Here is a 144,179-nt window from a genome sequence, read left to right as displayed (position 1 = left end):
AACCATTGCTTGCAAGTAGGGAGGGGCTGTTCCCTTTGCCGCCCGGTACGCGAGCACCAGGGTCTTGAATCTGATGCGGGCTGCTACCGGGAGCCAGTGGAGGGTGCGGAGGAGGGGCGTGACATGGGAGAATTTGGGGAGGTTGAACACCAGACGAGCGGCAGAATTCTGGATGAGCTGCAGAGGTCTGATGGCGGAGGCAGGGAGTCCGGCCAAGAGTGCGTTGCATGCGCAAGCAAAAAAACAGAGTTTCCTGTAGGCCATTGTTCAAGTAGGGAGTCACTTTCTAGTCAGTCCTCGGTGGACTCAATCAAAGCCAAGACCAACATAACTTTAGGCATTGTCGTTACTGGAAACGACAGGGACACTCTATGACAAGATGTTGGGATTTGGGTAAGGGAAGTCCTCCTCCATATTTCCGACATGGTGTATATTCTCAATGTAAAGTAACCCGCTGTGACTATTGCAGACAAAGTGGGCACGCCAAGTCAAAATGTTGGGATTTAGGTAATGGAACTCCGCCCCCATTTTTCGTGTCATGCAATTCAGAGTTGAGCTCAAGGAAGCAAACAGCTCTGTTAGACTGTAATCGACCAGCCTCCCATCAGATATAGCATAACACAGTCCTGTTATGATCGTCTTGTTTAAAGCGAGTGCCCCAATAGTCTCCCTACACTCACCAAACACTTTATTAGGAACACCTGTACACCTCATGGTGGAGGTGGTGTAATGATGTGGGGAATGTTTTCTTGGCACACTTTGGGCTCGTTAATACCAATCAATCATCGCTTGAATGCCACAGCCTATTTGAGTATTGTTGCTGACCATGTGCATTCCTTCATGGCCACAATTTACCCATCTTCTAATGGCTACTTCCAGCATGATAATGCACCATGTCACAAAGCAAAAGTCGTCTCAAACTGGTTTCATGAACATGACAATGAGTTCAGTGTTCTTCAGTAGCCTTCCCAGTCACCGGATCTGAATCCAATATAACACCTTTGGGATGTGGTAGAACAGGAGATTCACAGCTTGAAAGTGTGTCTGAAAACTCTGTAGGAATTGCGTGATGCGATCATGTCATCATGGACCAGAATCTCAAAGGAATGTTTCCAACATCTTGTGGAATCAATGCCACAAAGAATTGAGGCTGTTTTGAGAGCAAAGGGAGGCCCTGCCCAGTATTAGTAGTGTTCCTTATAAAGTGCTCAGTGAGTGTACATATATTTAGCAAGATTCTACATTAACGCCTATAGTCTATTATCTAGTGATTGGTTAATCGTCTCTGGAACAAATATTAAATTCCCTTTATGTCAATCAGATCGTATCTGTTGCTGGAATAGTATAATGTATTGCTTAATAGCCTATTTTTGACAGATTTTCAGTTTTATTTGTTACATTCATGGTTCCGTATCAATAAGTAGCCTACCTTTGAGACCAGCTCAAGGAAGGAGCTGTGTTACAAGTCGATGACAAGGCATGTCCTTTATCCCTTCTCTTAAATCTGGTATGTAAAAGGGTTATAATATGTTTAAAGTTGATATGCACGCCTTGTCACCATACAACTTTCGTATTCTTAATTGAATGCTGTCTTAGAACTTTTGCCTCTAACGGTACGTTCATGTTTGATTGTACGACTTCTAGTAAGCAGGATTGCTTACATTATTTCTTGTCCAAATGAATCTCCTCCAAGTATGATACAACACTCTTCTCATTTGTCCAAAAACGCAACAGATAGATCTGTGTGCTAGGATAATCTGCTAGAATCTATGCATGCTATTATAATTGACCAAGTTAAGCCTAGAAATTACTTCATGTTCGAAGCCTTGTGATTTCTGCAATTGCAATCTTATAATCTAATTAGGAGGGACATTTCCGATGCACATACAACATGACAGGAAATTACTCTTACTTAAAGTAGTTATTTGCATAATGATTCCCCACTAAAATAGACATTGAAAGAGGTGTCCTCTTTAATGGCCATAACGTTCAAAGGGTATCCCGACTATTAACCTTCCCGACTATAAAGGCTCATTATATTCTGCGAGTTACGCAAGTGGGGAGCCAATCTATCATATTTATGAATAGGAGTCACCATGTCAGGCACTAGAAATATTTTAACAGGAAGAGTATTATTCAGTACCAAGGATGATGTAATATTCTTTTTGATAATTACGATGAGCTCACCACCAATATTGTAGCAACCCGAGAACTCTTTAGAAATGGGAGGGGAAACCAAGCCGTGACGAGGTATAGGAACCGGGTGAATGATATTGGTGGCGAACAGCCAGGAAGTGTAAATGATTCGCATATGAGGGATGGAACCTAAATTTGAATTGTATAAACATGGTGTACTGAGAGACAAACGGGAGATGCTTCGCGAATCACCTCGGCTTTTGTTACTTGAAATAAAATCTTTGAATAAACCATCAGCTCTAGTCTTTGGCATTTTATTTCACTATTTCAAGTATTTTAACTTACAATTCCACGACACTATGCTTACAGAATTGTTCCTAGGCACTATATTGTTTCAACATTGTTGACTGTTTATCATTAAACCATTTAATCTTACTTCACCACCAAAGCATTCGTTTGGACAAAGGGAAGTGTGTTGGTTCGTGTGCTGCTAGTCCATCAACCTGGATGAGTCCACAATTTTCTTGGACCAGTAAGCATTGTTTTAAATCTTAAGAATTGCAGCTACCACAAACCAACACAGTGTAAAAAATCATATCCTGTCCCCAAGGAAGGCAACTTTAATAAGACCCTCCCGCATGACGTTAACCTGATCCGGGTCCACGTGTTACAACATTTCAGTTGTTCTTTCAGCCTACATTTCCCGCTGCAACGTTGCTGATAATAAAACATTTAAATGGTTGCAATCACATATGGCTGATTTGGTATCTAATTGTAAGGACAGACTAGCTGTCCAAACTCGTTTGTTCTTTGTTTGTCTTGATGATGTCTTTCTCTTAGGAAGGGGGTCGCTCATTTTTAACATGCAGTGATATGTTTCTCCTTTCCTATAGGAAAGTTAAATCTGCTATTATTAGAATCTTATCTGTTTTTTTAGAAGGATCTGTTCCCATTGCTTCACTTTTATATCCATTCTGATGACTTAATAGTATTTAAATTTGACCGTGAGCTGGTATAAGGAGCCAATCTTATCAGACCATTCCAAACATCTTAATCAATATTATGTTCGTCCATTGATTGTGTGTGTATGTGATTTGCCTGTGTTGACGTAGCTTGTTTGTGGAAAGTTGTTTCCTAGGGGACATTTGCATGTCAAGGACAGTACCTCCTCCCTGCGATATCTTCTGAACAAGCACAGCTGGGTAATCATTATCACCAGGATCATAACCACACACTGGACCAGAAAGTGTGATGCCATGGAGTGGACTGAAGGGGGAGTTATTCTGCCCCCTACATTGAGAGCCAAATGGCGGAGCTGTGATGGAGCAGTGATGTCATCAGTATAGAAGTGATGGGATGAATTCTGGTTGAGTCTCCTTGCAAACAGCTTTAAATACTGTGGTTGTAGAGTGATATAAAAGCAGAGGATAGCTTTCTCTCTTTTCTTTGTTCTGGTGTTTGATTCTCGTCATGAGCTGTGAGTGGCATTGTTTGAATAACCTGTGGTTATCTCTCTCTCCATGGAGGGTAGAATGTAAAACATTTCAAAGTAAAGTATTTGCCTTGTCGTAGTTGTATAAGTATACAGTATTATTAAAGCCTCATTTGATTCATTCTATTTGACCATTCTTGCACTAAATCAGCACAAACTCAACAATTTGCACATAGTGATAATTACATTGCTTGGAATCAGATTCATATCAATATGCTTTGCTATTAACAAAATATAGCCAAATGTCTTAGCCAAACCTTCACATGGAAACAGACATTATTATAAATGGTCTGCAAGAACATCTCAGTCAAATGTAATTGAAGCCCTGACCCTCATGCTGTGTGAGTGGGGCTGTCACAGAGGAAGCTCTACTCTACCTTACCTGTGGGTGATAGACGCTCAGAGACTTTACTTTGTGAAGTGGCAGCAGCACTCGGATCAGGAACATTTTGTGCTCCTCTTTCAATGGCAAGGCGAAACCGTTGATTATGCTGGGGTAAAGAGAAGATAATTGTTTCAAATAAACACATGGCAAAGATGAGTGTTGTGGACAGAGGACAATGTACTCACCTTCCTAAGATTTCTAAAAGCTCGGCAATTCCATTGTGATGCTCCGTTTCATATATAAACCTGCAACAAGAGACCAAGGTCAGCGACCAATCAAATGGGAAAGACATTGAAGATACTGACAGAATTTTAACTTAATTTTAACATAATTATTCAAACTTCAACATATGACAACCACTTCCTCTTTCTTGAGATAGCAGATCTACAGTACCAGTCAAAAGTTTGGACACACCTTCTCATTCAATGGTCTTTATTATTTTCTACATTGTAGATTAATATTGAAGACATCAAAATTATGAAGGAACACATATGGAATTATGTAGTAAACAAAAAAGTGTTAAACAAACCAGAATATGTTTTATATTTTAGATTCTTCAAAGTAGCCACCTTTTGCTTTGATGACAGCTTTGCACACTCTTGGCAAGGTGTGTCCAAACTTTTGACTGGTACTGTATGCTCACAATAACTGTCAGACATGATAAATCAAACACTGATGGATAGATATTGGCAGTGGTGCAACATCTAACAAAACATGGCTGAGGTGAATACAGTAAGAGGCTGACCTGTAGAATATGTTGTTGATCTGTCTGCGGATGTAGGCCCTCAGGCCCAGGAACTTGCCATAGATCCTGTGGAGGATAGTCTTCAGGAAGTCCCGCTCCCTAGGGTCTTCACTGTCAAACAGCTCTAGGAGCTGTGGGTGGGGTGGTACACGATCACACATCTTTAACATGCATCAAACATTGACGCATAAACATTCAAGGAACTACAGGAGCTTCGAACAAGTCAACTGGGCATTAGATTGGGCCTTCTTATATTCTCCTTTCAGGAGAAGTCCAATGACTGCATTAGGGATTGAGTCAGTGGTGAAGCCTGTTCTCCAGTCTAAGTAAGTTAGTTTAATCCTGTTTAAAGTCAGTGTGCTGTTCGTAGCTTGTGTATTTTGCTGTGGCTATCCTGCCTTAAGCTCAGGAACCTAGTTTATATTGGAAGCCAGCTGTTTGAAGCCAATTGCTGTGAAGTGCTGTCAATCTCCAGTGGGAGGGCCTGACACTATCCTGCAAGGTATTTAACCCCTCCTCACCTTGGATCAGGACTAATACATTTGGGATTGAGTGAGTGGTGAAACCTGTCTGGTCGTGAACTGATCGTCAGGTGGGAGGTGCTGCTACCCTGCTAGTCATCAGCAATCACAGAATCTGCATTTATATCGTGACGATCACAGAGCGACAGCCTCCTGACACGAAGACGCTTGACACAAAGACGAAGGAGTCAATCTGTGGACTCCATCGAGGAAGGCCTGAGAAGAAGACCAAACTACTAAGTATTTTTATTCTACAGCACAACTTTTGGTCCAAATATTTCTCTCGCCTTGACTACTGCAACGCACTCCTGGCCGGTCTACCCGCCTCCACCATCAGGCCTCTACAGCTCTTCCAGAACGCTGCCGTCTGTCTGGTGTTTAATCTCCCCAAATTCTCCCATGTCACTCCCCTCCTCCGCACCCTTCACTGGTTCCCGGTAGCAGCTCGCATCAGATTCAAGACCCTTGTGCTCGCCTACCGGGCGGCAAAGGGAACAGCCCCTCCCTACTTGCAAGCAATGGTCAGCCCCAAACCCCTGCCCGAATACTCCGCTCTTCCACCTCGGCTGGTCGCCTGGCACCGCCGCCTCTACGTGGATGCAGCACCCCCACTACCCCCTTGTACAAGTTTCTCTGCTGTTTAAAAAAAGAAATCCTTCTTCTAGCATTGTGACTGCCAATGGCCCCTGGTCTGAGCATTGATTACTTTTTCTTATGATGACTGATGGATAGATGATTCACTTACTTAAACAAATGTATTTCTTGTAAAGTCGATTTGGATAAAGGCGTCTGCTAAATGCCGTAAATGTTAAATTTGAACGTTCACTTAGTTTTGTTGAAAAAGTGGTAACGTGACAAGATAATTATGTGACAAGATTGGATTGATATGCTATTTGATACTTGCTGGGTTTTGTCAGAATGTAATGCAAGGCCATGTGTGATTTGAGCTGAGGGCAGCACCGAGAAAATGAATAGGGGGACTCAAGTTCTTATTACTATTCACAGCAAGCAGGCCTCGGTGGAAGCATGATCTCGTCAGAGCAGCAGAGTAATCCCTGTTAATTCCCACTCTGCGGTCATATCTCTCTTCGATGTGGGAGGGTGGAGGAGGCTGGGCACTTCTCGCTTTCTCTCCCTTCCTCTTTCCCTCCCTCTCCAAAATGTCAATAGCTAAACAGTTTCAGGAAGCACATTTCGTGTATTCTCTGAGGAGATGGGTACTTACAGACATTACAAACTTTTGGTCAATGTATTTTTTGGCGACATTAGGCTGGAAATCCGGCGACTCAAGGAATCGTAAGAAGAACTCATACACCAGCTGGATAAGACAAGAAAAAAGGATATTGAAGAATGTTCGATTAATGTTGCTAAATATCACACAGACACACAGACACACAGACCTGCAGGTGGGGCCAGGCTGCCTCCAGTGTGGGCTCATCCTCCTCTGGGTCAAATTCAGCCCCTGTGGGGTTGGAGGATGGTGGTAGGGTTCTGAAGAGGTTCACTGAAAACTGGACACGGTAGAGGCGTCGGTCAACATAGTAAAAAAACAACAGCAAAGTGACAGTCATCAAACCATTATACATTCAACAAATCAAAGCACAAAGACCTTGTCTTTCACTGAGTAGTAATCTCCAGGGTTCTCCCCAAAGAATGTAAGAGTGGTGCTGCGCCACACTGAACAGCTGCACAAGTCTGCGTTGCGTTTTGGATACCGTGCATGTCGGAAAAAACCTACATGCGTGTTAAAATGCGCTGAGGCACTCTGCGGAAGTCAGTTTAAAAAATACTTTGTGATATTATAAGCAAACTGTCAACACCACAGCAGCACTGGTTAGCTTAACAACAATGTTAGTGTAACAACGTTCGTTCGTGGTCAGAGGCAGACGCAGTGTGTGGGTGAGGGAATGACCCGTTTATTAAGACAATACTTGTAATACTTTAGAGAGTCTCTGGCTTTTCAGCCCTTCACAAAGTTCGGCGACTTTTCAGTCGTCCTTCTTTCTCGCTTTCTCCTGCTCCGCCGTTCCCAGCCCACCTACCGAACAAACAGAGGCACACACATCTTAAGCATCTAGTCAACAAGGCTTCATTTGCAACAGGTGTGCAACGGAGCCTCGCCGACATAACCCTGGCCACGGTCCTGTAGCTCCCTCTACAGGCCGAACGCTGCATGTCCCCCCACAGTTAGCTTTTATTCAAACCCTATTTTAGACGTTTAGATGCAGCCAGTCAATCGTTAGAATGTGCAGTGCACCCCAAACCACCCAGCTAAAGCTCACCACACTATGCTAGCAGGGGGAAAACAATCAGTTTTTTGCCTGATAGCAATAATTTTGTCTATGTGCACATGGCGACAGACTGCAGCATGTGGTTGCGGTCCAGCAGAAGTCTGGAATCTGTGCAAATGATGCATCTACAGTTGGCTGAAGTTCAGAGCCGAGCCGCCGCTGTGACGATTTCGTGACAGCTTGTGATGCGCCACTGGTGAGGTTTTTTTTCGAGGTCATTCACCTTGTGAAAACCACCATCACCACCACCAGGAGGCAAATACAAATAAACAGCTAGAGAGCATTGTATATATGTCAATCTGATCACCGTCGCATTCTGGCTATTTGTCCAGGGCATGTTGTCTGTGTGTTTCTAGGCCAATAACAAATGTTGTCCTTATCGGACACTGAAATGCTGCTCACATGCATTTTTACATTTACATTTATCGCCTTTATCCAAAGCGACTTACAACAAAATGCAACACGCAGACTTGTGTTGAATTTAAAAGAATAACTATTTGTAGAACTAGACAATGTATTTTCTGGTAATCTTGCTGCAATGTATCCATTTCCTCAGATTGTGATGGATGTATCCTCTGAAAATAAATAATGATAATAATAATAAAAAAGATTTCCATATATCTATATACTAATTCTAAAATAGCCTAGTGTCTGTTGAACTTGAGGATGGTACAGTGTATACACCTGTTAGGCTTCATACAGTATAATGTTATGCAGTTATAATACATTTCCACCAGTTGGCAGTAAACTAGACAGAGTTGCACCCAGAGAACAGTACAGTCCATTTAAACAATTTGAATTTAGTTCATAGAAGATTGATGGCACCTCCCAAATAGGCAATGGCATTATGATAAAAAAATGTGTGCACAAATGAAGATTACATTATTTTATTTGCTCCATGTTTTAACAAAAATGAATGACAGTCATCCAGCCTCCTTTCCCCTCTACATATTTCAGAGAAAATACATGGCTGCAGTCGGAAGGACCCTGGAGCATATATTGATGATTTGTGTAAATTGCATTTGTATTAATTTGCGTTCAGAGCGTCAGGTATTCAGTAGTCATTGCAAGTCCAAAAGGCTGTTTGTATTTGCAACAATATGGCATTAGCGAAACCTTGGGGAATGTACATGTCCGCTATCGTAAAATGTCCATTCCAGTCGGCTATACGGAAAAAAAAGACACGCCTCTGCTGTGGAAGACATTTAAGAGAGACGTGGCCAAATTAGTTGTCAATAATGGTTGTCATTTTTACCAACACGGCCTCTAAATATTGTCCTCTTCGTCACCAAAAATATCATTTCAACATTAAACAATTACAAAAACACAAGTTCCCGAGCCAGCCAGGAGTTGAAAGTTTAGAACATACTGATTAGGGGAGGGTATTCTTTGTCTTCCTTGTTTCCGATTAACAAAGGCGTGACAATTTATCCAGCACACTCTCCCCCTTCAAATGATCCCTCAAAAAGCTCTAGCACCGCTCATCATATTTATGTCCACATAGCCTACTGCTGAAATGCACTGAATCAGCTGAGAAACATTATATTAATTAATTAATATGCAATTTCGCAGACACACTGCCACATTTTCTATGTCTGACAATTTTATGAAGTGTCCATGAAGACATTAATTATTTCTAAATTAAAGTTTATCCAAAGACATCATCACCCCCCTCACAGCATTTTAGGTAGCACCCCCTCGCGATATATAATTCCTACATCCCTGGTAACAACTGTAGGCTACTTTTCTATCCAGTCTCAATCCCACTGAAACCCAAAATACTTACTCCTGTCCCACATCAAAATCCCTAACTATCCCTATGTGTGACGACGGTATGAGAGTAGATAATAGTTGGTCCAACTGCTTGGTCCTCCCTAAAATAACCTGATATTTAAACCATTTCCACTGTTCGTCTCTGTAATTCATGAGCTGCTATAATAAACTTGATTTTATCAATCTCTGATAAGGCAAACCATTCTCTTTTCAAACATTCTTCACAGCTCTTCTCACCACCTTGTGGTGGCTTTCGCGGCGGCGGCTTTGAAGTGCAGCAGTGGTGTGCAGAGATTAAACCCCTGCCTACTGTAAGTTGCGTGCCACACGCGTTGAAATGCTGTGCGGCGCTCCGGTGGAAATCGAAGTTACTCTGTGATATTCCACGCTAACTGCTGATACCTGGTTAGCGTCTCCAGGGCTGCATAGCAACAGATGGACTAAGGAGCAGTTTGGTTGAGAGTTAACATCAATGTGAAAATACAGTGCCATTTTCAGGTTGGCAGATATTGTTTAAAGCCCTATGCAGGACTGCACCCTCTTTTGACGGCAATGGGAATTGCAATGGAAATTCAGAATAGCGTCTCATCCCCTCTCCCTCCCCTTGCTCAAACTACTTCTAACAAACAATGAATCTGTCAATAATTTTCACGTTTCTAGCCAGCAAATGTCTTAGTTACATGACCTTGAAACTTGCAATGGACCTGTGTGGTTGAAAGTGCAGTCGTTATTTGGTTTGGAAATGTTCGTAGAAACATGAACACGGAAATGAGCCAGCGGAGACACTCACATTCTTTAAACCCCAAGTTTCAAACAAATCCCCTCATTCCTCAAACAAAACTCAGACATGGCTGTAATGTGAAGCAGGACGTTTAGTAGGAAAAATCTTTCAAAATACATGTTACGTGTGACTGAGGCTTGTCTGCATGTACGCATGAGTGTGTGTCTGTGCCTGTGTGCGCGCACATGTTCTCTCACCATGATGACGGCCTCAGGGTAGATAGATTCTGTGACCACATCGCGGTTGTGTGTGATGTACTCCACCATCTCATTCAGGCCGGCACGCTTCACCTCTTTGTATTTGAGGTCACTCAGGGGGTCCGTGACAAAGTCAAAGAGCACGCAGCACTGTCGCAGCTTCTGCACAAACAGCTCCTCCTGGTCAATTGGGGGCACATCTGAGATGAGAGGAAGGAGGGATGAGATACTGATAACCGGAAAGATACTACTGAATACAGAGAAGATAATGAAATTATGTCCAAGGCTCACATATTGATAATGTGGCAGATACTGTATGTTTCCTGCTGTAAAACCCTTTCTTAGTGTGAAACCCTGCAATTATACAGACAGCTAGCTACTGCTTTAGCATCCAGAGACTCTTATGCAACAATTTTTACATTAGCCACAGGCCCCCTCCGTCACCCATTGACAATGAATATCAAAATCTCCTGTAGTTGTCAGCCCCCTCACAGAGCTGAGGAACGTGGCACAGCTCTACCAAAGCAGTGGAGACGCCACAGAGGCATTCAGACTCCAGTCTACGCCTCCTCACCCATTTGGGACCAAGGAAGAGGTATATCCTACGGCAGAGGTGTCAAAGATACTTTTTAAGGATCAGCTTTGAAATGGGAAAATGGTATTTAAGTTCCATCAGAAAGCATTGCTTTTTAAATCGTCTTATTTTTAAATTTAATTTAGAATCCCTGCCACCCCCTCCCCTGATTGGAGGACATGGAAAGGTTCAATAATGGACTTATAAATAACAATTTATCAACCAATACACTTGTTCCAATACAGTGCCCTCCATAAGTATTGGAAAGAGGAAGCATTGTGTTGAAATCAAACAATTACTATGGGGTCAAAGTAGAGATTCTTAGCTTTAATTCAATGTTTTATTCTTTGAGATTGGTTTCACCATTTAGAAAGTACTTTTCTAAAACATTTTAAAACATGCTCCAAAGGTATTGGAAAAAATCATATAATGTCCAAATAAAGCACTCATGTTTAGTATTTGGTCGACAATCCTTCGCATGCAATAACTGCCTGAAGTCTGCGCCCCACTGACCCCACCAAACGCTGGGTACATTTTGACTTCAGTGGTGAACTTCTGTCTCCAGACTAGTAAATTAAATTAATCTTGTTTAGACTCAGTGTGTTGCTGTAGTCGCTGTCTCATGTTGCCTTGAAAACCCTCCAACTCTATACCTATAACTACCACAATGTGCTTTCTCCCCATTCCTGTTATTTCATCCCTCAGGTGGACACAGAAGCAAAAACCCCTCCTCCCAACCAATCTAATCAAGTCGACCCACCATGCTCAACTGGCCACGACCTAGCTGTCGCAGAAGGACTTTGGAACTGCCAGTCAGCAGTCCGGAAAACAGAGGCTCTCAGCCTATGCCTGCTTCATGTCTCGGTGAGAGCCAGGAAGTGAAAGGACATGGATTACACCAGAAAACACAGCTACTCCGGCAGCCCTCTCTGATGCCTACTCCTTTTCTCACTCCCCTGGACTCTCTGGTTGAGGGGGTGGCACAGAGCTCCTCGTCTCACCTAAATGGTCACAGAATGTCTTTCCCGTCACACCTGTCCATATCTACCTTGGAATTCCATGCTGTTTCTGTCACCTTCCCTGTCAAACTTCACACTGTTATCTATCGTCCCCCAGATGAGCTTGGTGACTTCTTAGATGAGATGGATGTCCTTCTCAGCTTCTTCCGTGAGGACGGCACACCGCTCACACAACTGGGTGACTTCAACATCCAGTCAGAGAAGTTTCACCTTACCTGACCCTTTCCCACTCTCCTCCGACTCATAATCAGCTCGACCTCGTCTTAACCAGATCCTCCCATACCTCAAACCTTACTGTTACCCCTCTTCCGGTTTCTGATCATCATTTTGCATCCTTCTCCCTTCCCTTCAAATCCACCCTCTCCCAGTCAGACTCTACCCACACTGTATCCACTCGTCGCAACCTGCGTACCCTGTCCCTCACGCTCTCTCTTATCCTCCCTACCCTCTGTTGAATCCTTCTCCCTTGTATCCACTGATGCAGCCTCCTCCACCCTCCTGTCCACTCTTTCCTCATCCTTCGACTCTCTCTGTCCACTGACCTCAAGGCCAGCACGATCCTCTCCACGCGCTCCTTGGCAAGTTTGTAGAATAGGGCTCCGGGCAGCTGAGAGGAAATTGAGTAAAACCGGCCTCCCTGATGACCTAAAACCCCCTCTCTCGCTCTCTCCCCTCCTCAACTACACCTCCTCTGCATCAGCTGCTAAAGCTTCTTACTACCATTCCAAAATTCATTCCTGTGCCTCTGACCCAAAAAAAACTGTTCTCCACATTTTCCTGTTACGTTCCCACTCCTGCATGTGTGTGTGTCCTTGTTGTGTTTTGTGTTTCCTTCTGCTTCTCCCTTGTCCCATCATTCTACATTCAGGTGTCGGTCAGCAATTGGCCATTCGTCCCCGTCACCACTCATCCGTTCCTGTCCAATGAGAGGGCTGTCCGTTTCCTTCAAAAGCTCCGCCTGTCTTCCCTTCGAGAGTTGACCCTTTTCTTTGTACTTGTGTGTTAGCTGTCGACTCGCTGTTTCATTGTTTGTTCGAATCACCTTCGTATTATAGTCTACATCGTGTTTTCTTTTGTTAGGTTGTAGTCAGTGGTTGTTTAAGTCATTGGTTACTTATTCTTTTTTCTCGTCCTCATCTTGTTTTCTCATAGTTTGTCTCTTTGTTATTTGTACGCCATAGGGGTAAGGTGAATAGGCAATTACATTTCCATCACATAGGCTTACCTCTGTTACAATTCACCAGGTTAGGAGTGGATGCCTCCCTCTGTATGTACTAGTCTAGTTTAACATAGCATTATAGCACAGCCTTGATAGTATAGCCTACTATTGCACTAGTTTAGGGGATCACTTTTGTTTATGATTTCTTTGCTTTGGCACCGCTCACAGTTCCCTTTTCCCCTTGGCGTGTGAATTGTGTTTGTGTTTGCTCAGAGCAAATAAATACTTGCAATTTAGTTGGCTTGTGGCGTGTTTAATTCCTACAATAATTTCTGTGTGCTCCTTTTGTTGCGACTCTTGATCTAGAGTCGTAACATCCTCACTCCTCAACCCAGCTCCTCCCTGTCTGCAGATGACTTTGTCACCTACTTTGAAAAGAAGGTTGATTACATTAGCAGCTCCTCTCAACCTCTCGCCAACACTGCTACCACTCCTCCCAAACCCACTGTCTCTGGTTTCTCAGCTCTTTCCCCCCCTCCCCTGATGATATACTAAAACTGGTCACATCCAAGCGGGCAACCACCTGCCCTCTCAATCCTATCCCCTCCCCCTTTCTCCAATCCATTTCCAAAGACCTCCTTCCGTTCCATAGCACCATAATCAATTCCTCTCATCAATTCCTCTCTATCCACAGGATATGTCCCTGCTGCCATTAAAGACAGCCAGAGTCAAGCCTCTTCCATAACTACAGACCAGTATCCCTTCTCTCCTTCTTATCTAAAACCCTTGAAACGTGCTGTCTCTAACCAACTGTCTCACTACCTCCTTCAGAACAACCTCCTTGACCCTCACCAATCCGGCTTTAAGGCTGGGCACTCTACTGAGACTGCTCTCCTTGCTGTCACAGAGGCCCACCACTCCACTCGAGCTTCGTCCCTCTCTTCTGTTCTCAGTTTAAACTTTTGCCATTTAGCAGACACTCTTATCCAAAGCGACTTTTGTACAATTTGTCTAAAGTAAGTGAATCATCTATACATCAGTCATCATAAGAAAAAAATCTATGCGAGGACCAGGGGCCATTGGCAGTCACAATGCTAGAAATAGGGAGGGGCTGTTCCCTTTACTGCTCGGAAGGCGAGAACCAGGGTCTTGAATCTGATGTGAGCTGCTACCGGGAGCCAGTGAAGGGTGCGGAGGAGGGGGGTGACATGGGAGTATTTGGGGAGATTGAACATCAGACGGGGAGCAGCATTCTGGATGAGCTGCAGAGATCTGATGGCAGAGGCGGGTAGCCCCGCCAAAAGTGCGTTGTAGTAGTCAAGGCGGGAAAAAGGATGCGTCCATTTCTCACGAGAGAGGAAGCACAACTCTTGGTCCAGGCACGTGTGATCTCCTGCCTTGACAACAATGGGAGCGCGCCAAAAAAGAGGAGGAAACACCGGGAAAAGCGGGGAGGCATTCGGACCCGGCTGAGAGCTCAGGCCCACCGTCCACCTCTGCCTAGCATACTTCTTGCTAATGTCCAGTCTCTGGAGAACAAGATGGATGATCTCAGGGCGAGGATTAATTTCCAGCGAGACGTAAGAGACTGTAACATCCTTTGTCGAACAGAGACATGGCTTACCTCGTTGGTACCGGACCGAGTCATCTGCCCTTCCGAGTCCTTCTCTGTTTTCCGGGCGGATAGAACGGAGGAGTCCGGCAAATCCAAGGGTGGTGGAGTTTGTTTCATGACCAACAACAACTGGTGTAACCCTATCAACATAACGACGCTTTCTCAGACCTGCTCGGCGGACCTGGAGCATCTGACCATCTCATGCCGCCCATTCTACCTTCCCCGGGAGTTCAGCTCAATCATCATCACAGCCGTCTACATTCCACCACAGGCCAACACCGAGGCAGCGCTATCGACCCTACATGATACGCTGTGCCGGCATCAAAGCAACCACCCTGAGGCGGCGATGGTAGTAACAGGTGATTTCAACAGGGCTAACCTTAAAAAAGTTATGCCTAACTTCCGTCAACACATCAAGTGTGCCACCAGGGGAGATAGAACTTTGGACCATTGTTATACTCAGTTTAAGAATGGGTACAAAGCTGTTTCCTTCCCTCCCTTTGGGAAATCGGACCACTCTGCCATCTTGTTGATGCCTGTTTACAAACAGAGGATCCAACAGGTAGCGGTCGTGAAGAGGGAGGGAAAACGGTGGTCCGACCAATCAGAGGCCGTGTTACAAGACGCGCTGAGTGACGTCGAGTGGGATATGTTTCAATCAAGTTCCAGCGATGTCAGCGAGTTTACAGAGACTGTCTTGGACTTCATCTCTACATTAGCCGATAACATTGTACCAACTAGGACAGTAAAGGTCTACCCCAACCAGAAACCCTGGGTCGACAGTTCCATCCGCGCCGCTCTGAGGGCCCGCACCGCTGCTTACAACTCCGGGCTGACATCCGGCAGCATGGAGGAGTATAAAGCGGAGTCCTACAATCTGCGGAGGGCGGTGAAAGCCGCCAAGAGGAGATATGCGGACAGAATGCAGGCGCAGATGGAGAACAACGACACCAGGGGCCTATGGCGAGGACTACGATCTATTACGGACTACCGGTACACACCCCCCTCAACCGGAAGTGCAGATGCCTCCCTAGCCGAAGACCTGAACTCTTTTTACGCACGGTTTGAGGCTGGCAACACCACCGCTAGCGCGCCGGCTAACAACAACGTCAGAGTGCTGGCTAGCGCGGCTGATGGGAGTTCACACGCTGGGGCAGAGCAAGCACTCTCCGTGACGGAACACGACGTGAGGAGGGCTCTGCTGAAGGTGAACACTAGGAAAGCTGCTGGCCCGGATGGCATTCCGGGGAGAGTACTTAAGACCTGTGCTAACCAGCTAGCTCCTGTGTTCACTACCATATTCAACTTATCATTGGCAAATTCAGTAGTTCCCACCTGTTTTAAAAGATCCTCCATCGTCCCTGTGCCCAAGATCACCTCCCCAGCCTGCTTAAATGACTATAGACCCGTGGATCTAACCTCAGTGGTCATGAAGTGCTTTGAGAGGCTGATTAAGGAATACATCTGCTCCTCCCTCCCTCCGACCTTGGACCCACTGCAGTTCGCATATAGACCAAACAGATCTACGGACGATGCAGTCTCCCAGGTCCTCCACACCACTCTCTCTCACCTTGACAATCAGAAGGGGGGCTATGTGAGAATGCGGTTTATAGACTACAGCTCAGCGTTCAATACCATACTCCCCACCAGACTGGCTGAAAAGATGATTGGTTTAGGACTGAACATTCCCCTGTGTGCCTGGATCCTGGACTTCCTGACGGCCAGGCCACAGGTGGTCAGGGTGGGTAGACACACCTCCAGGACACTCATCCTGAGGACAGGGTCCCCCCAGGGCTGCGTCCTTAGCCCCCTCCTCTACTCCCTGTACACCCACGACTGTGTGGCAAAGTCCAGCGACAACTCCATCATCAAGTTTGCGGACGACACAGTTGTGGTGGGGCTGACACTCTGGTGTCAGGAGAATAGCCTCATCCTGAATGTCTCCAAGACTAAGGAGCTGATTGTAGACTTCAGGAGAGTACAACATCCAAGGACCTACGCGCCGCTTGACATCGGTGGGACTGCTGTGGACAGGGTGAGCAGTTTTAAATACCTGGGAGTCCACATCACAGAAGACCCACATCAGTTCACTGGTGGGAAAGGCAAGGCAACGCCTGTTCCATCTCAGGCAGCTGAGGAAATTCAAAGTCTCCCGGAGGATCCTTCAGTCCTTCTACTCTGGAGCTGTGGAGAGCATCCTGGCTGGCAACATCACCGTCTGGTACGGTAACAGCACGGCCCAGGACAGGCGAGCTCTGCAAAGGGTGGTACGCCTGGTAGAAAAGACCATGGGAGCTCCAACCCCCCCTCTCCATGTCCTGTACACCAGGAGGTGTAGGACCAGAGCCTACAGGACAATGAAGGACCCTCACCACCCGAAAAACTGACTGTTCCAGCTGCTGCGATCAGGCAAACGCCTTCGCTGTCAGGCAGCAAGAACAGAGAGACTAAGACTGAGTTTCTTCCCCCACGCCATCAGGATCATCAACGATGACCCCACCAGTGCCCCCCTCAAGTCACTCACACACTCACTGACATCATAACACATATGCACACACATAATCATCCATCTGCTGTTTATATTGCTTATACTGTTCATATTGTTTATACTGTTCATACTGTATATTTTTTAGTACTTCTATTTTATTGTATTTTAAAACTCATTGTATTGTTGCACTACTCTGTGGCACTGTCACTTTTGCATTTCACTGTATACTTGTATGCATGTGACAAATAAAGAATCTTGAATCTTGAATCTTTTCTTTATTTTTTTATTAGTTTCTACATTGTAGATTAATATTGAAGACATCAAAACTATAAAAGGAACACATGGAATTATGTCATAAACAAAAAAAGTGTTAAACAAACCAGAATATGTTTTATATTTTAGATTCTTCAAAGTAGCCACCTTTTGCTTTGATGACAGCTTTGCACACTCTTGGCAAGGTGTGTCCAAACTTTTGACTGGTACTGTATATTCTCTGGTGATCCTCTGACAGGCCTGTGCTGCAGCCATCTTCAGTTGTTTGTTTTGAGGTATTTTTGCCTTGTTCAATTGGATTTAAATCTGGAGATCGATTGGTTACTTTAGAACTTTCCACTTTTTGGCCCTGAAAAACCCCAGAGTTGCTATGGCAGTATGTTTGGAGTCATTGTCCTGCTATATGGTGAAGCGTCATCCAATAAGATTGGAAGCATTTGCTTGTACTTCAGCAGACAAGCTGTTTCTGTATACTTCATTCTGCTGCTGCCGTCAGCAGTTACATCATACACGTCCAAGCCATAAAACCCCCTCCACCATATTTCATAGATTTTGGGCAGTTCCTTTTTTTCTGCACACTTTACACTTGCCATCACTCCAGTACATGTTAATATGTGTCTCATCTGTCCACAAGACCTTTTTCCAGAACTCTGCAGGCTCTTTTAGGTACTTTTTAGCAAACTAATTTAGCCATCCGGTTTCTGTTTTTCTTCTTTTGGATGATGTTCCAAACTGTTGTCGTTGGCAGGCATAAGGTTTTTGATATGTTTATGATACTTTCTTTTTGATTTCTCAGCCAAACAATGGCTTCCATGACTTGCAGTGACAACTCTTTGGTCTTCATGTTGACACACCAATAGCAGACTACAAAGGAAAACGTAAAGGCTAGAATCAATACTAGATATTGACAGCTCAATATCTGCACAAATGATGTGACGGAACACACCTGCCAAGCCAATTTTCCAATACTACTGGTTCCCTGAAATAGGGGGACTATGTATAAAAAGGGGTTGTGGAAGGACATGCAGCGTTCGGCCTGTAGAGGGAGCTACAGGACCGTGGCCAGGGTTGTGTCGGCGAGGCTTCGTTGCACACCTGTTGCAAATGAAGTCTCGTTGGCTAGTGCTTAAGATGTGTGTGCCTTTGTCATTTCAGTAGGTGAGCTGGGAACGGCGACACGAGAGAGCGTGGAGAGTGACATTGGGAGGAGGCTGGAAAGCCAAACAAACAATATTACCCTGAACTTTATGAATAAACGGGAACCATCCCTTAACGATATACTGCGTCTGCCTCTGTGTAAGAACGGACATTGTTACATTGGCGCCCAACTTGGGACACAGAATGGAGACGCTAGCAGCGGCAATCTCGAGGATATCGCTGATCCTCGAACAACAGACTATCCTGCAACAGACCCAGCAGGCTGCGGTGGGAGAGATGGCAGCGGCGAGGGCTGAGGACCGTGCCCTCCTCCAGGACCTCACCAGGGCCATCAGGCCGGCGCCGGGGACCGGGTCGGCACAAGGTCCCCCCAAGGTCCAGCTACAGAAGATGGGGGACCTGGACGACCCGGAGGCGTTCCTCGCGGTGTTCGAGGGGACGGCGAGGATCTCGGGGTGGCCGGACGGAGAGTGGGCCTACCATCTGCTGCCCCTCCTGTCAGGGGAGGCGCAACTCGCGGCCCACAGTTTACCAGCGGCCGCCCAACGGGATTACCCGTCCCTGGCCCGGGCAATTCGGGACCGCCTGGGCCTCACACCGGAGGAGCACCGTCACCGGTTTCGGGCCCTGACAATGGAGGAGGGGAGGAACAGTTCCTCACGGGGCTCCCGGCCCGAACCGCCGCCTGGGTCCAGTACCACCGCCCCCAGGACCTCAAGACCGCCGTGGGATTAGTGGAGGACCATCTCTCCCTCCCACCGCGGGGGCCGCAACGACCAACCCCGGCCCCGCGCCAGGGGGCAGGGGGCCGGCACCCAGGAGGAGCCGAGGGACCGGAAGGGGAAAGGCCGCCCCGAGGACGAGATGGCAGGGGCGCACCCATCCAGAGCCAACCCTGGCCCCACAGGTAGCACCCCGAGCGACAGGGGGGGTGTGTTGGCGGTGCGGACGGCCGGGCCATGTGCAGGCCGAGTGCCCGGCGATGGAGGTGGGGCAGGTCGTCCGCATCGGCGACATACCGGGCCCTCCCCCCGGACCAGGAGCGGCGTATCGTGTTCCGGTGAGGATACAGCATGATACGCACCAGGCGTTCTTGGATTCGGGCTGCATGCAGTCCATGATCCAGGAGCGCCTGGTTCGGCCGGGGGCATTGTTGAAGGCGTCGAGGGTGTGGGTGAGGTGTGTGCATGGGGACGTTCACGAATATCCGGTGGTCGCTATCGAAATTCATTATGAGGGGAAAAAACATAGTGTACAGGCGGCGGTTAGCCCACGCCTCACGCATCCCCTGATTCTAGGTGTAGATTGGGAGGGGTTTCCTCAAGCGGTAAAGAGGGCTACCGGGATGCGTGCACGACAGCTAGGGAGGTGTGAGGCGTGTAATGTGCTCTGTGCTGAGGCGGCGCCTCGCGACACTGCCGGGGAGCCGGAGCTGGCGGGGGCGCCTCACCCCGAGATTTCCCCGCCGAACTATCCGCTGCTTGGCGACTTTCCCCTCGAGCAGTCTCGTGACGAGACCCTCAGATCAGCCTTTGACCAAGTGATAGCAATTGATGGTACTTTGATACGGCCAGACACAGTGCGCGCCCACCCCTATTTTGCGATTATCAGCGACAGGTTATATAGAGTAAGTCGTGACTCACATAGTCAGGAGGAAGTAACCCAGTTGTTGGTTCCCCGCAGCCGCCGCGAAATGGTCTTCCAGGCGGCTCATTTCAACCCCATGGCGGGCCATTTAGGGTATGATAACACACTGAACCGTATAATGGCTCGATTTTATTGGCCGGGGATTCGGGCAGAGGTGCGTAGGTGGTGCGCTTCTTGTCGTGAATGTCAGTTGGTAAATCCCCCGGCCATTCCACGGGCCCCCTTGCGGCCCTTACCATTGGTCGAGAACCCATTAGACCGCATTGCGATGGATATTATCGGGCCATTTGACCGTAGTACACAGGGATATCGATTGGTGTTGGTCTTGATAGATTACGCCACCCGATACCCCGAGGCAATACCGCTGCGCAATATCTCTGCCAAGAGTGTAGCGCAGGCATTGTTTCAAGTAATCTCCCGCGTGGGAATCCCGAAAGAGATTCTCACCGATCAGGGCACTAATTTTATGTCACGCACCCTCAAGGAACTGTATGGCTTGTTGAACATCAAGGCGATTCGAACCAGTGTTTACCACCCGGCCACTGATGGCCTTTGTGAGCGGTTCAATCGGACCTTGAAGTCAATGATCCGGAAGTTTGTACACGAGGATAGTCGGAATTGGCATAAATGGCTAGATCCCCTGTTGTTTGCGGTACGGGAAGTTCCCCAAGCTTCCACCGGGTTTTCCCCGTTTGAATTACTCTACGGGCGTAAGCCCCGGGGTGTCCTAGACCTTCTTAAGGAAAATTGGGAGGAAGGGTCTAGCGACAGTAGAAGTGAGATCCAATACGTCCTGGACTTGCGCACAAAGCTCCACGCCCTAGGGGTTATCTCACGCGAGCATTTGCTGCAAGCCCAGGAGCGTCAGAAACAGTACAGGGGTGTAATTTCGAAATGGTGAAACCAAATTAAAAAAAAAAGAAAACATTGAATTAAAGCTGAGAATCTAATTAACCTCATTGTAATTGTTTGATTTAAAATCCAAACTGTTGAGTATAGAGCTAAACGAAGACAAAATGTCCTCTTTTCAATACTTATGGAGGGCAGTGCGACAGCGCGCTCCTGTAGATTCTTCCTCTACATCAGGACGACACGTCCATTCCTCACCAGAGAAGCAGCACAACTTTTGGTCCAAACACTTGTGATGTCTCGCCTTGACAACTGTAATGCACTCTTGGCCGGTCTCCCCGCCTCCACCATTAAACCTCTGCAGCTCATCCAGAACGCTGCCGCCCGTCTGGTGTTCAATCTCCCCAAATTCTCCCATGTCACTCCCCTCCTCTGCACCCTTCACTGCCTCCCGATAGCAGCTTGCATCAGATTCAAGACCCTGGTGCTCGCCTACCGGGCGGCAAAGGGAACAGCCCCTCCCTACTTCCAAGCAATGGTCAGCCCCTGCCCGAATACTCCGCTCTTCCACCTCGGCTGGCCGCCTGGCACCACCGCCTCTACGTGGATGCAGCAGCCGCACTACTCGGTCACGGCTTTTCACTGTCCTGGCGCCCCGCTGGTGTAATGAGCTTCCCACTGCTGCCATGACTGCAGAGTCACTACCAATCTTCCGCCGTAGATTGAAGACCCATCTCTTCAGGCTACATCTTAACGGTCCCTCCTAAAGCCCTCTTAACCCCCACTACCCCCCTGTACAAGTTTCTCTCCTGTTAAAAAAAAAATCATTCTTCTAGCATTGTGACTGCCAATGGCCCCTGGTCTGAGCATTGATTACTTTTTCTTATGATGACTGATGGATAGATGATTCACTTACTTAAACAAATGTATTTCTTGTAAGTCGCTTTGGATAAAGGCATCTGCTAAATGCCAAATGTAAATGCAAAGATGAACCCATCTTGAAAATGAGGCATTTGTCTGAGTGGGCTAGAACAGTGTCATATTGAGCTCTGTTGAAATGAGGCATTGAGTGTAGGCTGAGTATAGGCTACTGTAACATGTATTGTAATTACAGTGCCCTCGGAAGGTATTCAAACTCCTTCACTTTTTCCACATTTGTTGTGTTAGATTCAATTTAAAATGGATTAAATTAAAATAATTTGCCATCAATCCACACACAAAGTACCCCAGAATGACAAAGCGAAAACACGTTTTTTGAAATTTCTGTAAATGTATTCATGTACATACAGTCATGAGAAAAAGTTAGGACACCCCCCAAAATATTAAGTTATTCTCTTAAAAATATGGACATATCAATATGTTATCTTCTTTCTAACAATGTCTATAGATAAAGGGGATGTAATTGAACAAAAAACTATGAAAATGTAACTTTGTAATCATTTATTTAAAGAAAAATTAACAATAATGCCAATTCCTACTGAGGAAAAAGTTAGGACACCCTATGCCCTAATAGCTAGTATTGCCCCCCTTGGCTGAAATAACCTCAATTAGACGTTTCTTATAACTGTCTACAGGTCTCTGACATCAATTGGGAGAAAGTTTTTCCCACTCCTCCTTGCAGAATTCTTTCAGCTGTGTGATGTTCGAGGGGTGTCTTGCATGCACAGCCAGTTTCAAATCAATCCACAGCATCTCAATAAGATTAAGATCCGGGCTTTGACTTGACCATTCCAGAACTCTCAATTTATTTTTCTTGAGCCATTCCTTGGTAGATTTACTGGAATGTTTTGGGTCATTGTCATGTTGCATGGTCCACATCTGCTTCAGCTTCAACTGTCGAACAGATGGTCTCACATTTTCCTCAAGCACCCTCTGATACAATACAAAATTCATAGTGGATTCTATGATGGTGAGCTGACCAGGCCCTGCTGCAGAAAAGCAGCCCCAAACCATGACATTTCCACCCCCATGCTTCACAGTTGGTATGAGGTTCTTGTTCTCAAATGCTGTCTTGGTTTTGCGCCAAACATGTCTACTCTTACTGTGCCCAAATAGTTCAACTTTGGATTCATCTGTCCAAAGCACATTGTTCCAGAAGTTCTGGTCTTTCTCTAGGTGTTCTCTGGCAAACTTTAGTCTTGCCCTGATGTTTTTTTTTGACAGCAGGGGTTTCCTCCTTGCACACCTCCCATGTAATGCAAACTTGTTCAGTCTCTTTCTTATGGTGGATGCATGTACTTTGACATCAATTGTGGCAAGAGATACCTGTAGGTCTCGTGATGACATTCTGGGATTGTTGGAGACTTCTTTAAGCATCTTTCGGTCAGCTCTTAGGCTGAACTTGCTTGGGCGGCCTGACCTGGCCATGTTGGTGGTGGTTTTAAATGTTCTCCACTTGTAAATTATTTTCCGGACAGTGGAATGGCCAGTTTCTTCTGAAGGCCTCAGAGAGCTCTTTTGATCTCGCCATGGTGATGCAACTCACTTCAACAATCAAGAGCAAACCAAACTAAATATCTGAGGCTTAAATAGGACAGGCTCCTCCAAAATCCTCTGTAACGATGTTCTAATCATTTGCACCTGATGTGGTGCTCTTTATTATAATTTTAGGCATTTTAAGTGGAACTAAATGTGGGGGTGTCCTAACTTTTTCCTCACAAGAAGATTGCATTTCTATTAATTACATTTTACCAATCATTTTTTAAATAATTTGTTTCAGTTGTATTTGTTTAGTTATATTACCTCAATTTTTCAATATTGTTCAAATGAATATCAAATGTCCATATGTTTGAATATGTTGAAGAAGACAAAGGTTTTCATAGGGTGTCCTAATTTTTTCTCATGACTGTAAGTACATGTACATGTACTTATGTACACCTCATGTACACCTCATGTACATAAGTATTCAGACCCTTTGCTATTACACTCTTAACATTAGCTAAAATGCAAAAATGTCATCAACAAATCACTCAATAAGATGAGTCCATCTTAATGCAAGGATAATAGTTCATGTAATTTTGGAATTAATATCTTTGTTTTTATAGGGTCTCTGATTTGCAAAGGAATCAATTACACACTGTGTGGATCAGGTTATCATTACAAACTGAGCAAATGGAGAGGAACAAAATTGCTCAGGAATGCGACCCTGAGGCCTGGGGAGACTTACAAAAATCTACAAAGTTGAATGGTGGAGACGAAAAAGCACAGTCGATGGGACTCAGTCACTCTACAAAATTTGTCGATAACCAAGTGGCCAAAAAGAATCCCTTAATGGAAAACAATCTCTCATCCATAATTGTGCAACAATGAATTCAAGTCATACAGCAAAGAAAGTGGCTGGAAATGTGTTTATTTGGTTTTACTACAAAGCATTAAGTTTGGTGCAAATCCAGCACATGCAATGCAGTTTCCACATCATCTCTCGTGTGAAGAATAGTGGTAGCTGTATTAAGTTATGGGTATGTCTGTTACTGGCAGGGACTGGGGAGTTCGTCAGGATCGAAAAATTATTAAATGTGCTGAGTTGGTAGTGACATCCTAAATCTACACAGTGTGTAACTGATTCCTCTGCAAATCATAGACCCTATAAAGACAAAGATATTAATTCAAAAAATTACATGAACTATTATCCTTGCATTAAGATGGACTCAGTTCAACTTGAGTGATTTGTTGATGACATTTTTGCATTTTAGCTAATTTTAAGAGTGTCATAGCAAAGGGTCTGAATACTTGTACATGTGGTATTTTAATTTTAATACATTTACTGAAATTTCAAAAAAACGTGTTTTCGCTTCGTCATTCTGGGGTATTGTGTGTGGATTGATGGCAAATTCTTTTAATTTAATCCATTTTAAATTGAGTCTATAACACAACAAAATGTGGAAAAAGTGAAGGGGTCTGAATACTTTCCGAAGGCACTGTAGTTCAGTGTACAGCCCCTATATTAATACTGTCTGTGTAGGGGAAGTATATTAAATACTGGATTTAGTATTATGAAACTGCTCAAACATATAAAAGAGCTACTTCTGATATACTATAATCAAATGATTTAACTCAAAATGTTGATTCACACTGTGGTCTGGGGCCCGAGGCAGAAACATGTGACCGACAGTAGAGTGGCATTTATGGAAGGGTGAAAGAGGTGCAGTCAGATCTGAACAGCAAATCATAACAGTACATATTGACCAAGAAGTCATCTGTTACAATCTACACCTACTGTACAAAACTTTGGTGAAGTGAGCAAATCCATGAACCTATAGCCAGTGCACTGTGCAATTGGTCTGTGACTTAACCATTTCCATTATTTTCAATTATTGAATTTACCCAAAATATTCATGTGGCCAGGTATCTGAGAGATCTACTGTGTTGACGAGTAAGAGTGCGTCTCAGCATGAGAAGACTCAAATCCGTCTGCATGGTGTGTTATGGCCAATGTTTTCGCTGTCCTACTTAGTGCAGACACTTGCACTGCTGATCCAATTACTGCCTGTGATGCATCATGTCCTCCGCTCCCTCTGCCTGACCAGACAAGGGAAGATTCTCAATGAGAGGAGGGGAGCCCACAGCCAGAATGTGAGAGAGAGGAATGAGAGAGAGAACGAGAGATAACCTGGGTATTGCCTCTCTTGGCAGTTCGTCTGACTGGTTATACAGTGCATTTGGAAAGTATTCAGACCCCTTCACTTTTTCCACATTTTGTTATGTTACAGCCTTATTCTAAAATGGATTCAATTCATTTTTTCCGCCCCTCATCAATCTACACACACACACACACACAATACCCCCTAATGACAAAGCCAAAACAGGTTTAGAAATGTTTGCTAATTTATTAAAAATAAAAAACTGAAATATCACATTTTCATAACTATTCAGACCCTTTACTCAGTACTTTGTTGAAGCTCCTTTGGCAGCGATTACAGCCTCAACTCTTCTTGGGTATGACGCTACAAGCTTGGCACACCTATATTTGGGGAGTTGCTCCCATTCTTCTCTGCAGATCCTCTCAAGCTCTGTCAGGTTGGATGGGGAGCGTCGCTGCACAGCTATTTTCAGATCTCTCCAGAGAGGGTTCAAGTCCGGGCTCTGGCTGGGCCACTCAAGGACATTCAGAGACTTGTCCCGAAGCCACTCGTTGTCTTGGCTGTGTGCTTAGGATCGTTGTCCTGTTGGGGCGAAGGTTCACCTTCCAATCTGAGGTCCTGAGTGCTCTGGAGCAGGTTTTCATCAAGGATCTCTCTGTACTTTGCTCCGTTCATCTTTCCCTCGATCCTGACTAATCTCCCAGTCCCTGCCGCTGAAAAACATCCCCACAGCATGATGCTGCCACCACCATGCTGCACCGTAGGGATGGTATTGGCCAGGTGATGAGCGGTGCCTGGTTTCCTCCTGACGTGACGCTTGGCATTCAGGCCAAAGAGTTCAATCTTGGTTTCATCAGAACTCCAAGTGGGCTGTCATGTGCTTTTTACTGAGGAGTGGCTTCCGTCTAGCCACTCTACCATAAAGGCCTGATTGGTCAGAGTGACCATTGGGTTCTTCCAGCTCAAGGAAAGGTCTTGGTGGTATTTAAGAATGATGGAGGCTACTGTGTTCTTGGGGACCTTCAATACTGCAGACATTTTTCTGTACCCTTCCCTAGATCTGTGCCTCGACACAATCCTGTCTGAGGTCTATGGACAATTCCTTCGACCTCATGACCTGGTTTTTGCTCTGACATGCACTGTGTGCCATTCCAAAATCATGTCCAATCAATTGAATTTACCACAGGTGGACTCCAATCAAGTCGTAGAAACATCTCAAGGATGATCAATGGAAACAGGATGCACCTGAGCTCAATTTTGAGTGTCATAGCAAAGGGTCTGAATACTTATGTAAATGTGATATCAGTCTTTTATTTTTAATAAATTAGCAAACATTTCCAAAAACCTGTTTTGGCTTTGTCATTGTGGGGTATTGTGTGTAGATTGATGAAGGAATTTTTTTTTAATCCATTTTAGAATAAGGCTGTAACATAAAAAGGTAAGGGGTCTGAATACTTTCCGAATGCACTGTAAGTAATCATGCTTAACAAAGCATAGGCATCTATTTTCATTTCTAAAGATTATGTCAAGAGATGTGTAATGAGTCATTCAGGAGAAGATGAGCGGTATAATCAAGCGTTATGAATCTCACCTCAATACCCTGCATCTCATCATAATACAGAAATATCCAACTGATGTATAGGTTATGCGTCTGAGCAATTAATTCATGCTGTCCTGCCTTCTGATGTCCTACAGTAGGCAGAAGTTTAGAAAGTCCCCAGTGGTGTGATGACGACGACAAATAGCCAAAATGCAAGGTGGTGCGCAGTGACATACAGTAGGCGCCTGCTACTGTAGATTGCAGCACATGATTGGATGAGTTGGGATTAACATACTGAAATACATGCAACGCTCATGTTGTTTATAAGCCTTGTGCCATGAACCTGAGATCCGATAATTTCATGCTTTTCACTACATTATTCTCCCGTCAAAAGTCACCAGAATTGCTTGGTTAACAGGTGATATGCAACACATCCCTCCCTTTACCCCCCTTGCAACATTTTAGGCAGCACCCCCCTCACATCTTTTCCTGTCCTTGATACTGTATATTAGCTTCGCTTCAAAACATGGTGTACTTCGAGGCTACAGTAAAACTGCCCCATTTGGCTCTGATGAAGGTATATCTTCTCATGCAAGATCATTCTCTGTTCCCAATGTAGCAATTACAATTCCCAATGCATCACATTACGTGTGAGCTCACCAGTGATGAAAATAATTGACCAACTGTAGTATAGTCCGTTGTACACAGAGGCAGACGCAGTATGTCGGTAAGGGATTGCTCCCGTTTATTCATACAGTTCGTTCGTGAAATGTCCTTTTGGCTTTCCAGCCTCCTTAATGACCACTCGGCGACTTTGCAGTCGTCCCTTTCTCTCTCTCTCGTTCCGCCGTTCCCAGCTCACCTCGCCTACTGAAATGGCAGAAGCACACACATCTTAAACATTCGCCGACGAGACTTCATTTGCAGCAGGTGTGCAACAAAGTCTCGCCGACACAACCCCGGCCACGGTCCTGTAGCTCCCTCTACAGGCCGAACGCTGCATGTCCCCCCACATACCCCCACCGCCCGACACAGGCCGGGGACCCGACGGCCGACGACCTACTCCCCCCCCCTGCACGGGAGAGGAAGTCTGCCACGACCATCTGCGCCCCCGGTCTGTGCACGACGGAAAAGTTGAAGGGCTGCAACGCGAGGTACCACCGGGTGATCCTCGCGTTTACATCCTTCATGCGGTGGAGCCACTGGAGGGGGGCATGGTCGGAATAGAGGGTGAAGGCGCGACCCAGCAGGTAGTAGCGGAGGGTGCCGACCGCCCACTTGATGGCCAGGCACTCCTTCTCCACGGTGCTGTACCGGCCCTCCCTCTCCGACAGCTTGCGGCTCAGGTACAGCACCGGTCGGTCGGCCCCCTCCACACGCTGGGTCAGCACTGCTCCCAGCCCTCTATCCAACGCGTCCGTCTGTAGGGAGAAAGGGAGGTTAAAATCAGTAGCATACAGGACCGTTTCTCCACAAAGAGCCCCCTTAAGGGCCTCGAACCACCCCTGGCACTGGCCCGACCATTGGACCGGATCCGGGGCACCCTTCCGGGTGAGGTCCGTCAAGGGACTGGCCAGCTCTGAAAACCCAGGTACGAACTGGCGGTAATATCCCGCCAGCCCCAGGAAGGCCCTCACACCTCCTTCTTTGTCTTGGGCCGGGGGGAGGCGGCGATGGCCGCAGTCTTTTCAATCTGCGGTCGCACCTCCCCCCGTCCCAAGTGGTACCCCAGATACCGGATCTCCCTCCGCCCGATCACGCACTTTTTCGGGTTGGCCGTCAGCCCCGCCTGCCTCAGGGACCGCAGAACAGCAGCCACACTCCGCACATGCTGCGGCCAGGTGTCACTGTGAATGACAATGTCATCTAGGTAGGCCGCAGCATAGGCGGCGTGCGGCCGCAGAATACGGTCCATGAGGCGCTGAAAAGTGGCTGGGGCTCCGAACAACCCGAAAGGGAGCACGGTGAACTGGAATAACCCGAGCGGAGTGGAGAATGCCGTTTTCTCCCGGGACACCGGCGAGAGTGGAATCTGCCAGTATCCCTTCGTGCAATCCAACGTCGTGAAGTACCTGGCCGTACCAAGCCGGTCCAAGAGCTCGTCGACCCGAGGCATCGGATATGCATCGAACTTGGAGACCGCATTAACCCGTAAAAAATCCACACAGAACCGTATAGCCCCATCTGGCTTGTTGACGATGGGGCTACACCAATCACTGCGGGACTCCTCGACCACACCCAGCTCCAGCATGGCTTCCAACTCCCGGCACACAACGTCTCGTTTGTGTATCGGCAACCGATAGGGACGCGTGCGCACCGTTAAACCCGGCTGCGTTTCTATATGGTGGTCGATGAGCGTAGTCCGACCGGGCAGGGGAGAGAACACGTCGGCGAACTTAAGCTGCAAATCTGCAACGTCCGCGGCTTGGCTAGCAGAGAGATGGTTATCAATATCGACCGGAGTGCTAACTTTCGATTTTGGGACTTCCGGACCGAACTCCTCTCTCTCCGGAATTACCGTAGCCAGAGCAACCGTGACCACGTCGTTCCATTTTTTTAGGAGACTGACGTGATACACCTGCAAGCTATCCCCCCGGTCCGAGCGTACAACCTCATAATCCACGTCCCCCATGCGACGTGTGACCACAAACGGCCCTTGCCACTTCGCGAGTAATTTCGTGCTGGAGGTGGGTAACAGTACGAGCACCTTGTCTCCCGGTGTAAACTCTCGTAGGGTAGTCCCCTTGTCATACAGGCGTTTCTGACGCTCCTGGGCTTGCAGCAAATGCTCACGTGAGATAGCCCCTAGGGCGTGGAGCTTTGTGCGCAAGTCGAGGACGTACTGGATCTCACTCTTACTGTCGCTAGACCCTTCCTCCCAATTTTCTTTAAGCAGGTCTAGGACACCCCGGAGCTTACGCCCGTAGAGTAATTCAAACGGGGAAAACCCGGTGGAAGCTTGGGGAACTTCCCGCACCGCAAACAACAGGGGATCTAGCCATTTATGCCAATTCCGACTATCCTCGTGGACAAACTTCCGGATCATTGACTTCAAGGTCCGATTGAACCGCTCACAAAGGCCGTCAGTGGCCGGGTGGTAAACACTGGTTCGAATCGCCTTGATGTTCAACAAGCCATACAGTTCTTTGAGGGTGCGTGACATAAAATTAGTGCCCTGATCGGTGAGAATCTCTTTCGGGATTCCCACGCGGGAGATGACTTGAAACAATGCTTGCGCTACACTCCTGGCAGAGATATTGCGCAGTGGTATTGCCTCGGGGTATCCGGTGGCGTAATCTATCAAGACCAACACAAATCGATAACCCTGTGTACTACGGTCAAATGGCCCGATAATATCCATCGCAATGCGGTCGAACGGGTTCTCGACCAATGGTAAGGGCCGCAAGGGGGCCCGTGGAATGGCCGGGGAATTTACCAACTGACATTCCCGACAGGAAGCGCACCACCTACGCACCTCTGCCCGAATCCCCGGCCAATAAAATCGAGCCATTATACGGTTCAGCGTTTTGTCATACCCTAAATGGCCCGCCATGGGGTCGAAATGAGCCGCCTGGAAGACCATTTCGCGGCGGCTGCGGGGAACCAACAACTGGGTTACTTCCTCCTGACTATGTGAGTCACGAATTACTCTATATAACCTGTCGCTGATAATCGCGAAATAGGGGTGGGCGCGCACTGTGTCTGGCCGTATCAAAGTACCATCAATTGCTATCACTTGGTCAAAGGCTGATCTTAGGGTCTCGTCACGAGACTGCTCGAGGGGGAAGTCGCCTAGCAGCGGATAGTTCGGCGGGGAAGTCTCGGGGTGAGGCGCCCCCGCCGGCTCCGGCTCCCCGGCAGTGCCGCGAGGCGCCGCCTCGGCACAGAGCACATTACATGCCTCACACCTCCCTAGCTGTCGTGCACGCATCCCGGTAGCCCTCTTTACCGCTTGAGGAAACCCCTCCCAATCCACACCTAGAATCAGGGGATGCGTGAGGCGTGGGCTAACCGCCGCCTGTACACTATGGGTTTTTCCCTCAAAATGAATTTCGATAGCGACCACCGGATATTCGTGAATGTCCCCATGCACACACCTCACCCGCACTCTCGATGCCTTCAACAATGCCCCCGGCCGAACCAGGCGCTCCTGGATCATGGACTGCATGCAGCCCGAATCCAAGAATGCCTGGTGCGTATCATGTTGTATCCTTACCGGAATACGATACGCCGCTCCTGGTCCGGGGGGAGGGCCCGGTATGTCGCCGATGCGGACGACCTGTCCCACGTCCATCGCCTGACACTCGGCCTGCACGTGGCCCGGCCGTCCGCACCGCCAACACACCCCCCCTGTCGCTCGAGGTGCTACCTGTGGGGCCGGGGTCGGCTCTGGATGGGTGCGCCCCTGCCATCTCGACCTTGGGGCGGGCGCCGGCCTCTCCCCTTCTGCTCCCTCGGCTCCTCCTGGGCGTCGCCCCGGCCCCCCCCCTGCCGCGGGGCCGGGGTTGGTCGTTGTGGCCCCCGCGGTGGGAGGGAGAGATGGTCCTCGGCCAGTCCCACGGCGGTCTTGAGGTCCTGGGGGCGGTGGTACTGGACCCAGGCGGCGGTATGGGCCGGGAGCCCCGCGAGGAACTGCTCCATTATCACCCGGTACCCGACCTCCACCGCCGAGCTGTTCTCGGGGTCCAGCCACCGCCATGCGCTGTGCCCCAGCCGCTGGGCGTAGGCGAAGGGCCGGCACCCCTCCTCCATTGTCATGGCCCGGAACCGGCGCCGGTGTTCCTCCGGTGTCAGGCCCAGGCGGTCCCGAATCGCCCGGGCCAGGGACGTGTAATCCCGTTGGGCGGCTGCCGGCAAACTGTGGGCCGCGAGCTGCGCCTCCCCTGACAGGAGGGGCAGCAGATGGTAGGCCCACTCTCGGTCCGGCCACCCCGAGATCCTTGCCGTCCCCTCGAACACCGCGAGGAACGCCTCTGGGTCGTCCAGGTCCCCCATCTTCTGCAGCTGGAACTTGGGGGGACCTGGTGCCGCTCCGGTCCCCGGCGCCGGCCCGCCGACCCTGGTGAAGTCCTGGAAGAGGGCACTGTCCGCGATCCTCGCCGCCGTTAGTTCCTCCAGCGTCGCCTGCTGGGTCTGCTGCAGGGCCGTCTGCTGCTCGAGGACGAGCGCTATCCTCGCTATTGCTGCTGCTAGCGACTCCATTCTGCCTTTACTCTGTGTCCCAGGTTGGGCGCCAATGTAGTATAGTCCGTTGTACACAGAGGCAGACGCAGTATGTCGGTAAGGGATTGCTCCCGTTTATTCATACAGTTCGTTCGTGAAATGTCCTTTTGGCTTTCCAGCCTCCTTAATGACCACTCGGCGACTTTGCAGTCGTCCCTTTCTCTCTCTCTCGTTCCGCCGTTCCCAGCTCACCTCGCCTACTGAAATGGCAGAAGCACACACATCTTAAACATTCGCCGACGAGACTTCATTTGCAGCAGGTGTGCAACAAAGTCTCGCCGACACAACCCCGGCCACGGTCCTGTAGCTCCCTCTACAGGCCGAACGCTGCATGTCCCCCCACACCAACACTTTCCAGGAGTTAGAAATAATCCAACGGTAGTTATTGTTTGTGGGCGGAAACAAACATGATTGTTTTCAAGTGCAAGATGCATACGCCATCCTTCACAGCTCTTATACCTTGTGGTGGCTTTCGGCAGCATGTCACACCGGCAATTTCCTGCAGTGGCGGGACTTCTGCGTACCCCGCTGAAATGTCGCCGTGTACCTATAAAACCCCTGCCAACTGTAGGATGAAAGCCTCTAGTACCTCAATGCAAGTTATCATCAACAATATGTGGGGGACAAAAAAAAATCATTGGGATGCTCAATTACCACTTTTCTGTGTGTCAGTCAATTCCACCACAGGTGGAGCAGGTTGGACTAAGCAGATAATGCAGGAGCAATGTGCATGCCTATAGGTAGGACACGGTTTAGCCGATGATGGTTAGCAGATGTTACCTTTGAGGGCAGGAAGCTTCTGCAGCTCACGGTTCTTGGTGAGGTTGAATCGTGATGAGCTATGGCGACGCTCCTTCTTGACGATCTGGGGACCACCTGAGTATTTGATCTTGTTGAGCTGAGTGGGTGGTGGAGTGCTGTTGCTGGGACGCTTGCTGGCTTGCTGCTGGGCCTACGGAGGAAACACACACACTTTATTTGGGCTCACAGTAAAGCATTTAAATCAAAGAATAGATATGATGGACACAAGTAGCACCGTCTTCACCACACAGCTAAGCTACTCATAACAGCTGACAGAAGTATCTTGGAAGCTGCTCCGCTTTTTTCTTTGGGAGGCCTGCAATTCGGCGCGCACATGCACACACACTGTTGACATTATGGTCGGTCAGCATGCATTCCATGAAGATCATCGGATTGGCTTTGTCTAATGATGTACAAATGATCATTGAGTTTGAAGGAGAGAAGAATCCTGAATATATGGCGGGTGATGTTGCTGAGAATGAGAATGTCAAGACCTGTGGGATTGGCTTGTATGCAAAGTCAAACACCAATTGAATGCCCAAAAGATATATTTAGGTAAAGTTTAGGGAAGTTACGCATCCCTTTGGGATTTCATAGAGGGGAAATAATGTGATGTGCTGCTTTCGTGTAGTAGAAAACGTAATGGTAGATTGAGCTTTATGACCCAACCATAAGTAGCACGCTACTTCCGACACAGACAGTGCAACACGAGATGTCACTGGTTATTTTATTTTTTTTAGCCACGCAGCTATTGCATTGCTGTGCTCATGCAGATGCCTATGGAATTGCTAACGAGTGGAAACGTCTTGCTTGTTTGCATCTGACGTAATCTCCGCTACTTATGGCAATGTCATATCGCTGAGTCCGGTGGAGTTTAAATCCATCATTTCATATACATTTATCACAGACCTCAAAAGAATGGCAAGAACACCTCTGAGAGAACTGCGGTCCCCTTTGATGTTTCAGATAAACATACATGGATGTACTGGACAGAATTAGGCTAAAAGTTTTCTATTTCATGAAAGCACTAAAGCACTATTCATTTCGCTCTGTGATGCCTCTTGAATTGAAGGGATAATAAATCCCCAGGGTATTCCATGTCATCAATTACCCCATCTTGGCAGTGCAAAAGGCCCCCATTCACATCAGTTATGGGTACTAACCCCTGTGCACTTTGCCATCACAGGTAGATCAGCTTACAGCTTACCCTTTCAGTGAAATCATTGCAGTTCTGGAAATAACCAATTAAGCTTGCACATTGTCCATGTTGAAGGTAAAAGGGGTCTCAAGAGTGTAACCAAATGGCACTCCATTCTAGAAACTTAGAAATGTACAGTACAGGTCTGGGGGGAAAGTGGAAAGCCAAAGAGGAAAACAGTTGAAACAAAGAGGTGCTCAGGTACTCTGCAGTACTCTCATTGAAGTGTGGTAAATCAATCTGTACGATTGATTGGCAGCTAAAACAACTAACCCTGTCTTACAAGACTACAAGATCAATCCGGAAGTGAATAACAACACCATCAAAGGGGAGTCCTATATAGTCTTGCAAGTAGATTGCCTGAATACCCATCAAACAGAGCAATAAATGCAATATAGACTGCAAAGATCATCAAGTACGGTATGGTAATTAGCCTGACTCATCCTTTTCAATTACATTGACGTATAACTACCATGGGTCGGGTGTCATGACAAGATTAATATGTGCAGGGAAATTCTAAACAGCATTTTAGCCGCTTAACAACAACAATGACATATTCCAGTATGTCAAACTGGATAGGCTTTCAACATATTGCTTTCACCTACAAAGTTGTTGCTTTAGAACAGTTATCCTGAAGTAAAGGAGGGGGGTTGCTTTTAAAAGCTATTCTCCAAACCTTTTATTGCATTTATGTTTGGCAGGTCAGCATATAGTGTGCATTTGGGGATGTTTTTGAAGATTGCTGTGGTTCTAGTTATGGACCCATCCTATCAGACACATATTGGGGCTTACCCAAGGCATGGCAGGGATGGCCTGGATAACCGGCTTTGCATGACTGAGCCTGACTCAAAATAGATCCGATCAATAGCTTTTCACCATGCATGACATCAAACTAAGCGCTGTGCATTTCCTGTCATCAATACCACTCTATGAACAGTGGGATGTTTGGAGAACACATGTTACCGTTTGTTAAGGTATGCTAATACTAACGCGAGAAGTTAACAAACCAAACACAGTGACTGATGGAGGGTGACCAATGTCCTGCTTATGTTAAAGGCACAATATGCTCAAATAGTATGGTAAATTTAAAGACAATATAAAGGTTTGTAATCCCACACCTAGGGGAAGAGGTCACAGGAAAACAGATGGTCCTAGAACATTTGGAGGATGCAGTAAAGAGGGGTGAGGTCAGATTGAGGGGTTTGCTATAGGTGAAGAAAACAAAGGATCAAAGCTGGAGAAAACAGGATAGAATAATTAAAGATAGGGTAATTAAGTAATAAACAAAGTCATAAACAGTCAGAACAAAAGGCCTGATCAGACAAACTGACGCCAGCCAGGTGGGCGGCGCACACCTTGATGACGAAATGTAGTTCTTGAATGTTATTGGTGTATGTAGACAGGAATCAGAAATACGTTGAATAGAAGGCCTGTGTGAAATCTATAAAGACAGGTGACTGAGGAGATAACGGGGTCAGCTTTGCAAACCTGAACGGCTACATATTCTGCGGGAATAAAGTCTTTGAATGAATCAACAGCTCTGGTTAACGGTATTTTATTTCAAAGTATTATAACTTACATTCTACGACAATAGTGAGGTGTCAGAGAACAGGAGATGGTTATTCTGTATTTGATTCTCACACACTGAATAAGGCTTCGGTCAAAACGTTGGATTTTTTTTTTGTTGCTAAAAAAGGGGGGGGGGGGAAATCACATTATGAATATCCTTCTATCCGCATGTTTTGTGTGCAATTTTGTTTCCTATTCTATATTTGATCATACATATACACTCACCGGCCACTTTATTAGGTACACCTGTTCAACTGCTCGTTGACGCAAATATCTAATGGTGTGGGGGATATTTTCTTGGCACACTTTGGGCCCACAGTTTGACCACAGTGTACCCATCTTCTGATGGCTACTTCCAGCAGGATAACGCACCATGTCACAAAGCTCACATCATCTCAAACTGGTTTCTCGAACATGACAATGAGTTCACTGTACTCCAATGGCCTCCACAGTCACCAGATCTCAATCCAATAGAGCACCTTTGGGATGTGGTGGAACGGGAGATTCGCATCAATCTGCAGCAATGATGCTATCATGTCAATATGGACCAAAATCTCTGAGGAATGTTTCCAGCACCTTGTTGAATCTATGCCACAAAGAATTAAGGCAGTTCTGAAGGCAAAAGGGGGTCCAACCCGGTACTATCAAGGTGTACCTAATAAAGTGGCCGGTGAGTGTATATATAAGCCATTTAGCTGACGCTTTTATCCAAAGCGACTTACATTGCAGTGAGTGCATACTTTTCAGTATATATGGTCACAGCAGGAATCGAACCCACAACCTAAGCATTGTTAGCATCATGCTCTACCAACTGAGCCACAGAGGACCACACAGCGATACATTTTCATCACTAAGGAAATGCAGTAGTTTTAAACAATTTTTTGAATTCGTTCATTGAAGTGCATGGCAGTGGTGAGAGCAAGATTGAGATATCTGTGGGTATTACATCATAGAAACCTGCCTGTCTCTATTACTATCTTACATCAGTGCAAGGCTATTTGAAATACTTATCACAGGTGAGTGTTGATAATCTACAGAGATAACAAATCTGATAAAAGGCATAAATCATATTGTGTGGTTAACTACGATAACTTATGTAAAGGTTATGAGTAAGAGCTTTCATTTAGATTTGTAGCAATACACCAAAATCAAAATGTTCTTCATAATCTTATTCGGGGGAAGATCTGGTGAAATGTCTTGTTAAACAATGGATGTCCCCAGATATGACTCTGAAGGCGTTGGTAAGTAATGAGGGCCCGGAGGTTCTAGTGTTAAAAGATCTGGTTAAACAACTGCCACAAATCATACAGTAGAGCAGTGATACTCCATCCTGGTCCTGGAGAGCCACAGTGGGTCCAGGTTTTTGTCCCAGCCTACTGCCATCACACTTGATTGAACTAATCAACTGATCTTCAAAACCTTGATTAGCTGAATCAGGTGGGTCACTGCTGAACAAAAGCCTGTAGTTCTATGGCTCTCCAGGACCAGGATTGAGGATCACTGCTGTAGACAGAACTATCGGCATGTCACTTGACAAATGCAACATTCTACAATTAACGTCTCATTCACTCACACTTCAAATCAGACATAGCCTTGGCTATATTTTGCTACATATTATACTCAAGAGCTTTTTCCTTATATTATCAACCAAATTGCTCCGAGACACTAAAATGTTTTAGTTCCCTCAACAGTTCCCTCGTTCCCTTTCAAAATGGAAGGCATACAAATAGGGAAAATGCAGCATGCATAGCGAAATAAGCCAGCTCTGGCTTTCACATTGAAAGTGGTACAATTTGTGGGCAGTAAATTGAGGCACAGTTACAGCCTTTAAAGGCCTTTGCAGAGAGCTTAGCTGCATACAGAGCGGTCTGTACACAGAGGGCAGCCGCTCCCTTCCTGATAAAACGTCTGGAGTCTGGATCCAACTCAAGCACCATAATGGCCTAACTAAACAATGTGCCCAAGGAGCTGCTATGAGCCCAACCAGCAGGCCTATATGGCTTAACAGTTATGTGCCATATGTCTACACAAGGGCCAAACATGTTTTGCACTACAGTAGCTAATGTATCAGAGATATAATTTATTTCTATGGTAGCCATATACATGTAATGTAACCAGGATGGAGAACAAGCATTGACACTGTATAACGTGTGTTGAAAATTATCAACAGAATTAGATTAAGAAAGACAACAACTGGGTCAAACCTATGGCCGGCCAGTTAGATGCCACTGATACAAAACAGTTTTTCAACCACAAATTAAAAAGTTGTAGATAACATCAACTGAGCTGTGATCTCAGTAGGCACATTATTACAGATTAACAATACCCAAACTACAGTCAGATAATGAAGCATTGGGATCTGCCCAGTATGTCAAATCTTACCTCATCTGAATGTTCAGTTCCAGTGTCTTTCCCACTGTTTGCATTACTGTTTTTAGTGCTGCTTTTGGCAGATTTGGTTGGTTCCTGTGAATGACAAGCCATTATAGTAGATTATTAACAAAAAACATCATCCATATAGGACCACAGTTAATATACACAACTCGTACCATCTGCTCTTACAAGTAGTTTGTTTTCAGTAGTTTGGGTTTGTTTTCAGTGGCTGCATAGGCCCATGATGCAGAGTGCAACATGTATTTAAATGTTGTTACCATAAAAGTTCTCTAACACAGTTATAATTATGAATTATTTGGACATTCAGTTGTGTGGCCATGACTGTCGCATTAGTATTATTGTGGGAGACAGTCAGATTATTACGGAACTGGACAGCTAGCTATCCTTTGGCGAGGAACTGTGGTGGTGGAAAACGCAATCGGCCCATAGCACACGCGCGAGAAACACCTGTTTAACATATATTTAAACAATTTCCCTTTAATTCACAACAGACATGAACCAGCTATGTAGGCAAGATCATCTGTCTTGCGTTCATGTAACAAATGTGGCTAGAAAAATGCTTGCAAGTCAACACACAATCTTCGGTAAACAATGTGGGCTTCACGCTCGTGAATATCACATACGATATAGCATTTGAGCACAATTAACACACTAAATGTAAATATAGCTAAATGTAAAACATTACTTTAAAACAAGAACTGATGAGAACATATAAATCATTTAAAGTTAAACGCATTGTTGTTGTAGGCTTGTCTATCGGATAGTCCAGCTAAAATAACTACCTAAACCAAATCTGAATTCACATTATGGTGTGAGCAATTTAGGTACATCTGTAAGTTGCTAGCGGCGGCTGATGGCTTTTGTACGGTTCGAACACGCATCTTGCTCTGCTAACTAGGCCTGACGATAATAATAGCTAGCTACAAATCTAGCTAGTTGGTGAATAACATACAATTCCAAGAAAGCATCAGCGTCCCACAAATATTTGGTTGAAGTATGTGGCGTATTTCCATCATGTTGAGATAATTACGTTACCTTTTCTTTTTTTGTTTTATTCGGCATTTTGTGACTGTTGGTATTGTCACCGTTACTCCGTGACAGACGTCCCCGGGACCCGATTGCAGCCACTCGGTTACCTTCAGCTCCCTGCGCCCTTCTCGGCCAAGAACAAAATCATTGGCCTGAAAACGAGTATAACTGCCTAGTAACGGGCCACTAATTTTCTCATTGGGTAATTGTCTATAATATGATTATATTATATATATAATGGTGAGTTTTGAAATGATGTACTCCTACCTAGCAACAATTCATGAATACTTTTCTATACATGAAAACGTAAATCTATCAGTCAGTGTTCATTCATATTGTAGCGCCGGCGAGGGGCGGGGCTATTGTTGTTCTATTGTTGTTCTTTTGTTTAGGCTACTGCTATTGGCTGCTGCTGTGTTCCCTTCATGCCTTGCAGTGTGAATGTTCGGGGCAAAACCGTAGGCTAGAGCAGCGTTTCCCAACCGCTGTGCCGCGGCATACTAGTGTGCCGTGAGAAATTATCCAATTTCACTTTTTTTTAATTAACATTTATTAATTATTATCTGCAAATAATATGCCATTGTCGAGTGTCTGTGCTGTAATATAGTGACTGGCAGAGTAATGTAATATTCCTCCGGGTGGCAGCAGGTAGCTAATTGCCTCGTTCCTTCTTAGAGACAAGAGAATTAGTGACGCATGCGACAGGTTGTGGTGACAGTGATGGAGAAGTTTTTAAAAAGGAAAAATGCAAACTCCAAACTGGGCCCTGGACAAGATTCTGACTAGTGATGGGCAAATGAAGCTTTTGTGAAGCACTGAACCACTTGAGCCAATTGTTTCGAAAATGGGTTCATTACTCGAAGCTTCAGTTACAGTGACCTCTCCTGGCGAAGTGCAAGGCTGCAGTCAAATTAGGCAGGCTAGTTGGTGGACAGGAGGCTTTTAATTACACGCACGCATGAACACACACACACACACCTCAATGAGCAGTGTTGGAGAAACTACTTTACTTTTGTAGAAAAGATCTTTTGTTCTGAAGCATCTTTGCTTTGATCACCCTTGGATTTAAAGTATTGTAACGACCCTGTGAAAGGCCCGTTAGCAACTCCGCCAAGGGAGTTACCTCTCTTGGTGTTGTGGCTAGCGCGGCCGGTTTGTAAGCGAAAGATTGCGAGTTCGATACCCGCTTAAGACAAGCTGCTCTACCCCGCCGTTGATACAGTATCTTTGCTTTGATGAAATTCTTTGATGCACACACACTAAGACTGAATATCATGTTCTATTTACAAATAAAGATTGATGAATGTGTGTATTGTGTTATTGAGGAGAGAGTGCTGGGGGAAATATGGCATAGGTTGGGTGTGTTTGTGTAACTATGGCAGGGGGTGATTATGTGGGATGGGGAACACTCAAAGATTACAAGAAGAACACTCAGAGAATACAAACGCAATACCAACAACTCAACAGCAACAACGCACCTACTACGACAATCCACAAATTGTGCATTGTTTAGAGCGGTTATAAAGTGTTGAGGCACTCAAATTCAAAACTGTCGCAACCTATCACCTGTCAGAATCGAGACGAGGCAGTGCCAGTGAATCACCTGATTGGACCGCGAACCAGTCAGGTGATTCATTCAGGCAACGAAGCAGTTGCTGCTTCGGACGTCATATGTCACGTGATTTTTTTCGCACCAAAGCAAGCTTTGAAGCAGTGCTTCGATAAAATTGTTGGTCAGTGTTTGAAGCACGTATCGAAGCTTCAGTGTCAAACTGCCATCACTAATTCTGACCCAGGTGAAGGCCCTAGTATGAGTGGTGGTAAAAAGAAAGCAAAGACGGTGAGCTCGAGGCAATACAGTGAAAGCTATCTTTCGTTCGGATTTACTTTCACCGGGGATGAGACGACACCGACTCCATTATGCTTGGTGTGTGGCGAGAAGCTGTCTAACAGCTTTTTTTTGCGTTGCAACTTGATGAGTCTACGGATATCAGTGGACATTCTCAGCTCTTGGACAATGTGCGTTTTGTGGATGGAGATGCCATTAGAGGCTAATATTGTAATTATATATACTGTATCAGGCTACAGAGTGTCATTTTGTAACATTTTTGGTTGGTGGTGTGCCGCAAGATTCTTCCGATGTAAAAAATGTGCCGTGGCTCAAAAAAGGTTGAAAAACACTGTGCTCGAGTGTTGTTGGTTTTAGTGGCCCAATGTTAGTTTTGTTGGTTAAGTTAAGTCTTTTGTGTACTGTTGTATAAATTACAATAAACTCACTAAAAGCTATTAAGCCTCTGCTTCACAGCAGCAGCCAATAGCAGTAGCCTAAACAAAAGAACAACAATAGCCCCGCCCCTCGCCGGCGCTACATTGCCCCCACCAGCATGTCGCCTGTCCTCAGCCGACAACAAAGTCCTTATAGCGACGGGGAAGCTTCAAGGTGGTCCGGTGTGCTGGGATGGCGACGGGCATGATAGCAGCTCTCGGTGGTGGCGGTGAGCTCTCGGCGGTCAGCAACGCCCTCTCGGCGGCGAGCTCAGCGACGCCCTCTCTGCAACGGTCAGCGGTGGCAGTCTCTCTGCGTCGGTCTCTCGGCGGCGGTCAGTGACGTTTACTTCGGCGCCCACCTGACCATGGAGCCAGACAGCTGCGCTCGCTTCCGCGGCTGGCACACGTCTTACATGGCGGCGGGGAGCACTGGCACCGTCGGGTCGATCACTCTCCTCCGCTGAAGGATCTTCGCCGAGACGCTGAAGAAGAACTTCAATCTCGCGAAGTTTCTTAGCGAAATAGCTTATCGACGTCGCCATCTTCATAAGGGTTAATTAAGCCTCTGCATCCCACTGCTGACACCAATGTGGCGATCGTGAGAAGCAGCGGCCTAATAGCTTTTAGTGAGTTTATTGTAATTTATACAACAGCACACAAAAGACTTAACTTACCCAACAAAACTAACATTGGGCCACTAAAACCAACAACACTCGAGCAAAGGTTAGAGAAAACAGATGACCAGGGCATGGGAAAGAAGGATATGGTCAACAGAAAAGAGAAGCAGATATAAATTTAACCAGTTGTTAACATTCCAAATGGACAGGACAAACTAGCTGAGAGCACAAGATGGAAACAGGATAAGGGAGAGAGAAAAACCCTAATAAACAATGCACTGGTAGGTGAAGATAAGGCCAACCGTGCCAGGCCCGAGAATAACAGTGATAAATCTAATGAGCTCATCACCAATATGAAGTAACACGAGAACTGTCTTTACAAATAGGAGGGGAAACCAGGCCGTGACGAGATGTAGGAATTAAATGTTATTGGTGGATGCAGCTCGGAAGTATGAATGATTTGCATAGGAGGGAGGTAACCTATTTGAAACTATAAAGCGGTTGACTGAAAGAACAGCGTGGTCGCCTTTGCAAATGTGAACGACTTTTATTACTTGTGAATAAAAGTCTCTGGATAAACCATCAGCTCTAGTCTCTGGCATTTTATTTCAAAGTATTTTTTTACTTGAAATTCCACCACATTCTTACAAGAACATACCTATAAGAACACTTGGAAGACCGTACTGGCAAGAATGCAAGAACGCAGAGCGGTTAAAAACGGTTCAATTTGAAATGCACTTCAGCGTCAGCACAGGAAACTACGTCATCACAGACCGAAGCGTATCTGTCAACAAACGGTGAAAACGGGCAGCTTAAGAATTAACCTAGGCTAATAGAGTAGAAGGATGAAAGCTTCACGTAGGACAGCTGCTATTATGAGGGCTGCATCTCGTCAGGCTTGTATGCGGAGGGCAGCGCAAAGGCGACGGATTGCAAGGGGGAGAAGGGCAAGGCAACAGGCGGCACTTCGTTGGGCTGTCACCTTGTCCGAAATTGATGTGCGTATTTAGCTAGCAAGCTAACTGTCAGCTATATTAAAACGTTTAATGAAATCAGTTAATTCTTACTTCATTCAAGGCAAAATAGCATAGAATCCGCCGTACATTGGTGCCAGCTGGCTGTAAACATGGTCCAACTAAAGTCTTTAGTTACTCTTGAGAACAGTGACATCCTCAGCTCACTATCGGCATCATACAAATCTGGGGTGTGTGGGTGTACCAAAGAGACTATAAACTCTTGTGGTGGTATTGTACTGTATATAACAGTCCTGAAAAAAATTAATCTCCTCAATAAATAATGAAAACAGTCCAAAGTTTAAAAGTTTTATTGCCATCTATACTGGACCAGTGTGTATGACAGTGGGCTATTGTAAATAATAGTGTGTCTAAGACGTATGATAATAAAAACAATTTTTTTTTAAATCCCCAGTGGCTGGTCAGCTGCGATCAGGACTTACACAGAGGCCCTTTCCCAATTGTTAGAAACTTGATCACTCACTTCCTTTTGAAAAAGCATTGGAGTGGAATATCTCGGGGAACCTAGATATTCTCCTCCAATGTGTATTGAGTAGGAAGTGAGTGGAGGACGGAGGAGAGGATGCAAGGAATCAAATGTCTAACAATTGTGAAATGGCAAATGTGGTGTGTGGAAAAAGTTAATGTCCGTGGTAGTCTACTCGTCGTCCATAGTGTAGGGCACCTTCATGGTACAAACCCGGGGCGGGAGAGGAGGGGGGGGGGGCTCAGCCTGGAATCCATTTAATAATTTGTAATAAATAATTCAAAAAAGTACATTAAGATAATAAGTTAATACATAATAAGTTAATTAATTCATTAAAGCTATTTTCAATAAATAAATAATCAATATTCCAGAACCAGAATCTCACATCCTACTGCAAGAACCGCAGTGTTCCCATCCTGCAGCTGTATTTTTATGAAGATAGGGACCTTGTGCCAGACTTCAGGCTTGCCAGGGGGGCCCTGCAGACGGTCTTTGGGATCCTACTCAGGGCAAAGCTGCATGGCTGGGAACATGAGGTGGAGATCCTGGTGTTTATTTACTGGCTGGCCTGTGGAACATCATACAGACTGCTGTCTGAGGTGTTTTCAATGCCACGGACAACGGTACATAGATGCATAACTGATGATCTAGACCCTGATCTCTCTCTCCTCCTCAACTACATCAGCTGCTAAAGCTTTATACTACCATTCCAAAATTCAATACTCTGTCTCTGACCCAAGGAAACTGTTCTCCACATTTTCCTCACTCCTCAACCCTCCTCCCTGTCTGCCGATGACTGTCACCTTTGAAAAGAAGGTTGATGACATTAGCAGCTCCTTCCCTCTACCTCTCACCAACAATGCTACCTTTCCTCCCAAAACCACTGTGCAATACCCTGTCTCTGGTTTATCAGATTTCTCCCCCCTCTCCCCTGATGATGTTTTAAAACTGGTGACATCCAAGTGGGCAACCACCTGCCCCCTCGATCCTATCCCCTCCCCCCCCTTTCTCCAAACCATCTCCAAAGACCTACTTCCGTTCCATACCACCTTAATCAATTTCTCTCTATCCACAGGATCTGTCCCAGCTGCCTTCAAGACAGCCAGAGTCAAGCCTCTTCTCAAGAAACCAACTCTTGATCCGTCTGCTGTCCATAACTACAGACCGGTATCCCTTCTCTCCTTCTTATCTAAAACCTTTGAACGAGCTGTCTCGAACCAACTGTCTAACTACCTCCTTCAGAACAACTTCCTTGACCCTCACCAATCTTTAGCTTTAAAGCTGGGCACTCTACTGAAACTGCTCTCCTTGCTGTCACGGAGGCTCTCCACTCCACTCCTCTGTTCTCATTCTTCTGGACCTGTCCGCTGCATTCGACACAGTAAACCACCCCATCCTTCTCTCCACCCTCTCAGAATTGGGCATCTCTGGCTCTACACTCTCCTGGTTTGCATCCTACCTGGCCGGTTGCTCCTACCAGGTGACGTGGAGAGAAATCGCTGTCCTCTCCACGAGCCCTCACCACTGGGGTCCCTCAGGGCTCTGTCCTTGGGCCTTTACTGTTCTCTCTCTATCCCAAATCTCTCGGCTCTGTAATTTCTTCACATGGTTTCTCCTACCACACTTACGCAGATGACAGATGACTCAACTTTTTCTCTCTTTCCCCCCTTCTGACTCACAGATGGCAACACGTGTCTCTGCATGTCTTGCAGACATTTCTGCTTGGATGTCAGCCCACCAACCTCAAGCTCAACCTCGACAAGACTGAGCTGCTCTTCCTCCCAAGGAAAGCCTGCCCTCTCCATCACAGTAGAGAACTCTACTGTGACCTCCTCCCATACAGCCAAGAACCTTGGGGTGATCCTTGACAACCACTTATCCTGCGTGGTGAACATCACAGCGACAGCATCCATTCCTCATCAGAGAAGCAGCACAACTCTTGGTCCAAACACTTGTAATCTCTCGCCTTGACTACTGCAACACACTCTTGGCCGGACTCCCCGCCTCCGCCATCAGACCTCTGCATCTCATCCAGAACGCCGCCGCTCTTCTGGTGTTCAATCTCCCCAAATTCTCCCATGTCACGCCCCTCCTCCGCACCCTCCACTGGCTCCTGGTAGCAGCTCGCATCAGATTCAAGACCCTGATGCTCGCCTACCGGGCGGCAAAGGGAACAGCCCCACCCTACTTGCAAGCAATGGTTAGCCCCCAAATCCCTGCACGATCACTCCGCTCTTCCACCTGCCCGCCTGGCACAGCCGCCTCTACGTGGATGCAGCGGCCGCGCCACTCGGTCACGGCTTTTCACTGTCCTGGCGCCCCGCTGGTGGAATGAGCTTCCCACTACTGTCAGGACTGCAGAATCACTACTGATCTGCCGCCGTTGATTGAAAACCCATCTCTTCAGGCCACACCTTCACAGTCCCTCCTAAAGACCTCTTCACCTCCACTACCCCCCCTGTACTAACCCTACCTCAGACCCTAGAGACCTCTTCACCCCCACTACAAGTTCTCTCCTGTTAATAATAATAAAAAAATAAAGGCTTCTGGCATTACGACTGCCAATGGCCCCTGGTATGAGCATTGATTACTTGTGTTATGATGACTGTTGGATAGATGATTCACTTAAACAAATGTATTTGTTGTAAGTCGCTTTGGATAAAGGCGTCTGCAGCTAACGAAAGCCCTGAAGCAAGTCATCTCCTTCCCGCAGCACAAGGCCCTCGAGGCAGTTGGAGATGGCTTCAGTCGGCTGGCTGGTCACAAAGCATTCCGTCACGCAATGGGGGCCATAGACGGATGCCATGTCAGGATCAAGCCTCCCCGTAAGCCTGACCGTCAGTGCTACGTGAACCGGAAGCTGTTTCCGTTTTTAACCGCTCTGCGTTCTTGCATTCTTGCCAGTACAATCTTCCAAGTGTTCTTATAGGTATGTTCTTGTAAGAACAGGAGGACGCAGAGCGCAAGAACGCATTTTGGAACACAGCCAATAAGAGTCTTTGGGTGAGCGTCTCTAAAACCGTAACAAAGGCAAATTACACTCACTGGACACTTTATTAGGTACACCTTGCCAGTACCGGGTTGGACCCCCTTTTGCCTTCAGAACTGACTTAATTCTTTGTGGCATAGATTCAACAAGGTGCATTTTGATTTAAATCACCTAAAGACAATGAGACACAAGTACATAATGCACTGAGGGTATTTCCATATATATCTGATCATCTGGAAACATTTTTATTGTGAGCAGAGATGATGTCTCTGAACATTTCTAAATGTATTCTGATGCTGCTGTGATGGAATCACTTCCAACGAGTGAGAAAGTTACACTCCATGTAAATGAGATTCTGGGTTCCGAAAGTAACTTCTAAACTAGCCTTCCTGTTGTTAGCTTTGATGTAGCCTCTAAAAATGTTGCTCATCATTACTTATGATTCATTCATGATCACAGCTGCTACTTAAAGTGCTCAAAAATATCTTCTCATTTGGTGGTAAATGCTGCTTCCCCCACCGTCTTAGTTCTAAGACTAGGAACGACAAGGAGGCCAGTGTCAGATGATCTAAGGGACCTTGAGGGTTCATAGTTTACAAGATGTCAAATATGCAGGTGCGAGGCCATTACGAGATTTAAAAACCAAGAGGATAATCTTAAAATCAATTCTGGTATGGCGTTATTTTTGTGCCAAAATACTGGGAGCCAGTGTAGTGGCTTTAAAACCAGTGTACTGTGTTCAGTCTTTATTGTCCTGGTTAAAACCTGTGCAGCTGCATTCTGTATAACCTGCAGATGACCAATTTTTGACCAGAAAAAAGGGCATTGCAATAGTCTAGTCTGCTTGTGATTTAAGTGTGCACCAGTTTCTCTGAGTCTGCCTGTGAAATGAAACTCCTCACTTTTGCAATGCTTTTTTAAATGATAAAAGGCTGATTTAGTCACACTGCGAACATGGGCTTCAAAATTTAGATCAGCATCAAAGAGGACCCCTAGGTTTTTTCTTGATTCTTGCTCTTAAGAGAGTCTAAGAAGACTGTTCTCTGAGCCTTAGCTCCTAAAACTAGAATCTGAGTTTGTTCTTTGTTGAGTTGTAAAAAGTTGTGGGACATCCACACATTTATATTGCAATACAATGGATTAAGGACACTGGGCTCCGGGTGATAATGAGATATAAAGTTGGGTATCATCTGCATACTTGTGAAAGTTAATGTTTTGTTTCCTAATAACATGTCCCAGAGTGAGCAAATACTGTATGTTTTATTGTCTTTTTTTTTTTTTTTCCCTTTCATCTCATGGGAGGGGTGGGAGGTTTCTTAGGGGGGAAAAGGGAAGAGAAATGTATGTGTAACATTGTGCTCATGCATATTTTTGGTCAATAAAAAATATAAGTTGAAAAAAAGAGTAAAATGCTGTGGCAACGACATTTTATTTGAACTGTACTTAACACTTACAGTACAACCATTTTGATTACATGTTCACTAATACATAGAATAACATTGAGCATAGTATTGCCAGTGAAATATAATGGCGAGTATTTATATATATAAACAAAAAAAACAAGATTCCCATATTACGTTCATGTACAATGCTCAAAAAAATTAAGTGATAGTGAATCAATTTCACCTGCTGTGGTGCAAATGAAAGTGACACAACTTTTGACTGGTACTGTGTATGTGTGTATGTATTACGACTGCCAATGGCCCCTGGTGTGAGCATTGATTACTTTGTCTTATGATGACTGTTGGACAGATGATTCACTTACTGAAACAAATGTACACTGCTCAAAAAAATTAAGGGAACACTTAATCGTCACAGTGTAACACCAAGTCAGTTAAACTTCAGGGATATCAATCTGCCCATTTAGGAAGCACAAGTGATTGTGAATGCTGAACCAAGACAACTGAACCACAGCCCCATGTGAATGCCCTGCATTTCACCATCACACTTACCCTAACACCTCATCTGTCTGAGGTCCTCTGAGTTTGTCATGGTATAGTGTCTTTTGAATAGTTCTGATATACAGTACCAGTCAAAGGTTTGGACACACCTTCTCATTCAATGGTTTTTCTTTATTTTTTTAAATTATTTTCTACATTGTAGATTAATACTGAAGACATCAAAACTATGAAAGAACACATATGGAATTATGTAGTAAACAAAAAAGTGTTAAACAAACCAGAATATGTTTTATATTTTAGATTCTTCAAAGTAGCCACCTTTTGCTTTGATGACAGCTTTGCACACTTCTGGCATTCTCAATCAGATTCATGAGGTCGTCACCTGGAATGGTTTTCAATTAACAGGTGTGCCTTGTCAAGAGTTAATTTGTGGCCTTCTTAATGTGTTTGAGACCATCAGTTGTGTTGTGCAGAGGTAGGGTTGGTACACAGTTCTATACAGTGAATAGCCCTATTTGACTACTGTTCTAAATCCATATTATGGCAAGAACCACTCAACGACACTGCTCAAAAAAATTAAGGGAACACTTAATCGTCACAATGTAACACCAAGTCAGTTAAACTTCAGGGATATCAATCTGCCCATTTAGTTTTGTGTTCTGCTCGTGTCCTTGTCACTACTGGTAGCACTACTGGTAGCATGAGGCGGTACCTGCAGCCCACTCAAGTTGCACAGGTAGTCCAGCTCCTCCAGGACGGCACATCCATACGTGCGGTCGCAAGAAGGTTTGCTGTGTCTCCCAGCACAGTCTCAAGAGCATGGGGGAGATACCAAGAGACCGGCCGTTACACGAGGAGAGCTGGACAGGGTCGTAGAAGGGCATCAACACAACAGCAGGACCGGTATCTGCTCCTTTGTGCGAGAAGGAACAGGAGGAGCACTGCCAGAGCCCTACAAAATGACCTCCAGCAAGCTACTGGTGTGCATGTGTCTGACCAAACTGTCAGAAACAGACTCCATGAGGGTGGCATGAGGGCCCAACGTCATAGCCAACGGTACCCTGACTGCTGTTAGGTACCGGGATGAGATCCTCAAACCCATTGTCAGACCTTACGCCGGTGCAGTGGGCCCTGGGTTCCTCCTAGTGCAGGACAATGCCCGGCCTCATGTGGCCAGAGTGTGTAGGCAGTTCCTGGATGAAGAAGGCATTGATACCATTGAATGGCCCTCTCGTTCCCCTGACCTAAATCCAGTGTTAGGCTGTAACATAACAAAATGTGGAAAAAGTGAAGGGTCTGAATACTTTCCGATTGCACTGTAGGTAGTGACTCTGCAGTCCTGACAGCAGTGGGAAGCTCGTTCCACCAGTGGGGCGCCAGGACAGTGAAAAGCCATGACCGAGTAGCGCAACTGCTGCATCCACGTAGAGGCGACAGTGCCAGTCGGCCAGCCGAGGTGGAAGAGCGGAGTGATCGGGCAGGGGTTTGGGGGCAGACCATTGCTTGCAAGGGGAGGGGCTGTTCCCTTTGCCGCCCGGTAGGCGAGCACCAGGGTCTTGAATCTGATGCAAGCCGCTACCGGGAGCCAGTGAAGGGTGCGAAGGAGGGGGGTGACATGGGAGAAGTTGGGGAGACTGAACACCAGACGGGCAGCAGCATTCTGGATGAGCTGCAGAGGTCTGATGGCGGAGATGGGGAGCCTGGCCAAGTGTGCGTTGCAGTAGTCAAGGCGAGAGATCACAAGTGTCTGGACCAAGAGTTGTGCTGCTTCTCTGGTGAGGAATGGACGTATCCTTCTGATGTTGTAGAGGAAGAATCTACAGGAGTGTGCTGTCGCTGTGATGTTTACCGCACAGGATAAGTGGTTGTCAAGGATCAACTCAAGGTTCTTGGCTGTCTGGGAGGTCACAGTGGAGTTCTCTACTGTGATGGAGAAGTCTTGGAGAGGGCAGGTTTTCCCCGGAAGGAAGAGCAGCTCAGTCTTGTTAAGGTTGAGCTCGAGGTGGTGGGCTGCCATCCAAGCGGAAATGTCTGTAAGACACGTGTTGCCACCTGTGAGTCAGAGGGGGGGAAAGAGAGAAAGAGTTGAGTGTCATCTGCATAGCAGTGGTAGGAGAAACCATGTGAGGAAATTACAGAGCCAAGGGATTTGGTATTGAGGGAGAACAGTAAGGGCCCTAGGACAGAGCCCTGGGGGACCCCAGTGGTGAGGGCTTGTGGAGAGGACAGCGATCCTCTCCACGTCACCTGGTAAGAGCGATCGGCCAGGTAAGATGCAAACCAGGAGAGTGCAGAGCCAGAGATGACCAGTTCTGAGAGGGTGGAGAGAAGGATGGGGTGGTTTACTGTGTCGAATGCAGCAGACGGGTCCAGAAGAATGAGAACAGAGGAGAGGGAGGAAGCTCGAGCAGAGTGGAGGGCCTCCGTGACAGCAAGGAGAGCAGTCTCAGAGTGCCCAGCCTCAAAGCCGGATTGGTGAGGGTCAAGGAGGTTGTTCTGAAGGAGATTGTGAGACAGTTGGTTAGAGACAGCACGTTCAAGGGTTTTAGATAAGGAGAGAAGGGATACCGGTCTGTAGTTATGGGGAGGTGACAGAAACAGCATAGAATTCGAAGGTGGATATGGACAGGTGTGACAGAGAAAGGACATTATGTGACCACTTTGGTCGAGGGGGAGGCACAGGACTCCTCATCTCACCTGAGAGTCTAGGGGAATGAGAAAAGGAGTAGGCATCAGAGAGGGCTGCCAGAGTAGCTGTGTTTTCTGGAGTAATCCATGTCTCTGTGAGGGCAAGGAAATGGAGGGACAGGTCGTGGTCAGTTGAGCATGGTGGGTAGATTAGATTGGAATGGTTGCGAGGGGAGGTGTAGCGGCGATGTGTCCTCCTGAGGGATGAAATAACAGGAATGGGGAGAAAGCACATTGTGATATTTGCCGGAATAGAGGGTTTGTGGGCGATACAAGATGAAGGTAGCACGCAATACACACAGTAGTGAAAAAAGAATCAAATAGAATAAAAATACTGAGTCGTTTGGCCGTCCTGTCAGGCCTTCCTCGATGGACTCCTTCATCTTTGTGTCAGTGGGCTGTCGTTCTATGACCGTCAAGATAGAAATGCAGATTCTGCAATTGCTGATGACTAGCAGGGTAGCAGCCCCACCTAATCAGTTAACGACCAGATAGGTTTCACCACTCAATTCCAAATGTATTTAATTCTTGTCCAAGGTGAGTTAAGGATTTAAATACCTTGCAGAATAGTTTCAGGCCCTCCCACTATAGATTGACAGCAATTGGCTTCAAACAGATAGCTTTCAACAGAAACAGGTCCCAGAGCTTAAGGCAGTATTGCCAGCAAAACACAGCAACACTACCAGCAACACACTGACTTTAAACAAGATTAAATTAATTTACTTAATCTAGAGGACAGGCTTCACCACTCAATTCCAAATGTAATTAGTGTTTCAGATTATTATTATTATTATTATTTTTTTAAATGGTAGTCCCCCTATTTCAGGGTACCCAAAAGTACTGTTTCTGGTAAGTCAGGTGTGTTCCATCACATTATTTGTGCAGGCATAAGAGAGCTGTCAATGTGTAGTATTGATCCTAGGCTTTGCATTTGCCTTTGGAGTCTACTATTGGTGTGTCAATATGAGGATCAAAGCAGTGTCAAGGAAAGTCTAGGAAGAAGATGGCTGCAGTACAGGCCTGGCAGAGCATCACCAGAAAAAACACCCATCGTCTAGTGGGGTCAATGCATCGCAGACTTCAGGCAGTTATTGCAGTTATTGCATAGGATGGACTTTTGATAAATCTGTCCCATCACTTTTGCGTACCCTGAAACAGGGGGACTATTCATAAAAAGTGTTTATGTTTGATTTCGAACCCAAACTTTTGGAGTGTAGCGCAAAAAGGGGAAAAAATGCTTCACTGTCCCATTACTTATGCAGGGCACTGTATATCCACTTATTTTCTGGAGGGTGCTGTCAAGAGTGACATATTATGATGCAGTTGTCAAAGCAAACAACATTCTCTCAGGGATATCTTTTGGTCCATGCTGCACTCTTTTACCAAATTAGTTTTTCTTCTTAACCTTGAGCACTCTTGTTCCTGTATTAAAATACCTTTCAATTGTTCAAATAGGGGAGACAAGAACAAACAGCTTAAGAGTTTGGACTTGGGTATAATTTTTTTTTTTTTAAAAACAGTTATTAAAATCAACAAACATTTGTAGTTTTAGAAGTAAAGACAACTTTTGCTGTGTAAGTCACAACAAAGAAGAGATTTATGTTTTCAAAATCAAAAGCTTGCAAAACTTTTTGATTCTCAATGGAAGCTCCACCCCATCTCAAGTCTCAATGGAAGCTCCACCCCATCATTCATTCAATTTAGTAAACAGATCTATATTTAACAGAGGATCTGCGGGTTACTACTTGCCCCCCCCCCCCCCCCCAATGTTCCCCCTTATCTGGTTCACTACCTAAAAACACAAACTCACCCTCCCAAGGCCCGCTGTCTGGTGGAGTCGGTTACTACTAAATATTAAAATCAAACAAGTCTAAGCCCAGCACCTCAGTTGGGAGGTCTAAGGTCTCTGTTGAGATACCCAATGTGTCAGATGGGTTACCCAAAGTTGAGGTGGCTAACCCTAACCCTTCCTTGGGCTGCGGTTCGGCCCTATTCTCAGACTTCTCGGATTCCCTTGTGTCTGTTTCAACACGGTTGGTGTTTTCAGGAGCTGGGTTGGTTTGAGGTTGTTTTGTTTGTGGAGCCGGGGACTCCAAAGTTTCACAGTTCAGCGAGTCACTCGCTCCAGGTTTAGGATCCATGGCAGGTTTAGTGGCAGTGCTGGTACTGGATGGGGTGATGCTACAGTAGAAGATGTCAAATAGATCTTGGGCTTTTGCGGCAGCAAGGTTAGACTTGGGTTTTTCTGATTTTTGGATTACCTCACTCGGGGGTTTGCTCATGAAAGGAGGGGGGCGGACCAGCACTGTGAGGTTCTGCTCACTCTCAGGGACGCCTGGTGCAGCTACATCAGACTCATTATGGGTGATTACAGACATGGTCAGGTTAGACTGTGGGGCTGTGGCCTCTGTGAATGTCACTGCTGCAGGAGTGGGGGAGGGTGCTGGATTCACAGACACTGATGTGGAAGTAGTGTCTGACTTCCCAGTGTCCGGACCTTGTGGCTTTTTTAGAACGACTTCCTGACCACCAAAGGCCTTGAAAATGATGTCCGTAGGCAGCGAACTGTCCTTTTTAGGCTGGTTCTGTACAACTGGCAGAGGTGTCACCCCAACGCCAATGGTCGGTGTAATAGAGAGGAAGGTGTTCAGAGGGGCAGGTTTAGCATACACCCAAGGTGACTTCCTCAGGACCATGGTGGGTGGAGGGAGATTGGGCCGTATTTTACCACGATCAGAGTGGTAGGGTACCCAGGTTTTTGCTGGGGGGATGACAGTCTTTCCTGAAAGCTTGATAGCAATGTTCTTGGCAGCAGCCAGACTTCGAAAAAAAGAATCTTCATCGCCATCCTCTGCATTCGCTGTGTCATCATCCTTTAAGAACTCAGCAGCCACTCTCTCCGCCTCCTTTGCAAGCTCATTTTCTTTTTTCTTCCAGCTGAACTTTCCGAAGGCGGATGGGGCTATTCCCCCACCTTTGCCTGTTTCCTCACTTTTCTTGCGCATCTTTGCTCGCATTGCTGGACTTGGCCCGCAGAACACCTTTGGAGGCTCACTGGGTTTTTCCGGAGGCTCATGCTGCTTTTCCCTAGAACGCCCAGCCTTGTCCTTTTTTGACTGTCTATCCTCCTTCTTAAATTTCCCCTCTTCCTTCTCTGATCTATACCGCTCCTCCTCCTCCTTCCTGCCATATTTGGACACGTTCCCCTTCGTGCATCTAGACCCCTCTTCCTCATCCCTCCAACTGTACTTGGATCTTTCCTCTACCTTGCTGGAATTCTCCTCTTCCTCCCTGCGATATTTGTACCTCTCTTCCTCCTCCCTGCGATTTGTGTACCGCTCCTCCTTGCTATATTTGTATTTGTCCTCCTCCTCTCTCTTACTGTATTTGGGCCTCTCTTCTTCATCTTTGCTATATTTGTATCTATCAGCCACTTCACTCTTACTGTATTTGTGCCTCTCCTCATCTCTCTTGCTGTACACAGAACTCTCCTCTTCCTCAGTTTTGCTGTACTTGGGCTTCTCCTCATCCTTCTCCTCGTCTTTTTTGCGGTGTTTAGGCTTTACCTCCTTCTCTGTGTTGTTTTTGTGCTCTTCCTCGTGTTTCCGTTTGAGCTCAGACTGCTTCTTATCACTCACTTCCAAACTGAGTCCAGCCTGGCGGTCGAGGTTTCTCCTCTGTTCGTAAAGTGGACACTCATATATTTGTTTCTGGTGAAAGGATGGAAGACAAATATGCAAGTCATTAGTGTGAAGTAGCACTGAATTTACTTATTAAAGCTGTCCAAAGAGAGAAAGAGAAAAAAAGATACTACAGTACACAAGTGAACTTAACTGAATAATAATCGTTCAGTGGAGCTCCTCAAAGCATAGCTAAAGGAAACTACAGTGCCCTGCGTAAGTAATGGGACCATGAAGCATTTTTTTCTCCTTTTGGCTCTACACTCCAAAAGGTTGGATTTGAAATCAAACAATTACTATGAGGTTAAAGTAGAGATTCTCAGCTTTTATTTGATGGTATGTATGTACATATTGGTTTCCCCATTCAGAAATTACAACACGTTTTATGCATAGTCCCCCTATTTCAGGGTACCGAAAAGTAATGGAACAATTGGCTTGACAGGTGTTTAAGGAGAGCTGGCAATGTCTACCATTGATTCTAGGCTTTGGATTTGCTTTTGGAGTTTGCTATTGGTGTCTGTCAACATGAGGACCAAAGGTGTCAATGAAAGTCAAGGTAGCCATTATTAGGCAAAAAAAACAAAAAAAACAAAACAGAAACATAGCCAAAACCAAAGGCTTGCCAAAATCAACAGTTCGGAACATCATTAAATGGTGGTGGTGACCTCAGCAATCGCAAATGGGCTGGTAGGCCAAGGCAGACTTCGACAGTGGATGACTCACCATAATTAAGAAAAACCCCAAAACAACTGTCCCACTGATCAGGAACACTCTCCAGGAGGTAGGTATGAACGTGTCAGAGACTACCATCTGCAGAATAGGTGACCAGCCGAACTACAGAGGCTTCACTGCAAGGTGCAAACCACTAGTCATCCTCAAAAAGGATGGTCACTTACAGTTTGCTAAAAAGTACCAACAAAGCTTACAGAGGTCTAGAAAAAGGTCTTTGGTACATGATAATATCTTATCTGTCCACGAGTGATTGCAAGTGGAAGGTTTAGAGAAAAAAGGATCTGCCCAAGATTTACAGCATACCACATGTTAATGTTAGGGCATATACAGCTGCCACTAGAACTGGCTAACTTGTAACTGATGTAACTGTTGGCAGCAGCAGCAGAATGTATTTTGAAGTGTACAGAAACATTGCGTCTGCTCAAGTACAAGCAAATGCCTCCAAATTCATTGGATGGTGCTTCATCATACAGTAAGCATCGTACCAAAACATACTGCCATAGCAACTGTGGAGTTTTTCAGGGCCAAAAAGTGGAAAGTTCTTGACTGGCCAAGTCGATCTTCAGGTTTAAAACCAATTTAACAAATTTAATTTCCTGATACAATTTTAAGCAAAAATACCTCAAAACAAAGATGGCTGCAGTACAGGCCTGGCAGAGCATCACCAGAGAAGACACCCAGCGTTCAGGCAGTTATGCAAAGGATTGCCGACCAAATACTAAACATGAGTGCTTAATTTGGACAGTTACTAAATCTGTCCCATCACTTTCGGGTACCCTGAAACAGGAGGACTATGCATACAAAATGTTGTAATTTCTGAATGGTGAAACCAATATGTACACAAATACCATCAAATAAAAGCTGAGCATTTGTACTTTAACCTCAGTAATTGTTTGATTTCAACTTTTGGAATGTAGAGCCAAACGAAGAAAAAATGCTTCACTGTCCCATTACTTACTCAGGGAACTGTATATGACAAAACAATTTCCCAAATCAATTCTAAATGCAGTACAACCATGTCTCTCTCACTACAAGGAAGCCATTACCTTGTATTTCTCATTGTGAGTATGACTCGTGACATGGTCCTCTGCGCAAATCGCATCCCCGTAAAACTCCTCACACAGCTGGCAATAAAATCCCTTCACAGGCAGCAAAAATTCAGATCCTATGAGAGAAAAAGAGCAGACAGGGTTGAACCACGTGGGTGGCCACAGGAAAGAGTCATTGATGACCGTAATTTACCTTTATGGTGCTCTCCATGGAAAACCTGTAGCAAGAGGAGATGGTTAATACATTTAAATATGTTCCCTTGATAATGTGTAAAGAGGTACAGTGTATTGGAACATAACAGTTTGGATTTGAAAGTAGAGATCCTCAGCTTTAATTCAATGGTTGTTTTCAGATTGGGCTCACCATTTAGAAAGTACAACATTTTCTGAACATACTCCCCCTATTTCAGGGCTCCAAAAGCATTGGAAAAAAATAATATGATGTCCAAGTACTCATGTTTAGTATTCGGTCGACAATATTTTGCATGCAATAACTGCCAAGTTGGCCAGTTATTGCGGCAGCTACACATGCCCCCACCATGTTTTGCAGATGAGGTGGTATGCTGTACATTTCGGGCAGATCCTTTTTTCTCCAAACGGTCCTCTGGCAATCATTCTGGTAGATGATAATATTCGTCTCATCTGTCCACAAGACCGTTTTCCAGATCTTTCCAGTTTTTCTTGCACCTTGCAGTGAAGCCTCTGTAGTTTGGCTGGTGATGTATTCTGCAGATGGTAGTTTCTGACACATTCATGCCTACGTCCTAGATAGTGTTTCTGATCTGTGAGACAGTTGTTGTTGTTTTTTCTTTAATTATGGTGAGCATTCTTCGGTCATCCACTGTAGCAGTCTTCCTTGACCTACCAGCCCTTTTGCGATACCTGAACTCACCAGTGCTTTCTTTCTTTTTTTAATGATGCAACAAACTGTTGATTTTGGGAAGTCTAAGATTTTGGCTGTGTTTGATTGATTTTTCTGATATTTCAGCCTCATAATGGCTTTCTTGACTTTCATTGACATCTCTTTGGTCCTCATGTTGACAGACACCAATGGCAGACTCCAAAGGCAAATGCAAAGCCTAGAATCAATACTAGACATTGACAGCTCTCTTATTCCTGCACAAATGGTGTGACAGGACACACCTGACTAACCAGAAACACCTGTCAAGCCAATTTTCCAATACTTTTGGTGCCCTGAAATAGGGGAACTACGTATAAAAAAAGCTTGTAATTTCTAAATGGTCAAACCAATCTGAAAAAAACTGAACATTGATTTAAAGCTGAGAATCTCTACTTTAAAATCGTAGTAGTTTGATTTCAAATCCAAACGGTTACAGTATAGAGCTAAAAGAAGACAAAATGCTTCCTCTTTCCAATACTTACGGCGGGCACTGTACAGTGGGGGAAATAATAATTAGATCCCCTGCTGATTTTGTTAGTTTGCCCGATTACAAAGAAATGAGCGGTCTATAATTTTTATGGTACTTTTATTTTAACAAATAGACACAGAATATCAACAAAAAAAGTCCAGAAAAACATATTATATAAAGTTATAAATTAATTTGCATTTGATCGAAGGAAATAAGTATTTGATCCCCAAGCAAAACATGACTTAGTACTTGGTGGAGAAACCCTCGTTGGCAAGCACAGAAGTCAGACGTTTCTTGTAGTTGGTCACCAGGTTTGCACACATCTCAGGAGGGATTTTGGTCCACTCCTCTTTACAGATCCTCTCCAAATCCTGAAGGTTTCAAGGCTTTTGCTTGGCAACTCGAAGCATCAGCTCCCTCCACATATTTTCTATAGGATTAAGGTCTGGAGACTAGCTAGGCCACTCCATGACCTTAGTGTGCTTCTTCTTGAGCCACTCCTTTGTTGCCTTGGCCGTATGTTTTGGGTCATTGTCATGCTGGAAGACCCATCCACGACCCATCCTCAGTGCTCTGGCTGAGGGAAGGAGGTTCTCGTCCAAGATCTTACGGTACATGGCCCCGTCCATTGGCCCCTCAATGCAGTGAAATCGTCCTGTACCCTTAGCAGAGAAACAACCCCAAAGCATAATGTTTCCACCTCCATGTTTGACAGTGGGGATGGTGTTCTTGGGATTGTAGCATTCAGCATTTCTCTCCCTCCAAACACGAAGAGTCGAATTTATGCCAAAGAGTTCAATTTTGGTCTCATCTGACCACATCACCTTCTCTGAATCATTTAACCCATTTGTGCCGGATGCTGCGCGATGCAACATTGCATCTCCTGCCGGATGCTGCGTGGCGCAGCATTTTTTATTTGTTGTATATTTTTGAGGCGTGCAGCATATAATGCACTGCCATTGGTTCAAATACACGAGGTGGGTCTTGTTGATTTTTTAAAAACACGTGAGCACCCAAATGTCGTGTGATTCGCCGAAAATCACATAAATCGTGCGTTTATTGGAGATTTTTTTGGGAGAGCGGCGAGATGGCTACTGCAGAGGAGAATTTTGACAGCGAGGGCAGTGACAGAGTTGGGAGAGAATGAGAAGTTTGAGAGGGAGGAGGAGGTAGAGGATGATTATCTATCGGATGATCCTTTGGATAGAGCACAGGAGTGGGATTTGTGGACAGAAGGAGAGGAGGAGGACGACTTTCTCGGATTCCAGGTAGACTGGAAAACCGAGGGTTACCAGCCGCGCAATGCGAAGCAGTTAACCCGCAAACCGGGGGTGAAGCAGCCGATCCCCGTGGATGCTAGCCCCCTGGATGTCTTTTCGCGTATTTTTACCGATGAGCTTTGGGACATGTTGGTGACGGAAACAAATCGGTACGCTGAAGAGACGCGCGGTCAGACCCCCACCAACTCCAAGTGGAACCCTGTCTCCAAAACGGAGATGAAGACATTTGTCGGGCTGTGTTTCACATTCAGTATTTTGAAGCTGCCAGCACGCAGGGATTACTGGAGGCAGACCAAATGGTTGTACCAGACCCACGTCTCCAAGGCCATGGCAAGGGACCGCTTCGACATGATCTGGAGGTAATGATTTGTGTTTTGTTTTCTTGCGCTCTCTTCCGAGTTCCGTTCTCTTACTAATACATATAAATAAATACAATGATGGCAATACATGTTAGGCTTAAACTCATTAATCTTCAATTAATCATATGCATTTTCAGATATCTCCATCTCTAAGATAACATGGACCCTGCAGTGGACAAATCGGACAGGCTCTGGAAGCTCCGGGGGTTCATGGACCTCCTCCTGGTTAGATTCCAGGAACTCTATGAGGTCAATGGCTTCGTGGACGTGGATGAGTCCATGGTGAAGTTCAAGGGACGCCTGGGCTTCCGGCAGTATCTCCCCAAGAAACCGGTGAAGTGGGGAATAAAGGTGTGGGTCATGGCGGAGAGCAATACAGGCTATGTCACCAATTTTCAGGTGTACGGGGGCCATTCAGGGTAAGACTGAGAAAGACCTGGCTCACCGGATAGTCTCAGACCTGGCGACACCTTATTTCGGGTCCAACCTGTCCGTATATATGGACAACTTTTACACCGGTGTGAAGTTGATGGTGGACCTCAAGACCAGGGGGGTGCAAGCTTGTGGAACGGTGCGTGCCAACAGGAAGGACCTCCCCAAGAACAAGGACCTCACAAAGCAGGCTGGCTTGAACAGGCATGAGTTCAAGGTGGCGCAGTGGGATGACTTGACCTTCTGCATCTGGCAGGACACCAAGGCAGTGATGGTCCTCTCCAACTACCATGACCCGACAGCTTATGGGTCAGTGAGGAGGAAGACCAATGGTCAACGCCAGATGGAGGTTCGGGTGCCAGCATGCCTTGCTGACTATCAGCAACATATGAAGGGGGTAGACCTTCTGGACCAGATGGTGGGCTACTACCAGATCCAACATCGGTCGACAAAGTGGTGGAGGAGGCTGTTCTTTTACTTTGCTACGGTGGCGTGCTACAATGCCTTTGTGGCTGCCAGGTCTGCAGGAGGAGCCGAGTGGAAGTACAGGAGGGGGGGCTACAAGGACTGGCTGGAGGATCTGACCATGGAGCTGATCGTCCCCGTCACTGCAAGAAGTGCTCCCCAGGTGCTCCCCACCTGCCCAACTGGAGCTTCTGCTGAGCATGACCTGGTCCAGAACAACACAAAAAGGAAGACTTGTAGGGAGTGTTCTCTGAAGCACCACGGCACCAACGTGCGTCCTGGGTCAACTCTGATGGGGTGCAGGCAGTGTGACCTTCCTCTGCACCGCGAGTGCTTCATGCCACCACGTCCTTCGATTCAGGACATAGTGAAGCTACCACCAAACTCCTTTCCCACCTCTCTCTCATACCAAGGTGCCTTGGTCTGTGTGTTGGCATGTTTAAAATGTTATTTGTTATATAAATAAATCAAATAAAATATTTTTTTTCTTCCCCATTTGATTTTGAGGATTTTTAGAAAAATGTGTTGGTATGTTAGTGCTAAGGGAGCATGTTTTAATACAACCTGTGATTCTTACCTTTAAAATGTAATTTATTTCATGTTTCTATGTGCTACAGAGGCTTAGATATTAAGGTTTTGGTAGACGGTAGACAATTCTTAGTATTTTTTCGGAAAACCCTCAGGAGATAAGGACATTTATCCTAGAATACCATAGGTTTTGAGAGCCGTTTTTAGCAGGCGTTTTAGGAGTAAATGGGTTAAGTGTTCATTGGCAAACTTCAGATGGGCCTGTACATGTGCCTTCTTGAGCAGGGGGACCTTGCGGGCACTGCAGGATTTCAATCCGTTACGGTGTAGTGTGTTACCAATGATTTTCTTGGTGACTGTGGTCCCAGCTGCCTTGAGATCATTACCAAGCTCCTCCCGTGTAGTTCTGGGCTGATCCCTCACCCTTCTCATGATCATCCTTACCCCACGAGAGGAGATCTTGCATGGAGCTCCAGGCCGAGGGCGATTGATGGTTATTTTGTATTTCTTCCATTTTCTAATAATTGCACCAACAGTTGTCTCTTTCTCACCAAGCTTCTTGCTGATGGACTTGTAGCCCATTCCAGCCTTGTGCAGGTCTACAACTCTTACCCTGATGTCCTTTGAATGTTCTTTGGTCTTGCCCATGGTGGTGGAGAGGTTGGAATGGAAGAGATTGATTCTATTGACAGGTGTCTTTTATACCCATAACAAGCAGAGATTAGGGGTACTTTCTTAAAGTGACAGGAGTAATCTGTGTGCCTCATGGGCATATAACCGGTCTGTATGAGCCAGAATTCTTGCTGGTTTGTAGGGGATCAAATACTTATTTCCTTCGATCAAATGCAAATGAATTTATAACTTTATATAATGTGTTTTTTCTGGACTTCTTTGTTGATATTCTGTCTCTATTTGTTAAAATAAAAGTACCATAAAAATTATAGACCGCTCATTTCTTTGTAATCGGGCAAACTAACAAAATCAGCAGGGGATCAAATAATTATTTCCCCCACTGTATATTCAGTGAATACACATGCATATACAGTAATTTTGAACTGCACATGGAACACCATTTATGCCTCTTACTTCGGATGCACAGTTTTGTTCAGTGAATGAAAACTGTGGCAGTTCCAGCAGTAAACTGAACCTAGAAGTGAAAGATTGCTAACAACATTTAACAGTACAATTCATGACAGATACTGTATATAAAAAATAAATAAATAAACATGACAAACTGGAAATACAGGTGCAGTTTTGTACCTTTAGCAGGCTTGACCATTTTCTCTCTTGAATGATTCTTCTCACTCTTGGTGGAACTTTGGGCCCAAGGTCTATTGTATGGATCCTGGGTCTGTAAAGCGCAAAAACAAAAATGCATTAACAAACTACAAATAAGGAAGAACAGTGTTAACGATCAATGAAAACATTAAAAGGAGAGGTAAGGCTGACCTATGATAGACAAACAAGAACAGGAGACAGCATTTTCAGAACATACATTCATAACAAAAGATTTTCAATTCACTTGATTGCATATCCAACAAATGGGACACAAACCTTTCTGTGCGATTTACTGTGCAAATGCGTGAAAAAATCAAACATGGAACCAGAGGTGACGTTACAGTTTTTGCACCAGTGGTTCCCTGCATCATAGTATTCAAACAGGTCTGCAGGAATCACTGGAGACTGAGCACTGGCTGGGACATTCTGCTTCGATTTGTCTGGAGACGCTCTTGAAGACAATGCAGGTGCCTAACAAGGAACACAAGTTGCAAGGGTCACCTTACCTGAAACAAACTGTGATGAATCAACCACTTTGAACTCTGTTTAAATACTGGACTATGTTGGGAAACTTTCTGCAGTATTCAATGCAACATACCTACATACAGTGCCCTCCATAAGTATTGGAAAGAGGAAGCATTGTGTCTTCTTTTAGCTCTATACTCCAACAGTTTGGATTTGAAATCAAACAATTACTATGGGGTCAAAGTAGAGATTGTCAGCTTTAATTAAAAGGTTTTTTTGCTTTCAGATTGGTTTCACCATTTAGAAAGTACAAAATGTTTTAAACATACTCTCCCCCTATTTCAGGGCTCCAAAAGTATTGGAAAATATTATATAATGTGCTTTATTTGGACTCATGTTTAGTATTTGGTCGACAATCCTTTGCACGCAACAACTGCCTGTAGTCTGCAACCCACTAACCCCACCAGACGCTGGGTATATTCTCTGGTGATGCTCTGCCAGGCCTGTACTGCAGCCATCTTCAGCTGTTGTTTGTTTTGAGGTCCTTTTGCCTTAAGTTCCCTCCTCAGCAAATGAAATGCATGTTCAATTGGATTTAAATCTGGAGATTGACTTGGCCACTCTAGAACTTTACACATTTTGGCTCTGAAAAACTCCCTAGTTGCTATGGCAGTATGTTTGGGGCCATTGTCTTGCTGTATGATGAAGCGCCGTCCAATGAGATTGCAAGCATTTGCTCATACTTTTTGCTCATACAGCAGAATTCATTCTGCTGCCAGCAGTTACATCATCAATGAAGACAAGTGAGCCAGTTCCAGTGGAAGCCATACATGCCCAAGTCATAACACCCCCTCCACCATATTTCACAGATGAGGTAGTATGCCGGGGATTTTGGGCTTTTTTTTTTTTTTTTTTTTACACTTGCCATCACTCTGGTACATGTTAATCTTTGTCTCATCTGTCCACAAGACCTTTTTCCAGAACTATGCAGGCTCTTTTAGGTACTTTTCAGCAAACTGGCCATCCGGTTTCTGCTAACTAGTGGCTTACACCTTGTAGTGTAGCCTCTGTAGTTCTGCTGGTGAAGTCTTCTGCGGATGGTAGTCTGACACATCCACGCCTACCACCTGGAGTGTGTTCCTGATCTGTGGGACAGTCTTTTTGGGGTTTTTCTTAATTATGGTAAACATTCTTCGGTCATCCACTGTAGAAGTCTTCCTTGGCCTACCAGGCCGTTTGCGATTGCTGAGTTCACCAGTGTTGTTATTCTTTTGGATGATGTTCCAAACTGTTGTTGGCAAGCCTAAGATTTTTTGATATGTTTATGATACTTTCTTTCTGATTTCTCAGCCCAATAATGGCTTCCTTGAATTGCAGTGACAACTCTTTGGTCTTCATGTTGACAGACACTAATAGCAAACTTGAAAGGAAAACGTGAAGGCTAGAATCAATACTAGACATTGACAACTTTGTTGTCAATACCTGCACAAATGATGTGACGGAACACACCTGACTAACCAGAAACACCTGTCAAGCCAATTTTCCAATACTACTGGTTCCCTGAAATAGAGGGACTGTATAAAAAGGGTTGGAATTTCTAAATGGTGAAATCAATCTGGAAAAAAAACAACATTTAATTCAAGCTGATAATCTCTACTTTAATAATCTCTTCATAATAATTGTTTGATTTCAAATCCAAACTGTTGCAGTATAGTGCTAAAAGAAGACAAAATGATTCCTCTTTCCAATACTTATGGAGGGCACTATACAGAGATGATATGCAATTTATCTTTGTCCATATCGCATGCTCAAATTTCATGATGTTTGCATGTCTGAATCTTACTCTGTATGTATATGGTATGCACCCTGTATGCATGACTCCCTCCACTATTGTATATGTACTGTAACACATGGCTCCCACCACGATATCATACGATTTAAAAAAAAAAAAAGTCTGCGAAATGTATAAGATGTGTCAGAAAAGAGATACAGTATACCCCTGTCCTTCACAACAAATTAAGCTCAATTCAAAGTGACTTGACGCATTAATAAACCCTCAAATGCACAGACACACATCAATAGATGACAACACAATTTGTTCAGGTTAGATTGCACACGTGTGCACTGACATTGGCTCACATGCTGTGCAAGAGGAAGGCTAAACAGCAGGTATTCAATATAGCCTAATCTGATCAAACAATGACACAAGGCAAGTAGGCATCTTAAAACTGGGTCCTTTTAAATAGCTTCTCAAATAAACTGTTCAGGTAGGCCGAAGGAATCATATTCTTAAAACAGCACAAAGGCTGCTAGTCAAATTCAACAGGATATCAACTTGCCACAGGATTCATAAGTACAAATTTAAAAATGTGTAGAATGTACCATTTTAGCTTTTAAAAAAGCTAAAAAGCTCTAAAGTATGGAGATATACAGTGCCTTTGGAAAGTATTCAGACCCCTTTCACTTTCTCCACATTTTGTTGTGTTAAAGACTCAATTTAAAATGAATCCCTGAATGGAAAATAATCTCTCTCATATCCATAATTGTGTTTGCAACAATGAATTCAAGTGATACAGCAAAGAAAGTGGCTGGAAATGTGTTTATTTGGTTTTACTACAAAGCATTAAGTTGGTGCAAATCCAGCACATGCAATGCAGTTTCCACACCATCTCTCGTGTGAAGAATAGTGGTAGCTGCATCAAGTTATGGGTATGTGTGTCACTGGCAGGGACTGGGGAGTTTGTCAGGATCAAGAGAAAATTATTAAATTTGCTGAATTGGTAGTGACATCCTAATCTACACAGTGTGTAATTGATTCCCATGCAAATCAGAGACCCGATAAAAACAAAGATATTAATTCCAAAATTACATGAACTATTATCGTTGCATTAAGATGGACTCAGTTCAACTTGAGTGATTTGTTGATGACATTTTTGCATTTCAGCTAATTTTAAGAGTGTCAAAGCAAAGGGTCTGAATACTTACGTACAAGGTATTTCTGTATTTCAATTTGAATACATTTATTGAAATTTCTAAAAACCTGTTTTCGCTTTGTCATTCTGGGGTATTGTGTGTGGATTTATGGCAAATATAATTTACTATTCACACACAAACACCTCTTGATTTGTCTACCATTATTTTGTATTAATAATTTGTAAATATGGCTAAAGATGTGTGAATAAATGCTCTTACATTCGCGAACAAATGTCACGATGTGAGTAAAAACTAAAGCAGTGTCAAATCTTTCCAAAGTTATAAATAAAAGCATACTGTGTCGCGCTTGGGACACTACTTTCTTTTTTTCTTTTATCCTTTTTTTGTGCTAATTGCTGTTGTTGCTAATGCGAATATTTGCTAATGCCTTCCAACAACTTACCCTAAGCACTCAATGTTAATACCTAATACTGCCTAACCGTGCAATTCGTAATTCACGTGGTCAAGCATACATACAAACATTGGTAGTTTTCTGTGGCATGAACAATCGTAACATGCGTCCATATCGGCATGAGATCAACCATTGTCATGGTTACCTGATTGCAACGCACCAGTCGGAGAAGGTGCAGTTAGTTCTAAAATTCTCTGGTGGAATTCCCTGCTTTTATTTCGTCACATTCAAACTTTAAGTCTAGAAATGTTCCTGTGTTTAGTTCACCTGTAAAGCTGTTACCTATGAAAAGTTCAGTGTGTGTGAACACATTTTATTGTACCATACTACTAAGTATTTTTTATTCTATCTTGATAATTTCTTCATTACCCTGAGTGTATTGTGTATATTTTTCCCCACTAACCCTCTCCACCCGCAAAAAAAAATTATCACAATTTCCTCCATCAGGAGGACACATCGACGCTACACCTCCACTCGCAACCCTTCCAATCTAATCTACCCACCATGCTCAACTGACCACGACCTCACTGTCACGGGAGGACATTGGAACTGCCAATCAGCGGTCCAGAAAGCAGAGGCTATCTCAGCCTATTCCTGCTTCATGTCTCTCCACTTCCTTGCTCTCATAGAGACATGGATTACACCGGATAACACAGCTCCCCCGGCAGCCCTCTTTGATGCCTACTCCTTTTCTCATTCCCCTAGAATCTCTGGTCGAGGAGGAGGAACAGGACTCCTCATCTCGCCTAAGTGGTCACATAATGTCCTTCCCCTGTCACACCTGTCCATATCCTCCTTTGAATTCCATGCTGTTTCTATCACCTCCCCTGTCAAACTTCACATTGTTGTTATCTATCGCCCTCCAGGTCAGCTTGGCCACTTCTTAGATGAGATGGATGTCCTTCTCAGCTTCTTCCCTGAGGACAGCACACCGCTCACAATACTGGGAGACTTCAACATCCAGTCGGAGAAGCTTCACTCGTCTGGAGCACTTGACCTTCTCTCCTCCTTCGGCCTTACCCTGTCCCACTCTCTTCCCACTCATAAGGCGGGCAATCAGCTTGACTTTGTCTTCACAAGATCCTCCCATACCTCAAACCTCACTTGTTACCCCTCTTCCGGTTTCTGACCATCATTTCGTATCCTTCTCCCTCCCTCTCAAATGCTCACCCTCCCAACCAGTCTCTACCCACACTGTGTCCTCTCGTCCCGGCCTGCGCCACTCTTTCTTCCTCACCCTACCCTCTGATGAATCCTTCTCTCTTCTATCCACTGACACAGCTTCCTCCACCCTCCTGTCCTCTCTTTCCTCATCCTTCGACTCTCTCTGTCCACAGATCTCAAGGCTGGCACAATCCTCTCCACGCGCTCCCTGGCTGTCTGAAACCCTGCAAGCTTGTAGAATAGGGCTCCGGGCAGCTGAGAGAAAATGGAGAAACTCTGGTCTTCCTGATGATCTAGACCCTTATCTCTCTCTCCTCCTCAACTACACCTCATCTGCATCAGCTGCTAAAGCCTTATACTACCATTCCAAAATTCAAATCCTGTCTCTGACCCAAGGAAACTGTTCTCCACATTTTCCTTACTCCTCAACCCTCCTCCTCCTCCCTGTCTGCCGATGACTTTCTCACCTACAGTCATGAGAAAAAGTTAGGACACCCCCCAAAATATTAAGTTATTCTCTTAAAAATATGGACATATCAATATGTTATCTTCTTTCTAACAATGTCTATAGATAAAGGGGATGTAATTGAACAAAAAACTATGAAAATGTAACTTTGTAATCATTTATTTAAAGAAAAATTAACAATAATGCCAATTCCTACTGAGGAAAAAGTTAGGACACCCTATGCCCTAATAGCTAGTATTGCCCCCCTTGGCTGAAATAACCTCAATTAGACGTTTCTTATAACTGTCTACAGGTCTCTGACATCAATTGGGAGAAAGTTTTTCCCACTCCTCCTTGCAGAATTCTTTCAGCTGTGTGATGTTCGAGGGGTGTCTTGCATGCACAGCCAGTTTCAAATCAATCCACAGCATCTCAATAAGATTAAGATCCGGGCTTTGACTTGACCATTCCAGAACTCTCAATTTATTTTTCTTGAGCCATTCCTTGGTAGATTTACTGGAATGTTTTGGGTCATTGTCATGTTGCATGGTCCACATCTGCTTCAGCTTCAACTGTCGAACAGATGGTCTCACATTTTCCTCAAGCACCCTCTGATACAATACAAAATTCATAGTGGATTCTATGATGGTGAGCTGACCAGGCCCTGCTGCAGAAAAGCAGCCCCAAACCATGACATTTCCACCCCCATGCTTCACAGTTGGTATGAGGTTCTTGTTCTCAAATGCTGTCTTGGTTTTGCGCCAAACATGTTTACTCTTACTGTGCCCAAATAGTTCAACTTTGGATTCATCTGTCCAAAGCACATTGTTCCAGAAGTTCTGGTCTTTCTCTAGGTGTTCTCTGGCAAACTTTAGTCTTGCCCTGATGTTTTTTTTTGACAGCAGGGGTTTCCTCCTTGCACACCTCCCATGTAATGCAAACTTGTTCAGTCTCTTTCTTATGGTGGATGCATGTACTTTGACATCAATTGTGGCAAGAGATACCTGTAGGTCTCGTGATGACATTCTGGGATTGTTGGAGACTTCTTTAAGCATCTTTCGGTCAGCTCTTAGGCTGAACTTGCTTGGGCGGCCTGACCTGGCCATGTTGGTGGTGGTTTTAAATGTTCTCCACTTGTAAATTATTTTCCGGACAGTGGAATGGCCAATTTCGAATAGTTTGGAGATCTTTTTATATCCCTTCCCAGACTCGTATGCATCTACAATTTTTCTTCTGAAGGCCTCAGAGAGCTCTTTTGATCTCGCCATGGTGATGCAACTCACTTCAACAATCAAGAGCAAACCAAACTAAATATCTGAGGTTTAAATAGGACAGGCTCCTCCAAAATCCTCTGTAACGCTGTTCTAATCATTTGCACCTGATGTGGTGCTCTTTATTATAATTTTAGGCATTTTAAGTGGAACTAAATGTGGGGGTGTCCTAACTTTTTCCTCACAAGAAGATTGCATTTCTATTAATTACATTTTACCAATCATTTTTTAAATAATTTGTTTCAGTTGTATTTGTTTAGTTATATTACCTCAATTTTTCAATATTGTTCAAATGAATATCAAATGTCCATATGTTTGAATATGTTGAAGAAGACAAAGGTTTTCATAGGGTGTCCTAATTTTTTCTCATGACTGTACTTTGAAAAGAAGGTTGATGACATTAGCAGCTCCTTCCCTCTACCTCTCACCAACAATACTACCTCTCCTCCCAAACCCACTGTGCAACACCCAGTCTCTGGTTTATCAGATTTCTCCCCCCTCTCCCCTGAGGATGTTCTAAAGCTGGTCACATCCAAGCGGGCAACCACCTGCCCCCTTGATCCTATCCCCTCCCCCTTTCTCCAATCCATCTCCAAAGACCTCCTTCCGTTCCTTACCACCTTAATCAATTCCTCTCTATCCACAGGATCTGTCCCAGCTGCCTTCAAGACAGCCAGAGTCAAGCCTCTTCTCAAGAAACCAACTTTTGACCTGTCTGCTGTCCATAACTACAGACCGGTATTCCTTCTCTCCTTCTTATCTAAAACCCTTGAATGTGCTGTCTCTAACCAACTGTCTAACTACCTCCTTCTAAACAACTTCCTTGACCCCTCACCAATCCGGCTTTAAAGCTGGGCACTCTACTGAAACTGCTCTCCTTGCTGTCACAGAGGCTCTCCACTCCGCTCAAGCTTCCTCCCTCTCCTCTGTTCTCATTCTTCTGGACCTGTCTGCTGCATTTGACACAGTAAACCACCCCATCCTTCTCTCCACCCTCTCAGAATTGGGCATCTCTGGCTCTGCACTCTCCTGGTTTGCATCCTACCTGGCCCGTCGCTCCTACCAGGTGACGTGGAGAGGATCGCTGTCCTCTCCACGAGCCCAAACCACTGGGGTCCCCCAGGGCTCTGTCCTTGGGCCTTTACTGTTCTCTCTCTATACCAAATCTCTCGGCTCTGTAATTTCTTCACATGGTTTCTCCTACCACACCTACGCAGATGACACTCAACTTTTTCTCTCTTTCCCCCCTTCTGACTCACAGGTGGCAACACGTGTCTCGGCATGTCTTGCAGACATTTCTGCTTGGATGTCAGCCCACCACCTAAAGCTCAACCTTGACAAGACTGAGCTGCTCTTCCTCCCAGGGAAAGCCTGCCCTCTCCAAGACTTCTCCATCACAGTAGAAAACTCTTGTTACGTCCCCACATTTGTGTGCGTGTGGTGTCGTTTGTCTGTTTGTGTTTCCCTCTGTCTCTCTCCCAGGTATTGGTTCATTCCCGTCAATCATCGTTTCGTCCGTCACTCCCCCTGTTGCCCTTCGACCAATGGGTTCACCTGGCGGCCTCCATCAACCAATCAGACCATCGTCCGTCTCTGTTTAAAACTCCCGCGCACTCTTCAGGAAGGGAGGGGTGTGGTAGCATCGGAGCGGTTTTCTCTGTCATTTGTAATCATCGTATCCTACTGTTCTTGTTAGTGTCTGTCCTACCATTGTGTCCGCTGCCACACCTGTAGTTAGCCCCAGGGGAGGGCGAGTTAGGCAGGTAAGACGCCCATGGGCTTACATCTCCATCACGCAGGTTGGTTTTGTTATATACAGTAGGTTAGTTTCCCCAGGCGGGCGCCACCTCTTGTATTTTGGGTCTAGGGCAGGCGGGCAAGATTTAGGTACTTAGATAGCAGACTTTTCGTAGTTTGAACAGATAGGACTAGAATATTAGCTTTGGGGTTATTTTGGTTCTCATTTATTTGGCGCCGTCTGGCGTCCTCCCCTTAGTTCCCTCTCTATGTTTCCCCCGTGCTGTCTGGTTGTTTGTTGTATGTATTTCTAATAAATCTGTCTTATTTTCATTTTATACTCAGTCGTTGTGTGTGTTGCACTACCACCGCACCAGCGGGTCTTAGCCGCATATACAGATACAGTATGTTACATTTCTCCCCCCTTTTATATCCCTAGACGTAGTATCTGGGGGGGGGGGGGTTCGTAACACTCTACTGTGACCTCCTCCGATACAGCCAAGAGCCTTGGGGTGATCCTTGACAACCGCTTATCCTGTGTGGCGAACATCACAGCGACAGCACGCGCCTGTCGATTCTTCCTCTACAACATCAGAAGGATACGTCCGTTCCTCACCAGAGAAGCAGCACAACTTTTGGTCCAAACACTTGTAATCTCTCGCCTTGACTACTGCAATGCACTCTTGGCCGGACTCCCCGCCTCCTCCATCAGGTCATCAGCTCATCCAGAACGCTGCTGCACGTCTGGTGTTCAATCTCCCCAAATTCTCCCATGTCACGCCCCTCCTCTGCACCCTCCACTGGCTCCCGGTAGCAGCTTGCATCGAATTCAAGACCCTGGTGCTTGCCTACCGGGCGGCAAAGGAAACAGCCCCACCCTACTTGCAAGCCATGGTTAGACCCCAAACCCCTGCAAGATCACTCCGCTCGTCCACCTTGGCTGCCCGCCTGGCACCGCCGCCTCTACGGGGATGCAGTGGCCACGCTACTCGGTCGCGGCTTTTCACTGTCCTGGCGCCCCGCTGGTGGAATGAGCTTCCCACTACTGTCAGGACTGCAGAGTCACTTCCGATCTTCCGCCGTAGATTAAAAACCCATCTCTTCAGGCTACATCTTAACAGTCCCTCCTAAAGACTGCTTCACCCTCACTACCCCCCCCTATACTCACCCTAACCCCGAGACCTCTCCTCCTTGCTACCCCCTGTACAAGTTCTCTCCTGCTAATAAAATAAATAAAATAAAAAGATAGCCTACTGGCATTACGACTGCCACGATTTGTCTTATGATGACTGTTGGAAAGATGATTCACTTACTTAAACAAATGTATTGTTGTAAGTTGCTTTGGATAAAGGGGTCTGCTAAATGCCATAAATGTAAAATGTACTGAATAAAGCTTTGCAAAGTCAAACATTTGTTAATCATAATTTTAACTGACAAGCTAACCACTTTGCTTGCAATGCCAAACAAAGACAAACAAGCAACTTTGTTGAAATGCCAGCTAGATTAATACTCTCTTTGATCAACTATGTTTTGTTATTCAGGTTGTAATAGAGCAGGTAAAAGCAGCCTCATCAGCTTAATTAATTTCTGGGATATTGCACAATACACCGTGTTGCATGGCTAGGTAAATGGTTAGGGTTTTAGGGTCGTCCCAAGCAAGGACTCCACTTGGCATCTACCTGTTGCATAGCTGTCGTTGTGTTTATACTTTTCACAAATGATGACAACAACCACCTTCATGATGTCTCTGCAACTTGTTGTGTCAAAAGACAGTCACCCTTGGACTATAAACCATAGTAAAAATTGATGGTATAAACCAAGTCAACGTGAAAGGATGTTTTGCAGGAGCTTTTCCAGCCTACAGCTTCAGCCAAGATTTTATAGTTGAATAGATATAGCCAACTGAGACTCATTTGGGGATCATATCTCTATAAAACACACTGAATGTTCTGGAAGTTGATTGGTTGCACCTGAGCAAGTTTATAATGGTATACTCTAAGGGGCTGATCACTTAACCAAACCAGGTATTTCACTAATTAATTTTTAATAATTGTCCAGAATTTTTTACATTTTTATTTTCACTTTGATGATGAGGGCTATAATGTGTACATACAGCTCAAAAAAGTTAGATTTGATTTATTTTAATTTCCAGGGTGTAATGTGACAAAAGGTAAAGATTTCACAGGGGTATGATGACTTTCTATAGGCACTGTATCCAAACAGATTGTAGAGCCACCTTTTGCTGTAATTACAGCCATCAAAGTATTAAATCAGGGGACTGATGACTTTTCCAACCCTGTTATTCTTGTTTTTCATTTTTTATAAATTTTCAGAACTTTTTTTTTTTTTTCATGGGTTTTGATTTCAGGCTGTGCGACAAATAGTAACTATTTCAAAGGGGTATGATGACTTTCTATAGGCGCTGTACATAGCTCATTTTGAAAGATATACAAATATTTGCTGTTATAAAGAAAGGTAGCATTTTTACATTAAAACTTTGGTGTGGGTTAGGGTTACTTTCTACACCTTTAAACAAATAATAAATGAGAAAAGGGCTTCAGCTCTCTGGCTTGTCTAGAACAGTGTAAGGAATTCTACCTTAGCGGTACAGGACTGGACCACTGGTGACTTCCCTGGGCTTCGGACTTGCTCCCGTTTCTGCTCCTGCTCCTGCTCTGGTGGCGGTGGTTGTACAAGGTCCCCCGAGGCCCTAAACTCTCTCCAAGGCTTGTCAGTTGCACTCACACCCAAAATGACAGCAACCGTGTCGAGTTCGGACCGTTTCTTCTCAGCAGCCTCGTGCTCTTTTCGTAGCACAGAGATCTGGGCCATCACCTCTTCCTGGAGCTGGCTGATCTCTGACAATAAGGGGTCCTTGTGGCCATCTTTCTCACGCCGCTTTTTCCTGAGAAGCTCCCCTACGACACAAACAAGACACTGCATGCCAATGTGCAAAATGCCTCTCCAAAACACCCAGCTCAGAGAGTTTCTTCAAGAACTTGGCAAGAATATTATGCAGGGAATTTACATACAGTGGGGGAAATAATTATTTGATCCCCTGCTGATTTTGTTAGTTTGCCCGATTACAAAGAAATGAGCGGTCTATAATTTTTATGGTACTTTTAGTTTAACAAATAGAGTCAGAATATCAACAAAGAAGTCCAGAAAAAACACATTATATAAAGTTATAAATTCATTTGCATTTGATCGAAGGAAATAAGTATTTGATCCCCTACAAACCAGCAAGAATTCTGGCTCATACAGACCGGTTATATGCCCATGAGGCACACAGATTACTCCTGTCACTTTAAGAAAGTACTCCTAATCTCTGCTTGTTATGGGTATAAAAGACACCTGTCATTAGAATCAATCTCTTCCATTCCAACCTCTCCACCACCATGGGCAAAACCAAAGAACATTCAAAGGACATCAGGGTAAGAGTTGTAGACCTGCACAAGGCTGGAATGGGCTACAAGACCATCAGCAAGAAGCTTGGTGAGAAGGAGACAACTGTTGGTGCAGTTATTAGAAAATGGAAGAAATACAAAATAACCATCAATCGCCCTCGGCCTGGAGCTCCATGCAAGATCTTGCCTCGTGGGGTAAGGATGATCATGAGAAGGGTGAGGGATCAGCCCAGAACTACACGGGAGGAGCTTGGTAATGATCTCAAGGCAGCTGGGACCACAGTCACCAAGAAAACCATTGGTAACACACTACACCGTAACGGATTGAAATCTTGCAGTGCCCGCAAGGTCCCCCTGCTCAAGAAGGCACATGTACAGGCCCATCTGAAGTTTGCCAATGAACACTTAAATGATTCAGAGAAGGCTTGGGAGAAGGTAATGTGGTCAGATCAGTTCAACCAAAATTGAACTCTTTGGCATAAATTCGACTCGTCGTGTTTGGAGGGAGAGAAATGCTGAATGCTACAATCCCAAGGACACCATCCCCACCGTCAAACACGGAGGTGGAAACATTATGCTTTGGGGTTGTTTCTCTGCTAAGGGTACAGGACGACTTCACTGCATTGAGGGGCCAATGGACGGGGCCATGTACTATAAGATCTTGGACAAGAACCTCCTTCCCTCAGCCAGAGCACTGAGGATGGGTCTTCCAGCATGACAATGACCCAAAACATACAGCCAAGGCAACAAAGGAGTGGCTCAAGAAGAAGCACACTAAGGTCATGGAGTGGCCTAGCTAGTCTCCAGACCTTAATCCTATAGAAAATTTGTGGAGGGAGCTGAAGCTTCGAGTTGCCAAGCAAAAGCCTTGAAACCTTCAGGATTTGGAGAGGATCTGTAAAGAGGAGTGGACCAAAATCCCTCCTGAGATGTGTGCAAACCTGGTGACCAACTACAAGAAACGTCTGACTTCTGTGCTTGCCAACAAGGGTTTCTCCACCAAGTACTAAGTCATGTTTTGCTTGGGGATCAAATACTTATTTCCTTCGATCAAATGCAAATTAATTTATAACTTTATATAATATGTTTTTCTGGACTTTTTTTGTTGATATTCTGTGTCTATTTGTTAAAATAAAAGTACCATAAAAATTATAGACCGCTCATTTCTTTGTAATCGGGCAAACTAACAAAATCAGCAGGGGATCAAATAATTATTTCCCCCACTGTACATTTGAATTAAAAGATCTGGAATTGAGGTGACAGAAATACCTTGCTGTTTACGCAATCTCTCGAGTTCCTTCAGAAGACACTCTTTCTTCTTCATGCGGATCTCTCGATCTCCCCTCAGTTTTTCCCGTTCCTCCAGCACCTTAAGATAGCAAGATTATAATTTGAATACATGTATGGTAATACCACAACACAAGCCAAACTAGTTTTGTTAAATGACATTAGGCTTGAATTGTAAGCGGTCCTCTCATCCTGCCACTTCCCCTTCTGGCCACCATTGGCCAGTGTAATGGCAAAAAATATATTTGTACTATTTTGCTTAAGTCATATATGAAATGTATTGACCTCTCTGTGACCCAATGTACTTATTTATTTTTAATTATGTGACTGAAGAAGAACCAGAACCAAATCCTTCTCTTGTATCAGAGATGTTATGTGACCTTGGAACACTCGTAACTGCAGGCTGAGGTTTGAGATAGTGGCTCACAACGCCTACGCTTCTTTCCCAGCTTCTTTATCAGCAAACAGGTGCAAGATATGTTTACCCCTAGACCTATGACATACAAGCATTGGAATTAAGGACGGTCCTCTCCTCAGCCACAGTATCAGTATCTGAATCCACACTGTTGGTGAAGGAATGCTGATCCGGCCGTAAGCAGAATTGTTTAAACTTTGTATATGCATTAAAACTCTCAACTGAGACCAAACATCGTTTATTGTTGTTCACTCAAAAGATTTCCATCACACCAGAGACTCTATTTGTTTTCTTATGTTATCTCTTTTAGTTAATTGGCAGCACCTGTGCCTTGTTATTTGACCAGCATATCAGCCTGGCCTAACCCTAACCCTTCTGTGTTCAGTCTTGAGCCTCCTACGTTATATGTACCTGTACTACCAAGTTATCTAGTAGTACCTATGTTTTAGATTATTGCAACCCTTGACTCCTGCGTTCTTCCTGCACTTGGGTCCACACCACTCCACCTCGTTACATGAATAGATAACTTGAACAAACTGTAAGTGTATAGTCGGTACAATACCTTTTGTTTTTGGCTTTCGTTATTTTTTTCTTCCAAAACCCTCCTCTCATGGTTGCTGCCTGGTTTGGAGGTTTCTCTTCCATTATCTTGAGGGGCCATCTTTGATGATCCTATTCAGGAGGAAAGTTGAATATGGGTCATTCCATAAATTAGGGGGCCAATGACTGTTTTGTGGATGGAAAACTTGAGGGCTGTTCCAAAGACATTTATATTTAACTTAACACATTTCTTTCTATGTGCATTGAAATGTAGTGGGACAGCACATGTTGTGATTGAGAAGAGCACAGGATATTTCAAACGCTTACATCCTTGTATTGGCTTGGTGCCTTCAAGTATTTAGCAAAAATATTGACAGAACTATACCTGTCTATAACAGCATAAGTAATTACATTATAATACCATATAAATGCCAAAACTTGAATCCAATGACACTGACTTGTTACATACCTTTGAAGCTCACTGTAGCAGCTTAATAACTTTTGTGCTTGATTTTATGATGGTTAGGCAGATCTACTAATCCCACTAAATCATGTTTGATGTCTGATACAGCACCTTTCAGACCACATACAGAATAAAACATTTACATTGCTGTCATCATGATTCCAACACTATAGTGATCAATGCAGTTTTAGTCCTTATTTTGTTACTGTTGCGTCAAAAGACAGAACACACTAAAAATGAGGAACGGCAGCTTTTCTTGGAAAGAACTCCAGGCCTGAAGAGGGCAGAATAACCCAAATGCATGGGTGGACCTAACAATTTAGCCAGCGTTGCTGGAGGGACTGCTTTGACCTGCGCACCTGCCAGATAAGCATGGGTATAAAAATGTTTGGAGTTAGCTTCGCCACCCTTTTGCTTGGATTCCTCAACCTGCAAACAAGAAACACACAGCTCATTGTTCAACCCTAAAGAAGCAACTGGTATGAAATGTTTGGAATGATTTATTATGTTGCATTCAGTGCTTAGTAGTGATGGGCAAATGAAGCTTTTGTGAAGCACTGAACCACTTGTGCCAATTGTTTCGAAAATGGGTTCATTACTCGAAGCTTCAGTTACAGTGACCTCTCCTGGCGAAGTGCAAGGCTGCAGTCAAATTAGGCAGGCTAGTTGGTGGACAGGAGGCTTTTAATTACACGCACGCACGAACACACACACCTCAATGAGCAGTGTTGGAGAAACTACTTTACTTTTGTAGAAAAGATCTTTTGTTCTGAAGCATCTTTGCTTTGATCAACCTTGGATTTAAAGTATTGTAACGACCCTGTGAAAGGCCCGTTAGCAATTCCGCCAAGGGAGTTACCGCTCTTGGTGTTGTGGCTAGCGCGGCCGGTTTGTAAGCGAAAGATTGCGAGTTCGATACCCGCTTAAGGCAAGCTGCTCTACCACGCCGTTCGCTACAGCATCTTTGCTTTGATGAAATTCTTTGATGCGCACACACACACTAAGACTGAATATCATGTTCTATTTACAAATAAAGATTGATGAATGTGTGTATTGTGTTATTGAGGAGAGAGTGCTGGGGAAAATATGGCATAGGTTGGGTGTGTTTGTGTAACTATGGCAGGGGGTGATTATGTGGGATGGGGAACACTCAAAGATTACAAGAAGAACACTCAGAGAATACAAACGCAATACCAACAACGCACCTACTACGACAATCCACAAATTGTGCATTGTTTAGAGCGGTTATAAAGTGTTGAGGCACTCAAATTCAAAACTGTCGCAACCTTTCACCTGTCAGAATCGAGACGAGGCAGTGCCAGTGAATCACCTGATTGGACCGCGAACCAGTCAGGTGATTCATTCAGGCAACGAAGCAGTTGCTGCTTCGGACGTCATATGTCACGTGATTTTTTTCGCACCAAAGCAAGCTTCGAAGCAGTGCTTCGATAAAATTGTTGGTCAGTGTTTGAAGCACGTATCGAAGCTTCAGTGTCAAACTGCCATCACTAATGCTTAGCACAAATTCCATGTTTAATTCTAGTAGGAGTGGTGACTCCTTTTATTTTGAATAGTTCCTGACTGCAGATAATGTAGCAGTGGAAGTAATTGCTTGAAGGGCTAGATTAAATTGAGATGGTTAAACATTTACTGTATTCAAAGCCATGCTTTGTTGCTTTGTCATGCATTGTTTATTAGGTAAAGTAATGCATGTTTATTTTCTGTTTATCTTTAAGGTTATCAACCTATTCCCTATTTCTTAGTCCCTAATCCTGTCATTCAATTCATTTCATCTACTCTATTCAACAATTCAACTGTTTCAACATATTACCAATGCCATCAAAACCATCTGGAAGAAAAATAAAACACCAGAAAGGAATTGAGTTGTCCCTTTGCATCCTTCATGTGTTGAGCAAGCCGTTTTCAAGTTTGGGCAGAGCTGAACTGATTGTAACACCTAGATAACTTGACAGTTACGATGCAATAGTTTTGATCATCAGAAAAATACTGTAAGTAAATATTCGAAAAACAAGCAAGCATTGACTCTCTCATGCCTTACTGCATGCGATGCACCATGAGCAAAAGTGCGGGAGTCTATGGCTTTTTATCAACACATTTTCACAAGACTTTGTTACTCACGCACCCTCTCTCGCACGCTTGCGCTTATCTAAGTGAGAGTGCGCGCACATTTTTTTGGTTTGTTTTATTCATGTGGGTTTTTTTGGTCTATTTTACATGTGTAATTTTGGATGAAGTGTGTAATGCATGTTGTCACAGTTAGGGCAACTTGAAGTCCAATTCTGCATATAATGACTCGTATTCCTGGAACTAGACTACTTTTATTTTATCTGTATTAAACCACTGAAATTTTTACCCCAATGTCACACTTTGGCCCCGTCATTTATGGAATGACCCATATAATGAACATTGTCCTAAACAATATGGTTTCATTGATTATGGTACTTGCAAAAGCTTAATGAAAACCCCATTGAACAAGTATAAACAAATCAATCCTCTTAATCATGACCATTAGTTCTCACCGTATGACCCATCAAACGGCTGGGCATTCTGAAAATCTTCGATGGGAGACTGAGGCGGCATGCCCATAGATGGGGGTGGGTACATGGGCCACTGTTGGGCCATGTAAGGCATGTAGTTCCCATACTGCCCATAGCCAGGGGGTGGATAGTTGGGGGTTACCAGACCATGTGTCTGGGGGTAGAGAGGCATTGAGAGAGCTGGGTGGGAATCCATGACTTTAGGATCAGGGGTTAGGGAAGCAGTCTTCCCTAGCACTGGGATCCCTCTGCTAATGTTCTCAGTCTTGACCTCTCTGCCACCTCGAGATTTTCCATGGGTGCTGCACCTGTCAGATGGGGGCAACTTTTTTCGGTTCCTTCTATGCTGACCACTGCTGCTCCGGCTCCGACTACGGCTGCAACTGCAGCTACTGTCTGAGCTCTGGCTATGGCTCCTACGCCTGTGACTGCTCCCGTCTGAGCTGCCTGACGAGTTGCGACAGTCCCTCTTCTCAGGTCTACGGCAGAGAGTCTTCGGAGGGGGCCTCTTCCCATGCAGGCGCTCCTGAGTCCTTGCGACCATTTTGCTGATCTCAGTCACCCCAAGATCCAACCCAATGGTTTTAAGTAGATCCTGGATCTTCTCATACTCATCCACATCCTGCCTCTCCTTCTCTTCCAGTGGCGCCGTTCCTGGTGGGTAGCCAGAGTGAGGCAATTCAACCTTGATGTTTTGGTCAGAGGTGACAGAGGACCTGCTTTGGTACCCAATGTCCACTTGTTGATGAGGGCCCCTCCTGGTTGTATGATCTCCAATACCAGCATGGCCCAGTAGGTGAGGGGATGCCACAGATGTGGTGCTGTATGCTTTACTCAACGCATCATGATGCTGTGTGAAGTCCCCATAGACCGCTGCCTCAGTCATACGATCACCATAGACCTCTGACAGACTGTGCTGCTGACGTGGGGCTTCAGCTGGAGCCTGGGCCCTGGCCATTTCCGGCTCCTCCTCATCTCCATACAGGAACTTCTCCTCATCTTCAATATCTGCTACCTTCTTCCTTTTCTCCTCCTGCTGTGCACCCGCACCTCCCAGCAAGCCAAGGATCCCAGAGAGTCCACTGCTATCCCGTCTGAGCCTGTCGTGTGGATCCTCCCTCAGTTCTCCTAGCATGGAGGCCAGCATGTTGGGCTCCATGCCTTTCATTGCGGTAAGGAAACCCTCTGCCTCTCGGGACATATTAGCACTCTGGTTCTCTGCAGGGACACCTCTTGGAGAATCACTGTTCTGTAAAACAAAAAGCCAACCATATCATGTGCTGATTTACATAAACTAACACTAAATAAGCATGGTAAAAGCTTTATAACATTCAATATTGTACCCTGTAGGGTGTGTTCTTGCCTTAATAGTAAAAATCCTCATGAGGGTAGTAATACACTAAACAACCCAACAGGTTTAATTTATTGAAATATTCAGAACATGATGACATGTCCCCGACCTGTACCAATGAGGGGGAGTCTGTCTCAGAGTCAGGGCGCTTCTTCAGGATGGACTTGGTGGGCATGTTCAGCATGTCCTCCATGGCCTTACGACGTCGGGCCATCTCCAGTTCCTTGAACTCGTTGGTCGCCGCCTTCTTGCCATCCTCCCTGCCACCACTGCTGCTTCTGCTGCTGCTGGTACTGAAACTACAGCTCTTACTCTTCAGTCTACCAACACTCCTTCCCCTGCTCTGTGCTCTGCTAATGCTGCGGGCACGGCTTATGTTCTGACCAGAGCTCCGACCACGGCTCCTGCTCCTAGACCTGCTGCCCGGGCGGCTCTTGCTCCTTGCACAGCTCTTAGCCCTGCTCCTATCAGGGCTACCACTGCGACTTAGAGGTCGGATCTTGCTCTGTCCTTTGCCGGGGCTGCAGCTTCTGCTGCGAGGACGGCTCCTCCCTCTGCTGGGACTCCTGGGGCCGTGGTCATCAGGACCATCATAATTGGGTCTTGGTGGGTAAGGCTTGGGGTGGGGGTCTCCCACTGGGTATTCTCTATTTAGGAGGAACAGCGGGAATTAATCTCACCATAAGAGCCATGTGACCATGATATGGCCTGTATGCATCTGATCATAGCCTGTTTACTCTACCTGTCATAAGGGTGGATTGGATTTCGAGGGGGTCCCACCCCAGATGGCCCAGTCAGCTCATTTCCCACCGTGATCACCAGACTGTGGTCAGTAGGAATCCCATCACGGGCAGGTAATGGTGATAACCGCTGCAGACAAAACATGTTTTATCAACAATTCTATGAAGAACAATGGTGCACCTTGCCCTCAAAAAGTAACCTGATTGAAATATGTTTGGTGAATTTGCTTCCAGAGAAAAAAAGCCTGTTTTAGTTGATCTAGTTTAATCAGATGGCCAGCGCGCTGTACAAAAAGTAGCTCACACTCCTCTCAAGAGTAGCAATCTGGAAAAGGGGCACCTGCTACAGACTAAAATACCATTTTGGCATACATCTGATCAATAAAAAAAACCTACTTCAATTTACTCTATTGATTTGTTGTGTTTTTTTCTAGCTGATGGTTGAAATAAAATCTAAATAACCATACTCCAAATAACGCAAAACATTTATTTTGAAATGAGCCTGAGCATGCAGAGAACTGCATGTGGAAGAGTAGATTAAAACATTTCTGGTGAGTGTTTCGACTTTATTCAACCGCCAGCTAGAAGGAACAACAACAAACCAAGAGTAACTCAAGCAGGTTTTTATTTATCATTTATGCATACAAGTTACTGTAGTCTCTGCTGTGTACCTTGACGACCGGTGTAGTCATTTTGGATGTGGCTAAATCAACTGGTGTCAGTACTGATTCAACACGATTGCACACAGCTGGATGTGTAATACTTTGGACGTTGAAATGCCGAATAAAGAAATGCACTTGAACTTTAAGATAACTTGTGTGTGTACGAGTCAAATGTCGCAATTCCAAAAAAAGTTCCATTGTGAAGAGTTAATTGCGTTAAATTCTGCAAAAAACAACTAACATTTTGATTCTGTCCGAGGTGGGACACAAACTCAAAACCTTCACACGGCATACCATGAACAAGACTACTAATCTGTCGTTCCTCGGCATCGAAAGTTTGTGTTTCATCATATAGGACTCAGCATTTGCTTTGCACACACTCCAAATCACTGAGACGCCCCATAATAACTGAAAGTGACCTGTATCGCAGGCTGTAATCATTGCCATCTCTCATTAAACAGAGCGACTGCAAGTTACAGAGATGGACACAAACACGCATCCTACACCACCAAGGTACACTTGCAGCACATTCATCTTAAAATTGATGCGACAATCATGTCCAAATCAATTCAGTCTGAATGTGGTCACCATGTGTATTCACTTCAGTCACAGACAGTTGGCAGCAGAATCAGAACAGTCTTTCCATTTCCACAAGCCTTGGGTCACCGCTGAGCAGATTAGATTAGATTCAACTTTGTCATTGTGCAGAGTACAAGGACAGAGACAACGAAATGCAGTTAGCGTCTAACCAGAAGTGCAAAAAAGCAGAAAAGTGCAGTGTGAACAATATATACAGGTAGTGCAGTATAAGTATAAGTAGTGGCAGTATATGTATTAGCAGTAACATTATAAGCAGAATAAATAGAATGCAGTATGAACATTATAAGCAGCATATGAGCTGTATAGGCAGTGCAGTATATATGTGGGCGATTCTTAGACTACGGGCACTTTCATGTCCTTTGATCATATTTTATAAAAATCAAAAAAAAATGGGAATATTCACACTGCTATCGAGCTAGCAGGGCGCTGCGTTCTCCGAGCAGACAGAACAGCAGGCGACTCCGGTAAGACCAGAGGTGGAGGTTTGTGCATTTATGTAAACAAGACGTGGTGCACGGACACTACCATCACCGAGAGTCACTGCTCAACTAACCTGGAGTTTCTCATGGTTAAGTGTAGACCTTTCTATCTGCCCAGAGAGTTCACGTCTACTGTTATCACGGCAGCCTATATGCCCCCGGATGCTAATGCTAAGATTGCTATGAAAGAACTGTATGCTGCCATTAGCAAACAACAGACTCTGCATCCCGAGGCAGCCTTCATTGTCGCGGGTGACTTCAATCACTCCAACTTAAAGACTGTACTGCCCAAATTCCACCGAAATGTCTCTTGCCCCACCAGAGGAGACAGGACATTGGACCAAGTATACACCAGCATGGCTGATGCGTACAAAGCCGTTCCCCTCCCCCACCTAGGTCAATCAGACCACCTCTCATTGTTCCTACTGCCCAAGTACTCAGCACTCATCAAACGAGTGAAACCTACAGTGAGGACAGTCAAGGTCTGGCCAGAGGGAGCTGACTCAGCGCTCCAGCAGCGTTTTGGAAACACTGACTGGGGTGTGTTTGCCACTCAGGCCACCCATGACTCCCACACGGACATTAATTCATATGCCTCATCTGTTTTGGACTACATCAATTCCAACATCAGCAGTGTCACCACACTCAAGCGGATCACCACTTTCCCTAATCAGAAGCCATGGATGAACAGTGAGGTCCGACTCCTGCTGAAGGCACGCGACATTGCCTTCAGATCAGGGGATGCTCGGGCCTACAGCTCATCCAGGGCTAATCTGCAGAGGGGCATCAAAAAGGCCAAGCACAACCACAAGCTGAGGATAGAGGATCACTTCAGAAACAACTCTGACCCCCGACGCATGTGGCAGGGCATCCAGGCCATCACTGACTACAAACCATCTAACACCTCACCCCTCTCCGTTGACGCCTCCCTCCCTGATGAGCTGAACCACTTCTACGGCCGCTTTGACAGGGACAACAAGGAGGTGGCCACCAAGGCTGTGCTCCCTGCGGATCACCAGCCCCTCACTCTATCCCCCACCGACGTGTGTGCGGCACTGAGCAGGACTAACGCACGCAAGGCTGCTGGTCCTGATGGGATCCCCGGACGCGTCCTCAGGGCCTGCGCTGTGCAGCTGACTAAGGTTTGGACTGACATATTCAACCTGTCCCTAGCCCAAGCAGCTGTCCCCGCGTGCTTCAAAACCACCTCCATCGTGCCGGTGCCAAAACACTCCACTGCAACGAGCCTAAATGACTTCCGACCAGTGGCACTCACGCCCATCATCATGAAGTGCTTCGAGAGGCTGGTCTTAGCTCAACTCAAGAACTGCCTACCACCCACACTGGACCCCTTTCAATTCGCCTTCCGGCAGAACAGGAGTACAGAGGATGCCATTTCAACGGCACTTCACTCCGCCCTGTCCCACCTCGACAAGACTAACTCTTATGTGAGAATGCTGTTTATTGACTTCAGCTCAGCATTCAACACCATCATCCCCTCCAAACTGATCTCCAAACTCAGGCAACTGGGCATCAACCCCTCCCTCTGCAACTGGATTCTAGACTTCTTGACCAACAGGCCGCAGTCTGTTAGGCTTCACAACCACACCTCCTCAACCCTCACCCTGAACACCGGCGTTCCACAAGGCTGTGTGCTGAGCCCCCTCCTTTACTCCCTCTTCACCTACGACTGCACACCTGTACATGGCTCAAACACCATTGTTAAGTTTGCAGACGACAACGGTGATCGGTCTCATCAGCAACAACGATGAGTCGGCCTACAGGGAGGAGGTCCAGCACCTAACAGTGTGGTGCAACGACAATAACCTGGCTCTCAACACCAAGAAGACCAAAGAACTCATTGTGGACTTCAGGAAGTCTAAAGCTGGCGCACACACCAGCTTCAAGAGTCACCAGCTTCAAGTTTCTGGGTGTCCACATCTCTGAGGACCTCTCCTGGACCCTCAACACCTCCACCCTGATAAAGAAGGCTCACCAGCGTCTCTTCTTCCTGAGGAGACTAAAGAAGGTACATCTACCTCCTCAGATCCTGGTGAACTTCTACCGCTGCACCATCGAGAGTATCCTTACCTACTGTGTCACAGTATGGTATGGCAACTGCTCGGCATCGGACCGGAAGGCACTGCAGAGGGTGGTGAAAACTGCCCAACGCATCACCGGTTCCTCACTCCCCTCCATCGAGGCTGTCCAGGGCAAACGATGCCTGCGTAAGGCACGCAGCATCGTCAAGGACATCTCTCACCCCAACCATAGACTTTTCACCCCACTCCCCTCCGGGAGGCGCTACAGGTCTCTCCGCACCCGAACCAGTAGGTTCAGAGGCAGCTTCTTCCCTGCGGCTGTCACCCTGCTGAACTCGAACACTACACCTACCTGACAAACTACTACCCCGCAACCCCCGCAACCCCCACCCCCCCCGGACAATTGCACTATACTCCCCTCCCCTTCTCTTACTCATTACCACTGCTCTTCTGTACATACCTGTTCATACTGTTCATAATGCACATAATGCACATATCCTATATTTTCTTTAATACTACTGCACATACTGTACATACTTGTTTATACTGTTTATACGGCATTCCATATTTATATTTATTCGGCATCTACCTCATGTTACTGTTAATACATATATACTGCTAGACTGCATTACCCATACAGCTCATATGCTGCTACACTGCTCATACTGTAACTATTTATTCTGCTATAATGCTACTGTTACTCACATACTGCTATACTGCACTGCTATATTATACTGCTTATATTATTCTATATTACACTGCACTACTACTGATCATATATTGCACTTTCTGCTATTTTGCACTTCTGGTTAGACGCTAACTGCATTTCGTTGTCTCTGTACTTGTACTCTGCGCAATGACAAAGTTGAATCTAATCTAAAAAAACTTTCATAGTTATCTTTACAATGAAAGTACTTTAGGAACTTTTTACCGGTAGTCTGATGATTTTTTCACCTTTTTCAACATCGTTATAGATGCAAATATTGCTGTTTTGTGCCTGTCCCACACCCAGACTTCTGATCTTCAATAATGAAAATGAAGTGTAAAAAAATTAATCTATCAGTAAAATAATCAAAACATAATTGGGGTGTTTAAGGTCAAACAACTATTTATGTGATTTTATTAGGGCTGTCAAAATTAACGCGTTAACGTCGGTAATTAAATTTTGTAATTAATCACGTTAAAATATTTGACGCATTTAACGCATGCGCAGAACCCCCCACCCATACATCCCATAATTCCACCCGATGTCGCTCCAGTGTGCAGCTGAGCGGCGAGCGGATGCTAACAAGTCACAGCATGGAGCAAGACGAACAGGTTGGCCCTCTGGATGGGTTTGAGTTTAAAAAAAACAAAGATGGAACAATGAATAAACAAATAGTAATGTGTACATACTGCAAGAAAGAGTTTCAGTTTCACCGAAGCTGTTCAAGCTTAAAGTACCATCTCAACGCTAAGCATGCACTTGTTGGGGTTTCCAGTGCTACACCTGGCCTGCGTCAGACAACCCTGAATGAACGCAGACCAGTAAGTAAGTCCAACTCGGATAAATTAACCAACACAATTGCCAAATGGGTTGCAAAGGACTGTAGACCGATTTCCATCGTTGAGGACAAGGGCTTCGCCAATGTTTTGAAAGTAGCGTCCCGAGATACATCCTACAAGCCACCATGCAGAGGCACAATAATGACTAGAATCCACGCACTCTATGAAACTGAGAAGGGGAAAAAAGAGGAGGCTTTAGCTCAAGCGGAATATGTCGCCCTGACGGGAGACCACTGGACATCAGTGAGTAACACAAATTACTTGGCAGTCACTGCACATCAAATCACTAAAACATGGGAATTGCAGTCCTTTGCGCTAACTATAATGAAAACAGAAGAACGTCACTTTGCTCAGGCATGTGCAGAACAGTTTCAAACTGTAGCACGCAAGTGGGAAATTGAAGAGAAAGTCACAACCATCGGGACTGACAGTGCACGCAATATGATTGCTGCGGCTCGTATTCTACCGTATGAGCATATGCCCTGTATCGCTCACGTCATACAGAGAAGCATCACTGTGAGTCTCGCTGACAGCGGATTTGTTGCTGCGTTAGCCAAGTGTCGAAAACTTGTGGGACATTTTAAACACAGCCCAGCAAACATAGCGGAGCTGAATGCAGAGCAGGTGAAACTCGGACAGCAGCAGGAGCCACTGATTCAAGACGTTCCCACGCGGTGGAATTCCACACTTGAAATGGTCAAACGCATCATCCCCAATCAAGCAGCAATAAAAGCAACCCTGGATCAACAGCAGCATAATCTCGTTATGCTGACGCCAGCAGAATGGGATAAACTCCAGAAACTGGAGACCCTTCTAGAGCCCTGCCGGTAAGCCTTCCATCATATATTGTGGCCATTCATTGTAGGCTGAAATTAAATTATTAAACCAAACGTTAATCTACTATTAAATGCAACGACTTGCGTTCAAGTAATTTACTTGTGTGTCTGTCTGTCCCACTGCAGGTATGTGACTCAGATCCTGGGTGGGGAGGCCTACGTCTCCTGCTCAGTGGTACTACCTGCCCTCTGCCACTTGCGCCGTGTAATGGAAGTTTCTGATGAGGACCCTGCATACGTGTTGAGATTTAAGACAATTCAAGGAAGACCTAGCCTCCCGCCAAGAACACACCAACAATGCATGGCTCAAGATTGCAACCGCACTGGATCCACGTTTTAAAGACTTGAAGAGCGTGCCCAAGGCAGACAGAGAAGAGGTGTGGACCACACTTGGAGACCTGCTACGTGAATCACCTACAAGATCTCCACACACTTCTGAAGATGGGCCACCCAAGAAGAAAATGAACCTTCTTCTACAGCTGGGCTCAGATTCAGAATCAGATGAAGAAGAGGTACAGCCTGACAGAGCCTTACACAGGTACAGAGCAGAGCCCACCATTGATATGACGGACTGTCCCTTGCAGTGGTGGTCATCACATGCAGGAGCCCATGACAAGCTGACCCCGCTGGCTCGGAAATATCTAGCCACTCCTGCATCCTCAGTTCCATGTGAAAGACTCTTCTCACTAGCAGGTCACATTGTGCAAAAGAAGCGGTCAGCTTTACTCTCAGAAAATGTGGACAAGTTGGTTTGCCTCAGCAACTGGCTAAAGGATGAGTAGAGAAGAGGGCCACATGTAAATGTGTAGGCCATGTTCTTTTGGTTTGATAGAAAAGATAAAAAAAGAGAATGTCTTTGTTTTTTGTTTTTCCTTTGTTGAAGAGAAATGGCTAAGATGGCTAGAAAGTGTGTTACAGAAAGAGACACCACCCTATTTTGTTTTCCTATTTTGACAAGGAAATGTTATTGTAAAAAAGAAAAGAAAAAGGTTTCATTCAAATAAGAGAAATGGCTTGGCTAATGGCCAAGTAAGTGTGTTACAAAAAGAATGTTCTTAACACCATCCCTACTTTGTTTCGAGGAATAGCAATAACAATGTTGTCATTGTACAGCAGTTTGGTGTATATTTTTCAATATTAATACCACACTGTGGATGTTATTATAATAAACATGCATACATACATACATATTGTATGTTAAATGTATATATCCGCCTTCTGTCATTTATCTTTCAATTCCCGCAACAATATACAGAAGTAAATGGCATATTTTGGACCGAATCGAATGGTGATTAATCATGATTAATTAATTTTTAAGCTGTGATTAATCTGATTAAAAATGTTAATCATTTGACAGCCCTAGATTTTATATACAAAATGTAGTTGTCCCACAGTATTGCCCCTTTAAAAAGTTTGTATGAAAGATGGTTTGGGTAGTTTCTATGGAGATGAACAGTGACATCACAGCACATGTCTGATATGGAGGATATTTTGGATTTCTTCACCAACTTTTGAAGAAAACTCAAGGTAAATATTGCTTGAAATGAAAATATTTTTATTGTATGTAATTTCCAAACATGACGTAACATCAATTGAGTTTGTAAATAAATCGATTTTTTAACGTACATAGATGTATTTTGCATGCATGAAATGCTAGGTACCAATTCATAACTAATCTGTGATGCTAGCTTGGATTTTTTTACAAAATACTGTAAGATTGTCATTTCCAACACATTACCTTCTTGGGTGGAAATGACAAAGGTGAGGTGGAAATTACATTTATGCTTACAAGGTGCAATTCATAGATTGTGAGGCTACATGTGTCATTTATTTATTAAAATGTACAATGTTAATGTTTTATTCAAATGCATATTTGTTGAAATGCATTTTCATCTATTTTTAAGATGCCGCGGACCTCTACTGCAGAAAGATCTCAGGCCTATAGGGACAGAATAAAAGAGGACCCTGTCAAATATGAAGAGCGACTGAAAAGAGACAGGGAGAGATACCTGAGGAAAAAAGAAAGAGGGGTTGACCCAGAAATGACCCAGAAATGACCCAGTCATTTCCACCACCTCATACCTTTTTTTAAAAATAGTTACAAAATTCTAATCACTCATTAAAAACTTCTGCATAGTTTATGGGATAATGTTCCACTTAATGTAATAACACAAGTAGTTATTTCCTGAAATGTATCTAACCAATCCAATATTATATTTCAGGTTGTGGTGGATGTAAGCTTTGTGTTTGGTCCTCATCTCAATTAATTTACCTAATCCACAAATGTATGGTAATTGCAATATAGGAATAAACTGGTAAAACTGTGTGAAAGTGGTCTTACACTGTTGAGAAATGATGTATATCATACTTTTTTAAAATAATAATCAAATGTTTACATGTGATGGAAATTACATTTGTTCAATGCGGGTCGGACAATATGTAAAAAAACACCAATTTGTCTTGTAATGTTAGTGCGTTCTCTTATGGATCATGAAACTAGACTAGTTATATTAACCTGTTAGACTGTGACAATTTAGATTTGAACACTTTTTTTCCCCCTCAAGTTCACAAGGCCAAAAGTGCCTGTAGTTGAAGAATCGCCCATGTACTAACAGTAACATTAAAGCAAAGTAAATAAACAGAATAAATATGGAATGCAGTATGAACAGTATAAACATATGTACAGATGTGCAGTGTATTAACAGTAGTGGTTGGTAGGTTGTCACCTAGGTGCAGAGTTGGAGTTCAGTAGGGTGACAGCCGCAGGGAAGAAGCTTCCTCTGAACCTGCTGGTTCGGGTGCGGAGAGACCTGTAGCGCCTCCCGGAGGGGAGTGGGGTGAACAGTCTGTGGTTGGGGTGAGAAATGTCCTCGACGATGCTGCGTGCCTTACGCAAGCATCGTTTGCCCTGGACAGCCTCAATGGAGGGGAGTGAGGAACCGGTGATGCGTTGGGCAGTTTTCACCACCCTCTGCAGTGCTTTCCGGTCAGAGGCAGAGCAGTTGCCATACCATACTGTGACACAGTTGGTGCAGCGGTAGAAGTTCACCAGGATCTGAGGAGACAGATGGACCTTCTTTAGTCTCCTCAGGAAGAAGAGACGCTGGTGAGCCTTCTTGATCAGGGTAGAGGTGTTGAGGGTCCAGGAGAGATCCTCAGAGATGTGGACACCCAGAAACTTGAAGCTGGTGACTCGCTCCACCTCAGTCCCGTTGATGAGGATGGGGGTGTGTGTGCCAGCTTTTGACTTCCTGATGAGACCAATCACCGTTGTGTCGTCTGCGAGCCATGTACCGGTGTGCAGTCGTAGGTGAAGAGGGAGTAAAGGAGGGGGCTGAGCGCACAGCCTTGTGGAACGCCGGTGTTCAGGGTGAGGGTTGAGGAGGTGTGGTTATGTAGCCTAACAGACTGCGGCCTGTTGGTTAGGAAGTCCAGAATCCAGTTGCAGAGGGAGGAATTGATGCCCAGTTCGCTGAATTTGGTGATCAGTTTGGAGGGGATGATGGTGTTGAAAGCTGAACTGAAGTCAATGAACAGCATTCTCACATAGGTGTTGCTATTGTCAAGGTGGGACAGGGCAGAGTGAAGTGCCATTGAGATGGCATCCTCTGTACTCCTGTTCTGCCGGTAGGCGAATTGGAAGGGGTCCAGTGTGGGTGGTAAACAGGTCTTGAGTTGAGCTAGGACCAGCCCCTCGAAGCACTTCATGATGGGCGTGAGTGCAACTGGGCGGAAGTCATTAAGGCTCGCTGCAGTGGAGTGTTTTGGCACGATGGAGGTGGTTTTGAAGCACGCGGGGACAGCTGCTTGGGCTCGGGACAGGTTGAATGTCAGTCCAAACCTTAGTCAGCTGCACAGCACAGGCCCTGAGGACACGTCCGGGGATGCCATCAGGACCAGCAGCCTTGCGTGCATTAGTCCTGCTCAGTGCCGCACACACGTCGGTGGGAGAGAGAGTGAGGGGCTGGTGATCTGCAGGGAGCACAGCCTTGATGGCCACCTCCTTGTTGTCCCTGTCAAAGCGGCCATAGAAGTGGTTCAGCTCATCAGGCAAGGAGGCGTCGATGGAGGGGGGGGAGGTGTTAGTGGAGTCGTTCTTGAAGTGATCCTCGATCCTTAGCTTGTGGTTGTGCTTGGCCTTTTTGATGCCCCTCTGCAGGTTAGCCCTGGATGAGCTATAGGCCTGAGCATCACCTGATCTGAAAGCAATGTCGCGTGCCTTCAGCAGGAGTCGGACCTCACTGTTCATCCATGGCTTCTGATTAGGGAAAGTGGTAATCCGTTTGAGGGTGGTGACACTGTTGATGTTGGAATTGATGTAGTCCAGAACAGAGGAGGCATACGAGTCAATGTCCGTGTGGGAGTCATGGGTGGCCTGTGTGGCAAACACACCCCAGTCAGTGTTTCCAAAACGCTGCTGGAGCGCTGAGTCAGCTCCCTCTGGCCAGACCTTGACTGTCCTCACTGTAGGTTTCACCCGTTTGATGAGTGCTGAGTACTTGGGCAGTAGGAACAATGAGGTGATCAGATTGACCGAGGTGGGGGAGGGGAACGGCTTTGTAAGCATCAGCCATGCTAGTATATACATGGTCCAATGTCCTGTCTCCTCTGGTGGGGCATGACACATCTGCCGTGATAACAGTGGATGTGAACTCTCTGGGCAGATAGAAAGGTCTACACTTAACCATGAGAAACTCTAGGTTAGCTGAGCAGTGACTCTCGGTGATGGTAGTGTCCGTGCACCACGTCTTGTTCACATAAATGCACAAACCTCCACCTCTGGTCTCACCCGCTGTTCTGTCTGCTCGGAGGACGTAGCGCCCTGCTAGCTCGATAGCGTTGTCGGGTACCTCGCTGTTGAGACAGGTTTCCGTGAGAACCATGATATTAAAGTCCATAATCCATTTGTGTGTGGTGATCCGCAGCTCATCCATCTTGTTCGCCAGGGAACAAACATTGGTGAGGAAAAGGCTAGGTAGTGAGAGTCGGTGTGGAGTTAGCTTGAGCCTCGCTCTCAGCCCACCTCGGCTCCCTCGCCTGTGTTTACGTTTCCGAGCCGGTCTGGGGTTGCTTCCGGTCGGTGTAGCGGAGTTAGCTGGTCCCGCTGTTTTGGCAATCTCAGGTATTACGTCGATAAAGATGTCTGGAATGCCGGAACCGATGTCCAAAAGTTCTCGTCGGCTGTACGATATGTATGCTAAACTGTTTTAGCGAGAATACTTGAAATAAACAAGCAAATAACCACTCATTCGCAAACTCTGGAGAGACACCGAGCGTCGCGATGCGTGCGCCATCTTGTTTCCTGACAGACATTGTATGTAATGTGAAGAAGAAAAAACACAAGGTCTGTTACGATCAATAGTTACACCACCAGCTTTTACAGAAGCATCTGTCAATCCGTCTAAGCAACTATGAAAGACGCAAATCACAGAGTTGCAAAGCTCTCAAGTCTCATGCATTGGGCGTGAGACACACGCATTTCAACCAGTTCACACGCCACACCTTGTATTTCTCACGCAGAGAAATTACCAGGATAACGCCCACCAAGTTGCGACGCTATTTTTTTATAACAGTGGAACAGGTAGGAATCAAGTGGGTTCCCCGTACAGTTCAGGAGGCGCCTGCCACGCACCAGCTAATCAAATAAAAAGAACAGCCAATCAAAAAATAGCATTGCTGTATGCGGGTAAGATTTAGATATTCCCGCTAAAACAAGGTTACATTCTGATTCCAACGAGGACAATGACATTGATTCACGCGCTCGCTGAAGTAGCTACAGAAGAGGACAGCACGCATTGATTCACATCTCGCCGAAATAGCTACAGACTGATCGACGTGGGAGAAGACCATATCCTATGAGTACAGTAAATCATCTCATCATTTGATTTCCGTTGCTGGGGAATAGTGTGTCCAGGCAGCTGGTAATCAGTAATGTTAGCTAACAGTTTGACCAGAGTGTGTGAACCAGCCTAGCTAGCCAGTTGAATCCCTGCTAATTTCAGCAGCTATACTGACACTTGTTTTTTAGTCTTAGTTCAGGACCCATTATTCACAAAGCTTTTCTCTTAGGCCAAAGATGTCAGGGAAGAGGCAAATGAGCATTCTTTCATGCTTCGCTCTGAAGGATCAGCTCCCTAAAAAGGTGGCCAGGTCAGAGGAGGAGACTGTGGAGAAGGCAGTAGTGGAGGCAGTGGAGGAGACAGCTAGGGTGTCAGTAGAGGATGAGTCAGTGGAAGAGACTGTGGAGGACACCATAGAAGAGACAGTGGAGAAGCCACTGGAAACAGGGAAAAAGAGAGGAGTAAGTGGAGCAGCCACCTATAGGTGTTTCTTTAAGAAGGAATGGTCAACCCGATGGCCATTCATCACAATGGGAACCACCAGCTCCTTCTACTGGTGCTCAGTCTGCAGACAAGAGAACTCCTGTGCCCATCAAGGCGTGAGGGACACAAGCAGGCATGTGGAAGGCAAGGGACATCGAGCCAAAGAACAGGCTCTAAACTCAGCCAGCAGTGTAGCACAGTTCTACACGCCAGCAACTTCTGTTGGAGGCATGAGTGTACAAGAGGCCAAGGTACATAGCACAGGAAAACCAAAAGGCTGGTGGCAATGTTTGATGAATTGCATTTTCCTTCAAATTGTTGGTTATATTACCATGAAAACTTATCTAATGTTTATGATTATTTAATCAATTGTTTCTATTGCAGACCAGGAGAGCTGAGGTGAAGGTTGCAGTTGCAATGGTGCAGCACAATGTTCCATTTGCCGTTGCTGACCATTTCAGCCCCTTGTACAAAGAATGTTTTAGAGACTCCCCCACGGCTCAGAGCTTTAAGAGCGCAAACACCAAAACAACGTGCATCATAAATGAAGCAGTGGCACCACATTTCAAGAAGGAACTGGTGATGAAAATGAGAGAGAATCCCTTCACACTTGTCACAGATGGCTCAAATGATACTGGTATGAGTTTAACAACTACCAGTAATTTGTATGTTTGTATCCATTTCTACATGCGCACTCATACAATTTTTGAACAACATGTAGGTTTAGTTATGCGCCTTATTGTTACAGGTCTAGAGAAGATGAATCCCCTCACAGTGAGAATATTTGACACCAACAAAGTTGTGCACAGATTCCTTGATATGTGCACCACCAGTGGACGGAGCTGTGGCACTGCTGAAGTGATTTATAAAAAAAATCAATGACACCTTGCAGGAAAGTAACATCCCTTGGAGAAATTGTGTAGGTCTCTCAATTGATAATGCTCCTGTAAATACAGGTGCCAAAAATTCAATTGCAGCCAGAATGCTGAGGGAAAATGGCAGCATTTACATACATGGATGCCCCTGTCATATTATCCACAACACTGCCAAACATGCAGGGCAGAAGTTTTTGGAAGTAAGTTCAAACATGTACACTTTATATTACCAATCTGTTAAGCCCAATGCCAAGTAAAACAGTTTGCTGTATAGTGTTGTAATAAATCTTTGAATTCATGTATTGCAGATATCCGGATTTGATCCAGAGGATCTGACTGTGGATGTTGGGTACTGGTTTAAGGGAAGCACCAACCGTAAAGGTTACCTGGCAGGTTTGTGATTCAACCAGCTCTACTGTTATACAACAAAATGCAGAAATTTTTTATTTGTTTGCTATTGATGTTATATATATATCTATATATATATATATCTATCTCTATTCCAGAATTTTGTGACTTCCATGGGAGCGAGTACATGGAAATGCTGCTGCACATTTCAGTGCGATGGTTAAGCCTGGAGAGGTTCTGCAGCAGTGCTCTTTGTTGAATTCTGCGGCAGTATGGGCCACTTACCAGCTATTTTAAGTCTTTAAGTATGTTGCTTATTTCATTGACAGTAGTACAGGTGCATTACACCACACTAAATATGTACTTTTAAGCGTAATCTGTTTTTATTTACAGATGAGAAACAACCAAGGTTTAGAAGGCTGGTGGATGCATTTTCCAACCCCCTGACTGAAGTCTACCTCCTCTTCTTTCAAGCAATGCTGCCAATGTTCACCACACTGAACCTCCTCCTCCAGAGAGAAAGGTCTTCCATCTTCCAGCTCCATGGAGAGGTAAAATGCAAGGGTTGGGCTATCCTGCTGCCAAGTATGTCTGCTTATTTTTCATTGGCTGATATGTCCTTTTTCAAGTAATACATGGAAATCTTTTATGAACTACAAATTTACAGATGACGAAGTTCATCATGAAACTGTGTGCGAGGTTCATGAAGCCGTTAGCACTACAGGGCCGACAAGTCCATGACATTCTCTACAAGGACCCACTAAACCAACTGCCAGGTAATACTTTCAAGTCTCACATAAGGAGATAAACCTTATGCTCATTGAGCTCATTGACCTCAAATATACTTTTTGGGAAGATTGTTGTTATGAGTTGGGTGATATCTCTGATGTGATGGAAAAGGCATAACATGTATATGTAGTCTATGGGTAAAATAGCATGCTTACATAGAGGAATACCTTCAACCACTTGCACTTGTTGTGCATATCTATGCATATCTAGAATCTATGTGCACTTACTGTTTGTCTGTCTAGTTTTGAGTTAAAGTGCTGATTGCACGCAAGGCTGCTGGTCCTGATGGGATCCCCAGACGCATCCTCAGGGCGTCTGGGGATCCCCAGACGCCCTATAATTGTCAAAATGGCGATATAATTGTCAAAATGGCGCCGCCGATGCCGGTCGCCGTTGTGGGAGCTCCGCAGAGGATGTGCGTTTTTTTAGCTTTTATGTGTTTTCTAAATTTTCTCATTGTGAGAAACTCACTGGCACTGATATCCTACGACAAGGACACACTTCTACATTTAAACTACAACTTAAGACCAAGTATTTTGGATAATTATTCTATTGACACGGCGTGGCCGGCGGAGATCAGAAGGACCCCCCACGATAACAACAATGGGAGCGCGCCAAAAAAGAGGAGGAAACACCGGGGAAAGCGGGCAGGCATTCGGAACCGGCTGAGAGCTCAGGCCCACCGTCCACCTCTGCCTAGCATACTTCTTGCTAATGTCCAGTCTCTGGAGAACAAGATGGATGATCTAAGGGCGAGGATTACTTTCCAGCGAGACGTAAGAGACTGTAACATCCTTTGTCTAACAGAGACATGGCTTACCTCGTTGGTACCGGACCGAGTCATCTGCCCTTCCGAGTCCTTCTCTGTTTTCCAGGCGGATAGAACGGAGGAGTCCGGCAAATCCAAGGGTGGTGGAGTTTGTTTCATGACCAACAACAACTGGTGTAACCCTAACAACGTAACGACGCTTTCTCAGTCCTGCTCGGCTGACCTGGAGCATCTGACCATCTCATGCCGCCCATTCTACCTTCCCCGGGAGTTTAGCTCAATCATCATCACAGCCGTCTACATTCCACCACAGGCCAACACCGAGGCAGCGCTATCGACCCTACATGATACGCTGTGCCGGCATCAGAGCAACCACCCTGAGGCGGCGATGATAGTAACAGGTGATTTCAATCGGGCTAACCTTAAAAAAGTTATGCCTAACTTCCGTCAACACATCAAGTGTGCCACCAGGGGAGATAGAACTTTGGACCATTGTTATACTCAGTTTAAGAATGGGTACAAAGCTGTTTCCCACCCTCCCTTTGGGAAATCAGATCACTGCGCCATTCTGTTGATGCCTGTTTACAAACAGAGGATCCAACAGGTAGCGGTCGTGAAAAGGGAGGGAATGCGGTGGTCCGACCAATCAGAGGCCGCGCTACAAGACGCGCTGAGTGACGTCGACTGGGATATGTTTCAATCAAGTTCCAGCGATGTCAGCGAGTTTACAGAGACCGTCTTGGACTTCATCTCTACATTAGCCGATAACATCGTACCAACGACAACGGTAAAGATCTACCCCAACCAGAAACCCTGGGTCGACAGCTCCATCCGTGCCGCTCTGAGGGCCCGCACCGCCGCTTACAACTCCGGGCTGGCATCCGGCAGCATGGAGGAGTATAAAGCGGAGTCCTACAAACTGCGAAGGGCAGTGAAAGCCGCCAAGAGGAGATACGCAGACAGAATGCAGGCGCAGATGGAGAGCAACGACACCAGGGGACTATGGCGAGGACTACGATCTATTACGGATTACCGGCACACACCCTCCTCAACCGGAAGTGCAGATGCCTCCCTAGCCGAAGACCTGAACTCTTTTTATGCACGGTTTGAGGCTGGCAACACCACCGCTAGCGCGCCGGCTAACAACAACAACGTCAGAGCGCTGGCTAGCGTGGCTGATGGGAGTTCACACGCTGGGGCAGAGCAAGCACTCTCCGTGACGGAACACGACGTGAGGAGGGCTCTGCTGAAGGTGAATACAAGGAAAGCTGCTGGCCCAGATGGCATACCTGGGAGAGTACTTAAGACCTGTGCTAACCAGCTAGCTCCTGTGTTCACCACTATATTCAACCTCTCACTGGCTAATTCAGTAGTTCCCACCTGTTTTAAAAGATCATCTATCGTCCCTGTGCCCAAGATCACCTCCCCAGCCTGCTTGAATGACTACAGACCCGTGGCTCTAACCTCAGTGGTCATGAAGTGCTTCGAGAGGCTGATTAAGGATTACATCTGCTCCTCCCTCCCTCCGACCCTGGACCCACTGCAGTTCGCATACAGATCTACAGACGATGCAGTTTCCCAGGTCCTCCACACCACTCTCTCTCACCTTGACAGGCAGAAGGGGGGCTGTGTGAGAATGCTGTTTATAGACTATAGCTCAGCGTTCAATACCATAGTCCCCACCAGACTGGCTGATAAGATGATTGGCCTAGGACTGAACATTCCCCTGTGTGCCTGGATCCTGGACTTTCTGACGGCCAGGCCACAGGTGGTCAGGGTGGGTAGACACACCTCCAGCTCACTCACACTGAGCACAGGGTCCCCCCAGGGCTGTGTCCTTAGTCCCCTCCTCTACTCCCTGTACACCCACGACTGTGTGGCTAAGTCCAGCGAAAACTCCATCATCAAGTTTGCGGACGACACGGTCGTGGTGGGGCTGATCTCAGATAACAATGAGAAAGGCTACCTGGACGAGGTGGCGGACCTGTCACTCTGGTGTCAGGAGAACAGCCTCATCCTGAATGTCTCCAAGACAAAAGAGCTGATTGTGGACTTCGGGAGAGCACAAAAAAGGGCCTACACACCACTGGACATCGGAGGGACTGCTGTGGACAGGGTGAGCAGTTTTAAATACCTGGGAGTCCACATCTCAGAAGACCTGACCTGGACTACCCACATCAGTTCTCTGGTGGGAAAGGCAAGGCAGCGCCTGTTCCATCTCAGGCAACTGAGGAAATTCAGAGTCTCCCAGAGGATCCTTCAGTCCTTCTACTGTGGAGAGCATCCTGGCTGGCAACATCACCGTCTGGTACGGTAACAGCACGGCCCAGGACAGGCGAGCTCTGCAAAGGGTGGTACGCCTGGCGGAAAAAACCATGGGAGCTCCAACCCCCCCTCTCCATGTTCTGTACACCAGGAGGTGTAGGACCAGAGCCTGCAGGATTATGAAGGATCCTCACCACCCGAAACATGGACTGTTCCAGCCGCTGCGGTCAGGAAAACGCCTCCGCTGTCATGCAGCAAGAACAGAGAGGCTAAGGCTGAGTTTCTTCCCCCACGCCATCAGAATCGTCAACGATGACCCCACCAGTGCCCCCATCAAGACACTCACACATGCACTGTCATCTTAACACATATGCACACACAGTCATCCATCTGCTATTTATATTGCTTACTTATATGCTTACCGGTTATACTGTTCATATTGTTTATACTGTCCATACTGTATATTTTTTAGTACTTCTATTTTTATTTTATTGTATTTTAAAACGTATTGTATTGTTGCACTACTCTGTGGCACTGTCACTTTTGCATTTCACTGTGCACGTGACAAATAATGAATCTTGAATATAACACAGGGCCTGTGCTGTGCAGCTGACTGAGGTTTGGACTGATATTCAACCTGTCCCTAGCCCAAGCAGCTGTCCCCGCGTGCTTCAAAACCACCTCCATCGTGCCGGTGCCAAAACACTCCACTGCAACGAGCTTAAATGACTTCCGCCCAGTTGCACTCACCCCCATCATCATGAAGTGCTTCGAGAGGCTGGTCTTAGCTCAACTCAAGACCTGTTTACCACCCACACTGGACCCCTTCCAATTCGCCTACCGGCAGAACAGGAGTACAGAGGATGCCATCTCAACGGCACTTCACTCCGCCCTGTCCCACCTCGACAATACCAACTCTTATGTGAGAATGCTGTTCATTGACTTCAGTTCAGCATTCAACACCATCATCCCCTCCAAACTGATCTCCAAACTCAGGCAACTGGGCATCAACTCCTCCCTCTGCAACTGGATTCTGGACTTTCTAACCAACAGGCCGCAGTCTGTTAGGCTACACAACCACACCTCCTCAACCCTCACCCTGAACACCGGCGTTACACAAGGCTGTGTGCTGAGCCCCCTCCTTTACTCCCTCTTCACCTACGACTGCACACCTGTACATGGCTCAAACACCATTGTTAAGTTTGCAGACGACACAACGGTGATTGGTCTCATCAGCAACAACGATGAGTCGGCCTACAGGGAGGAGGTCCAGCACCTGACAGTGTGGTGCAACGACAACAACCTGGCTCTCAACACCAGGAAGACCAAAGAGCTCATTGTGGACTTCAGGAAGTCAAAAGCTGGCACACACACCCCCATCCTCATCAACGAGACTGAGGTGGAGCGAGTCACCAGCTTCAAGTTTCTGGGTGTCCACATCTCTGATGATCTCTCCTGGACCCTCAACACCTCTAGACTGATCAAGAAGGCTCACCAGCGTCTCTTCTTCCTGAGGAGACTAAAGAAGGTCCATCTGTCTCCTCAGATCCTGGTGAATTTCTACCGCTGCACCATCGAGAGCATCCTCACCAACTGTGTCACAGTATGGTATGGCAACTGCTCTGCCTCTGACCGGAAAGCACTGCAGAGGGTGGTGAAACCTGCCCAACGCATCACCGGTTCCTCACTCCCCTCCATTGAGGCTGTCCAGGGCAAACGATGCTTGCGTAAGGCACGCAGCATCGTCAAGGACATTTCTCACCCCAACCACAGACTGTTCACCCCACTCCCCTCCGGGAGGCGCTACAGATCTCTCCGCACCCGAACCAGCAGGTTCAGAGGTAGCTTCTTCCCTGCGGCTGTCACCCTACTGAACTCGAACTCTGCACCTAGGTGACAGCCTACCAACCACTGCACCCCCCGGACAATTGCACTACCCTACAGTGTACATACCTGTCTATACTGTTCATAATGCACATATCCCTATATTTTCTTAATACTACTGTTAATACACTGCACATATCTGTAAATACCTGTTTATACTGTATTCCATATTTATTCTGTTATTACCCAAATGTTACTGTTAATACATACATACTGCTAGACTGTATTGCCTATACAGCTCATACGCTGCTACACTGTTCATCCTGCATCCTATTTATTCTGCTTATAATGCTACTGCTAATTTATATACTGCACTACTATACTGCACTACCTGTATATACTGATCACACTGCACTTTTCTGCTTTTTTGCACTTCTGGTTAGACACTGCATTTCGTTGTCTCTGTACTTGTACTCTGCACAATGACAAAGTTGAATCTAATTTAATCTAATCTGATTGCCATGTCAAATTCCTGTGTGTCTACCTGATGCATTTGGCGAGTAAAAAGTGATTTTGATTCTGAGATATTGTTTAAACTACCTGTACTTAATTTGCTTTCTCTCTTTCTGTTCTCTGTCTGGTAGGAGAAAAGCTAAATGTTGGCTTCACCACCAGAGCTACCCTCAACAGGCTCCTTGAGGCATCACACCTCAGGAGGTGCAGCTATTCCAGCAGGCAGCAGTGGCGTTTCTGGTCAGGGCTGTGGAGTATGGCATCAACACCCCCTGAAGGAGGCCCTTCTGAAGCATGTAAAATTTGTTGACGTGCAGCAGAGGGCTGAGTGTGGGGTGGAAGATGCCCTATACTTCGTAGACAGGCAAGGGTTTCCACATTTTCCAGGATTTCAACATATTGAATACTTTAAGTTTAATTTTGACCATGGTCACAAAACAAATCCTTAATCAGTTCTTCACACATGGTGCTCTTTTTAGATTTCAGGAACTACTTCCTTTCCATGGGCCACAGGAACAGAACATGGTGAGTGAGGAGTTCCTGGAGTATCAGCTCATGGATATCCCCAAGATCTCACCACCTTTAATGTTGAGGAGTTTTGGGTCCTCAACAAAGAGCAAGGTAAGAAATATTTGGCACCACATGACACACACATAATTAATTGAAATAATAAAAGCAAAGCATTTGAGTAATAGATGCCCTTGGTTCCTTTTTTCAAAGGTGACCGGTTTGAGCCAGTTTGGGAGGCTTTCTAAGATAGCTGCATTAGTGTTAGTGCTCCCTCATTCGAATGCAGACGCTGAGAGGGTTTTCTCCATGGTCGGACTGAACAAGACCAAAACCAGGAACAGCTTGGCACTCGATGGAACTTGGAAAATGCTGAATTAAATAAATATTTTTATTTGTATGAATTTATGTGTCATTTATCAGATCAGACCCCCACCGCCGACAAAATCTCACTCTGAACTCAGTTCAAAACTTCAAAAAAAAAAAAGCCCTGGAGTTGTTCGTGGGATGGCATCATGCCATGGAAGCCCAACTACCATAACTACTTGGTATTTACTTGATATCCACGTCTGTATACTGATGAAGTTGTCTTTGCAGAGCAAGATCCGACTGAGAAAATGCATTGTACAATAGCCACCCATGTACACCGTTGTCCACACATTTCGCTGATATGGTACTACCTGCCTTATTGGGATGGCAGTTACCATGTGAAGGTTTGGCAAGGAAATTTGACTATTTTGTTAATATCTTAAAGTATATCTTAATATTAATTAAATTACTTGGAGTCAGATTAACACTATATGCAAAGAATTGTTGAGTTTGCGCTGATTTAGGGCAAGAATGGTCAAATAGAATGAGGCTTTAATAATACTGTATACTTATGCAATTATTACAAGGCAAATACTTCATAGAACAATGTTACATTCTACCCTCAATGGTAAATGACAGATAAAGAGAGAGGTAGGGAGATGACTACAGGTCACTCTTACAATACTACTCACAGCTCAGACGAGAACCACACATCAGAACAAAGAAAGAATCTGACTATAACATTCTGTTTTATACCCTGACTTCCAACCATAGTATTTCAATTAGGAGCAGTTTGCAAGGGAACCAATCAGAATTCATCCCATCAATTCTATACTGATGACGCTACAATTTTGACACCTTCCGGAGAGAACACTAGAGAGATCATAGCCAACTGTCCTATCGAGGGAAGGGATCTCAAGGAAGGGGGGCAGAATTGCTCCCCCTTCAGTACAGCGTCAAACAAGTTAATCCTGTCAGAATGAGAGTGTGTCAGTACACCACACTAAACAGTGTAGGCCTAATTGCGCTCTGTGAACGACTGGTGTAAAGGGTAAATTATGATGTCCATACTGTAATAGAAAATGTAGGCAGGAGTGACGATCACCTGTCTCAATGCTGAATTGCAAAGATCTTATTTGGGAGCACCTGCCCTTCATAATAGTTATGCTGTCGTCATCCGCAATATCATGTTAACTTTGCAAGGTGTGCAGATCTGTGAATATCACAAAATACCATTTATGCTAACATTAAGATAAATCAATGTAGTATTCTTAGATGTGAATGACAATGGCATTACTTTGGCAATCTTGTCAGCCAAAGCCCACTCATTGATCTTGATTATCAGCATCTGTTGAGGAACATGCATTGGATATTACATATAGTACCAGTCAAAAGTTTGGACACACCTTCTCATTCAATGGTTTTTCTTTATTTTTATTATTTTCTACATTGTAGATTAATATTGAAGACATGAAAACTATGAAGGAACACATGGAATTATGTAGTAAACAAAAGTGTTAAACAAACCAGAATATGTTTTATATTTTAGATTCTTCAAAGTAGCCACCTTTTGCTTTCATGACGGCTTTGCACACTCTTGGCAAGGTGTGTCCAAACTTTTGACTGGTACTGTATGATGACAATCAATTCCAATGACACTCATAGCCCCCATTCTGATATGTTGTAACTTTCTAACTACATAAATAGGAGGAAAAAAGACATGGAGTACCTGGTCAAGGTATTGGCAGAGGCCAATTCTCTTTTCATTGAGTTCCATGCCAGTGCAATGGGGGCACACTGTGGTGTCCAGAAGACCCAGCATGCCATTGGTCTGCGCTACTACTGACCAGGAATGTCCCAGGGTGAGTGCAGAGTATTACATTTAGGTAATTTGTTCCCAATGTTGAGAGACTGTGTGTAATTTCCCTGCACCTTGTTGTATGGTAAATTTAAAGACATACAAGGGTTGTAATCCCACACCTAGGGGAAAAGGTCACAAGAAAACAGATGGTCTTAGAATATTTGAAGAATGCAGGCAGAAGGGGTAAGGTCAGATTGAGGGGTTTGATATGGGTGAAGAAAAGAAAGGATCTAAAGCTGCAGAAACCAGGATAGAGTAATTAAAAGTTAGGGTAAATAAGTCATAAACAAAGTTGTAAACAGCCAGAACAAAAGGCTTTTGAAATCAGCCAGGCTCATCAAGATTTAGGTAGACAAAGAGATGCCAGGGCAGGTGGGGGAGCCCACCTTGATGACGAAATGTAATTCTTGAATGTTATTGGTGTAAGTAGACAGGAACAGAGGTACGTCGAATAGAAGGCGTTGACCTGTATGAGAGTCGATAAAAACAGGTGACAGACGAAAACTCAGGGTTCAACTTTGCAAATCTGAAACAGCTTATTTCTCTGTGAATAAAGTCTCTGAATGAATCAACAGCTCTGGTTAACGGTATTTTATTTCAAAATACTATGATTTAAATTCTACGACAGTTGCTCTGAACCTACTGTGTCCTTTAGGACATTTGTCATTGTTAGTCTCCTTCAGTTGGACTCATACAGTACTTTGTCCCTTAGGTGGCAGAATGCCCTCAATGCCAGGCCAAAAGGACTGATCAAGTAACAGATACATGTCAGTATCTCAGTGTGGCTCAGTTGGTAGTGCATGGTTGTAGCAGCAGCACAAAGTGGGGAAGCTGATAGGCTTGGACCCTTCAACATTCTGAAGTTGAAGGGCAAGAGTGCGGACCTTGTTGGGGTTGATGAGGCCACACGCCCAAGGGTGAATATAGATCATCTTACAAAGTCTCGGGAACCAGAGGAGAGCATCCCAAGAAAATTTAAGAGGGCCTCTCTTTCCACATCCACCAGCACCAGTTCCCGCCCATCTACTAGCACCACCTCCAGCACCTTCACCATCAATGATGACAGTCGTAAGTGAATATTTTTATCACGTCAAAGGTGTGGTGCGCAAGGTAGGCTTAGTGTTTCTGACATTTAAAACAACTTAAAGTCACATATGCCTTTGTGCACAAAGAAAATCAAGTAATTCTGCTATGGGTTGAATGGCAAGTCTATACCCTTGCCATCAAGCTGAAACCATTGTGTTGGTTTTTGTTTGGAGCTATTTCAGTCCATTTAAGGATTTCAGTCATCCTTTTGCATGCCCTTATCATTAAGTTCTGTCATCATTGTGATATGCATTTGCATATTTTTCAGTGATTGCTGACATATGGGCAGGAAAGCGAAGGGATGTCCTGTGGAGCCGCATTGGGCCATAGAAGGTGTATTCCAGCAAGCTGGAAGGTCTTGCACCAGGGAACAAACTGGAGTGAGGTAAAACACGTTCAATATTGTAGTCCTACTAGTATTGTTAATTGTACAGTAGATACTGTGTAAAGTTGTATGACACTACACTTCATTTTGTCAATACAATGCATCTTTAGCGTGTGTTTTAGGATTAGGATGTCAGCGTTAATAAAATGGCAATAGTGGTGGGTTATCTTCAGGTGATTAATGCCTACTTGGCTGGCCTAATTAAGAGAACAAAAGAGGCAGGGTCTCATGGCAACTCCTACCAGATGACCCAAGTCTGGAGGGGAGATTTGAAGGGGTTGAGGAAGGTGCGTGCAATTCAGCTTTTCATATCTTAGAGTGAATGCCATTGACATACAGTGGGGGAAATAATTATTTGATCCCCTGCTGATTTTGTTAGTTTGCCCGATTACAAAGAAATGAGCGGTCTATCATTTTTATGGTACTTTTATTTTAACAAATAGACACAGAATATCAACAAAGAAGTCCAGAAAAACATATTATATAAAGTTATAAATTAATTTGCATTTGATCGAAGGAAATAAGTATTTGATCCCCAAGCAAAACATGACTTAGTACTTGGTGGAGAAACCCTTGTTGGCAAGCACAGAAGTCAGACGTTTCTTGTAGTTGGTCACCAGGTTTGCACACATCACAGGAGGGATTTTGGTCCACTCCTCTTTACAGATCCTCTCCAAATCCTGAAGGTTTCAAGGCTTTTGCTTGGCAACTCGAAGCTTCAGCTCCCTCCACAAATTTTCGATAGGATTAAGGTCTGGAGACTAGCTAGGCCACTCCATGACCTTAGTGTGCTTCTTCTTGAGCCACTCCTTTGTTGCCTTGGCCGTATGTTTTGGGTCATTGTCATGCTGGAAGACCCATCCACGACTCATCCTCAGTGCTCTGGCTGAGGGAAGGAGGTTCTCGTCCAAGATCTTACGGTACATGGCCCCGTCCATTGGCCCCTCAATGCAGTGAAGTCATCCTGTGCCCTTAGCAGAGAAACAACCCCAAAGCATAATGTTTCCACCTCCGTGTTTGACGGTGGGGATGGTGTTCTTGGGATTGTAGCATTCAGCATTTCTCTCCCTCCAAACACGAAGAGTCGAATTTATGCCAAAGAGTTCAATTTTGGTCTCATCTGACCACATCACCTTCTCCCAAGCCTTCTCTGAATCATTTAAGTGTTCATTGGCAAACTTCAGATGGGCCTGTACATGTGCCTTCTTGAGCAGGGGGACCTTGCGGGCACTGCAGGATTTCAATCTGTTACGGTGTAGTGTGTTACCAATGGTTTTCTTGCTGATGGTCTTGTAGCCCATTCCAGCCTTGTGCAGGTCTTCAACTCTTACCCTGATGTCCTTTGAATGTTCTTTGGTCTTGCCCATGGTGGTGGAGAGGTTGGAATGGAAGAGATTGATTCTATTGACAGGTGTCTTTTATACCCATAACAATTAGGAGATTAGGAGTACTTTCTTAAAGTGACAGGAGTAATCTGTGTGCCTCATGGGCATATAACCGGTCTGTATGAGCCAGAATTCTTGCTGGTTTGTAGGGGATCAAATACTTATTTCCTTCGATCAAATGCAAATGAATTTATAACTTTATATAATGTGTTTTTTCTGGACTTCTTTGTTGATATTCTGTCTCTATTTGTTAAAATAAAAGTACCATAAAAATTATAGACCGCTCATTTCTTTGTAATCAGGCAAACTAACAAAATCAGCAGGGGATCAAATAATTATTTCCCCCACTGTAAGTCCCTTATCAATAATGTGAATTTATGGTATGATTTCATTCGGATCTTGTGACATGATATTTTTGTTGGAGCAGTGAACCACAACCATCAATGGACACTGGTGGTAAGTGAGAACATGAATGACCCCCCCCCCCCCCCCCCGCCAACAACATCAAGGCCACAGACATTGTGCAGAGTAACACACATTATCTGCTTACTGCAGCAAACCTGTTTTGGAAATCGTTTCCACATTGTCCATTCCTATATCTGCTTATGGTTCCCTCTTAGTGATCTGTGTCCACACTGACGTTGTTATAGAAAAGGTCCTGCATTTACTCTCGTGCCCGGAGAACAGTATTTGTTGAACGTCTGGTTTTAGCATTGACTTATACAAGTATTGCGGACACATTCTGGTAGACACTTTAGTATGGATATGATTTATTGTGAAATGTGCAGAGCACTTTAAGCTGTCACCGAAAACCGAGGGTTTAGTAATGATTCTGCTGCCATGGCTGCCACCTGTAGGTGACTGAAGTGATTACACAGTGGCATCATTCCGAATGAAATGACTCGAACCAAAGAGAGTAGTTCGAACACTGACGTGTTGTGTACATGATTATCGCATTACGTTGATCTCTGCTAAAAGTGTTTTAAGCGTTCATCGGGCATTGCATTGCTCTGTCGGACAACAGATTATAGCGACGATTACACGCTGCTAGTAAAGTTATTATAGGGCGTCTCAGTGATTTGCAGTATGGAAAACAAATAGAAAGTTAACAATTTATTTGTATTCATTATCTACTGTTGCACTTACTTCCCTCGGAGGCGGAGGCCCGCTGTCCCAGTCACCTGAACTGCGACTTCCTGAACTGGGAGACGGATACCTCCTACGCGGTGGAGAACGTCTGTAGGGGTCTGGAGGCCCACGATCATGATAACCGTGGTCGTGTGGAGGCCGAGGCCTACCTCTTTCTTCTCTGAAAGGAGGTCGAGGGTAAGGCCGGCCGGGCCCAGGATGCGGACCATGGGACGGGGGACCACGGTCCTCGTAGGATGGATACCCTCCTCGAGATGGAGGCCGACCACGATACATTTTCACTGTTAAATCTGACCCTTCGGAGCAATACAACAACGTACTTAATCAACTCACATGGCCGTCTTCTACTACTGACTGTATTTATACATTTGATGCTGAATACATTTGACCATGTATTTGTGCATTCAAGATGTTTTCAATGCACCGCACGATGCTAGCATGAAGAAAACAAGCTTCACAAACCTCCGAAATGTCCTCACACCATATTGGTCCCTTGAATCACTGCATACGGTCTTCTTTTTCTTCTTCTTCAGTGGGGTTTTTAAGGCAGTTGGCAACCCAATGTAATGGCGCTTTACCACCACCGACTGGGCGGGCGGGCATTGGAATGCATTTTTAGAGACTACCCTGAATTGTATTGATAAATACATGCAGGGGCGCCGCTAGAGATTTTGGGCCCGATGAAAGAATATAATATTGCCCCCCCCCCCCCCCTCCAACCTAAACCACCCACCAGCCTAGAAAACCCATTTGACGACCCGTAGTTTAATAGACTGGTAGCTCTAGTGTAGTCTAGTGTTAATTACCCAATACTTAACTTAACCTACTGTCATTGACCATTGATGTATGAATGTCAGAGGTACATGAGTGGCATCTCTCATTACTGTTGTTTTCTGGCAAAAAGACATGTGAATTCAAAATCAGTTTTGAGGAATTCATTGAAATTCAGTGGTATTTAAAATGTTGGTCAATATGTTTATAAAGTTTGTCAAACGCCAGTAATGCCGCGCTGGCTCTAAACACCTCTGTAAAATGTCACAGAAAAGACACAGACCAACTTCATACCCTGCTATTACTTTTCACCACTAGGTGTCAGTATTTAGTTAGAGACCTACCCTGGCTGTGGCTAGTAGATAACTATAAGAAATTGAGTGTCGGCCTTGCTGCTGCAAACGTCCTCAGTAAACAAACTTCCCAGTTCATCCACTTGTCTCCTTCATTTATTGATTCATATATATATATAATTAAATAGTTCTTCATCAAACACGAAATTCATATATATATATATATATATATATATATATATATTTTATATTCATATATATATGAATTTCGTGTTTGATGAAGAACTATTTCATTGATATAAGATTATATGATTCACTGCAAGAAATCCACTAAAGGCTTATTTTGATGTGTACATTTAATTGAAAAATTTGAACAACACAAGCAACAAAAATGCAACACAAACAACACAAAAATGTCAAATGGGAGAGAATACAACCCCTTAACCTCAAAAAAGTGCACTAGAATAGCTCTAAATGAGCTACATAAACACTGTTCAACAGCCCCCAAATGAGGTAGATATAAATATACAGTTTCAATGACTTAAATGCCAAAATCCAAACGCTGGGCCTTCTTGCGAGCAAAATCGTCAATCAAATGCTTGAAATCTAGTGATAAAACCAACTTGCTTTCGATACAATATCGCAAGGTTGTTCAACCACTCCTGAGACATTGTTGATCTCAAATAACTTTTGATAAGTTTCAGTTTGCTAAATACCCTTTCTCCGCCCGCAACGGTAACTGGGAGAGTGCAAAAAATCCTAAGGGCAATGCAAACCTCTCCAAAAATGCTCTGGAGTTGCATTTTATAAATTGCATTTAGGAGAGCAAGAGAGGTACAGTCAGAGGGGAAAGTGGCAGAAAATATCGAATTGAGATGCCTGACACACAGAATAGCAATAGTACTGTCACTCAACTGCCCAACTTTAAGTATGGCCGCAAATTCTTCTACAATATTTGCTGTGGTTTGGAACCGAGTGTCCAAGTCACTTATTATCTGGTCCATGGCAGTGAAAAACACAGTGTTACGAAATGTTGTTTCTGTCCTGTCCTCCTGACCTGTTTCTTCAGGTGTCTCGTCATGGAACCTCTTCCTCCTCCTCTCGCGGCTAAGTTCTTTTTTAAATTGAGGTGGAACCCCCATTTGATTAGCAATCAATGATGCCTCAGAGAAGAGAGCATCCCATCCATTTCTCAGAGCCTGCATCTCTTCTTTAAGTGCATTTACATTAGCTGCCTCCACCTCAAGTGAGATTTTCCCTGACTGGAGTATCACATTCCTGTCATCAATGCATTGCAAAACCTTTAACCAAATGGTGAGAAGGACAATGGCATCAAATGACATGAAGTACTTCCTCAGACCAAAGCTCTGGGCTTGCACTTACAAACGTATAAAGGCGATTGACGTAGCCAAAAAAAGTTGACACTTCAAGGCTTGACCCTGCAGCATGCACGCCTACAAGATTTAATGTGTGGGAGGCACAAGGTGAGAATGTAGCGAGATTGTTTTTTTTTTATATTTGGGCTTGGACTCCCTTGACATGTTTGCCCCATCATCATAGCCTTGCCCCCTGCAATCACCTATGTCTATTCCTAGATCTGAAAGCACACTCTCTATCATCCCTGCTATTTCGCTTCCAGTTTTTCTGTTGACATTTTTTAATTCAACGAACCTTTCAGTAATCTCCCATTCCTCCGTGTCATGATTATAATGGACATATCATATTCAAGATTCAAGATTCAAGATGGTTTTATTGTCATACGCACAACAATTACAGAGCAATCGCTGGCAATGAAATTCTTAAGTCTTGGGCTCCTCCAACAGTGCAATAAGAAGTGTAAATAATAAAAATAAAAGAAACAACAACAATAACAATAATTACCTAAATACAAAACTAAATAAATGTAAATGTAAAATGTAAAAAGTGAAATGTAAACAGACGTTTTTATCCAGATGTCGACTGGTATAAAGTGGCATTTTATAAAGTGGCATGTTATAAAGTGGCATAGTTAAAGTGTCATTGTGGTGAGCTAAGTAGCTCAGGAGTTCAACAGTCTTATTGCCTGTGGGATGAAACTGTCCCTGAGTCTGGTGGTGTGAGACCGGATGCTGCGGTAGCGTCTGCCAGACGGGAGCAGCTGAAACAGTTTGTTGCTGGGGTGATGAGGGTCTTTAATAATCCGGTTAGTCTTCTTCCTGCAGCGCTGAGTGTAGAGGTCCTCCATGGATGGCAGCTCCGTCCTGGTAATGTGCTGGGCAGCTTTCACCACCCTCTGTAATGTCTTACGGTTGAGGGCGGAGCAACTGCCGTACCAGGCGGTGATGCAGCCAGTCAGGATACTCTCTATGGTGCACCTGTAGAAGTTGCAGAGTATCCTGGAGTCCATGTTGAACCTCCGCAGCCTGCGGAGGAAGAAGAGCCGCTGTCTTGCCGTCTTTGTGATGGCGTCGGTGTGGTGAGTCCAGGTCAGGTCCTCGCAGATGTGGACCCCGAGGAACTTGAAGCTGCTGACTCTCTCTACTGCCGTCCCGTTGATGGTGATAGGGGCGTGCCCGGCTCCCTGCCGCTTCCTGTAGTCCACAATCAGCTCCTTAGTTTTGCTGAGATTGAGCTGGAGGTTGTTGTCCTGGCACCAAGATGTCAGGGCTCTCACCTCCTCTCTGTACGCCGTCTCGTCGCCGTCGGTGATCAGGCCGATGACGGTCGTGTCGTCAGCAAACTTGATGATGGTGTTGGAGCTGTGTGTGGCCACGCAGTCATGTGTGAACAGGGAGTAGAGGAGAGGGCTGAGCACGCAGCCCTGGGGTGCGCCGGTGTTGAGAGTCAGGGTGGATGATGTGGCGCCTCCTATCCGCACTGCCTGGGGTCTGCCCGTCAGGAAGCTCAGGATCCAGTCACAAAGCGTGGTGTTGAGCCCGAGGTCCCTGAGCTTCACAGCGAGCTTGGAGGGCACAATGGTATTGAATGCTGAACTATAGTCAATGAACAGCATTCTCACATATGTGTTCCTCTGGTCCAGGTGGGAGAGGGCAGTGTGGAGGGCGAGGGCGATGGCGTCGTCTGTGGACCTGTTTGCCCTGTATGCAAACTGCATGGGGTCCAGTGAGTCAGGGAGGGAGGAGGTGATGAATGATTTGACTAACCGCTCAAAGCACTTCATGACGATGGAAGTGAGTGCTACTGGTCGGTAGTCGTTGAGGCAGGATGTTTTTGACTTCTTTGGGATGGGGATGATGGTGGACTTTTTGAGACATGTGGGGACCACCGACTGGAGCAGTGACAGGTTGAAAATGTCTGTAAACACACCTGCCAGCTGATCTGCACACACCCTGAGAGCCCGGCCAGGTATGCCATCCGGTCCAGGGGCCTTGTGTGGATTAATCCTTTTGAAGGATTTGCACACATCTGCCCTTGTTATTGCTAGTGTGCAGGGGTCCTGGTCCATCTGTACTTCCTCAGCCGGAGAGTAGCTCTCAAAACGTGCGAAGTAGATGTTAAGGTCATCTGGAAGAGATGGAGACACTTCCTCAGTCACACTCGTAGTCCCTTTAAAGTCTGTAATTGTTCTGAGTCCGGTCCACATGTGCCTTGAGTTGGAGCCCTCAAAGTTGGACTCCATTCTGTCCTTGTATTGTCTCTTAGCAATGTTAATAGCTTTCCTGAGTGCATACCTGGAATTGCTGTACTCCTCCAAATCACCTGAGTTGTAGGCGGCAGTCTACAATATGAGCACAACATTTTGCTCAGTGTGGGAAATGTCTGGCGTAGCATCACAGATAATTCCATAGTAGATTGCATCCTCCCTTTCCTTCAGAATGGTTTTCAAAACTCTTTTGCCACACAATTCAATAAACTCATTCTGTATGTCTGAGCTCAAATAATGAGTTAGCCGGGCTTCTTTTTTTATGTCCTGATTTTCTGTAAGTGGTCTTTCAGCAGAGGATCATAATGTGCCAAAAGCTCTAGCGTGCCTAGGAAATTTCCATTGTGGACATCGCCTAAATCTTTAGTTTTACCTCTAAAAGGTAAATTCTTTGACGCCAAGTACAGAGTGACATGAAGGAGTCTCTGCAAGAGAGCCTTATTTCTCTCAATTTCAGATTGTAGCTCTCTTTGCAACTGATGGTCGATGCCAGTTGCAGCCATAACAGAACACTGCAGGTTTTTCCATTTTAAATAGCAGTCCCTGTGAGCTCTGTTGTTTTCATGGCTTGGGAATTTGTCATACATACGACGCCACTTCACGTCACACATCTTGTACCCATGGTCACTATTCAGAGCACTATGTGAAGGTCTTTTCAGCTCATGAGAGAAAAGGACACATGGGATGCAAAACTGTGCATTTGCACTACCACTGTGAATTAACCAGTCCCTTTTCATCTTTTCTCTACCATTTGCTGCCTTGCTGTATTTCAGGTAGTCTGGAAATGGCTTTCCCTCTGAATCATGAGGCATTTCTCTGTCTTCCCTCATTGCTAATTTTCTAATAATGGTTGCCCTGTCCTTGTCAATTAATCTTGCTGGCCACAAACCTGGGTCAACTGACAGCAGATCATCTTCTTCTGACACCAGTACATGTGGCTCAGTATCTAATGCATCCTTAATCTGAGCCTCACTTTGTCCCTTACACTGGATGTTCTTCTCTGCTACTTCCTCCTCCTCATCTGTGCTGCTGTAACTGTTGGCACTTTCCATTGCCTCTTCTTCTGTTTCAAAACCGGTGGTTCTGCTTGTCTCCTCTCTGGCTGCATGGCTTGAAGAGGGCCCTGGCTCTATAGTAACCATAAGGCACATAATTCACAATCTGTCCTATAACAGTATTAACATAGTAATAATACATAGAAATAGAGTTAGCATAATACATTAACATTCTGCTGATTGATTTGGAATGAGCTGGGCTGCATACTTGATTAGTAGCAGTGGTTGATTTAAAAAATAAAAAAAATCATTGAAAGGGTAACAAAAGTGGCAATACCCACTTTACGCCACATGAGCTAGCTTAAATGTTGTCCAGCAAGCTAACAATGTTTTTTTAATGGGCCAGTTGTCAATGTACATTACTGGAAGAACTAAATTAGCTAAATGTTCCCATTAGCTGAAGTTATATTCCATGCTTGATAGCCAGCTAGCTGCTCACATGGTAATACAGCATACACTAAAATATTCAAAATCAGTTGGTATGAGCCTTAACCCCAAAAAACTTTAGCTTCATGGATTGCACTGCTGTAAACATATTATCAACGAAATACTGCTCACCTCCTTCTCCTACAACTAGGAGGTGTGTTGAAGGAAGGGTTTCTAACCCTGAAGCTGCATCTGTGCACGATGAGGGGAGATCTGATTAGTGAACAAGCTAGTTAGCATGTATGCTAGCTATAGCAAGAGTGTGCAATAGCTGGCTACAGATTCACTGAGCTCTATTAATTATTCGGACCAAAATTGCACTCATCTCATTTTCGGTGGCGATAAAGGTAACCTACCAAATATTTAAGTGAAATGACACTGACACTGCACTGTAAATTAACTTAACTTGTTAGTTGGCTAGATCATCCAGGCAGCGTAAGCCAGAGTAATGTTGGCTAGGTAGCTACGTGTAACTTAATGGCCACCAAAGGCAGGTCCGTGAATAAATATATACCTTTCTTTGGAAAAAACTGGGTGACTAACTGTCGGCCCTTTTTCTCCCTCTCAGCTTTCTGTTGCCTCGCTTTTCGTTTCTGATGTCCCGACTTCTGTGACGACGACGTGTCAAATCTACTGATCTTGATCGGTTCTGCTTGTAAACGCACCCACTGGAATATTCTAGTAGGGATGGTCGGATCGATACCAAAATATCGATACTTCGATCTTAATGCTTCAGTTTTGAGAATCGATCCTCATCTTACAAAATCGATAACAGGTACTGTCTTTAAGTAGTGATTTTATTAATTTCATAGTATTCATTTGTTTTAATTGCTGTTTGGGATAGGAACTACTTTTCCTTTCTTCTCGCTCCGCTCCCCATAGAAAGGCAGTACTAAGGCCCGCACGCAGACTCGAGAAACAGTTCTGCAAGTTGCAGTTAGTCACAATGGCAGAAAGAAAGCGGAGCATCGTTTGGAGCTATTTCACGGCAATAAACACAAATGAAAAAAATAGAGAAGGGTGAAATATAAAGGCTATACTGTGCATTTTGCCAAAAATGGAGAAACAAACCACACGTTTGTTTCATTCGTAACGTTTTAATAGATACAATTCTCATTTTAATTACATTAACTTACTTATGATACTACTACTACTACTACTACTACTACTACTAATAATAATAATAGTGTAGCGTCGGGGGGCAGGGCTACAGTTTATGCCGACAGAGTGACGACTGAGCTGTGGACCAGAGACAGTCTAGATTGTCCGCTAGCCCGTGAGAGTAAAAAAATAAACAGTAAATCTCCCGAAATGCCATTCAACAGTATCAACATTTATCTCCACAATACCATGCTCTCTCAAATCCACAACAGAGGAACATCACATTTACGGTGGAAAGCCAGCAAAACCATCAGGGGGTTTGAAGGACAATATTTCTGATGGGGTTTGACTAGTCAGAGAGACTCTTTGGACAAGTAATAAATGATGCTTTCAAGTGCAACCACGAATCTGAATGCAACATCTGACAATATAGTCAATTTATTGTACAGTAGGTGTAGTTCATAATTTGAAATATATGACCAGTCTAGCAAAGCATTATAGATATTCATCCATGCCCACATTTTTGATTCTTCATGCTGTGTCCAATCACAAATTAAACCATGCATAAAAGCTGATTGAGAAATGTATACAATCTTTTGTCAGAAGATATTTGTGCATTGTATGCTAAAAGGTATACTTTGAGTTTGTGCTGTAGGTGGGCCTACAACAGAGAAGAATATGGAAAGTCCCAGCAGCAAATGCAAATAAAGACATCACTGTTATCAGTTACAGATCCAAGACTAAATTGCAACATGAGTGCAGGATTTATTCATAAGAAACATCATTTTTCTTGCATACAAAGAGATCCCTTTGTAAAAATTACAGTTCACCCCCCTGGACTCAATGCATCCTCTTCCATCTCTCACATACAGTTAGGTCCATACAGTGGGGGAAATAATTATTTGATCCCCTGCTGATTTTGTTAGTTTGCCCGATTACAAAGAAATGAGCGTTCTATAATTTTTATGGTACTTCTATTTTAACAAATAGAGACAGAATATCAACAAAGAAGTCCAGAAAAAACACATTATATAAAGTTATAAATTCATTTGCATTTGATCGAAGGAAATAAGTATTTGATCCCCTACAAACCAGCAAGAATTCTAGCTCATACAGATCGGTTATATGCCCATGAGGCACACAGATTACTCCTGTCACTTTAAGAAAGTACTCCTAATCTCTGCTTGTTATGGGTATAAAAGACACCTGTCAATAGAATCAATCTCTTCCATTCCAACCTCTCCACCACCATGGGCAAGACCAAAGAACATTCAAAGGAAATCAGGGTAAGAGTTGTAGACCTGCACAAGGCTGGAATGGGCTACAAGACCATCAGCAAGAAGCTTGGTGAGAAGGAGACAACTGTTGGTGCAATTATTAGAAAATGGAAGAAATACAAAATAACCATCAATCGCCCTCGGCCTGGAGCTCCATGCAAGATCTTGCCTCGTGGGGTAAGGATGATCATGAGAAGGGTGAGGGATCAGCCCAGAACTACACGGGAGGAGCTTGGTAATGATCTCAAGGCAGCTGGGACCACAGTCACCAAGAAAACCATTGGTAACACACTACACCGTAACGGATTGAAATCCTGCAGTGCCCGCAAGGTCCCCCTGCTCAAAAAGGCACATGTACAGGCCCATCTGAAGTTTGCCAATGAACACCTAAGTGATTCAGAGAAGGCTTGGGAGAAGGTGATGTGGTCAGATGAGACCAAAATTGAACTCTTTGGCATAAATTCGACTCTTCGTGTTTGGAGGGAGAGAAATGCTGAATGCTACAATCCCAAGAACACCATCCCCACCGTCAAACACGGAGGTGGAAACATTATGCTTTGGGGTTGTTTCTCTGCTAAGGGTACAGGACGACTTCACTGCATTGAGGGGCCAATGGACGGGGCCATGTACCATAAGATCTTGGACGAGAACCTCCTTCCCTCAGCCAGAGCACTGCGGATGGGTCGTGGATGGGTCTTCCAGCTTGACAATGACCCAAAACATACGGCCAAGGCAACAAAGGAGTGGCTCAAGAAGAAGCACACTAAGGTCATGGAGTGGCCTAGCTAGTCTCCAGACCTTAATCCTATAGAAAATATGTGGAGGGAGCTGAAGCTTCGAGTTGCCAAGCAAAAGCCTTGAAACCTTCAGGATTTGGAGAGGATCTGTAAAGAGGAGTGGACCAAAATCCCTCCTGAGATGTGTGCAAACCTGGTGACCAACTACAAGAAACGTCAAACTTCTGTGCTTGCCAACAAGGGTTTCTCCACCAAGTACTAAGTCATGTTTTGCTTGGGGATCAAATACTTATTTCCTTCAATCAAATGCAAATTAATTCATAACTTTATATAATATGTTTTTCTGGACTTTTTTTGTTGATATTCTGTGTCTATTTGTTAAACTAAAAGTACCATAAAAATTATAGACCGCTCATTTCTTTGTAATCGGGCAAACTAACAAAATAAGCAGGGGATCAAATAATTATTTCCCCCGCTGTATATATTTGGACTTTACCAAAACATAATCAAGTTACAGTTATATAATGAATATGGGCTTAAAGTGCAGACTTTCAGCTTTAATTTGAGGGTATCCACATCCACATATCCAAATTGGAGGAAGGGTTTAGGAATTACAGCTCTTTAATATGTAGCCCCCTCTTTTTTAAGGGACCAAAAGTAATTGGACAATTGACTCAAAAGCAGTTTCATGGACAGGTGTGGGCTATTCCTTTGTTATTTCTTTATCAATTAAGCAGGTAAAAGGTCTGAGTTTAATTGTGGCTGTTACACAGGAACGTCTGAGGAACCAAATGACGGCACACAGAGAAGGTGGTGGGGTTTAGCCCGAAGGCGTATTTAATAATAATAAAAGGGTAGGGGAGAGATGGATAATCCAACCGGGTCGTCGGGGTCGATAACGGGAGGTCCAGTGTTCGGGAGAGGGGAAAGGCGCCGTGGGGTAATCCGTGGGGAGTAGTCGGGGTTCGGTCCAGGGGTCGGTAGCAGGGAGGTCCAGTAGCGAAGAGGGGGTAGGGGCTACGTCCGTGGATGGGTAGGGTTAGGAGGGGAATCCAAGGAAGACGAGGGTTCTGGATGGGGCACAGGAGAACATGGTGAGACACACACAGACACAAGGGACACGGAATATAGCAAAACTGGCTGGAAACGTATGTGGATACTCGAAAAGTTCAGGCAGGGTTCTTATAGGGAGGTGATTGCTGATGGTTCGCAGGTGTGCTGAGTGGAGACAGGGAACAGGTGCGCTGTCGACTGGGAGGGTGATGCTCCAGCGATGATCGCCTGGGCCTCAAGGTGGTGCCAGAGGGCCGGTCAGGCATTTGCATTTGGAAGCTGTTGCTGTGAACGCACAACATGCGGTCAAAAGAGCTCTCAATGCAAGTGAAACAGGCCATCTTTACGCTGCAAAAACACAAATAATCCATCAGAGAGATAGCGGCAACATTAGGAGTGGCCAAATCAACAGTTTGATACATTCTGAGAGAAAAAGAACGCACTGGTGAGCTCGACAACACAAAAAGGCCTGAATGTCCACGGAAGACAACAGTGGTTGATGATCGCAGGATCCTTCACATGGTAAAGAAAAACCCCTTCACAACACCTATCCAAGTGAAGAACACTCTCCAGGAGGTAGGTATATCATTATCCAAGTCTACCATAAAGAGAAGACTTCACAAGAGCAAATACAGAGGGTTCACCACAAGGTGCAAACCATTCAAAAGCCTCAAGAACAGAAAGGCCAGATTAGACTTTGCCAAAAAACATCTAAAAAAGCCAGCTCAGTTCTGGAACAGCATTCTTTGGACAGATGAAACTAAGATCAACATGTACCAGCATGATGGGAAGAAAAAAGTATGGAGAAGGCTTGGAACTGCTCATGGTCCGAAGCATACCACATCATCTATAAAACACGGTGGAGGCGGTGTGATGGCATGGCTTCCAATGGCACTGGGTCACTAGTGTTTATTGATGATGTGACAAAAGACAGAAGCAGCCGGATGAATTCTGAAGTGTTTAGGGATATACTGTCTGCTCAGATTCAGCAAAGTTGATTGGACGGCGCTTCACAGTACAGATGGACAATGACCCAAAACATACTGCGAAAGCAACCCAGGAGTTTTTTAAGGCAAAGAAGTGGAATATTCTGCAATGGCGGAAGTCAATCACCTGATCTCAACCTGATCAAGCATGCATTTCACTTGCTGAAGACAAAACCAAAGGCAGAAAGACCCACGAACAAACAACAACTGAAGACAGCTTCAGTAAAGGCCTGGCAAAGCATAACAAAGGAGAAAACCCAACATTTGGTGATGTCCATGGGTTCCAGACTTCAGGCAGTCATTGCCTGCAAAGGATTCTCGACAAAGTATTAAAAATGAACATTTTATTTATGAGTATGTTAATTTGTCCAATTACATTTGAGCCCCTGAAAATAGGGCACTGTGTATAAAGATGGTTGCAATTCCTAAACGTTTTATACAATATTTTTGTTCAACCCCTTGAATTAAAGCTGAAAGTCTGCAGTTCAATTGCTTCTCAATTGTTTCATTTCAAATGCATTGTGGTGGCGTACTGTGCTGGAAATCTTTCAGTGAACAACAATAAACGATGTTTGGTCTCAGTTGAGAGTTTTAATGCATATACAAAGTTTAAACAATTCTTCCTTACGGCCGGATCAGCATTCCTTCACCAACAGTGTGGATTCAGATACTGATGCTGTGGCTGAGGAGAGGACCATCCTTAACCCCAATGCTCATACGTCATAGGTCTAGGGGTAAACATATCTTGCACCTGTTTGCTGATAAAGAAGCTGGGAAACGAGCATAGGCGTTGTGAGCCACTATTACAATGTCTCAGCCTGCAGTTAGGAGTGTTCCAAGGTCACATACTGTCTATTGTATGATAGAAGGAGCAGTCGGTTTTGGTTCTTCCTCAGTCACAAAAAGGAAAATAACAAAGTACATTGGGTCACAACAAGGTCAATACATTTCATATAAGACTTAAGCAAAATAGTACAAATACATTTTTTGCCATTACAGTACAGAGCCAAAATTATGAAAATTGTGTCACTGTCCAAATATTTCCGAACTGTATACACTCACTGAACACTTTATTAGGAACACCTGTACACCTTGTCATGGTGAAGGTGGTGTAATGGTGTGGGGAATGTTTTCTTGGCACAGTTTGGGCCCGTTAATACCAATCAATCATCACTTGAATCCCACAGCTTATTTGAGTATTGTTGCTGACCATGTGCATCCTTTCATGGCCACAATTTACCCATCTTCTAATGGCTATTTCCAGCATGATAATGCACCATGTCACAAAGCAAAAGTCATCTCCATCTGGTTTCATAAACATGACAATGAGTTCAATGTTTTTCAGTGGCCTTCCCAGTCACCGTATCTGAATCCAATAGAACACCTTTGGGATGTGGCTGAACAGGAGATTCACAGCTTGAAGTAGCCATTAGAAGATGGGTAAATTGTGGCCATGAAGGGATGCTCATGGTCAGCAACAATACTCAAATAGGCTGTGGCATTCAAGCGATAATTGAACGGGCCAATTAAGTGTGCCAAGAAAACATTCCCCACACCATTACACCACCTACACTTTGAGAAGGTATACAAGTGTTCTTAATAAAGTGTTCAGTGAGTGTAGTACAGTGAAGGCTCAGGATAGAACCTAGGGTAGCATTAGAGCCAGGCTTAAATTCTGGTCGGATAACAAGACACAGGTGTAGCCAATAAACTAACTAAGGTAAATCAGTGAACAGCGAGGAGTCTCTGACGGCCACTGGTGACCAGTGGAGGAACAGCAGGAGAGAGGAGGATTCCTCACACTATCTTATCTATGTATCCTTTATTGTTGCTATTCCTGCTTGATTCTTAAAACCTGTGAAATCCTATCCTGGGAGAAGGGCCCACAGACATCTTGCAGAGGGAGAAACACTGCTGCCTGGTCAGCCAGAGCCAACCTAACAGACAGTGGAGGATAAAAACTCAAATGGATAAGATAAAAATGTAATATAAATTTGACAATAGATTGCTTAACAATTTCAACAAGGGCATCACTGGAAAACTTTGCTTAGTTATTTTGATAACCGTTGCAAACATTCACTCTATACTCAAGCCACATTAATTACAAGGAGTATTAAGGAAGAGCTCAAACCTCAGGGGATTCAAGGGAGAATGAGGCACATACTGTAATAACTGACTAGTTTATTTCTCTCTCCCCCCCAGCCAAACAAAATCCATACAAAAAGCACATAGCTGGCATTTTATCAATAGCTAGAACATGAATCTAAAAGGCTCTAAAAGGCTTCTTTCTTGATACCCTGCCATACAGGCCAGCTTTGTGTAAAGTTTGTGAGATTGTTGTCACATGCACAAACAGACCAGTCCCAGCCATAAAGACTTGTAAGTCCTTCAAAGTTGCCTTTGGCCTCTTGGTAGCTTCTCTGATCAATGTCCTCCTGGCTCGGTCATCCAGTTTGGACGGACGGCCTGATCTAGGCAAGGTGTTGGTGGTGCCATACGCCTTCCACTTCTTAATGATGCTCTGAACGGTACTCAGAGGGATAGCTAAAGCCTAGTGATGGCAGTTTGACACTGAAGCTTCGATACGTGCTTCAAACACTGAACAACAATTCCATCGAAGCACTGCTTCAAAGCTTGCTTTGGTGCGAAAAAAATCACGTGACATATGACGTCCGAAGCAGCAACTGCTTCGTTGCCTGAATGAATCACCTGACTGGTTCGCGGTCCAATCAGGTGATTCACTGGCACTGCCTCGTCTCGATTCTGACAGGTGATAGGTTGCGACAGTTTTGAATTTGAGTGCCTCAACACTTTATAACCGCTCTAAACAATGCACAATTTGTGGATTGTCGTAGTAGGTGCGTTGTTGCTGTTGAGTTGTTGGTATTGCGTTTGTATTCTCTGAGTGTTCTTCTTGTAATCTTTGAGTGTTCCCCATCCCACATAATCACCCCCTGCCATAGTTACACAAACACACATAGTTACACTGCCATATTTTCCCCAGCACTCTCTCCTCAATAACACAATACACACATTCATCAATCTTTATTTGTAAATAGAACATGATATTCAGTCTTAGTGTGTGTGTGCATCAAAGAATTTCATCAAAGCAAAGATACTGTAGCGAACGGCGGGGTAGAGCAGCTTGCCTTAAGCGGGTATCGAACTCGCAATCTTTCGCTTACAAACCGGCCGCGCTAGCCACAACACCAAGAGCGGTAACTCCCTTGGCGGAATTGCTAACGGGCCTTTCACAGGGTCGTTACAATACTTTAAATCCAAGGGTGATCAAAGCAAAGATGCTTCAGAACAAAAGATCTTTTCTACAAAAGTAAAGTAGTTTCTCCAACACTGCTCATTGAGGTGTGTGTGTGTGTTCGTGCGTGCGTGTAATTAAAAGCCTCCTGTCCACCAACTAGCCTGCCTAATTTGACTGCAGCCTTGCACTTTGCCAGGAGAGGTCACTGTAACTGAAGCTTCGAGTAATGAACCCATTTTCGAAACAATTGGCTCAAGTGGTTCAGTGCTTCACAAAAGCTTCATTTGCCCATCACTACTAAAGCCTTCGAAATCTTTTTGTAGCCTTCACCTAACTTGTGCCTTCCTACAACTTTATCCCGGAGGCCTTTTGAAAGTACTTTTCCAACCATGGTGAATTCTTTGCAGAACCATGCACTTCTAGTAGTGGAATCCTCAAGAAACAGCTAGTTTTATTCTGAAGTCATCAAAACCACTACAATTGATGTCAGGTGGGAGGCAATTAGCCTGGTGGTTGATCTGGAAGTTGATTGGTTGCACCTGAGCAAGTTTATAATGGTATATTCTAAGGGGCTGATCACTTAACCAAACCAGGTATTTCACTAATTAATTTTTAATAATTGTCCTGAATTTTTTACATTTTTATTTTCACTTTGATGATGAGGGTTATAATGTGTACATACAGCTCAAAAAAGTTAGATTTGATTTATTTTAATTTCCAGGGTGTAATGTGTAGTGATGGGCAAATGAAGCTTTTGTGAAGCACTGAACCACTTGTGCCAATTGTTTCGAAAATGGGTTCATTACTCGAAGCTTCAGTTACAGTGACCTCTCCTGGCGAAGTGCAAGGCTGCAGTCAAATTAGGCAGGCTAGTTGGTGGACAGGAGGCTTTTAATTACACGCACGCACGCACGCACGAACACACACACCTCAATGAGCAGTGTTGGAGAAACTACTTTACTTTTGTAGAAAAGATCTTTTGTTCTGAAGCATCTTTGCTTTGATCAACCTTGGATTTAAAGTATTGTAACGACCCTGTGAAAGGCCCGTTAGCAATTCCGCCAAGGGAGTTACTGCTCTTGGTGTTGTGGCTAGCGCGGCCGGTTTGTAAGCGAAAGATTGCGAGTTCGATACCCGCTTAAGGCAAGCTGCTCTACCACGCCGTACGCTTTGATGAAATTCTTTGATGCACACACACACTAAGACTGAATATCATGTTCTATTTACAAATAAAGATTGATGAATGTGTGTATTGTGTTATTGAGGAGAGAGTGCTGGGGAAAATATGGCATAGGTTGGGTGTGTTTGTGTAACTATGGCAGGGGGTGATTATGTGGGATGGGGAACACTCAAAGATTACAAGAAGAACACTCAGAGAATACAAACGCAATACCAACAACTCAACAGCAACAACGCACCTACTACGACAATCCACAAATTGTGCATTGTTTAGAGCGGTTATAAAGTGTTGAGGCACTCAAATTCAAAACTGTCGCAACCTTTCACCTGTCAGAATCGAGACGAGGCAGTGCCAGTGAATCACCTGATTGGACCGCGAACCAGTCAGGTGATTCATTCAGGCAACGAAGCAGTTGCTGCTTCGGACGTCATATGTCACGTGATTTTTTTCGCACCAAAGCAAGCTTCGAAGCAGTGCTTCGATAAAATTGTTGGTCAGTGTTTGAAGCACGTATCGAAGCTTCAGTGTCAAACTGCCATCACTAGTAATGTGACAAAAGGTAAAGATTTCACAGGGGTATGATGACTTTCTATAGGCACTGTATCCAAACAGATTGATGGCTGTAATTGCAGCAAAAGGTGGCTCTACAAAGTATTAAATCAGGGGACTGATGACTTTTCCAACCCTGTTATTCTTGTTTTTCATTTTTTATACATTTTCAGAACTGTTGCCTTTGTTTTCATTAGTTAGGGTTAGTATGGCTAATGTTGTATGGCTAAATTTGTACATAAAGCTGGAAAAAGTGTTTTTTAATGGGTTTTGATTTCAGGCTGTAAGACAAATATAGTAACTATTTCAAAGGGGTATGATGACTTTCTATAGGCACTGTATGTGTTGTTTAGTTACATAAACATATATGTTTGCTAAATTGATTTGCCATGTTCACTGCAGATAGGGGGAGGTTAACTACAAATGGTGTTGCAGAAATGTAGTCCTGGCTTCACTCCAGGCAGGCCATGCAAATGCTATGTGAAGTTTAACATTAGGCCGTCACTCCACTCACTCCGTTGCTTCTGGAGAACATGGTCAAATGTAGCTGCAGTGACACAGGGTCACCACTGGTCTGTCTGAAGAGACAGATAACAAGCTGCAACAGAATTGAATGTCTGTGCAGGTTATACAAACAACACAGATGAGTACATTTTATGAATATGAAAATGTGTGTAACAAATCACCCTTTAACAGGTGTCAAAATCTATAACATCTTAACAAGATGTAAGATCTTAACAATATAACAAACAGGAAACAGAATATGCCCCATGTGTGGTCTAAAGCTACTTAATAAAAATCTCTGAAAAAACCCTGAAAAAGTCTGTGTACGGCAGTGTCAATACACCTACTCCTATAGATAATCTTGAAATACCAAATACACTATGCATATTAATCGACTGACTTGCCCCTCTGTGTTACTCCAAAGGCCACTGGTCTGGCTGTGAGTAACATCATCTGGTAAGCATTAGACTGAAACATATGGCATCCGTACATGGGTTTCTAAATATTACCTGGGAATATCCCACAATGTAGGAGACACAATGTTGTAGATGAGATTTGAGGTCCATATTGACATGATTGCATCACGCAGTTGCTGCAGATTTGTCGGCTGCACGTCCATGATGCGAATCTCCCGTTCCACCACATCCCAAAGGTGCTCTATTGGATTGAGATCTGGTGACTGTGGAGGCCATTGGAGTACAGTGAACTCATTGTCATGTTCAAGAAACCAGTTTGAGATGATTTGAGCTTTGTGACATGCCGCGTTATCCTGCTGGAAGTAGCCATGAGAAGATGGGTACACTGTCTTTATGTCATAAAGGGATGGACATGGTCAGCAACAATACTCAGGTAGGCTGTGGCGTTTAAACAATGCTCAATTGGTACTAAGGGGCCCAAAGTGTGGCAAAAAAATATCCCCCACACCATTACACCACCACCACCAGCCTGAACCATTGATACAAGGCAGGATGGATCCATGCTTTCATGTTGTTTACGCCAAATTCTGGCCCTACCATCTCAGTGTCGCAGCAGAAATCGAGACTCATCAGACCAGGCAACGTTTTTTTCAACGTCTTCTATTGTCCAATTTTGGTGAGCCCGTGCAAATTGTAGCCTCAGTTTCCTGTTGTTAGCTGACAGGAGTGGCACCCAGTGTGGTCTTCTGCTGCTGTAGCCCATCTGCTTCAAGGTTTGACGTGTTGTGCGTTCAGAGATGGTCTTCTGCATACCTTGGTTGTAACGAGTGGTTATTTGAGTTACTGTTGCCTTTTTATCATCTCGAACCAGTCTGGCCATTCTCCTCTGGCATCAACAAGGCATTTTCGCCCAGAGAACTGCCGCTCACTGGATATTTTCTCTTTTTCTGACCATTCTCTGTAAACCCTAGAGATGGTTGTGCGTGAAAATCCCAGTAGATCAGCAGTTTCTGAAATAGTCAGACCAGCCCGTCTGGCACCAACAACCATGCCACGTTCAAAGTCACTTAAATCACCTTTCTTCCCCATTCTGATGCTAGGTTTGAACTTCAGCAGGTTGTCTTGACCATGTCTACATGCCTAAATGCATTGAGTTGTTGCCATGTGACCCCCATAGCCACCACACTCATTGAAGAGGCACAAAAACTTACACTCAACATAGACACAGACAAAATGCAACCACAAGATTTACATTGCACTGCACACATACATGAAGGGAAGGATGAAAAGTTTGAGGAAAGATGGTTCAGAGAAGGTTGTTCTTGGGAAAGGATAACTTTGAATTATCTGTTCTGGAACAAAGATAGATGTGCAGCCTCAGTAACCCTACCCAAATTCATGAGATCAGACAAAGTCAAATTACCATTGGCTAATTGTGATTTATGTTCAGCTGACTCTCTGTTTGATGTTTCTGGTTCATACCCACATGTTTCACTGGCTAAGCACAAGAATGATGCATGGAGTGATCTGGGCCCATGGGTGAAACGATGTGTTGAAGCTGACATTTGGACGCCAACACCTGATCCCCATGTCCAGTTCAATCCTGACCATAAGGTGTTTAGACGCAAACACACATGGATTGTGCACACACTTAGAACAGTTCAACTGATACCAGACACAAACGCAACTATGCAACTCACTACAACTTACCTTAAAAACACCAGTGATGTCACTGCCCTACATCCAGCCCTAAAATAAGTCCCTAAGACTCTATGGGCTCAAGGCAAACATGATGTTGGGTTAATAAAAAGCATGCAACCAATTGTGATCACATCAAAATCTGACTATAGGCCACACCAACACCAATATCCACTAAAACAGGAAGCTATTGAAGGAATTACACCAGTTTTTATCTCTCTGTTGAAGGCAGGTGTAATTGTTCCATGTGACAATTCCCCAGTGCGAACACCAATATTCCCTGTAAAGAAAATCAGCAGGACAGCCTGATGAATGGCAGTTTGTACAAGATTTACAAAGTGTGAACGATGCAGTACGACAGCGTGCTCCAAATGTTCCACTCAACAATTCTTTCTCAAGTTCCACCAAAAAGCAAGTGGTTTTCAGTTGTTGATTTGGCAAATGCATTCTACACCCAGATAGTCAATTCTGGTTTGCATTTTCCTTTAATGGGAAAGGTTACACGTTTACACGTCTCTGCCAGGGCTACTGCGAGAGCCCTACAATCTATAATGACGCATTGAGGGACAGTTTGAGCACTCTAACACTGTCTCCAGGAAGTGCTCTCTTGCAGTATGTTGATGACCTGATGACCTGTGCCCCAACGGGAGAGCAATGTGAGGTAGACACGATCGCACTTCTGAAACATCTAGCTAATGAAGGTCATAAAGCCAGTGCCTCGAAATTACAATTTGTACAACAACAGGTGACATTTTTGGGACATGTGATCACAGAAGAGGGCAGATCCCTCTCCCAAAAGCGAGTCATAGCTATCCAAAAGATTGCAAAACCAATCACTAAGAAACAGGTTGTCATTTCTAGGAATGTGATCCTATTGCAGAAGCTTCATTCCCAACTATGCTGTTCTCGAGATGCCCCTGAGCGCAATCGCACACGGGCAAGGCCTAAGTGCACATAGTAAGGTAACATGGATTGACGCTGCAGAAAAAGCCTTTACGGAACTCAAACTGGCTCTGCAAACGACTCTGACTCTGGGGCTACCAGACCCAACACAACCTTTTACTCACAGTGGACGAAAAGGGAGGATGCATGACTTCAGTGCTGCTCCAAGACCATGGGGGCAGACAGCGACCTGTTGCTTATTTCTCTGCCAAACTAGACCCTGTAGCTGCCGGTCTTCCAACTTGTCTAAGAACTGTTGCAGCAGCAGAAAAGACTGTAATGGCCTCCAGAGACATGTAGGTTATACTAACCTGACCCTGCTTGTACCACATTCGGTGTCATTGATTCTATTAGAATAGAAAACATCTCATCTCTCTGCAGCACATTGGCTTAGATACAACAGTGCTGTTGGACATGCCTAATATTTCTGTTAAACGCTGCAATGTTCTTAACCCTGCAACTTTACTCCCCACAGAAGGAGATGGTGAAGAACATAACTGTGTTGCGACAATAACGGAAGTTTGCTCTCCCAGACCAGATTTACGAGAAGTGCCCTTACAAAATGCAGACTTGGAACTGTTTGTGGATAGTTCAGCATCTCGCAATCCTGAGACAGGCAAAACCCAAATAGGCTTTGCTGTGGTAACCGCACACGACACACTCATTGCAAAACCACTTCTATCTACACTATCTGCACAAGCAGCAGAGCTCACAGCAAGCTAGCAAAAGATAAGTGTGGGGGGACATGCAGCGTTCGGCCTGTAGAGGGAGCTACAGGACCGTGGCCGGGGTTGTGTCGGCGAGACTTTGTTGCACACCTGCTGCAAATGAAGTCTCGTCGGCGAATGTTTAAGATGTGTGTGCTTCTGCCATTTCAGTAGGCGAGGTGAGCTGGGAACGGCGGAACGAGAGAGAGAGAAAGGGACGACTGCAAAGTCGCCGAGTGGTCGTTAAGGAGGCTGGAAAGCCAAGAGACATTTTCACGAACGAACTTTATGAATAAACGGGAGCAATCCCTTACCGACATTCTGTGTACAACGGACTTTACTACAATAAGACAGCTACCATCTACACAGGTAGTAGATATGCATTTGGAGTAGTACATGACTTTGGCACTCTGTGGAAACACAGAAACTTCCTCACTTCATCTGGCAAACTCATAGCACACCATACATTTGTGTCTCAACTGCTGGATGCTGTTCTACTCCCCAAGCAGATTGCAGTTTGCAAATGTGAAGCTCACACTAACAATTCTGACCCTATTTCACAGGGCAACGCTAGAGCAGATACTGCAGCAAAGACAGCTGCCAGACAGGAATTGAAACCAGATGTAATGACTCATTTGCATACTTCTGTTTCTACCCCCACAGCAGATTTGCAGGAACTGCAAGGCTGCGCAACGGCCGATGAGAAGGCTACGTGGAAGAAATGTGGTTGTTTGTTTGACAATGGGGTATGGTACGGCCCCAATAACTTTCCATGCCTACCAAAATACCTGTTTCCCCACGATGCTAAGTTGACACACGGGTTGGACCCGTTTGTGTCAAAAGGAGGGATGCTAGCACAAATTAGTCAACACTGGTTCACAAAAGGCTTTTCAAATTATGCTTCTAAATTTTGTCAAGCATGTGTGATATGCGCCACAAATAATGTAGGTAGAGGCATACACACACCACAAGCAGCACATCCTCCACCAGACAAACCATTTGACCATCTAAAGATGGACTTTATTGAATTGACCCCTAGTGAGGGCAAGAAATTCTGTCTAGTCATAGTTGACATGTTTTCTAAATGGGTCGAGGTATTTCCCTCAGCCAAACAAGATGCAGGTGCAGTAACCAAAGCACTCATCAAAGAGATTATTCCCAGATGAGGAATCCCAACCAAAATCAGCAGTCAACACAGTTTTAAGACAAGTGGGCGAGTATTTTGGCATAAACTTGAAACAACACTGTGCCAGCCAGCCAGTGGCGGTGCCGTTGAAAGAGAAAATGGCACACTATAAAATAAGTTAATGTGCAGAGACAGGACAAACATGGACCAAAACTCTCTCCATCGTTCTCATGCAGATGAGAGCCAGGGTGAGGTCTAAGAATGGCCTAAGTCCCTTTGAAGTTTTGTTTGGCAGACCACCAAACACTGGCATTGGTCCTGTTAGAAGACATTTGCCAGACACATCACACTGTGAGGATGAGATGCTCCGTTATTGTGTAAATCTTTCCTCTGCTCTATCTGATATCCACAAACAGGTTAAAGACGCTCTACCCATACCAGCTGACAGACCCCTGCATGACCTGAAGCCTGGTGACTGGGTAGTGGTAAAAGACCTAAGGAGGAAGAGTTGGAAGTCCAAATGGTGGACCGGGCCCTTCCAGATCCTACTGACCACACAAACAGCTGTAAAGGTCTCTGGAAGAGCCACGTGGGTACATGCAAACCACTGCAAACGAATTCCAGAGTTGATAGACGACTTCCGCCCCCCAGTCCACCAGCGACCTCCACACCCACCTGACGAACCACATCAGGGGACGGAGTGAAATAGCGTCCTCCCCCATCAGTAGTGTGCCAAGCTCCATCTAAGTGACGTGCAGGAAGACATCCTGTGTCACCCACGAGGGATGGAACGCAGACCATGGCATCCGTTCAGACAACAAGGCCTTTGTAGCGTCAGAGGCACCATTTGTATCCTGTTAATGATTATTGCCATTATTGTGATACCTATATTGTTGATTCTAGACCAACCCATACAGCATACAACAAGTAATTTCACCACGTCGCCCCACAACCTAAGTAGGCCACGCCGAAGCGCCCCCACGTGAGTTATCCGGTAGACAACTCATACAACAAGTTAGTAAGACCAACCTGTGGATGCAGTATGCAACCTACACTGCTCAAAAACACACAAATTATTCCTGTATGGTATGTCTAACCGCGCGACCCCCCTTATTGCTAACATCGGTGCCTGACACGTCTGTCACTTGTGCTAATGATAAAAAATATATGGAAAGCTTCAAAAACAAATACACTATTTGTGCGATCTGTATTACTCAAATTCCAACACGACAAACAAGATAAATGACCTGTGTGATCACTTCCTGGCTGTAACAAGTCCGTGACACGAGTCGAGGTACTGTTTTCTGGGAAATCCCGTTTATTTTCATAAAATGTTCGTAATAATTCCAATGTTCGGAATAATTTCAATGTTCGTAACACAACGCCACTCGGCGACTTTCCAGTCGCCCTCCTTCTCTCTCGAACGCTGAGGCACACACATCTTAAACCATCTAGTCAACGAGGCTTCATTTGCAACAGGTGTGCAACGGAGCCTCGCCGACGTCACCCTGGCCACGGTCCTGTAGCTCCCTCTACAGGCCGAACGCTGCATGTCCCCCCACCGCCCGACACAGGCCGGGGACACGACGGCCGACAACCTACTCCCCCCCCCCCTGCACAGGAGAGGAAGTCTGCCACGACCATCTGCGCCCCCGGTCTGTGCACGACCGAAAAGTTGAAGGGCTGCAACGCGAGATACCACCGGGTGATCCTCGCGTTCACATCCTTCATGCGGTGGAGCCACTGGAGGGGAGCATGGTCGGAGTAGAGGGTGAAAGCGCGACCCAGCAGATAGTAGCGGAGGGCGCCGACCGCCCACTTGATGGCCAGGCACTCCTTCTCCACCGTGCTGTACCGGCCCTCCCTCTCCGATAGTTTGCGGCTCAGGTACAGCACCGGCCGGTCAGCCCCCTCCACCTGCTGGGTCAGCACTGCTCCCAGGCCTCTATCCGACGCGTCCGTCTGTAGGGAGAAAGGGAGGTTAAAATCAGGCGCATACAGGACCGTTTCTCCACAAAGAGCTCCCTTAAGGGCCTCGAACGACCCCTGGCACGAACTGCTGGTAATAGCCAGCCAGCCCCAGGAAGGCCCTCACCTCCTTCTTCGTCTTGGGCCGTGGAGAGGCTGCGATGGCCGCAGTCTTTTCAATCTGCGGCCGCACCTCCCCCCGACCCAAGTGGTACCCCAGATACCGGATCTCCCTCCGCCCGATCACGCACTTCTTCGGGTTGGCCGTCAGCCCCGCCTGCCTCAGGGACCGCAGAACAGCAGCCACATGCTGCGCCCAGGTGTCACTGTGAATGACAATGTCATTCAGGTAGGCCGCAGCATAGGCAGAATGCGGTCCATGAGGCGCTGAAAAGTGGCTGGGGCTCCGAACAACCCGAAAGGGAGCACCGTGAACTGGAATAGCCCGAGCGGAGTGAAGAATGCAGTTTTCTCCCGGGATACCGGCGAGAGTGGAATCTGCCAGTATCCCTTCATGCAATCCAACGTCGTGAAATACTTGGCCGTGCCCAAGCCGGTCCAAGAGCTCGTCAACCCGGGGCATCGGGTAGGCATCGAACTTGGAGACCGCATTAACCCGTCTATAATCCACACAGAACCGTATAGCCCCATCCGGCTTGTTGACAAGCACGATGGGGCTACACCAGTCACTGCGGGACTCCTCGACCACACCCAGCTCCAGCATGGCTTCCAATTCCCTGCACACAATGTCTCGTTTGTGTACCGGCAACCTATAGGGACGCGTGCGCACCGTTAAACCCGGCTGCGTTTCTATGTGGTGGTCGATAAGCGTAGTCCGACCGGGCAGGGGAGAGAACACGTACACTTTGCTTGCAAATCTGCAACGTCCGTGGCCTGGCTAGCAGAGAGATGGTTATCAATACCGACCGGAGTGCTAACTTTTGATTTTGGGACTTCCGGACCGAACTCATCTCTCTCTGGAATTATTAGATTAGATTAGATTAGATTCAACTTTATTGTCATTGTGCAGAGTACAAGTACAGAGACAACGAAATGCAGTTAGCGTCTAACCAGAAGTGCAAAATAGCAGAAAGTGCAATGAACAGTATTTACAGGTAGTGCAATATATGATCAGTAGTAGTGCAGTGTAATATAGAATAATATAAGCAGTATAATATAGCAGTGCAGTATAGCAGTATGTGAGTAACAGTAGCATTATAGCAGAATAAATAGTTACAGTATGAGCAGTGTAGCAGCATATGAGCTGTATGGGTAATGCAGTCTAGCAGTATATATGTATTAACAGTAACATGAGGTAGATGCCGAATAAATATAAATATGGAATGCCGTATAAACAAGTATGTACAGTATGTGCAGTAGTATTAAAGAAAATATAGGATATGTGCATTATGTGCATTATGAACAGTATGAACAGGTATGTACAGAAGAGCAGTGGTATTGAGTAAGAGAAGGGGAGGGGAGTATAGTGCAATAGTGCAATTGTCCGGGTGGGGGTTGCGGAGGGTAGTAGGTTGTCAGGTAGGGTAGTGTTCGAGTTCAGCAGGGTGACAGCCGCAGGGAAGAAGCTGCCTCTGAACCTACTGGTTCGGGTGCGGAGAGACCTGTAGCGCCTCCCGGAGGGGAGTGGGGTGAAAAGTCTATGGTTGGGGTGAGAGATGTCCTTGACGATGCTGCGTGCCTTACGCAGGCATCGTTTGCCCTGGACAGCCTCGATGGAGGGGAGTGAGGAACCGGTGATGCGTTGGGCAGTTTTCACCACCCTCTGCAGTGCCTTCCGGTCCGATGCCGAGCAGTTGCCATACCATACTGTGACACAGTAGGTAAGGATACTCTCGATGGTGCAGCGGTAGAAGTTCACCAGGATCTGAGGAGGTAGATGGACCTTCTTTAGTCTCCTCAGGAAGAAGAGACGCTGGTGAGCCTTCTTTATCAGGGTGGAGGTGTTGAGGGTCCAGGAGAGGTCCTCAGAGATGTGGACACCCAGAAACTTGAAGCTGGTGACTCGCTCCACCTCAGTCCCGTTGATGAGGATGGGGGTGTGTGCGCCAGCTTTAGACTTCCTGAAGTCCACAATGAGTTCTTTGGTCTTCTTGGTGTTGAGAGCCAGGTTATTGTCGTTGCACCACACTGTTAGGTGCTGGACCTCCTCCCTGTAGGCTGACTCATCGTTGTTGCTGATGAGACCGATCACCGTTGTGTCGTCTGCAAACTTAACAATGGTGTTTGAGCCATGTACAGGTGTGCAGTCGTAGGTGAAGAGGGAGTAAAGGAGGGGGCTCAGCACACAGCCTTGTGGAACGCCGGTGTTCAGGGTGAGGGTTGAGGAGGTGTGGTTGTGAAGCCTAACAGACTGCGGCCTGTTGGTCAAGAAGTCTAGAATCCAGTTGCAGAGGGAGGGGTTGATGCCCAGTTGCCTGAGTTTGGAGATCAGTTTGGAGGGGATGATGGTGTTGAATGCTGAGCTGAAGTCAATAAACAGCATTCTCACATAAGAGTTAGTCTTGTCGAGGTGGGACAGGGCGGAGTGAAGTGCCGTTGAAATGGCATCCTCTGTACTCCTGTTCTGCCGGTAGGCGAATTGTAAGGGGTCCAGTGTGGGTGGTAGGCAGGTCTTGAGTTGAGCTAAGACCAGCCTCTCGAAGCACTTCATGATGATGGGCGTGAGTGCCACTGGTCGGAAGTCATTTAGGCTCGTTGCAGTGGAGTGTTTTGGCACCGGCACGATGGAGGTGGTTTTGAAGCACGCGGGGACAGCTGCTTGGGCTAGGGACAGGTTGAATATGTCAGTCCAAACCTTAGTCAGCTGCACAGCGCAGGCCCTGAGGACGCGTCCGGGGATCCCATCAGGACCAGCAGCCTTGCGTGCGTTAGTCCTGCTCAGTGCCGCACACACGTCGGTGGGGGATAGAGTGAGGGGCTGGTGATCCGCAGGGAGCACAGCCTTGGTGGCCACCTCCTTGTTGTCCCTGTCAAAGCGGCCGTAGAAGTGGTTCAGCTCATCAGGGAGGGAGGCGTCAACGGAGAGGGGTGAGGTGTTAGATGGTTTGTAGTCAGTGATGGCCTGGATGCCCTGCCACATGCGTCGGGGGTCAGAGTTGTTTCTGAAGTGATCCTCTATCCTCAGCTTGTGGTTGTGCTTGGCCTTTTTGATGCCCCTCTGCAGATTAGCCCTGGATGAGCTGTAGGCCCGAGCATCCCCTGATCTGAAGGCAATGTCGCGTGCCTTCAGCAGGAGTCGGACCTCACTGTTCATCCATGGCTTCTGATTAGGGAAAGTGGTGATCCGCTTGAGTGTGGTGACACTGCTGATGTTGGAATTGATGTAGTCCAAAACAGATGAGGCATATGAATTAATGTCCGTGTGGGAGTCATGGGTGGCCTGAGTGGCAAACACACCCCAGTCAGTGTTTCCAAAACGCTGCTGGAGCGCTGAGTCAGCTCCCTCTGGCCAGACCTTGACTGTCCTCACTGTAGGTTTCACTCGTTTGATGAGTGCTGAGTACTTGGGCAGTAGGAACAATGAGAGGTGGTCTGATTGACCTAGGTGGGGGAGGGGAACGGCTTTGTACGCATCAGCCATGCTGGTGTATACTTGGTCCAATGTCCTGTCTCCTCTGGTGGGGCAAGAGACATTTCGGTGGAATTTGGGCAGTACAGTCTTTAAGTTGGAGTGATTGAAGTCACCCGCGACAATGAAGGCTGCCTCGGGATGCAGAGTCTGTTGTTTGCTAATGGCAGCATACAGTTCTTTCATAGCAGTCTTAGCATTAGCATCAGGGGGGATATAGGCTGCCGTGATAACAGTAGACGTGAACTCTCTGGGCAGATAGAAAGGTCTACACTTAACCATGAGAAACTCCAGGTTAGCTGAGCAGTGACTCTCGGTGATGGTAGTGTCCGTGCACCACGTCTTGTTCACATAAATGCACAAACCTCCACCTCTGGTCTTACCGGAGTCGCCTGCTGTTCTGTCTGCTCGGAGAACGCAGCGCCCTGCTAGCTCGATAGCGTTGTCGGGAACCTCGCTGTTGAGCCAGGTTTCAGTGAAAACCATGACGTTACATTCCTTAATCCATTTGTGGGTGGTGATCCGCAGCCGCAGTTCATCCATCTTGTTTGCCAGGGAACGAACATTTGCAAGGAAAAGGCTAGGTAGTGAGAGTCGGTGTGGAGTTAGCTTTAGCCTAGCTCTCAGCCCACCTCGGCTCCCTCGCCTGTGTTTTCGTTTCCGAGCCGGTCTGGGGCCTCTTCCGGTCGGTGTAGCGGAGTTAGCTGGACCCGCTGTTTTGCTAATCTCGGGTATATCGTCGATAAAGATGACTGGAGTGCCGGAACCGATGTCCAGAAGTTCTTGTCGGCTGTACGATATGTACGCTAAACTGTTTTTAGCGAGAATACTTAAGATAAACAAGCAAATAACTACTAGTTCGCAAACTCTGGAGAGACACTGAGCGTCGCGATGCATGCGCGCCGCCATCTTGGTCAAATTATTGTAGCCAGAGCAACAGTGACCACGTCGTTCCATTTTTTTAGGAGATTTACGTGATACACCTGCAAGCTATCCCCCCGGTCCGAGCGTACTACCTCGTAATCCACGTCCCCCATGCGACGTGTGACCACAAACGGCCCTTGCCACTTCGCTAGTAATTTCGTGCTGGAGGTGGGTAACAGTACGAGCACCTTATCTCCCGGTGTAAATTCTCGCAGGTTAGTTCCCCTGTCGTACAGTCGCTTTTGACGCTCCTGGGCTTGCAGCAAATGCTCGCGTGAGATAACCCCTAGGGCGTGGAGCTTTGTGCGCAAGTCCAGGACGTATTGAATCTCATTTTGACTGTCGCTAGACCCTTCCTCCCAATTTTCTTTAAGAAGGTCTAGGACACCCCGGGGCTTACGCCCGTAGAGTAATTCAAACGGGGAAAACCCGGTGGAAGCTTGGGGGACTTCCCGTACCGCAAACAACAGGGGATCTAGCCATTTATGCCAATTCCGACTATCCTTGTGTACAAACTTCCGGATCATTGACTTCAAGGTCCGATTGAACCGCTCACAAAGGCCATCAGTGGCCGGGTGGTAAACACTGGTTCGAACCGCCTTGATGTTCAACAAGCCATACAGTTCCTTGAGGGTGCGTGACGTAAAATTAGTGCCCTGATCGGTGAGAATCTCTTTTGGGATTCCCACGCGAGAGATTACTTGAAACAATGCCTGCGCTACACTCCTGGCAGAGATATTGCGCAGCGGTATTGCCTCGGGGTATCGGGTTGCGTAATCTATCAAGACCAACACAAATCGATATCCCTGTGTACACCGATCAAATGGCCCGATCATATCCATCGCAATGCGGTCGAATGGGTTCTCGAACCAATGGTAAGGGCCGCAAGGGGGCCCGTGGAATGGCCGGGGGATTTACCAACTGACATTCGCGACAAGAAGCGCACCACCTACGCACCTCTGCCCGAATTCCCGGCCAATAAAATCAAGCCATTATACGGTTTAGTGTCTTATCATAACCTAAATGGCCCGCCATGGGGTTGAAATGAGCCGCCTGGAAGACCATTTCCCGGCGGCTACGGGGAACCAACAACTGGGTTACTTCCTCCTGGCTATGTGAGTCACGACTTACTCGGTACAACCTGTCGCTGATAATCGCGAAATAGGGGTGGGTGCGTACTGCGTCTGGCCGTACCAAAGTACCATCAATCGCTATCACTTGGTCATAGGCCGATCGTAGGGTCTCGTCACGAGACTGCTCGAGGGGGAAGTCACCTAGCAACGGATAGTTCGGCGGGGGAATCTCGGGTTGAGACCCCCCTGCCGGCTCCGGCTCCTCGGCAGTGTCGTGAGGCACCGCCTCAGCACAGAGCACATTACCCGCCTCACACCTCCCTCTCTGTCGTGCACGCACCCCGGTAGCCCTCCTTACCGCTTGAGGAAACCCCTCCCAATCTACACCCAGAATAAGGGGATGCGTGAGGCGCGGGCTAACCGCCGCCTGTACACTATGCTTTTTCCCTTCAAAATGAATCTCGATCGCGACCACAGGATATTCGTGAATGTCCCCATGCACACACTTCACCAACACCCTCGATGCCTTTAACAATGCCCCCGGTCGAACCAGGCGCTCCTGGATCACGGACTGCATGCAGCCCGAATCCAAGAAGGCCTGGTGCGTATCATGTTGTATCCTTACCGGAACACGATACGCCGCTCCTGGTCCGGGGGGAGGGCCCGGTATGTCGCCGATGCGGACGACCTGCCCCACCTCCCTCACTGGGCACTCCGCCTGTACATGGCCCGGCCGTCCGCATCGCCAACACACCCCCCCTGTCGCTCGGGGTGCTTCCTGTGGGGCCAGGGCTGGTTCTCGACATGCCTGCCCCTGCCATCTCGTCCTCGGGGCGGGCGCCGGTCTCTCCTCCTCCGTCACCATGGCTCCTTCCGGGCGCCGGACCCCTGCCCCCTGTCACGGGGCCGGGGTTGGTCGTCGGGGCTCCTGCGGCGGGAGAGAGAGATGGTCCTCCGCCAAGGTAACGGCGGCCGCGAGATCCTGGGGCCGGTGGTACTGGACCCAGGCGGCGATCCGGGCCGGGAGCCCCGTGGGGAATTGCTCCAACACCACCCGGTCCCCGACCTCCTCCGCCGAGCTGTTCCCTGGGTCCAGCCTCCGCCGCGCACTGTCCCGCAGCCGCTGGGCGTAGGCAAAGGGCCGGCTCCCCTCCTCCATCGTCAGGGCCTCCGGAGGTGGGCCTGCTGCTCCAGTATAAGGGCCATCCTTCCGATAGCCGCGCTTAACGCCTCCATTCCCTTTTTCTCCGCCTTCGCTGTGTCCCAGGTTGGGCGCCACTGTACCACGTCCGTGACACAGAGGCGGAGTCGAGGTACTGTTTTCTGGGAAATCCCGTTTATTTTCATAAAATGTTCGTAATAATTCCAATGTTCGTAACACAACGCCACTCTGCGACTTTCCAGTCGCCCTCCTTCTCTCTCGAACGCCGAGGCACACACATCTTAAACCATCTAGTCAACGAGTCTTCATTTGCAACAGGTGTGCAACGGAGCCTCGCCCACGTCACCCTGGCCACGGTCCTGTAGCTCCCTCTACAGGCCGAACGCTGCATGTCCCCCCACACTGGCATCTACTGATTTCATCAGACCCTTCCAAGAAAAAAAAGTAAGAAGCCCTACGTTCATAGTCCCAAAGAATTTCTCTGCTGTAGACTGCTATTTTTCCAATGGACCCTCTGTAGGTATACTAAACATGACATATGAATACATGTGGAATGTCACGATGTGTAAGAATCCTTGGGATGATTTAGAACTCTGTCACAGCAACATCTCCCATACTGCTGTAGTTACTGGGGACTGCATGTCATGTCGTACAAGCCAGAGGAAGGTAAAGCGCCCTCCCTGCAGGATTATCAATCATCCTGATCTTAGAATAGACACCTGGTGGTACTGTGGAGGGAATGCCCTAAAGGCAACCCTCCCATATGGATGGTCAGGACTTTGCGTCCGCGTTAAACTAATTAAATTTGCTGCAATTTACCCTCATTTACCTGTAGGTACCACTAAACGTGACGCTACAGTGCCCCTTGGTTCATTCGACAATTCTGTGTATATCGACTCCATCGGCGTACCTAGAGGGGTGCCAGACGAGTTCAAAGCCCGCTGCCAAATAGCTGCTGGGTTTGAGTCAGTTGAAAATTCCGGTGTTGTCTCCGGTGTGTGGGGTTGGCTTGATACCATGTTTGGAAGATGGAAAACTGTAATTGTTTCCTTGCTTACAGCTACAGTAGTTGCCACAGCCATGCTGGCCCTGTGTGGCTGCTGTATCATCCCCTGTGTAAGAGGCCTGGCTATTAGAGCCATCGAGAAATCTGTCTCCCATCAGATGACTGCGCTCAACGGAGTCACCCAGCCCCTGTTGGGAGACACCCCTGACTTCTTGTCACTCCCTGTCCCGGCTTGGATCCCCCCTTATCACAATGAAGAAGATACCCTTGTTTAATCTCCAAACATTCCTATCATTCTCGCCTGCTCTTAATGTAAGAGGTCTATCCCTCGTAAAAACAGCCTACGCCACTTCTATTCACTACAAATGACGCATTTACTTAAACCACAATAGGAGTGTAATTGTTGTGATGACTGTTACCTTTCATTTTAATTTTCTGTATGATGTTTTATGTGATTTATCATAAATGAGAAAAAGGGAGGAAATGCAATGGAAAAATTAACTTCTGTTATGAAACTACTGACATTTGAGTGAACGTTTGCACTCCGAAGTAAAACTGCTGTTTTGCAAACTGCCTAACCCCAGACAGATACACCCCGGACGGGGTTCCTGTTTTGCTTTATCTATCTGCTACACACAAAGAGTTGTGCTGTTGGTGAACTTTTGACCTATGTTTGTTTGTGTCTTATAAAAGGCACACAACCTGTAACTGATATCCTCATCACATTTGACAGATTCCTCTGACTGTGTGATCCTTCTGCAGAAGCTTATTCAGTAAAAACTCTCAAAGACGAGAACTGGTTGACTCATTATTTCAGATTTCCACCACAGATGAGGAGGGTCTTCGATCATCCTGTGATAGACGGGAGAGACGGCGAGGTGCCGGTCTACAGCTTCCTCACCCCCCAAGTCCCGAACAGCTCCTGCTACTTCATTGCCCAAGCACCGACGAGTCCCCCTTGGTCTACGGCTGAGGAACCTATGCAGTTTGGGAGAACCCGACTCACTCAACCAGAACAGGATCGTAGGATGAGGGAAAGATGTTGCCTCTCCTGTGGGGCACCAGGCCACTTCTGCTCATCCTGTCCAGAGCTCTCAGGAAAAGGACAGACTCTCCTGGGGGAGGGAGACCTGTAACGAGTCCCATCATCTCTCCCGAGTCTTCTGCCTCCCTTTCCTATAAGGACCATCATCACCCTCTTGAGGTGTTCATTGACTCTGGAGTGGCTGGCAACTTCATGGACATCGGCTTGGCTAATCAACTCAAGACTCCGCTGGCCAGTCTCGACCGACCTGTCACTGTTACCGCTCTTGATGGTAGACCCCTGGGTTCTGGACAGGGTCGCCACCTCACCATCCATCTACGCCTCTGTGTGGAGGACCAACACCAAGAAAACATCCACTCATCCACTCCCCTGAGTTCGCCCCACGAACATGTTAGGCAAGTCCTGCAACGCCTCCTGAATAACCATCTCTTTGTCAAAGTGGAGAAGAGCGAGTTTCACGTCAGCACGGTGTCCTTCCTGGGGTTCATTATCTCCAGGGGCAACATCCAGATGCATCCCAGCAAGACCTGAGCTGTCAGTGACTGGCCTACACCCTCCTAGGCTTTGCCAACTTTGACCGGAGATTCATCCGGAACTTCAGCTCGGTTGCCACACCTCCATCATCACTGCGCTCACCAAGGGCACATCCACCTAGTTCAGTTGGTCCTCTGAGGCGGAGAGGGCTTTCAAGGACCTCAAGCAACGTTTTACATTGGCCCCTGTCCTGGTTATCCCTGACCCGGCACTTCCCTTCGCGACCAGGTGGACGCTTCCGATGTGGGTGTTACATTTTTCCATTTCCATTTTAGACGCCTTTATCCAAAGCGACTTACAACAAGTACATTTGTCTAAGTAAGTGAATCATCTATACATCAGTCATCATAAGAAAAACAAATCTATGCTAGGACCAGGGGCCATCGGCAGTCACAATGCACAATGCTTTTTTACAGTAGAGAAACTGTACAGGGGGGTAGTGGGAATGAAGAGGTCTTTAGGAGGGACAGTCAAGATGTAGAAGAGATGGAAGATAGGTAGTGACTCTGCAGTCCTGACAGCAGTGGGAAGCTCCAGTGACAACAAACTGAGCGCTCCAGTGACAACAAACTGCATCCCTGTGCCTTTTTTTCCCCACAGTCTGATGCAATTATGACATCGGAAATAGGGAACTGTTGGCTGTCAAGCTAGCTCTGGACGAGTGGAGGCACTGGTTGGAGGGCTCTTAACATCCTTTCATCGTTTGGACTGATCACAATGATCTGGCCTTCATCCAGGACTCCAAACGGCTCAACTCTCGTCCAGCCCAGTGGGCCCTCTTTTTCAGCCACTTTGACTTCATCCTCTCCTATCGTCCTGTTTCTAAAAATCAGAAGCCTGATGCCCTATCCAGGCGTTTTGAAACACCAGAACTGGAGCAGCCCCCTGACCCCATTCTCTTGAGCTCCCGGATTGTGGCACCGGTTCGCTGGGGTATTGAGACCATCGTGACCAGAGCACAACAGGGGGAGGTGGATCCAGGCAGCGGTCCACCTGGACGCCTTTTTGTCCCCACTTGTCTCGCCTGACTGGCCATCCGGGAACTTCTCGAACCCTGGAATTCGTCCGTAGATGGTTTTGGTGGCCCACCATGGAGAGGGACGTGCGGTCCTTCGTTGCTGCCTGCCCCATCTGTGTTCAGAGCAAGAACTCCCGGTCGTGCCATCAGGGCCTATAACATCTGCTTCCCATTCCTAACCATCCCTGGTCTCACAAATTCATGGACTTCATCACTGGCCTTCCACAGTCACAAGGTAACACAGCCATACGAGTCATAGTTGACCGCTTCTCTAAGACGAGAGGGTCAAGGGGAGAGGGTCAATCAGGATCTGGAGACGAACCCTGAGGTGTCTGGTCTCCTCCAACCCCAAGGCCTGGAGCAGTCATCTCTTGTGGGCTGAGTGTGCGCACAACACCCTAACCTGCTCCTCCATAGGCATGTCTCCCTTCCAGTGCCTACTTGGGTACCAGCCCCCACTGTTCCCTGAACAGGAGCTCGAGATGGAAGTGCCAGCCACTCCATCTGGGGCAGAGGGTCTGGCTGTCCACCCAGGACCTTCCCCTGCGGGTGGAGTCCCACAAGCTCTCCCCCCACTTCATCGGTCCCTTCAAGGTGCTCAGGAGGGGCAACCCAGTGGCCTACGTCTCCAGATGCGGATTAACCTCACCTTCCATGGCTCTGGACAGTGGCCGTAAGCGCCCTGGTAGCTGCTACGAGACCACCACCGCCCCACGCATCAGGGGTCAAGCCGCCTACATGGTCCAATACCAATCTTCCGCCGTAGATTGAAGACCCATCTCTTCAGGCTACATCTTAACGGTCCCTCCTAAAGACCTCTTCACCCCCACTACCCCCTTGTACAAGTTTCTCTCCTGTTAATAAAAAATCCTTCTTTTAAGCAGTGTGACTGCCAATGGCCCCTGGTCTGAGCATTGATTACTTTATCATATGATGACTGATGGATAGATGATTCACTTACTTAAACAAATGTATTTGTTGTAAGTCGCTTTGAATAAAGGGGTCTGCTAAATGCCATAAATGTAAATGGTCCACTGCCTACTGGACTCCCGCCGGGCCCTGGATCTGGCCCTGATTGAGTAGTTTCGTTTCTGGACGCCCTGGGTGAACGTCAGGTGCCGTTCCTTGAGGGGAGGGTATTGTGAGGGATCTCACTCCTGCTGCTTTGGCTACTGGCCACCAGAGGCCACTATTGACTCTTTTTGTTATTTTCCTTGTTCACCTCATTTAGGAGTAATTAGTGACACCTGTGTCTTATTTTCTCCCCAGCATATAAGCCTGGCTCTTTCGTTACTTTGTGATCAGTTACTTGTGTTCTACCTTGCTATCTAAGTAAAGTCTACAATTTGATTTTTGTAACTTCGAGTTACAAACTCCTTCCTGCACTTGGGTTCACTTAAAACCCAGTTACACCATATACACTCACCTCACACTTTATTAGGAACACTATACTAATACTGGGTAGGGCCTCCCTTTGCTCTCAAAACAGCCTCAATTCTTCGTGGCATTGATTCCACAAGATGTTGGAAACATTCCTTTAAGATGCTGGTCCATGATGACATGATTGCATCACGCAATTCCTGCAGATTTTTCAGGTGTACTTTCAAGCTGTGAATCTCCCGTTCTACCACATCCCAAAGGTGTTCTATTGGATTCAGATCCGGTGACTGGGAAGGCCACTGAAGAACACTGAACTCATTGTCATGTTCATGAAACCAGTTTGAGACGACTTTTGCTTTGTGACATGGTGCATTATCATGCAGGAAATAGCCATTAGAAGAAGT

At 45.7% G+C, this 144,179-nt stretch overlaps 4 protein-coding genes across 9 annotated transcripts in view; 1 reads left to right on the top strand and 3 right to left on the bottom strand.

Annotated features, from left to right (window-relative positions):
• LOC310824080 (serine/threonine-protein phosphatase 2A 56 kDa regulatory subunit delta isoform-like) overlaps positions 1-10,899 on the bottom strand; it is a gene marked incomplete at its 5' end in the record, with an annotated part of 22,642 nt that extends 11,743 nt beyond the window's left edge. The window contains 7 exons of the mRNA XM_083696959.1: positions 4,011-4,119; positions 4,199-4,258; positions 4,759-4,889; positions 6,505-6,597; positions 6,680-6,790; positions 10,322-10,521; positions 10,896-10,899. Of these exons, the coding sequence (XP_083553085.1) occupies positions 4,011-4,119; positions 4,199-4,258; positions 4,759-4,889; positions 6,505-6,597; positions 6,680-6,790; positions 10,322-10,521; positions 10,896-10,899 (708 nt within the window). The remainder of the gene's footprint in view (positions 1-4,010; positions 4,120-4,198; positions 4,259-4,758; positions 4,890-6,504; positions 6,598-6,679; positions 6,791-10,321; positions 10,522-10,895) is intronic.
• Positions 10,900-32,391: 21,492 nt separating this feature from the next.
• On the bottom strand, positions 32,392-39,578 carry LOC310823577 (serine/threonine-protein phosphatase 2A 56 kDa regulatory subunit delta isoform-like). Of its 3 annotated transcripts, XM_083696464.1 has the most exons (5): positions 39,444-39,578; positions 38,397-38,480; positions 33,227-33,398; positions 32,906-33,011; positions 32,392-32,646 (listed from the first exon to the last, which is right to left on the bottom strand). In XM_083696464.1, the coding sequence occupies exons 1-5, from the start codon at positions 39,468-39,470 to the stop codon at positions 32,571-32,573; spliced, it is 465 nt and encodes a 154-aa protein (XP_083552590.1). In that variant the 5' UTR covers positions 39,471-39,578; the 3' UTR covers positions 32,392-32,570. The 3 variants fall into 3 exon arrangements, with proteins under 3 accessions (XP_083552590.1, XP_083552591.1, XP_083552592.1); XM_083696465.1 differs by lacking the exon at positions 32,906-33,011; XM_083696466.1 differs by lacking the exons at positions 32,392-32,646; positions 32,906-33,011 and having other exon boundaries at positions 33,078-33,398.
• Positions 39,579-48,229: 8,651 nt separating this feature from the next.
• LOC310823570 (zinc finger protein 318-like) lies at positions 48,230-108,847 on the bottom strand. Of its 3 annotated transcripts, XR_014554952.1 has the most exons (14): positions 108,816-108,847; positions 108,351-108,649; positions 81,804-81,931; positions 81,171-81,708; positions 79,693-80,959; positions 76,712-76,821; positions 75,717-75,816; positions 73,639-73,958; positions 62,850-63,044; positions 62,556-62,646; positions 56,859-56,977; positions 53,211-55,110; positions 51,410-51,597; positions 48,230-51,208 (listed from the first exon to the last, which is right to left on the bottom strand). XR_014554952.1 is itself a non-coding variant. In XM_083696446.1 (13 exons), exons 2-12 carry the CDS (start codon positions 108,627-108,629, stop codon positions 53,248-53,250), a joined length of 5,010 nt encoding a protein of 1,669 aa, XP_083552572.1. In that variant the 5' UTR covers positions 108,630-108,649; positions 108,816-108,847; the 3' UTR covers positions 48,230-51,597; positions 53,211-53,247. The 3 variants fall into 3 exon arrangements, 2 of the variants coding, with proteins under 2 accessions (XP_083552572.1, XP_083552573.1); XM_083696446.1 differs by having other exon boundaries at positions 48,230-51,597; XM_083696447.1 differs by having other exon boundaries at positions 48,230-51,597; positions 81,177-81,708.
• LOC310823576 (uncharacterized protein) lies at positions 93,730-101,843 on the top strand. Of its 2 annotated transcripts, XM_083696463.1 has the most exons (6): positions 93,730-93,829; positions 94,673-94,925; positions 95,245-95,363; positions 95,472-95,556; positions 95,905-96,062; positions 101,803-101,843. In XM_083696463.1, the coding sequence occupies exons 1-6, from the start codon at positions 93,821-93,823 to the stop codon at positions 101,812-101,814; spliced, it is 636 nt and encodes a 211-aa protein (XP_083552589.1). In that variant the 5' UTR covers positions 93,730-93,820; the 3' UTR covers positions 101,815-101,843. The 2 variants fall into 2 exon arrangements, 1 of the variants encoding a protein (XP_083552589.1); XR_014554955.1 differs by lacking the exon at positions 101,803-101,843 and having other exon boundaries at positions 95,037-95,363; positions 95,905-96,076.
• Positions 108,848-144,179: the final 35,332 nt, after the last annotated feature.

Source organism: Argentina silus (assembly GCF_951799395.1).
Source record: "Argentina silus genome assembly, chromosome: Y".
NCBI classification, from domain to species: Eukaryota; Metazoa; Chordata; class Actinopteri; order Argentiniformes; family Argentinidae; genus Argentina; species Argentina silus.
The sequence above is the reverse complement of the archived record's forward strand: the minus strand, read 5'-3'. Positions and strand labels throughout refer to the sequence as shown.

Excerpts from the sequence above, each read along its gene's own strand:
- LOC310823570 (XM_083696446.1), bottom strand. The coding sequence starts at position 108,629 with ATGTATCGTGGTCGGCCTCCATCTCGAGGAGGGTATCCATCCTACGAG. Across the intron at positions 75,817-76,711 it reads ACGAAAGCCAAAAACAAAAG|GTGCTGGAGGAACGGGAAAA; the intron begins GTATTGTACCGA and ends TGCTATCTTAAG. Across the intron at positions 73,959-75,716 it reads GAGATTGCGTAAACAGCAAG|GGGAGCTTCTCAGGAAAAAG; the intron begins GTATTTCTGTCA and ends TTTGTGTCGTAG.
- LOC310823576 (XM_083696463.1), top strand. Across the intron at positions 94,926-95,244 it reads AGATGGCTCAAATGATACTG|GTGCCAAAAATTCAATTGCA; the intron begins GTATGAGTTTAA and ends CTGTAAATACAG. Across the intron at positions 95,364-95,471 it reads CAGGGCAGAAGTTTTTGGAA|ATATCCGGATTTGATCCAGA; the intron begins GTAAGTTCAAAC and ends CATGTATTGCAG.
- LOC310823577 (XM_083696464.1), bottom strand. The coding sequence starts at position 39,470 with ATGCCGAATAAAACAAAAAAAGAAAAG. Across the intron at positions 38,481-39,443 it reads ATAAAACAAAAAAAGAAAAG|GAACCAACCAAATCTGCCAA; the intron begins GTAACGTAATTA and ends TGTCATTCACAG. Across the intron at positions 33,012-33,226 it reads GAAGCTTCCTGCCCTCAAAG|TTGGCAGGGGTTTTATAGGT; the intron begins GTAACATCTGCT and ends TTCATCCTACAG.